The following is a 144,179-nucleotide window of genomic DNA, read 5'->3' as shown; positions in this document are numbered from 1 at the left end:
AAATCCAATATTTAGATTATTTGTTTGAAATTTGGTATGGACACAGTTGAATGCACACACAGTTCATTTGCATCTTCAAATCAATCAGTCAATCAATACGATTGGGTGCCGAGGCTGTCAAGTCAGTAGGGGGTGTGACTGCCTTGATCAGCAACAACTGCCCGGCACCTTCTGGGCATGGACTGGATCAGATGCCGGATATCTTGCTGTGGGATGGTGTCCCACTCCTCCTAAAGTGCCTGCAATAGATCGCGGTGATTTGCCGGCGCTTCTTCTCGCCTGCGCACACGTCTGTCCAATTCATCCCAGAGGTGTTCTATCGGGTTCATGTCTGGCGACATGGATGGCCAGGGAAGCACCTGGACATGGTGGTCGGTGAGGAACTGGGTGGTGAGTCGTGCTGTGTGCGGGCGAGCGTTGTCCTGCTGGAATATGGCATCCTGGTCAGCCAGAAGAGGAAGGGCGTGTGGGCGCAGAATTTCCTCCACGTATCGCTGGGCAGTTATGCGCCCTTGGACGTGCACCAGGGTGCTCCTTCCAGCGGTATTGATCGCCCCACACACCATGACGCCTCCACCACCATGAACGGGTGCCTCATCCACACAGTTGGGCGCGTAACGTTCGTTTACTCTCCGGTAGACCCTCCTCCGACCATCATGTCGCTGGAGCAGGAAGTAGGACTCGTCGCTGAACCACACGTGTCTCCAGTGATTCCGGACGGTCCAGCGAAGGTGCTGGTTGCCCCACTGCACTCGGTTCTGGCGATGGCGGCGGGTGAGGACAGCTCCTCTGTGAGGTCTGCGAGCTCTCAAACCAGCTTCATGCAGGCGGTTCCGCACGGTCTGGTCCGATAATCGGTGTGGCCCGGGGAGAGCCTGGACAGAAGATGAGGTCGACAGGAAACGATTCCGGAGGTGGCGGAGCCGTATGAAGCGGTCGTGAGCAGCAGTTGTCGCCCTTGGTCTTCCCGCTCGTGGCAAGTCAGCAACGGAGCCAGTGGCTTGAAACCTGACCCACAGTCTACTGATGGTGCTCTGGGACACGTGGAAGTGCCTGGCGATTGCACTTTCACTTTGGCCTGCTTGTAAACGACCCAATGCAATTTGGCGGTCTTCTCTGCTCAATCGGGCCATCTTTCGTCGCTGAATTGTCGTCTGATTTCTTTGTGGCGAACAATCCGCTTTTATGGGTTTTGGAAGACATGGTGAGAGCTCAATATTCCCCGAGTTTCACGAGATTACACTGAAGCTTGACGAGTGGTCATGCCAAATGAGCAATTTTGACATTGTAGCCACTGATAACGCATGCGTCACGTGCAGAGCTCACTTGTGGCAATGGACGAAAGGTCGACGACCAGATAAACATTTTCTGCAGTTTGGTGGATATTCTTGTAGCCATATAACTAAATTAACCAAATATTACAAGCTATGCGTTTCTTTTTTTGAACAGTATAGTTGACTTGATTTTGATTAATATCTATCTTTCATGTCTTTATTACAATGACATTCAACATGCATCAGTGAAAATACACAATTAAATAAAAGATGTATCAAAGATCAAGGCCATGGGCGTACCCAACACTAAAAACTGCGAACCCTGCCCTGATTTGGGTGTGTATATTTAATATCGCGATTGTTCTGCGTAGTCAACATTTGGACATCTTATATAGGCATGTTGTCATGAAAAAGTCTTATGCTTAAAAAAATAACACCAAAATGTCTCTCTCACAACCTCTCTCTCTCTCACAACCTCTCTCCCTCTCACAACCTCTCTCTCTCACAACCTCTCTCTCTCTCTCTCACAACCTCTCTCTCTCTCTCACAACCTCTCTCTCTCTCTCTCACAACCTCTCACAACCTCTCTCTCTCTCACAACCTCTCACAACCTCTCTCTCTCTCACAATCTCTCACAACCTCTCTCTCTCTCACAACCTCTCTCTCTCTCTCTCTCTCTCTCACAACCTCTCTCTCTCTCTCTCTCACACAACCTCTCTCTCTCTCACAACCTCTCACAACCTCTCTCTCTCTCTCTCACAACCTCTCACAACCTCTCTCTCTCTCTCACAACCTCTCACAACCTCTCTCTCTCTCACAACCTCTCACAACCTCTCTCTCTCTCTCACAACCTCTCACAACCTCTCTCTCTCACAACCTCTCACAACCTCTCTCTCTCTCTCACAACCTCTCACAACCTCTCTCTCTCTCACAACCTCTCACAACCTCTCTCTCTCACAACCTCTCTCAACCTCTCACAACCTCTCTCTCTCTCTCTCTCTCTCTCTCTCTCTCTCTCTCTCTCTCTCTCTCTCTCTCTCTCTCTCTCTCTCTCTCCATCTCATTAGCTGTTACGAGATTGTACCTAATAGATTGTACCCAGATTAGTTAAGTTGGCCCCAAAAGACTCGCAAATATATATGGGACCTGTATGGGCCGCATATTTAGTGCTGGTTGGGTACTCTGTTTTTGTAGACACAATACATAGCAAGTATACCCGGCTTTGCCCCGTGTAACACGAGAAAATTACTCACACGAAATTTTTACTCCCGAGTTTCCAGATTACTGGGAGTAAAAAATCTGGGGAGTAAACGTTTCGTGGAGGGAGTAATTTTAACGTCCCTTGGGAAGTTCTTTTCTCGTACGACAAGTGTACTCGGAGTAAACATTTCGTACTTTTTACTCCGGAGTCAATTTTTCGTTGAGTAAAAATTTCGTATTACGCCGGTTCCCATTTGGACAAAACCACATACCTACCCACTTACACTCGAAAATGTAAGCCAGAAACAGAGTCTAACACTTCAACACAATCAAATACCCAATCCCTTACACATGAAGATGAAAGATACGAACACATTTCCTGCTCAGACACAACGAAATACCTATTCACTTGCAACCAAAAATAACGGAAAAAGATTTCAAAAATAAACGGAACAAAATGAAGACAAAAGAAAACCAAAACAAAATATGATGTAAAAATATTCCTCGAGCGGGCTTCGAGCAAAGGTCGCTTTGGTGGTAGGCAAAGGAGAAGTCCGTTCGGTTGAGGAGAAGGCTGTACGAAAGATGCAAATGATCATATTACACGCTTGAATGTGTCATTCGCGCGACCATTAAAATATGTCATGGTATTTGAATTCAACATGACCGAATAATGAGTGGCATGAACACATATACACACACACACACATACACACACACACACACGCACGCAAACACGCACGCACACACACACACACACACACACACACACACACACACACACACACAAATACACGCACGTACGCACGCACGTACGGACGCACGGACGCACGCAAACACGCACGTACACACACACACACCATGTACCATCACGCACACACACACACACTGGCACACACACACTGACACACACACACACACACACACACACACACACACGTGTGTGTCTGCGTGTGTGTGTGTTTGTGTGTGTGTGTGTGTGTGTGTGTGTGTGTGTGTGTGTGCTCTTTTTGCAGTTAAAGTCAGAAGGCAGAGGGACGATATGTGTGTGTGTGTGTGTGTGTAGAGCGATTCAGAGAAAACTACAGTACTGATCTGCATAAAATTCGACATGAGAGATCCTGGGTATGATACCCCCTGATGTTTTTTTCTCTCATTTTTTCGATAAATGTATTTGATGACGTCATAACCGGCTTTTAGTGATAGCTGAGGCAGCACTGTCACGCCCTCATTTTTCAACCAAATTGATTGAAATTTGGTTTCCATCAAGCAATCTTTCACTCAGTCCGGTCTTTGGGATTGCATTTCATCTCGGAAACTTAATAATTAGTTAATTAGTTTGCTCATTACATTTGTCACTAAAAACTAATTTTTACTTACAGATAAAAAATCATTGCATTGTATTCCTCTTCTTCTCTTGAATTCAAACACATATAGATATGTAATGTTTACTTTAAAAACGCGCTCAGAATTAGAGAAAATAGGTTGGGTATAATGTTCTCATGCTTCGCGGAGACGAGCGTGAACTGTCTCGGTCTTCGGGTATAGTTAGCCGAGACTATCTGAATGCAGTCTCGCCGATGACATTTTTTTTTAGTTGATCATCCTATAGTTTGATGCCTACAGATTGACTGAATATTTTTATATCGCTTCACGCGACTTGTTTAATTTTTCTTAGAGGATCACCCGGCCCATGCAGAACACCCGATTTTTCGTTATCCGTGTTTTACAGGATAGAAATCATACAACTAACCATCATCTCCAAACACGTTCTGAACCCTTTGAATCCTTCGTCGACATGTTGGACAAGGGCAGTGTGACAATTTGGTCAAGCATGACTGGCAAAAGAGGTGACCGCAAGGGATGCACGCACCGCAGTTGTTGATCTTCTCGTTTTCCAGGCAGACCGGACAGGACAACATGTCTTGCTCGATCTGGAAAGGATGAAAGAGTTCAGTTATTCATTGACGACCATGAGAAAACTGTATCCGGAAATTCCCGATTAACGAAGTCAAGAAGAGCTTGGAAGGTGTTATTTGTTCAGTTTATCTGTGTGTCTGTCTGTGTGTCATTTGGTGTTTTTAAAATTTTGTTATTAAAAATGCAGTGTGCCCGTTAAATTTTTTTTAAAGTGATAACAATCTTGACCTTTCAGTGATATGTCATTGTAACTTTTAAAAGTGCTCAAAATGAAAGACAATCGGTTAATGCTAACTAGGTTTCGGTTAGCCAAGCCTTACAATATTCTCTGTGATCAATCAATCAATCAATCAATCAATGACGCTTATATCGCGCATATTCCGTGGGTACAGTTCTAGGCGCTCTGCAGTGATGCCGTGTGAGATGAAATTTTATACGGCCAGTAGATTGCAGCCATTTCGGCGCATATTTACCTTTCACGGCCTATTATTCCAAGTCACACGGGTATAGGTAGACAATTATTAACTGTGCCTAAGCAATTTTGCCAGGAAAGACCCTTTTGTCAATCGTGGGATCTTTAACGTGCACACCCAATGTAGTGTACACGGGGGGAGGGTTCGGACACCGAAGAGAGTCTGCACACAAAGTTGACTCTGAAATAAATTTCCGCCGAACCTGGGATCGAACTCACGCTGACAGCGGCCAACTGAATACAAATCCAGCGCGCTACCAACTGAGCTATATCCCCGCCCCAACTGATCCTCGTTTTCAGTATACGAACACTGAACCGAGAACCAGTCATTCATATATTTTAGTCTTAGGCCGACAGATTGATTAAATGTTTTGATATCGCTTCACGCGACTTGTTTAAGGTCGTGCCAATTACTCGTGGCTGGGCGATGTTTGTAAAAAGAGAAACATCCGTTTATATGTCATATTTTTTTCTAAGTAAGCAATCATAAGAGTTCCATTGGTGGGAATGAAAAGTTAATGTATGGACGGACGACTGTTGAGTAAACACCCACGTGTATAGAAGTGCTTTGCAAATAAAGAAAGGAGGACAAAATTGGAGCCTTCACACAACGATACTTCAATTTGTGCCGGATTCAGTTACTGAGATTTCCATAAATTAGATCTGGAGATAAAGACAAATACAGGCGTGCGTGTTTCTTTGCGGTACAAGCCTTGTTGACAGACTGGTTTTGAACACACATTTTATAACACACTGTAATAAGCAAGCCTCCAAAGTTAAGATTATATCAGGCAAGCATACGTTGGAAGAATCAAAAGTTATCTGAAAGTAAAATCAGCTGGATTGTAAACAAACCTTAGTTTCCGTGAAAACTATCTTCTAGATCATTAAACACGGACATCCTGAACTACCGCACCCGGTGTGACGGTGTGTGTGTGTGTGTGTGTGTGTGTGTGTGTATGTGTGTGTGTGAGTACATGTGTGTGTGTGTGTGTGTGTGTGTGCGTGTGTGTGGGTGTGTGTGTGTGTGTGTGTGTGTGTGTGTGTAAGTGTGTATGTGTGCTTGTGTGAGGTTGGGTGTGTGTCAAAATGTGTTGTGCAATATGGCATGAAAATCTTGTTAGATTTGTTGTTAAAAATTACAGCTTTGTATTCCATGTTTATTATCTTTTACGAAGTAATCATAGTTAAATAGTCTTTTATGTTTTTTATTTGTTCGACCTGCTTTGGATTATAGAGTTTTATGCACTGCCTTTTATAGTTAACTAAATTTTTGTATTCGAAATAGTCCATTGTAGTCGGTGTAGGCCTTAAGCTTATTTTAATCGTTTGTCCAGTATTTAATGTAATTCTCTATTTTTGTATGAACTCAAATGTTTAGTGTTCTTAGTATGTCTTGTGAGCCTAAGTTCTATTTAATCAGAGTATGTTTGCGTGTGCTTATACCTAGTGATATTGTAAAGCGCATAGTGCTTTTAGTTATGCGCTATAGAAATCTCCTTAATAAATTAATAAATAAATAATCCACAGCGTAAATGTTTGCTGTTTTGAGCGTGAATTTTGTGATGGCATCATTTCGTAACTGACACCCATATTAGGCCCCCCAAAAATAGTCTGTTTACGGTAACATAGGCCCAAAAAATAGGGTCGGTAGGTCGGGATTTTATTTTAATTTTTTTTATTATTTGTTTCCCCAAAAAACATATTTTTAAGTTATTTTGCCAAAAAAACAAAGACTGTTTTTCTCTCTCAAATGCCAAAAAAAAAAGTCCAGGGTCGCGCGAAAAAATAGGGTCGGTCGGGATACCGTAAACAGACTATTTTTTGTTGTTGGCCTTAGTCTTCGAAATTAGTTCACGGTTAAATGGTCGTTATGGGTCTAAGTAGATTGGTGGTTTGATCAAATAAAAGGCCTAAACAAAAAATAGGTGTGGTTACGGTAACCCGACCTACCCTATTTTTAGGGGCCGACCCTATAACTTTTTATTACATATGTCAAAACAAAAACAAAAAAAACCAACAAAAAAAACCAGTGCAGAAAACGCAATGAAAGCAAAAGCGCTCGAGTCGCACACTTATTTCCCTGTCAAGTAGGTTTAATTTGTTCACATTAGAAAAAAAAGTTAAAAAAAACCCCAGTGATTGCCTACCTTCATACCCTAATTTGTTTTTGGCTATGTTACCTTAACCACACCTTTTTTTTTTTGCCTAACAGCTTGGAAAGATTTGCGGAAAATGTCACGCTGACATGCACAGGAAGGAAGGTTGGTTTTTAACGCCCCTCCTACATGTTCGGCTAAACGTGACCGATATATTAAAAACGGAATTTTCTTCGCTCGTATATCTAAATACGAACAATTCTTCTTCTTCGTTTATGAGCGGAAACTCCCACTTTCACTCATGTTTTTTGCACGAGTGGGTTTTTACGTGTACGACCGTTTTTACCCCGCCATTCAGGCATACGCCGCTTTCGGGGGAAAAATACGACTGTCCCTCCCACGAAGCAAGGCGCCGAGAGCAGTGGCCACAGAACTTATATTTGACAGAAGGGACAAGCCCTCTTAGCGCGATCGAAGAACGCGTTCTGGTTGGCTCGGCCGGCCGCCATCTTGTTAATGCTGAGACTGACCAGCGATCGCGGCGAGCGACACACACACGCAGTGCGCAGTTTGGTCTCACGGTGTGCCTTGTCTCTGTTTACGTTTATGACCTGACAGACTGTTTACGTACTGTGTGAATAAAAGCAGGTCCATTTACTTACTAATTTATCGGTAGTAAGGATTTGCTGATGTATAACTTCAGCCGCATCGATAGATCTGTGACCATTAGTTTTTCTCTTTGTTATGTGCATGATCATCATTTTGTGCCGTGCCTACTTTTGAAATGCTACACGACAAGCAATCAATCGATCTTTTGAGGGTTAACGTCCTTGTCAACCACGAGGATTATTTCAAAGACAGTGCTTTTAGACATTTAACATGCACCACACATAAGACAGAACGGTCGTACACGAGACTGATTGCCGCGTTTTACACTGTCATTTTTACTGTGAAATTGCAACAAGTGTTCGGCACTTCAAAGTGTTTGCCTGATGTATACAATTCAACAACATAAAAATTAAGTAGAAGTGCAATGCCAAGGTACTGCATACCCCCAGCGAAGGACAAATCCGCTCTCTCTCTCTCTCTCTCTCTCTCTCTCTCTCTCTCTCTCTCTCTCTCTCTCTCTCTCTCTCTCTCTCTCAGTCTCTCTCTCGCTCTCTCACACACACATTCACACACATACATCCCCCCAAGTCACACACACACACACACACACACACACACACACTCATTCACACACAAACATAGGCCCTACACACAAACTCACGCACATACACATTCTCTCTCTCTCTCTCTCTCTTTCTCTCTCTCTCTCTCTTTCTTACACAGACACAGAAACACACACACACAAACACACACACACGCACGAATGCATGCACGCACACACACACATAAATAACCACATTCTCTCTCTCTCTCTCTCTCTCTCTCTCTCTCTCTCTCTATCAGGCTCAAACACACACACACCCCAAGTCACACACGCACACACACACTCATTCACACACAAACATAGGCCCTACACACAAACAGGCTCACGCACACGCATATACACATTCTCTCTCTCTCTCTCTCTCTTACACAGACACAGAAAAACACACGCACAAACACACACACGCACGAATGCATGCACGCACGCACACACACATAAATAACCACATTCTCTTTCTTTCTCTCTCTCTCTCTCTCTCTCTCTCTCTCTCTCTCTCTCTCAAGCACACACACACACACACTGTCGGACACACACCCCCCAAGTCACACACTGACGCGGCACACACACACACACACACACGCACTCACTCACTCTCTCACACAAACTTCATACACACAAAACACACACCCGCGCGCATACGCACATATAGACAGACGGACATACACACCTTTACAAACAAACACACATACACACACACTGATACACTTACGCACACGCACATACACAAATCCACTCTCTCTCTGTCTCTCTCTCTCTCTCTTACAAACACACACACACACTCACACACACATTTACTTACGCACGCATGCACGCACGCACGCACACACAGGCTCACACACACACACACACACACGCACCCGCACACACACACACAGTGACTCACCGTGGGACAAATCTCAGTACACACAAAACACACACTCATACGCACATAGACAGACGGACATACACACCTTTACAAACAAACACACATACACACACAAACATACACACAAACTCATGCACGCACACACTATCTCTCTCCCTCTCTCTCTCTCTCTCTCTCTCTTTCTCTTTCTCTTTCTCTCTCTCTCTCTCTCTCTCTCTTTCTTACAAACAGACACACCACACACACACACACTTACATGGCATGCACGCACGCACACACACACAGGCTCACACACACACACACACACACACACACACACACACACACACACACACATAACACAACGGTAACACGCTCCGCGTTTCGTTTTGTTTACAGTAAGCCTACTGCCAGTACTGGTACTCGCCATGCTTCTTCGCAGCAGTTTCAAAATGGCGCCCCGAACGCGTACGGAAATTGCCCGAACATACCGAAGAGGCGCTTGTCCCTTCTGTCTAATATATATACTGTTCAAAAAAAGAAACGCATAGCTTGTAATATTTGGTTAATTTAGTTATATGGCTACAAGGATATCCACCAAACTGCAGAAAATGTTTATCTGGTCGTCGACCTTTCGTCCATTGCCACAAGTGAGCTCTGCACGTGACGCATGCGTTATCAGTGGCTACAATGTCAAAATTGCTCATTTGGCATGACCACTGGTCATGCTTCAGTGTAATCTCGTGAAACTCGGGGAATATTGAGCTCTCACCATGTCTTCCAAAACCCATAAAAGCGGATTGTTCGCCACAAAGAAATCAGACGACAATTCAGCGACGAAAGATGGCCCGATTGAGCAGAAAAGACCGCCAAATTGCATTGGGTCGTTTACAAGCAGGCCAAAGTCAAAGTGCAATCGCCAGGCACTTCCACGTGTCCCAGAGCACCATCAGTAGACTGTGGGTCAGGTTTCAAGCCACTGGCTCCGTTGCTGACTTGCCACGAGCGGGAAGACCAAGGGCGACAACTGCTGCTCACGACCGCTTCATACGGCTCCGCCACCTCCGGAATCGTTTCCTGTCGGCCTCATCTTCTGTCCAGGCTCTCCCCGGGCCACACCGATTATCGGACCAGACCGTGCGGAACCGCCTGCATGAAGCTGGTTTGAGAGCTCGCAGACCTCACAGAGGAGCTGTCCTCACCCGCCGCCATCGCCAGAACCGAGTGCAGTGGGGCAACCAGCACCTTCGCTGGACCGTCCGGAATCACTGGAGACACGTGTGGTTCAGCGACGAGTCCTACTTCCTGCTCCAGCGACATGATGGTCGGAGGAGGGTCTACCGGAGAGTAAACGAACGTTACGCGCCCAACTGTGTGGATGTGGCACCCGTTCATGGTGGTGGAGGCGTCATGGTGTGGGGGGCGATCAATACCGCTGGAAGGAGCACCCTGGTGCACGTCCAAGGGCGCATAACTGCCCAGCGATACGTGGAGGAAATTCTGCGCCCACACGCCCTTCCTCTTCTGGCTGACCAGGATGCCATATTCCAGCAGGACAACGCTCGCCCGCACACAGCACGACTCACCACCCAGTTCCTCACCGACCACCATGTCCAGGTGCTTCCCTGGCCATCCATGTCGCCAGACATGAACCCGATAGAACACCTCTGGGATGAATTGGACAGACGTGTGCGCAGGCGAGAAGAAGCGCCGGCAAATCACCGCGATCTATTGCAGGCACTTCAGGAGGAGTGGGACACCATCCCACAGCAAGATATCCGGCATCTGATCCAGTCCATGCCCAGAAGGTGCCGGGCAGTTGTTGCTGCTCAAGGCAGCCACACCCCCTACTGACTTGACAGCCTCGGCACCCAATCGTATTGATTGACTGATTGATTTGAAGATGCAAATGAACTGTGTGTGCATTCAACTGTGTCCATACCAAATTTCAAACAAATAATCTAAATATTGGATTTTCTGTTAATTTTTTCGAAAAATAAAACAAATTTGGCAAGTAGCAACTATGCGTTTCTTTTTTTGAACAGTATATATAAGTTCTGTGGACGGAACGGACCTTCGGACCAAACTCTGGGGAAAGGCAGATGAACTTCGCCGCACGGCCAGCTTTGCGTCATCCCTCGGAGCGGAGAGACTTTGATCGTGCAGTCAGTCGAACGCAGAAGAAGAAGAAGAAGGGGAAAAATACGAACTGATTCCTTGCGAACAACAAAGGAGTTTGCAGCATCAAGATTGAAACAGAAAACTTCCAAAAGAACGTGAGGATGTTAGCCTAAAACAAGTCGCGTAATGCGAAAATACAACATTTAGTCAAGCTCAGTCGAACTCTCAGAATGAAACTGAACGCATTGCATTTTTTCCGCAAGACCTGTCCACCGCTCGTGGCAAAGGCAGTGACATTAACAATCCAGAAAAGCGCGTTAGCGGTTGCGCTGAGGAGGATAGCACGCTTTTCTATATCTCTATTCTTTTTAACTTTCTGAACGTGTTTTTAATCCAAACATATCATATCTATATGTTTTTGGAATCAGGAACGGTCAAGGAAATTGTTTTTAAACCGATTTCGGACATTTAATTTTAATCATAATTTTTATATTTTTAATTTTCAGAGCTTGTTTTTAATTCAAATATAACATACTTATATGAAAAATACGAACTGATTCCTTGCGAACAGTTTTTAGTTTGCATCAGTTTCTGAACAGAGTTGAAGACAACAAAGGAGTTTGCAGCATCAAGATTGAAACAGAAAATTCCAAAAGAACGTGAGGATGTTAGCCTAAAACAAGTCGCGTAAGGCGAAAATACAACATTTAGTCAAGCTCAGTCGAACTCTCAGAATGAAACTGAACGCATTGCATTTTTTCCGCAAGACCATTTTTGGAAGTAAAAGTAACACACACAAAATTAAAAACACAGTTGATAAGTCTAACGAGTAAGTGGCGTCACCAAACATTTAAACAAGTCGCGTAAGGCGAAAATACAATATTTAGTCAAGTAGCTGTCGAACTTACAGAATGAAACTGAACGCAATGCCATTTTTCAGCAAGACCGTATACTCGTAGCATCGTCAGTCCACCGCTCATGGCAAAGGCAGTGAAATTGACAAGAAGAGCGGGGTAGTAGTTGCGCTAAGAAGGATAGCACGCGTTTCTGTACCTCTCTTTGTTTTAACTTTCTGAGCGTGTTTTTAATCCAAACATATCATATCTATATGTTTTTGGAATCAGGAACCGACAAGGAATAAGATGAAAGTGTTTTTAAATTGATTTGGACAATTTAATTTTGATAATAATTTTTATATATTTAATTTTCAGAGCTTGTTTTTAATCCGAATATAACATATTTATATGTTTTTGGAATCAGCAAATGATGGAGAATAAGATAAACGTAAATTTGGATCGTTTTATAAATTTTTATTTTTTTTTACAATTTTCAGATTTTTAATGACCAAAGTCATTAATTAATTTTTAAGCCACCAAGCTGAAATGCAATACCGAAGTCCGGGCTTCGTCGAAGATTACTTGACCAAAATTTCAACCAATTGGGTTGAAAAATGAGGACGTGACAGTGCCGCCTCAACTTTCACGAAAAGCCGGATATGACGTCATCAAAGACATTTATCAAAAAAATGAAAAAAACGTTCGGGGATTTCATACCCAGGAACTCTCATGTCAAATTTCATAAAGATCGGTCCAGTAGTTTAGTCTGAATCGCTCTACACACACACACAGACAGACAGACAGACAGACAGACACACGCACATACACCACGACCCTCGTTTCGATTCCCCCTCGATGTTAAAATATTTAGTCAAAACTTGACTAAATATAAAAACAAGTCGCGTAAGGCGAAAATACAATATTTAGTCAAGTAGCTGTCGAACTCACAGAATGAAACTGAACGCAATGCTGTCGCGTGCATGCACGTTTGCATGTTTAGTTTTTCACACAAAAACTTTGGCCACACCACACAGCACTCACAGAACACCGATGCAAATAAATGAAAGTATTTAATAGTTCCCAGTTGGGTGAAATATGGGGGTGACGATGGATGGAACAATGAAAGGGTTACCACGAATGCATGAGGATGAACATAATGAACATGAGAAAGTACACAACAGTCAAAATAATGTCAACAAACGACATACGAGACAATCAGGACAGTCAAACACAAAGCACGTACGTCATAAAGGCCCTCCTCATTCCATAAATGATATCTATCGTAAGAAAGTACTTATCTACACGTTCGACGAATTCAGGGGGGGGGGGGGTGCGCCCTCGGGTCGACACCTGCGTCTCTGTCGCGGGGGTGAGAGAATCAGCCCAGTTGAGAGCTGTCACACGGCACACACTCTGCAGCGACGGCGCCGGTTCGATGTTGCTGCCCAACAGCAGCGTGGTTGCGCCGCTGTGACGTTACAAGATAGCTGCTCAAAACAGCGTAATGAAGCCTCGGAGAAGATCCAGAGGGGCTGCTCACACAGCAGCGTGGGGGTGACGATGCGAGAGTCCAAACTGGCTGCTCACGCAGCAGCGTGGTGGTGCCTCCTCCATGCTGTGAAGCTAGGGTTCGCACCTTCCCGTCCGGTCTGTCTTCGACAGTAAACACTGAAAGCCTAGAAGGCCCAAGTCAATATTCTCCCCAAAAATATAAGACACGTGACTTCCTCCTCCAATAGACATCATTATTAGGGATGAGGAGGAAGCACAATGACTAAACTTTGGTTTCCTTCTACGATATAATTTACCATTATAATGATTTCCTTTTAAACCCTATGATGAACACTATTTACAACAACACAAAGACGAGACAAAACAGTACAACTGGTAACTAATGTAGGTTCCCTGTCCCCTGCCACCGGCCGCTAATTCACCTTCAGCAAAAACTGACAAAAGTCTATCCAATTAGACCAAGAAATTTGACTTACCTCACACAGGCTAATGAAAAACATCGCGCACTTTACGCAACCGACTTTAACAAAGTCCACAGTAGACGTACATTACTACTGAAAATAACTTCGAACTCAAACGACAATTCACACACGAATTTCGAAGCCGTTCGAACAAACATCTGGTCTCGGCCGAGACAGAAAAAAGAATGCCTATGAATTTCTCAGTCAGCAACCAGGTAAACGGTGAACCCTACAAATAGCGCGCAGCTTACCGTGAACGTCCCGTGCAATGCGTGCAAAGCGTGCAAGGCGCGAATCACTGAGCTAAGCCAGCTACCGGTCTTCCCACCTTGACACAGGTACCTGTCAGCAACGCCCGACCAAGGAACCTTATAACTACATACAACTGTCCGCGACAATGCCCCCCAAGTTAAGCATAGACATCTGTCTACACGGCAAAAGATCCCTATTCAACGCATGCCCGACTGAGGTAGTCGGCTCCCACGTTGCGACTACCGGGAATCACCCGCACATGACAAAACAAACAAACAACAAGATATGCATTATTCCTGTAGCATGCACGTCAAAAATGTACAAAATACTGTGTTTCTTAGCCACCGAAGGTGTAGACCTTAACAGTTATGCCCGTGTTCTTGAAGACTTCCTTGATCATCTCAAGGACGGCGCTCCAGTTCAGCTCGTCCAATCCACATCCGATCCGCGGCATGGCCAGGGAAGCGACATTGTTCTGCTTGCAGTGGTCCCTCATAGCTTCCATGGAGGACCGCAGCGTTTTGTAGGAGGGTTTGTGAAAGTAGCGTTTCTTGGTGATCATGTAGTAAACGTAGGAAGCACCTACCTGTAGTACAGCTACCTCTCCCACCTTCTTGTTTTGTGCTCTAAGTTGATCAACTTTTCCAAACGATTGCTTGAAGTGAACGGCAATGCCTTTTCCCATCTCAAGATCTTCACTGACGCAGTGGGCCATAGCATCATCAGGTTCACAGCTGAAAAGGTCGCCTTTGATCTCTGTTAGCTCAAACCCCACAACAGGTTGACCCTGTCGTCCTTGTCTGTCTCTGTACAACTTTAGAAGATTGGCGTGGTACAGCTTCTCACGCCCGTAGATCCGAATCCTGTAGTCTGACTCGCCCTTCTTCTCCAGAACGTCGAATGGTCCCTGCCAACACAACTGCAGCTTGTTCTTCTTCTGCGGCAGCAGCAACAAAACCTTGTCTCCAGGCTGGAACTGTCTTCGCACTGTCTTCCGGTTGAACACCTCCGCGTGTTTCTGTGCAGCAGCTGACAGATTCTGACGCGCCAGTTTGCAGGTTTCCTCAATCCGGTTCCTCAAGTCAACCACATACTCAGAAGTCGTACGAACTTGTTCATCGACTTGCTCCTCCGTCCATAGGTTGCGAAGAACAGACATGGGTCCTCGCACTGTCCTGCCGTATAGAAGCTCAAAGGGAGAGAATCCCAGACTCTCCTGTGGAACTTCACGATAAGCGAAGAGGAGTGCAGGAATGTAGCGATCCCACTGCTTCGGTTTCTCTTGAGCAAGCTTGCGTAGCATGGTCTTGAGTGTTCCGTTGTACCGTTCCACCAATCCGTTTCCTTGCGCATGGTACGGAGTAGTCGCTAAACCCTTGATGGCCAGCAAACGCTCCACTTCTTTCATCACCTCGGACATGAACTGGGTACCACGGTCTGTCAAAATCTCTGAGGGAATTCCTACTCGAGTCCAGACTGCCCACATCGCTTCTGCAACCTTCACAGCCTCAATCGACTTCAATGGAATGGCTTCCGGGTACCGAGTAGCGTAGTCCACAAACACTAAGATGTACCGGTTACCAGACTCAGAAGCAGGGATGATGGGACCCACCAGATCGATCGCCACCCGCTCGAACGGCGTATCGATGAGAGGCATCTTACCTAACGGTACCTTCTGTGGCTTATGAGAAACCTTCTGACACTGATCACAAGACAACACAAAGCGACGTATGTCTGCGCACATACCTGGCCAAAAAAACTGCTGCCAAACTCGATCACGTGTCCTCTGGACACCCATGTGACCTCCCATAGGCGGTTCATGGGCCAACTTGATAACACCTAACCTCAACTGCTGGGGAACAACAACCTGAGTATAGACGCTACCACCACCGCGATACTCACGGTACAGAATCTTCTTCTTCCAAACAAACCCAACTTCCCCGGAGTGACCAGACGTTCTGACGTCTCGGCGATCTGCCGCCTCACGACAACTCTTCAAAGTCGAATCATTCCGCTGAAGGTCATGCAACTGCTCAGGGGTGACTGTTTCTAGCCCTGGAGCAGCAACATGTAACAAAGTCGACTTCTTCCCTTCAGCGGCAGCCTGAGCACGAGTGACAACTGACACAACCTTGGACACAGCGTACACTGGAAGAACAATCGAGTCACCCAGCCGGGCGTGATTACCTACAATGAAATCAGCAACAGGTGTATCCATGACGATAGCCTCAACCTCACCAGTGTAGAAAGGACATTCAACCTGAACCTTAATCACTGGATAGCGCCTCTTGATGTCTTTCTCAGCCATAGAAACCTCAAGATCCTGTCCTGTGAACTGAGACCTGGAAACTAATGAACTCTTCACGACACAAACCTGAGATCCAGTATCACGCAACCCCTCCACTGCAACACCATCCACTACAACCAGGCATCTCGGGTCGTAGTCTTGCTGGCTACAGGGAGTACACAAAGTGGGTACACTGACGGGCGGTAAAGACTTCTCAGGACCACTATTCACCGCTCCCGTCGACTTGCTCTTCTTGGGGCAATCTCTAGCCAAATGTTTGGGGGACTCACAGATGAAACACTTCCTACCGGATGTACCAACTGAGTTATCTCCACTTTTCTGCTTTTCACCAACGCCAGCCTTTCCACCCTGATCACGATCATGCTGAAAAAACTTCTTACTGTCACGGTGTGCTTCAAAATGAATCTCAGCGGACTTAACTGCTTCGGCTAACGTCTGAGGTTTTTTCTCCTTAACGTACGCGGCCATGTCCGCGCTCAGGGTCTGCAAGAACTGTTCCAGCAAAACCAACTGTTTCAGTTCTGTGATCTCGGAAAGCTCATGCCACTTAGTCAAATTCTCTTCAATGCAAGCACCGAACTGTCTGAACGTTTCATGTTCTTTTCTCTTGCAGGTTCTGAGACGACGGCGGTAGGTTTCGGCTGTGAGCTGATAGCGGCCTAACAACGCGACCTTCAAACCGTCATAGTCGTCTGCGCTATCATCATCCAGAGTGTTGTACACTTCTACAGCCCTACCCGACAACCTAGTCGAGACCCTAGTTGCCCACGTATTTCTCTTCCACTTGTACAAGGTAGCGACTCTCTCAAACCTTTTCAACCAAGTAGCTATGTTTTCTTTGCTCTCATCAAACATCGGTATGGAAGGCCGAAAACCACGAAGGTCACTAGACCCTTCTTCACCTGAGGAATCTCCCTCATTATCAGCTCCATCCCTACTTCCTTTCTTCACCCTCTTACTTTCCGACTCTCTCTGCAGGAGTTGCATGCGAAGGTCATGCTCTTCTCTTTCCTGCTTTTGCTTACGGTCATGGTCCTCTCTCTCTTGCCTTTGTTTTTCTTCCGCGGCTTTCTCATCAGTCTCTCGCTGAGCTTGAACATACTTAACTCTCTCATCAGTCTCTCGACGCGCTACTTCTAGCTTGTCCTGATAAGCTTCCCTTTCCAGCTCTAGCTTGTCCTGATAAGCTTTCTTTTCTAGTTCAAGTTTTTCCTGTTTCTCATCTTCACGGGTCATCCGCTCGGCAATAAACTCAGGAATACTGGCAGATTTAACACCTAGCTCCTCAGCAAGTGAACGCCACCTAGCAATCCTATCCGAACTACTTTCCGTCCTAGACGCCATGATAGCACTATCATCAAGAACACGACCAGAACGAAGTTCCATAAACAAGAACCAACTAGCAAACGGTTAGCCAAAACATGAAAAATCAAAACAAGGCACAGCTGACTGGCAACAAGGACAGGAAACCCACAAGGTTACCAGACAACAACAACAAAAGCTAATTAACTACAGTACATCAGTGTCCAGTGTATGGGAAGTGTGGCCAACGACAAAAATGAAGTGAATTCCTTGAATTCAAAGAGGATTTATCCTGGCAAGCTCGCCATTGTCGCGTGCATGCACGTTTGCATGTTTAGTTTTTCACACAAAAACTTTGGCCACACCACACAGCACTCACAGAACACCGATGCAAATAAATGAAAGTATTTAATAGTTCCCAGTTGGGTGAAATATGGGGGTGACGATGGATGGAACAATGAAAGGGTTACCACGAATGCATGAGGATGAACATAATGAACATGAGAAAGTACACAACAGTCAAAATAATGTCAACAAACGACATACGAGACAATCAGGACAGTCAAACACAAAGCACGTACGTCATAAAGGCCCTCCTCATTCCATAAATGATATCTATCGTAAGAAAGTACTTATCTACACGTTCGACGAATTCAGGGGGGGGGGTGCGCCCTCGGGTCGACACCTGCGTCTCTGTCGCGGGGGTGAGAGAATCAGCCCAGTTGAGAGCTGTCACACGGCACACACTCTGCAGCGACGGCGCCGGTTCGATGTTGCTGCCCAACAGCAGCGTGGTTGCGCCGCTGTGACGTTACAAGATAGCTGCTCAAAACAGCGTAATGAAGCCTCGGAGAAGATCCAGAGGGGCTGCTCACACAGCAGCGTGGGGGTGACGATGCGAGAGTCCAAACTGGCTGCTCACGCAGCAGCGTGGTGGTGCCTCCTCCATGCTGTGAAGCTAGGGTTCGCACCTTCCCGTCCGGTCTGTCTTCGACAGTAAACACTGAAAGCCTAGAAGGCCCAAGTCAATATTCTCCCCAAAAATATAAGACACGTGACTTCCTCCTCCAATAGACATCATTATTAGGGATGAGGAGGAAGCACAATGACTAAACTTTGGTTTCCTTCTACGATATAATTTACCATTATAATGATTTCCTTTTAAACCCTATGATGAACACTATTTACAACAACACAAAGACGAGACAAAACAGTACAACTGGTAACTAATGTAGGTTCCCTGTCCCCTGCCACCGGCCGCTAATTCACCTTCAGCAAAAACTGACAAAAGTCTATCCAATTAGACCAAGAAATTTGACTTACCTCACACAGGCTAATGAAAAACATCGCGCACTTTACGCAACCGACTTTAACAAAGTCCACAGTAGACGTACATTACTACTGAAAATAACTTCGAACTCAAACGACAATTCACACACGAATTTCGAAGCCGTTCGAACAAACATCTGGTCTCGGCCGAGACAGAAAAAAGAATGCCTATGAATTTCTCAGTCAGCAACCAGGTAAACGGTGAACCCTACAAATAGCGCGCAGCTTACCGTGAACGTCCCGTGCAATGCGTGCAAAGCGTGCAAGGCGCGAATCACTGAGCTAAGCCAGCTACCGGTCTTCCCACCTTGACACAGGTACCTGTCAGCAACGCCCGACCAAGGAACCTTATAACTACATACAACTGTCCGCGACAAATGCCATTTTTCAGCAAGACCGTATACTCGTAGCATCGTCAGTCCACCGCTCATGGCAAAGGCAGTGAAATTGACAAGAAGAGCGGGGTAGTAGTTGCGCTAAGAAGGATAGCACGCTTTTCTGTACCTCTCTTTGTTTTAACTTTCTGAGCGTGTTTTTAATCCAAACATATCATATCTATATGTTTTTGGAATCAGGAACCGACAAGGAATAAGATGAAAGTGTTTTTAAATTGATTTCGACAATTTAATTTTGATAATAATTTTTATATATTTAATTTTCAGAGCTTGTTTTTAATCCGAATATAACATATTTATATGTTTTTGGAATCAGCAAATGATGGAGAATAAGATAAACGTATATTTGGACCGTTTTATAAATTTTTTTTTTTTTTTTACAATTTTCAGATTTTTAATGACCAAAGTCATTAATTAATTTTTAAGCCACCAAGCTGAAATGCAATACCGAAGTCCGGGCTTTGTCGAAGATTACTTGACCAAAATTTCAACCAATTTGGTTGAAAAATGAGGGCGTGACAGTGCCGCCTCAACTTTCACGAAAAGCCGGATATGACGTCATCAAAGACATTTATCAAAAAAATGAAAAAAACGTTCGGGGATTTCATACCCAGGAACTCTCATGTCAAATTTCATAAAGATCGGTCCAGTAGTTTAGTCTGAATCGCTCTACACACACACACAGACAGACAGACAGACAGACAGACACACGCACATACACCACGACCCTCGTTTCGATTCCCCCTCGATGTTAAAATATTTAGTCAAAACTTGACTAAATATAAAAAGATCCATCTTGTGCTGTGAACGTACAACTTCTTTTTAGTCATTTAATATGTACTGTAATACTTTTGTGTGTGTGAAAAGCTCATTTAATACAAAGCATGGAGGAGAAATATTCATGAAAACAATGATCGTACCTGCACATAAGTTGAAATCAGAAAGACCAGGTCAAAGCGACTGCGTCCTTTCTTGCAAAATATGCGACCGGATTTTTCTCCTTAAGTGATTTCTGAGAAATCACCGATCGTTCTTGTCATTCGTTTTCTTATATTCAAACATTGTGTGTGTATGTGTGTGTGTGTGTGTGTGTGTGTGCCGTGTGTGTGTGAGTGTGTGTGTGTGTGTATGAGTGTGTGTGTGTGTGTGTGTGTGTGTGTGTATGTGTGTGTATGTGTGTGAGTGGGTGTGTGCGTGTGTGTGTGTGTGAACTGAAGAAGTTCCCGGGGAATTAAATCCGTTTTATGAAATAGGTGTGGTTACGGTAACCCGACCTACCCTATTTTTAGGGGCCGACCCTATAACTTTTTATTACATTTGTCAAAAAACAAAAAACAAAACAAGTCGCATAAGGCGAAAATACAACATTTAGTCAAGTAGCTGTCGAACTCACAGAATGAAACTGAACGCAATGCCATTTTTCAGCAAGACCGTATACTCGTAGCATCGTCAGTCCACCGCTCATGGCAAAGGCAGTGAAATTGACAAGAAGAGCGGGGTAGTAGTTGCGCTAAGAAGGATAGCACGCTTTTCTGTACCTCTCTTTGTTTTAACTTTCTGAGCGTGTTTTTAATCCAAACATATCATATCTATATGTTTTTGGAATCAGGAACCGACAAGGAATAAGATGAAAGTGTTTTTAAATTGATTTCGACAATTTAATTTTGATAATAATTTTTATATATTTAATTTTCAGAGCTTGTTTTTAATCCAAATATAACATATTTATATGTTTGTGGAATCAGAAAATGATGGAGAATAAGATGAACGTATATTTGGATCGTTTTATAATTTTTTTTTTTTTTTTTACAATTTTCCGATTTTTAATGACCAAAGTCATTAAATAGTTTTTAAGCCACCAAGCTGAAATGCAATACCGAAGTCCGGGCTTCGTCGAAGATTACTTGACCAAAATTTCAACCAATTTGGTTGAAAAATGAGAACGTGACAGTGCCGCCTCAACTTTCACGAAAAGCCGGATATGACGTCATTAAAGACATTTATCAAAAAAATGAAAAAAACGTTCGGGGATATCATACCCAGGAACTTTCATGTAAAATTTCATAAAGATCGGTCCAGTCGTTTGGTCTGAATCGCTCTACACACACACACAGACAGACAGACACACACACACACACACACACACACATACACCACGACCCTCGTCTCGATTCCCCCCTCTACGTTAAAATATTTAGTCAAAACTTGACTAAATATAAAAAACAAGTCGCGTAAGGCGAAAATACAACATTTAGTCAAGTAGCTGTCGAACTCACAGAATGAAACTGAACGCAATGCAACGCAGCAAGACCGTATACTCGTAGCATCGTCAGTCCACCGCTCATGGCAAAGGCAGTGAAATTGACAAGAAGAGCGGGGTAGTAGTTTAGTCTGAATCGCTCTACACACACACACAGACAGACAGACAGACAGACAGACACACGCACATACACCACGACCCTCGTTTCGATTCCCCCTCGATGTTAAAATATTTAGTCAAAACTTGACTAAATATAAAAACAAGTCGCGTAAGGCGAAAATACAATATTTAGTCAAGTAGCTGTCGAACTCACAGAATGAAACTGAACGCAATGCCATTTTTCAGCAAGACCGTATACTCGTAGCATCGTCAGTCCACCGCTCATGGCAAAGGCAGTGAAATTGACAAGAAGAGCGGGGTAGTAGTTGCGCTAAGAAGGATAGCACGCTTTTCTGTACCTCTCTTTGTTTTAACTTTCTGAGCGTGTTTTTAATCCAAACATATCATATCTATATGTTTTTGGAATCAGGAACCGACAAGGAATAAGATGAAAGTGTTTTTAAATTGATTTCGACAATTTAATTTTGATAATAATTTTTATATATTTAATTTTCAGAGCTTGTTTTTAATCCGAATATAACATATTTATATGTTTTTGGAATCAGCAAATGATGGAGAATAAGATAAACGTATATTTGGACCGTTTTATAAATTTTTTTTTTTTTTTTTACAATTTTCAGATTTTTAATGACCAAAGTCATTAATTAATTTTTAAGCCACCAAGCTGAAATGCAATACCGAAGTCCGGGCTTTGTCGAAGATTACTTGACCAAAATTTCAACCAATTTGGTTGAAAAATGAGGGCGTGACAGTGCCGCCTCAACTTTCACGAAAAGCCGGATATGACGTCATCAAAGACATTTATCAAAAAAATGAAAAAAACGTTCGGGGATTTCATACCCAGGAACTCTCATGTCAAATTTCATAAAGATCGGTCCAGTAGTTTAGTCTGAATCGCTCTACACACACACACAGACAGACAGACAGACAGACAGACACACGCACATACACCACGACCCTCGTTTCGATTCCCCCTCGATGTTAAAATATTTAGTCAAAACTTGACTAAATATAAAAAGATCCATCTTGTGCTGTGAACGTACAACTTCTTTTTAGTCATTTAATATGTACTGTAATACTTTTGTGTGTGTGAAAAGCTCATTTAATACAAAGCATGGAGGAGAAATATTCATGAAAACAATGATCGTACCTGCACATAAGTTGAAATCAGAAAGACCAGGTCAAAGCGACTGCGTCCTTTCTTGCAAAATATGCGACCGGATTTTTCTCCTTAAGTGATTTCTGAGAAATCACCGATCGTTCTTGTCATTCGTTTTCTTATATTCAAACATTGTGTGTGTATGTGTGTGTGTGTGTGTGTGTGTGTGCCGTGTGTGTGTGAGTGTGTGTGTGTGTGTATGAGTGTGTGTGTGTGTGTGTGTGTGTGTGTGTATGTGTGTGTATGTGTGTGAGTGGGTGTGTGCGTGTGTGTGTGTGTGAACTGAAGAAGTTCCCGGGGAATTAAATCCGTTTTATGAAATAGGTGTGGTTACGGTAACCCGACCTACCCTATTTTTAGGGGCCGACCCTATAACTTTTTATTACATTTGTCAAAAAACAAAAAACAAAACAAGTCGCATAAGGCGAAAATACAACATTTAGTCAAGTAGCTGTCGAACTCACAGAATGAAACTGAACGCAATGCCATTTTTCAGCAAGACCGTATACTCGTAGCATCGTCAGTCCACCGCTCATGGCAAAGGCAGTGAAATTGACAAGAAGAGCGGGGTAGTAGTTGCGCTAAGAAGGATAGCACGCTTTTCTGTACCTCTCTTTGTTTTAACTTTCTGAGCGTGTTTTTAATCCAAACATATCATATCTATATGTTTTTGGAATCAGGAACCGACAAGGAATAAGATGAAAGTGTTTTTAAATTGATTTCGACAATTTAATTTTGATAATAATTTTTATATATTTAATTTTCAGAGCTTGTTTTTAATCCAAATATAACATATTTATATGTTTGTGGAATCAGAAAATGATGGAGAATAAGATGAACGTATATTTGGATCGTTTTATAATTTTTTTTTTTTTTTTTACAATTTTCCGATTTTTAATGACCAAAGTCATTAAATAGTTTTTAAGCCACCAAGCTGAAATGCAATACCGAAGTCCGGGCTTCGTCGAAGATTACTTGACCAAAATTTCAACCAATTTGGTTGAAAAATGAGAACGTGACAGTGCCGCCTCAACTTTCACGAAAAGCCGGATATGACGTCATTAAAGACATTTATCAAAAAAATGAAAAAAACGTTCGGGGATATCATACCCAGGAACTTTCATGTAAAATTTCATAAAGATCGGTCCAGTCGTTTGGTCTGAATCGCTCTACACACACACACAGACAGACAGACACACACACACACACACACACACACATACACCACGACCCTCGTCTCGATTCCCCCCTCTACGTTAAAATATTTAGTCAAAACTTGACTAAATATAAAAAACAAGTCGCGTAAGGCGAAAATACAACATTTAGTCAAGTAGCTGTCGAACTCACAGAATGAAACTGAACGCAATGCAACGCAGCAAGACCGTATACTCGTAGCATCGTCAGTCCACCGCTCATGGCAAAGGCAGTGAAATTGACAAGAAGAGCGGGGTAGTAGTTGCGCTGAGAAGGAAAGCACGCTTTTCTGTACCTCTCTTCGTTTTAACTTTCCGAGCATGTTTTCAATCCAAACATATCATATCTATATGTTTTTGGAATCAGGAACCGACAAGGAATAAGATGAAAGTGTTTTTAAATTGATTTCGAAAATTTAATTTTGATCATAATTTTTATATTTTTAATTTTCAGAGCTTGTTTTTAATCCAAATATGACATATTTATATGTTTTTGGAATCAGAAAATGATGGAGAATAAGGTGAACGTAAATTTGGAACGTTTTATAAAAAAATTATTTTTTTACAATTTTCAGATTTTTAATGACCAAAGTCATTAATTAATTTTTAAGCCACCAAGCTAAAATGCAATACCGAAGTCCGGGCTTCGTCGGAGATTTCTTGACCAAAATTTCAACCAATTTGGTTGAAAAATGAGAGCGTGACAGTGCCGCCTCAACTTTCACGAAAAGCCGGATATGACGTCATCAAAGACATTTATCAAAAAAATGAAAAAAACGTCTGAGGATATCATACCCAGGAACTCTCATGTCAAATTTCATAAAGATCGGTCCAGTAGTTTAGTCTGAATCGCTCTACACACACACACACACAGACAGACAGACACACATACACCACGACCCTCGTCTCGATTCCCCCCTCTATGTTAAAACATTTAGTCAAAACTTGACTAAATGTAAACAAGTCGCGTAAGGCGAAAATACAATATTTAGTCAAGTAGCTGTCGAACTCACAGAATGAAACTGAACGCAATGCCATTTTTCAGCAAGACCGTATACTCGTAGCATCGTCAGTCCACCGCTCATGGCAAAGGCAGTGAAATTGACAAGAAGAGCGGGGTAGCAGTTGCGCTAAGAAGGATAGCACGCTTTTCTGTACCTCTCTTTGTTTTAACTTTCTGAGCGTGTTTTTAATCCAAACATATCATATCTATATGTTTTTGGAATCAGGAACCGACAAGGAATAAGATGAACGTGTTTTTAAATTGGACAATTTAATTTTGATAATAATTTTTATATATTTAATTTTCAGAGCTTGTTTTTAATCCGAATATAACATATTTATATGTTTTTGGAATCAGCAAATGATGGAGAATAAGATAAACGTAAATTTGGATCGTTTTATAAATTTTTATTTTTTTTTACAATTTTCAGATTTTTAATGACATAAGTCATTAATTAATTTTTAAGCCACCAAGCTGAAATGCAATACCGAAGTCCGGGCTTCGTCGAAGATTACTTGACCAAACTTTCAACCAATTTGGTTGAAAAATGAGGGCGTGACAGTGCCGCCTCAACTTTCACGAAAAGCCGGATATGACGTCATCAAAGACATTTATCAAAAAAATGAAAAAAACGTTCGGGGATTTCATACCCAAGAACTCTCATGTCAAATTTCATAAAGATCGGTCCAGTAGTTTAGTCTGAATCGCTCTACACACACACACACACACGCACACACGCACATACACCACGACCCTCGTTTCGATTCCCCCTCGATGTTAAAATATTTAGTCAAAACTTGACTAAATATAAAACAAGTCGCGTAAAGCGAAAATACAATATTTAGTCAAGTAGCTGTCGAACTCACAGAATGAAACTGAACGCAACGCAACGCAGCAAGACCGTATACTCGTAGCATCGTCTCTCCACCGCCCGTGGCAAAGGCAGTGCCCGTGGAATTGACAAGAAGAGCGGGGTATTCGTTGCGCTGAGAAGGATAGCACGCTTTTCTGTACCTCTCTTCGTTTTAACTTTCTGAGCGTGTTTTTAATCCAAACATATTATATCTATATGTTTTGGGAATCAGGAACCAACAAGGAATAAGATGAAAGTGTTTTTAAATTGATTTCGAAAAAAAAAAATGTGATAATAATTTTCATATATTTAATTTTCAGAGCTTGTTTTTAATCCGAATATAACATATTTATATGTTTTTGGAATCAGCAAATGATGGAGAATAAGATAAACGTAAATTTGGATCGTTGTATAAATTTTTAATTTTTTTTACAATTTTCAGATTTTTAATGACCAAAGTCATTAATTGATTTTTAAGCCACCAAGCTGAAATGCAATACCGAAGTCCGGGCTTCGTCGAAGATTACTTGACCAAAATTTCAACCAATTTGGTTGAAAAATGAGGGCGTGACAGTGCCGCCTCAACTTTCACGAAAAGCCGGATATGACGTCATCAAAGACATTTATCAAAAAAATGAAAAAAACGTTCGGGGATTTCATACCCAGGAACTCTCATGTCAAATTTCATAAAGATCGGTCCAGTAGTTTAGTCTGAATCGCTCTACACACACACACAGACAGACAGACAGACAGACACACGCACATACACCACGACCCTCGTTTCGATTCCCCCTCGATGTTAAAATATTTAGTCAAAACTTGACTAAATATAAAAACAAGTCGCGTAAGGCGAAAATACAACATTTAGTCAAGTAGCTGTCGAACTCACAGAATGAAACTGAACGCAATGCAACGCAGCAAGACGGTATACTCGTAGCATCGTCAGTCCACCGCGCACGGCAAAGGCAGTGAAATTGACAAGAAGAGCGGGGTAGTACTTGCGCTGAGAAGGATAGCACGCTTTTCTGTACCACTCTTCGTTTTAACTTTCTGAGCGTGTTTTTAATCCAAACATATCATATCTACATGTTTTTAGAATCAGGAACCGACAAGGAATAAGATGAAAGTGTTTTTAAATTGATTTCAACAATTTAATGTTGATAATAATTTTTATATTTTTAATTTTCAGAGCTTGTTTTTAATCCAAATATAACATATGTATATATTTTTGGAATCAGAAAATGATGGGGAATAAGATGAACGTAAATTTGGATCGTTTTATAAAAAAAATATTTTTTTTACAATTTTCAGATTTTAATGACCAAAGTCATTAACTAATTTTTAAGCCACCAAGCTGAAATACAATACCGAAGTCCGGGCTTCGTCGAAGATTACTTGACCAAAATTTCAACCAATTTGGTTGAAAAATGAGGGCGTGACAGTGCCGCCTCAACTTTCACGAAAAGCCGGATATGACGTCATCAAAGACATTTATCAAAAAAATGAAAAAAACGTTCGGGGATTTCATACCCAGGAACTCTCATGTCAAATTTCATAAAGATCGGTCCAGTAGTTTAGTCTGAATCGCTCTACACACACACACACACACACAGACACACACACGCACATACACCATGACCCTCGTTTCGATTCCCCCTCGATGTTAAAACATTTAGTCAAAACTTGACTGAATGTAAAAACAAGTCGCGTAAGGCGAAATTACTACATTTAGTCAAGCTGTCGAACTCACAGAATGAAACTAAACGCAATGCCATTTTTCAGCAAGACCGTATACTCGTAGCATCGTCAGTCCACCGCTCATGGCAAAGGCGGTGAAATTGACAAGAAGAGCGGGGTAGTAGTTGCGCTAAGAAGGATAGCACGCTTTTCTGTACCTCTCTTTGTTTTAACTTTCTGAGCGTGTTTTTAATCCAAACATATCATATCTATATGTTTTTGGAATCAGGAACCGACAAGGAATAAGATGAAAGTGTTTTTAAATTGATTTCGACAATTTAATTTTGATAATAATTTTTATATATTTAATTTTCAGAGCTTGTTTTTAATCTAAATATAATAATAATAATAATGCAAACTTTTATAGCGCTATTCTAGAAAAATGTCTACTCTTAGCGCTTTACAATACATACATCGACCAAGCATACTATACACGCACAGACAAAGAAACCGACCAAACATAACCAACAAACTATACATGCACAGGCAAAGAAAGCGACCAAACATACAATACACGCACAGGCAAGATAACGACCAAACATAAACAAACATACTATGACCAAACATAACCAACATACTATACGCGCGCAGGCAAAGAGAACAATCAGCACATGTAATAATTACTAACAACTAATAATGCAGGCATACAATGACAGTCCAATACACAGCCTAAGCACAAGAACCACAGTAGGCCTCTATATAAAAACGTGTCAACGGTACTATTTACACACACACAAACAGTGCTGACACAAAGCGCAGAAAATATATATACACGTTATTTTAGGCGCTAGGTAGGGGGTGAGGTGGGGCGGGATGGGGTGGGTGGGGAGATGCTGGGGGGGAAATCACTTGCGCTGAAAGAGGTGTGTTTTGAGATTAGTCTTGAATGTAGTGAGAGAATCTGTGTGTCTGAGAGGCAGTGGTAATCTATTCCAGGTCACAGGGGCTTGATAGGCGAAGGACCTCTCGCCACATGTCTTTGTTTGCACTGTGGGGAGTCGGAAGAGTCGAGTGTCGGCGGCGGAGCGAAGCTGACGAGAGGGGGTGTAGAGATTGAGGAGTTCTGACAAGTATTCTGGGGCAGAACCAGAAACGACGGCAAAAGAAAGAGAGGAGAGTTTGTATTCAATCCTTTTAGTGATTGGCAGCCAGTGTAGAGAGTGAAGAAGGGGTGTGGCGTGTTCATACTTGGAAGATTTGAAGACCAGGCGGGCAGCGTTATTTTGGATCCTTTGAAGTCTATCTAAAAGGTACTTAGGGAGACCGACCAGAAGAGAATTGCAATAATCTATCTTTGAGAGGACTAAAGAACACACTAACGTTTTGGTTGCATCAGCGGTGAGGTAGTGACGGACTGAACTAATCTTGCGCAGCTCTAGATAGGCGGACTTGCAGATGTTAGAGATGTGTTTTTGGAAAGAGAGAGTTGGATCGAGAGTGACGCCAAGGCTGCGGACAGACGGAGAGAAAGAGATAGGTAGTTCGTTGACAGTGAGAGAGGCAGGAAGAGAAGGGTGATTGAGAAATTTCTTGGTACAGGCCAGCATAACTTCGGTTTTGTCACTATTTAACTGGAGTTTGTTTAAAGACATCCAATCACTGAGGTCCGCAATGCAATCCTGTGTCCGAGATACCAGATCGTCAACTTCAGCAAGGGGGGGCAGACTGATGAAGCTGTGTATCATCAGCGAAACTCTCGTGCGACAACGCATGGCGACTGATAACATCGGACACAGGGGAGGCATATAGAACGAAAAGTATGGGGCCAAGCACGGACCATAACATATTTATATGTTTTTGGAATCAGAAAATGATGGAGAATAAGATGAACGTAAATTTGGATCGTTTTATAAATTTTTATTTTTTTTTTTACAATTTTCAGATTTTTAATGACCAAAGTCAATAATTAATTTTTAAGCCACCACGCTGAAATGCAATACCGAAGTCCGGGCTTCGTCGAACATTACCCGACCGAAATTTCAACCAGTTTGGTTGAAAAATGAGGGCGTGACAGTGCCGCCTCAACTTTCACGAAAAGCCGGATATGACGTCATCAAAGACATTTATCAAAAAAATGAAAAAAACGTCTGAGGATATCATACCCAGGAACTCTCAGGTCAAATTTCATAAAGATCGGTCCAGTAGTTTAGTCTGAATTGCTCTACACACACACACACACAGACAGACAGACACACACGACCCTCGTCTTGATTCCCCCCTCTATGTTAAAACATTTAGTCAAAACTTGACTAAATGTAAACAAGTCGCGTTAGGCGAAAATACAACATTTAGTCAAGTAGCTGTCGAACTCACAGAATGAAACTGAACGCAATGCAACGCAGCAAGACCGTATACTCGTAGCATCGTCAGTCCACCGCTCACGGCATAGGCAGTGAAATTGACAAGAAGAGCGGGGTAGTAGTTGCCCTGGGAAGGATAGCACGCTTTTCTGTACCTCTCTTCGTTTTAACTTTCTGAGCGTGTTTTTAATCCAAACATATCATATCTATATGTTTTTGGAATCAGGAACCGACAAGGAATAAGATGAAAGTGTTTTTAAATTGATTTCGACAATTTAATTTTGATAATAATTTTTATATATTTAATTTTCAGAGCTTGATTTTAATCCGAATATAACATATTTATATGTTTTTGGAATCAGCAAATGATGGAGAATAAGATGAACGTAAATTTGGATCGTTTTATAAAAAACATATTTTTTTTTACAATTTTCAGATTTTTAATGACCAAAGTCATTAATTAATTTTTAAGCCACCACGCTGAAATGCAATACCGAAGTCCGGGCTTCGTCGAACATTACCCGACAAAAATTTCAACCAATTTGGTTAAAAAATGAGGGCGTGACAGTGCCGCCTCAACTTTCACGAAAAGCCGGATATGACGTCATCAAAGACATCTATCAAAAAAATGAAAAAAACGTTCGGGGATTTCATACCCAGGAACTCTCATGTTAAATTTCATAAAGATCGGTCCAGTAGTTTAGTCTGAATCGCTCTACACACACACACAGACACACACACACACGCACATACACCACGACCCTCGTCTCGATTCTCCCCTCTACGTTAAAACATTTAGTCAAAACTTGACTAAATGTAACAAGTCGCGTAAAGGCGAAAATACAACATTTAGTCAAGTAGCTGTCGAACTCACAGAATGAAACTGAACGCAATGCAATTTTTCAGCAAGACCGTATGTACTCGTGGCATCGTCAGTCCACCGCTCATGCTCATGGCAAAGGCAGTGAAATTGACAAGAAGAGCGGTTTAGTAGTTGCGCTGAGAAGGATAGCACGCTTTTCTGAACCTCTCTTCGTTTTAACTTGCTGAGCGTGTTTTTAATCCAAACATATCATATCTATATGTTTTTGGAATCAGAAACCGACAAGGAATAAGATGAAAGTGTTTTTAAATTGATTTCCAAAATTTAATTTTGATAATAATTTTTAAATTTTTAATTTTCAGAGCTTGTTTTTAATCCAAATATAACATATATGTTTTTGGAATCAGAAAATGATGGAGAATAAGATAAACGTAAATTTGGATCGTTTTATAATTTTTTTTTTTTTTTTACAATTTTCAGATTTTTAATGACCAAAGTCATTAATTAATTTTTAAGCCACCACGCTGAAATGCAATACCGAAGTCCGGGCTTTGTCGAAGACTACTTGACCAAAATTTCAACCAATTTGGTTGAAAAATGAGAGCGTGACAGTTCCGCCGCAACTTTCACGAAAAGCCGGATATGACGTCATCAAAGACATTTATCGAAAAAAAGAAAAAAAACGTTCGGGGATATCAATCCCAGGAACTCTCATTTAAAATTTCATAAGATCGGTCCAGTAGTTTGGTCTGAATCGCTCTACACGCACGCACGCACACACACACATACACACACACACACACACACACATACACCACGACCCTCGTTTCGATTCCCCCTCTATGTTAAAACATTTAGTCAAAACTTGACTAAATGTAACAAGTCGCGTAAGGCGAAAATACAACATTTAGTCAAGTAGCTGTCGAACTCACAGAATGAAACTGAACGCAATACAACGCAGCAAGACCGTATACTCGTAGCATCGTCAATCCACCGCTCACGGCATAGGCAGTGAAATTGACAAGAAGAGCGGGGTAGTAGTTGCGCTGGGAAGGATAGCACGCTTTTCTGTACCTCTCTTCGTTTTAACTTCTGAGCGTGTTTTTAATCCAAACATATCATATCTATATGTTTTTGGAATCAGGAACCGACAAGGAATAAGATGAAAGTGTTTTTAAATTGATTTCGACAATTTAATTTTAATAATAATGTTTATATATTTAATTTTCAGAGCTTGTTTTTAATCCGAATATAACATATTTATATGTTTTTGGAATCAGCAAATGATGGAAAATAAGATAAACGTAAATTTGGATCGTATTATAAAAACATATTTTTTTTTACAATTTTCAGATTTTTAATGACCAAAGTCATTAATTAATTTTTAAGCCACCACGCTGAAATGCAATACCGAAGTCCGGGCTTCGTCGAACATTACCCGACCAAAATTTCAACCAATTTGGTTGAAAAATGAGGGCGTGACAGTGCCGCCTCAACTTTCACGAAAAGCCGGATATGACGTCATCAAAGACATTTATAAAAAAAATGAAAAAAACGTTCGGGGATTTCATACCCAGGAACTCTCATGTCAAATTTCATAAAGATCGGTCCAGTAGTTTAGTCTGAATCGCTCTACACACACACACACACACACACACACACAGACACACACACACACGCACATACACCACGACCCTCGTCTCGATTCCCCCCTCTACGTTAAAACATTTAGTCAAAACTTGACTAAATGTAACAAGTCGCGTAAGGCGAAATTACTACATTTAGTCAAGCTGTGGAACTCACAGAATGAAACTGAACGTAGTCCGCCGCTAGTGCAAAAGGCAGTGAAAGTGACGAGCTTGTTTGGCGCGGTAGCGATTGCGCTGTGCTTCATAGCACGCTTTACTGTACCTCTCTTCGTTTTAACTTTCTGAGCGTGTTTTTAATCCAAACATATCATATCTATATGTTTTTGGAATCAGGAACCGACAAGGAATATGATGAAATAGTATTTAAAACGATTCCGGAAATTTAATTTTGATCATAATTTTTATATTTTTAATTTTCAGAGCTTGTTTTTAATCCAAATATAACATATGTATATGTTTTTGGAATCAGAAAATGACGAAGAATAAGATGAAATTGGTTTTGGATCGTTTAGTAAAAAAATAATTTTAATTACAAGTTTCCGATTTTTAATGACCAAACTCACTCATTAGTTTTTAAGCCACCAAGCTGAAATGCAATACCAAACCCCGGGCTTCGTCGAAGATTGCTGTGCCAAAATTTGAATCAATTTGATTGAAAAATGAGGGTGTGACAGTGGCGCCTCAACTTTTACAAAAAGCCGGATATGACGTCATCAAAGGTATTTATCGAAAAAATGAAATAAAAGTCCGGGGATATCATACCCAGGAACTCTCATGTCAAATTTCATAAAGATCGGCCCAGTAGTTTAGTCTGAATCGCTCTACACAGACACACAGACAGACAGACAGACAGACAGACAGACAGACAGACAGATAGACACACATACACCACGACCCTCGTCTCGATTCCCCCCTCTATGTTAAAACATTTAGTCAAAACTTGACTAAATGTAACAAGAAAACGAGTGCAGAAAACGCAATGAAAGCGAAAGCGCTCGAGCCGCACACTTATTTCCCTGTCAAGTAGGTTTAATTTGTTCACATTAGAAAAAAAAGTAAAAAAAAAACCCAGTGATTGCCTACCTTCATACCCTAATTTGTTTTTGGCTATGTTACCTTAACCACACCTTTTTGGCTCACGTAAGTGTAGCCTATGCGATGATAAACTTTGTCTGTCTGTGCGTGCGTGCGTGCGTGCGTGCGTGCGTGCGTGTGTGTGTGTGTGTGTGATAGAAACTTTAACATTTCCGAGTCTATGGATAAAGCTCGCATAAGAAGATTACGTCTCGGTCAAAAGTGTTTGACGTGTTTGATAGAAACTATTTGAAGACGTCACATTATGACGTAAGAGGGTTAGACGTCACGCAAAGGAATTACTGAAAGTCTCGGTCATTGTTATTGTGAGCGGGCCGAGACTACTTGGCAGATCCAGGGTCTCGCTTTCTTGCACAGTTTCACCTATGCTTACTGTGTGTGTGTGTGTGTGTGTGTGTGTGTGTGTGTGTGTGTGTGTGTGTGTGTGTGTGTGTGTGTGTGTATGTGTGACGGAGTGATTGAGTTTGTGTTACTGTTTGTCGATTTCTTACGTGAGCCTTGAAGGCTTCGCCTCTTGTTTTTTTTTTGCCTAACAGCTTGGAAAGATTTGTGGAAAATGTCACGCTGACATGCACAGGAAGGAAGGTTGGTTTTTAACGCCCCTCCTACATGTTCGGCTAAACGTGACCGATATATTAAAAACGGAATTTTCTTCGCTCGTATATCTAAATACGAACAATTCTTCTTCTTCGTTTATGAGCGGAAACTCCCACTTTTACTCATGTTTTTTGCACGAGTGGGTTTTTACGTGTACGACCGTTTTTACCCCGCCATTCAGGCATACGCCGCTTTCGGGGGAAAAATACGACTGTCCCTCCCACGAAGCAAGGCGCCGAGAGCAGTGGCCACAGAACTTATATTAAATAATATATAAGTTCTGTGGACGGAACGGACCTTCGGACCAAACTCTGGGGAAAGGCAGATGAACTTCGCCGCACGGCCAACTTTGCGTCATCCCTCGGAGCGGAGAGACTTTGATCGTGCAGTCAGTCGAACGCAGAAGAAGAAGAAGAAGGGGAAAAATACGAACTGATTCCTTGCGAACAACAAAGGAGTTTGCAGCATCAAGATTGAAACAGAAAATTCCAAAAGAACGTAAGGATGTTAGCCTAAAACAAGTCGCGTAAGGCGAAAATACAACATTTAGTCAAGCTCAGTCGAACTCCGTTTTGCACAAGCGGCAGACTACTGTCATTGTGAAAAAATGCAGTGCGTTCAGTTTCATTCTGTGAGTTCCACAGCTTGACTAAATGTAGTAATTTCACCTTACGCGACTTGTTGTCTTTTTTTTTTGTCTTTACAAAACACACAATCGATGTTACAACAGGGAACAATGCCAAACATTGATCATACAAAATATTAATAACAAATACAAAAGTTGATTAAGGCTCTTGGAATAACCTGGGTGAAAAAGGCCAATGTGTTCATTTTCATTCTCTAAGGCTAATATATGTTGACTAAATGTTTAGACATTGCTTAAGGCTGGAGTATACTATTGAGGCCATATTTCAAAGTGATTAGGCTATTTTAAAAGTTATGTTTTCTGTTAGTTCAAGGTTTGCTTTATCAGGATAAAACAAAAAGAAAAGAGCTTGTCGCGCAAAGTTTTAAGATAGCGACTGAAGTTTGAGCATAAGGTATCAGACTTTTTCACGCAAATACTACTGAAGAAATTGTAAGATTATGTTGTGAATATGTAAACAAAATAACAATCAGATGATCAGAAACTGAGGAAGAGAAATAGGGAAACAAACTAGAACATAAAATATAGTGATTTTACTGGTGAATTCAGAAAAAAACACTTTTGTACCAATTTTTGAAGCTTAAATTGAAGCATGGAACACAGATAAACATACATTAAAAGTGTAAGAGTGATTACAGTGATCAGAAATAATGTTAGATACCAAGTTGAGTTATCCCTCTTCACCACAGTTAAGAAATACACCTCTTGTCGCGCAAAATCTTGAACTGTGATGCTTTTACTACCCCCACCCCCTACTCATTTTGACAGAAAAGAGTGCATATTCTCTTCCAATTAGAAAAGTAAGATAACCAGATGATCAGGATCTAAAAAAGAGAAATAGGGTAGCAAAATAGAACATAAAATATAGTGATTTTACTGGTGATATAGAAAAAAACCCATTTCTGTGCCCATTTTTATGGCTCAATTAGAAGCATGGAACACAGACAAACGTTATTTAAAAGTGCTAGAGGGGTTACAGTGTTCAGAAATTGTGTTTGATACCAAGTTGAGTTATCCCTCTTCACCACAGTTAAAAGAAATACACCTCTTGTCACGCAAAATCTTGAACTGTGATGCTTTTACTACCCCCACCCCCTACCCATTGGGACAGAAAAGAGTGCATATTCTCTTCCAATTAGAAAAGTAAGATAACCAGATGATCAGGATCTAAAAAAGAGAAATAGGGTAGCAAAATAGAACATAAAATATAGTGATTTTACTGGTGATATAGAAAAAAACCCATTTCTGTGCCCATTTTTATGGCTCAATTAGAAGCATGGAACACAGACAAACGTTATTTAAAAGTGCTAGAGGGGTTACAGTGTTCAGAAATTGTGTTTGATACCAAGTTGAGTTATCCCTCTTCACCACAGTTAAAAGAAATACACCTCTTGTCACGCAAAATCTTGAACTGTGATGCTTTTACTACCCCCACCCCCTACCCATTGGGACAGAAAAGAGTGCATATTCTCTTCCAATTAGAAAAGTAAGATAATCAGATAATCAGAAACTGTAGAAGAGAAATAGGGAAGCAAAATAGAACATAAAATAATTATAGTGATTTTACTGGTGAATTCAGAAAAAAACACTGTTGTACCCATTTTTGAAGCTCAATTAGAAGCATGGAACACAGATAAACATTAATTAAAAGTGCGAGAGTGGTTACAGTGTTCAGAAATTGTGTTTGATACCAAGTTGAGTTATCTCTGTTCATCACAGTTAAAAGAAATACACCTATTGTCGCGCAAAATCTTGAACTGTGATGCTTTTACTACCCCCACCCCCTACCCATTTTGACAGAAAAGGGTGCATAATCTCTTTCAATAAGAAAAACAAGTCAAAGTAACTGGAATTTGTTTAAATACATCTTTTCTGTCAGTCCAAGGAATGCTTAGTCCATTAAAAACAAACAGACTAGGATTTAACACACCCATTTTAAGATAACATTAACATGATATATCAGACTTTTTTTATGCAATTAGGCTACTACTGAAGAAATTGTTTACATTTTACTGTGATTTTGTAAACAATTTAACAATTAATTGATCAAAATTCAAGGAAACTAATATAGTAACAAAATAAAGTGTGAAACATAGTTACTGTCCTGGTAATATGAGAAAAAAATCTTTTGTATCAATTTTAAAAGTCATTTTTAAGCATGAAACACAAATAAACATATGATATAAAGTGTTAAAGTAGTCAGGATGCGCTGAAACTTAGGCAAACTCAAGTTGAAGTATCCTTCTTACTGATGGAAAAAAGATACACACCGTCATGCGCAAAATCTTGAACTGTAATGACTTTACTAACCCTACCCCCTACCCATTATGAGAGAAAATAGTGCATTTGCTCTACATGTGAGACAAGTAAGTAAAAGCGACATGTCACTTTTCAAATATTATTTTGGTGTAAGTTCTGGCTTGTAGAGAGAACAAAACGAAAATAAAAGGGGCATTTTGCTGATTCAGTAGATAATAAATACAACTTGAATATGGTGTCGCTCTTACGCAAAATAACTATTCACTCATATGATAAAATTCTACTGTGCAAATGTTAATAAATAGAATCGTGTTTGTCCACACATGAAAAAGACTGATAGAGGATCAAAATAGAGCATAAAACATAGTAACTGTCCTGGTAAATTGAGAAAACACACTTTTGTACCCATTTTTCAAAGTCATTTTCAAGCATGAAACACAAATGAACACAACGTTTAAAGCGTTGAAGTGGTAAGTATGTGCTAAAACTTTGGTACATTCAAGTCGAGGTATCCTTTACCGTCAGACAAACAAAATACTCCACTGAACTCGCAAAATCTTGAACTTTAATGCTTGTAGTACCCCTACCCCTACCCATCATGACAGAAAATAGTGCATTTACTCTACATAATGAGAAAGGTAAGAAAAAACGACATGACAGTTTTAAACTATCATTTGTTTATGTAAGCTCAGGGTTGCTGAGAAAAATAAACGATAGAACTCAAAATATAGAACTCAAAACACAGTTATTTTGCAGTTTCATGTAAATAAAATAAAATAAACAATGTTGTACACCCATTTCAAAGTTAATTTTAAGCGTAAACAAAACACAATTCCATTCTCCAGCACTGCCCCCCAATTTTCACAGTCAAGGCCCATATTCTGAGCTTCCCACAAAATGACAGAAAATGGTAAAGATCTTGAAACATTTTTGTGAGAAGAGAAATAACAAGAACAACCATTTGCTGTCATGGAATTTCTTTGTCAGGCTGAAACTTAGCTGTTGTGTTGGTGTCTACTGTGTGAGTCCGGGTCCAAAATATCTTTCAAATTCTCATCTACACACTCACGTTTCTCACTCAAGTATACAATTCCACTCACAGAGGCTTTCGGGGAAGGGGGTCTCGCACTCGGGCGAATCACACCACAAAATACAAAGTATAACGTACACAGATTTTATTATTGAACCAAAAAGCAAATTAAATCATAAATAAATAAATCAAGCAATTAAAACTTCCACACAATGACACACTCACTCTCGGTTCACACTCTGCGCGTGCACACTAGCACGTATACCGTTCCGACGTTCGTCTTCGTGCAAGTCCAGCACAGGCACACGATTGTCCAAGAATCACAATAATCCTCGTGAATGTCACAGCAGGCACAGTAAGCTTACGAAGAAAAGTCCTAATGGGAGCGTTGATGGTGGTAATCCGGTGTAATCCTCCGAATACTAATTAATTAAATATTCAAAATAAACACTCGCACACTCAACTGCCCAATAATACAACCTTTCAGCCCCAAGCTCTCTCCCAGTCTGACGACCAATCCCTAACCAAAACTATCCAAAAGGGGAGAGAAACTCAAAACTACATCGCTTTTATTGCTTTCCCTGACAACCTGTTTACGTCTTTACACACTATACCTCCTTTACTCGCTAGGTACCCCCTCTCAAACACACACACAGATGCATACACTGTGACACACACACACACACACACACACACACATAGGTGGTTTTACAGTCATTTGGGGTCGGCTGTGTATCAAAATGCCATCTTGCTCAAAACACAGGCATTTGGGGTCTCTTTTGTTTTACGTGTTAGAAAGTTTCTTAAAACTTCAATGAGCGTTAAATGCCATTTTAAAGTGTGAAAACTCATTTCAGGAGGTTATTACATAAAATGCAACCTCCAGCGTGATTTTTAGAAAAACAGGCATTTGGGGACGATGTTTGCTGTACAGCAGTGAAATGGGGACGTATGTGGCCACAAAGTGCAGAGCTAGAATTACGTTATCGGTGCTATGAATGTTTTAGGTGTTAGAATGTTTGTTAAAACTTCAATGAGCGTTAAATGCCATTCTAAAGTGTCAAAACTCATTTCAGGAGGTTATTACATAAAATGCAACCTCCAGCGTGATTTTTTAGAAACAAACAGGTATTTGGGGACGATGTTTGCTGTACAGCAGTGAAATGGGGACGTCCAAAAGTGCAGAGCTCCCGCAGAGCTATATGAATGGTTTCATCACATACATGGCGCTAGGCGACATATGTTGTGAAAAATTTTACAAATCACGTTTTTGCGCCCGATATTTTCTTGTCATCTCCAAAGTCAAGGGACAAACACGAAATTCCTTGACTTTTGGGGTAGCGCGACTCTGTTAATTTTAAGAATTAAAAAAAAAAAAAATTCATTACTAGGATGTCCCATCGTTGGGAAATTCCGGTCGCTTCCTCCGAGTGGAAAGCTAGCAGTGACAGAGTCGCACTACCCCAAGTCAAGGGATCTATTAGTCCTGTTTCGCCGTTATCCCAATTCGCCCCCATCCCATTTTGGCGACATTTCTCAGGCCAAGTGTCATTTTACCACCATATCATGTACCATTAGCTCCACATCCCATTTTGGCGCAATCCCGTTTCGCCGTTAGCCCATTTCGCCCCCATCCCATTTTTGCGACATTTTACAGGCCAAGTGTCATTTTACCACCATGTCATGTACCATTAACTCCACGTCCCATTTTGGCGCAATCCCGTTTGGCCGTTATCCCATTTTGCCCCCATCCCATTTTTGCAACATTTCATAGGCCATGTGTCATTTTGCATGCCATTCTAAAGTGTCAAAACTCATTTCAGGAGGTTATTACATAAAATGCAACCTCCAGCGTGATTTTTTAGAAACAAACAGGTATTTGGGGACGATGTTTGCTGTACAGCAGTGAAATGGGGACGTCCAAAAGTGCAGAGCTATATGAAAAATTTTACAAATCACGTTTTTGCGTCCGATATTTTCTTGTCATCTCCAAAGTCAAGGGACAAACACGAAATTCCTTGACTTTTGGGGTAGCGCAACTCTGTTAATTTTAAGAATTTAAAAAAAAAAATTCATTACTAGGATGTCCCATCGTTGGGAAATTCCGGTCGCTTCCTCCGAGTGGAAAGCTAGTCGCACTACCCCAAGTCAAGGGATCTATTAGTCCTGTTTCGCCGTTATCCCAATTCGCCCCCATCCCATTTTGGCGACATTTCTCAGGCCAAGTGTCATTTTACCACCATATCATGTACCATTAGCTCCACATCCCATTTTGGCGCAATCCCGTTTCGCCGTTAGCCCATTTCGCCCCCATCCCATTTTTGCGACATATTACAGGCCAAGTGTCATTTTACCACCATGTCATGTACCATTAGCTCCACGTCCCATTTTGGCGCAATCCCGTTTGGCCGTTATCCCATTTTGCCCCCATCCCATTTTTGCGACATTTCATAGGCCATGTGTCATTTTACCACCGTGTCAAACCACTAGCGCCACATTCCATTTTGTCGCCATGCCGTTTTGCCGTCATCCCATTTTGCCGCCATCTCTATTTCGCGACATTTTGGATTTTGGCAAAAATGGAATTTGGCGTAAACGGAATGTCTTCCTAGTTGAATAACGCAGTATAGTAGTATAGTGAGGCTTGGCAAGAAGAATAAATAAAAAATGTGATGGCGGCCAAATGGGATGGTGTCAAAATGGGATGACGCGCTATTGTTATGACACGGTAGTAAAATGACACTTGGCTTGTGAAATGTCGCGACAATGGGATGGGGGATAAATGGAATACGGTGAAACGGCATGGCGGCCAAATGGGATATGGTGTCAAAATGGGATGTCGCACTATTGTTATGACATGTTAGTAAAATGCCCTGTCACGTAGTCTCAATCCAAATTGGAAATCCATAGCATCATCATTATAATCATCCTCATCTCATTAATCATCCAAAATTATACATTTTATAAAATGACGCTTGGCTTGTGAAATGTCGCGAAAATGGGATGGGGCAAAAAATGGGACGGCGGCAAAATGGGATTGCACCAAAATGGGATGTGGATCAGCCACTAGATTGCCAATTTTAAAGTCTTAGGTATGACCCGGTGTGACGTTTTTATCTTTCGCCGTGTTGATATTTCGATTTTCGGCCTCGTTGATCTAGTATAAACTCTACACTGAACAAAAAACCCACCCTTCGATAGTACTGATGAGCGACCTTGTGTACCTTACATTCATGGGGCCAAATTTGTCCAACCAATTATTTTATTTAACTTAGAAATTTGATTCATCCTAAAATGTTTCTCTTCTTACTCAAGGGACGTAACCACTCGGTACACGTTTTCGAAGAATTCGATTTTGGGAGTGAAATCTATTTAATTTCACAACCAATTTTCTTCACATGCAAGAAACTGACATGCTTTTCGTCCTTAAATAATTTCCCTTCTTAATTTTACCAGGAAACAACATTTCAGTCTCGAGTAAATATCGAGGGGGACATATGTACACAGGCGAAAGATGAAATCGTGACACCGGCCGAGGTTCGAACCCACGACCTCCCGATCACGGGGCGGACGCCTTACCACTAGGCTAACCGTGCCGGTTTACCCTTGAGTGACAGACGGACAGACAAAAGAATATACAGACAGACCGTAATTAACACAAACACACACACTCAGCAGAGCAAAGCGGTATAACACACAAACTCAGCAGAGCAAGGCAGTATTACACACACACACTCTGCAGAGCAACTAAGTCGGTGACACACAGACACAGGTATTTGGGGACGATGTTTGCTGTACAGCAGTGAAATGGGGACGTCCAAAATTGCAGAGCTTTGCTATGAATGGTTTCATCAGTTACATGGCGCTAGGCGACATAAGAATATTTCCAATCCAGTCAGTAGCATTCACGACCCTGACAACGGATGGTTTGAGTCTGATTTATGAGAATGAGAATGAGGGAGAGAGAATTGTATTAAATTGAATTGAATTAAATTGAATTGAATTTATCTTTCTCTTAACACTGTTACAGAACAAGAAATGCTAAAATGTTTTTTTTTCATCCCGCCCTCGCCCATTGAGGTGAAATAGAAGTTAACCACATTATGTTTAAAAATGTTCCCAGTGCTTCATGTACAATAATGTTTCAATACAATCACAGTCCTAGCACTAACCCCATAATGCCAGACGCCAGGCGGAGCAGCCACTAGATTGCCAATTTTAAAGTCTTAGGTATGACCCGGCCGGGTTTCGAACCCACGACCTCCCGATCACGGGGCGGACGCCTTACCACTAGGCCACCGTGCCGGTATGGTTTGAGTCTTATTTATGAGAATGAGAATGAGGGAGAGAGGATTGTATTGAATTGAATTGAATTAAATTGAATTGAATTGATCTTTATCTTAACACTGTAACAGAATAGGAAATGCTAAACTACTCTTTTTTTCATCCCGCCCTCGCTCATTGAGGTGAAATAGAAGTTAACCACATTATGTTTGAAAATGTTTCCAGTGCATTATGTACAATAATGTTTTAATACAATCATAGAGTATTAACGTTTTACCAGTATCAGCTGCAAAACATAGTAGTAGTGCTTTACAAGTTTTGCAAGAGAAGCAGCATGTAACGATACGTAAATGTGATACAACAGCGATCAAAGTTCAAGTCTGAAGGTAGGCTCTGAGAAGTGTAACCAGTGCATGCAAATCCTTGGCGATATGATTTATCTCAATAAGGTACAGTGTTCGTCGCACATCCGCAGGCTCCCCCAATAAATGCCAGTCGTTCTGATTCATCATAACTCATGTCTGCTTTGTCCCTGAATAACGTCTAGTACAATGTTTCAGCTTTGGTACAATCGTAGGTGAACATGAAGTCATCTGATTTTGCAAGCAGCTGTTTGGATGAAGCATTGTACACCATTCTAATCACTTTCTTTCGTGTTCTGGGGTTCGTAGTAATTTCTAAAGCAAGTGTTTTTACTTCCCCTAGACTGTACTCCCTTTCCAAAGCATCCTTTTCAGCTTTAGTCAACTGCTTTTCCACTGGTTCCTCTGTATCACTCTCTGACGTAAAATATCTGTCCTTGTCACTGTCAGTGGCCACGCATGTGGAGTCAACGGATTGCTGCAAGGCAGGTTCCGTCAGCTTGGATGGAATGTGGCTCCGTGATTCACGTGCTTCAATGTTCACAACACAGCTTGCCTCGCTGTCAATGCGTTCGCCGGCGTGTAGTCTCATTTTCTGTTTGTGCCTAACGTCGTGAACTTTGTCGTACGTGTTTGTGTGAATTATGCCTGATGTTGTGCTGGCATAATTTCGCAGATGATCGATCAGCTGTATCAACAGAAGAAACGCATACCTCTTTGCTGTTAAATTGTTGGGATCATTGTCTGTCACGTCTGAGCTGCGAAGGGGTTTTGTTTACGTTGCGTTGACTAGCTCGGCAAATGGCGGCCTGTTGGTTCTCTGTGCTGAGCAGTTGAAGTGTGACTGTGGCTCCTTCTCCTTCTCCGGTGACTTTCCAGTACTTGACATAGTGGTCAGCTGGCAGGCCTGTCAAGGTAGCTTCCACAGCAGTTGGTAGTCCAACGACAGGCATTTTCTTCACTTGTTCAAGTAAATTGCTGGAGCGAAAAATGTGTGCTGCCGGAGGGACAGAGAGAGAGAGAGAGAGAGAGAGAGAGTTGGGGTAATTAAATAAGAGAGAAAGACAGAGACAGAGTGAGAGTGACGGACAAACAGACGGACAGACATACGGACAGACAGTAACCTGCGAGAGAGAGGAAGACAGACAGACAGACAGATAGGCACACAGTCAAAAACCGAAACAAAAACAAAGAAAGAGATAGAGATAAAAGACACAATTGCAACAGCTCTGCAGATTTCTTTCCTACGTGTTTGTTTAAAACAAATCTGACAGAGAAAGGAGAACAAAACAGAGAGAGAATATGAAAGAGAAAGTGTGTAAGAGAGGGAGAGAGAGAGAGAGAGAGAGAGAGAGAGAGAGAGAGAGAGAGAGAGAGAGAGAGAGGGGGGGGGGGGGGGCGAGAGAGAGAACGGGAGAGAGAGATGACGATGATGATTGAACGTTGTTATACAATGAATAGGGTTAGAGGCTATCACGCAGCAAACTCTCCAAGAGAGGGAAATAAAGAGATATATCATCATCATCATCATCATCATCATCATCATCATCATCATCATCATCATCATCATCATCGACATCGGCATCGGTATTGGGATCGGCATCGTCACCTACATGTGTCTTTTCATGGGTTTTTTTGTTTGTCGGCTTGTCTAGTCTGTCTGTCTCTGTCTCAGTCTCTGTGTCTGTCTGTCACGGGCTTGGGGTCTCTTTAATTTCGTCTGTTTTCCGTTGTTGCATCTTATTTGCATAACCATCTTCGATAATCATTTGGTCGAAATTTGCCAGGAATAAACCATCATTTGTAATATGCTGACTGTAAGAGAGAGAGAGAGAGAGAGAGAGAGAGAGAGAGAGAGAGAGAGAGAGAGAGAGAGAGAGAGAGAGAGAGAGAGAGAGAGAGAGAGAGAGAGAGAGAGAGAGAGAGAAAGAGAGATGAAGAGAGCGAAAAAGAGAGAGAGATGGCGAGAGAGAGATGGGGAGAGAGAGAAGGGGAGAGAGAGAGAGAGAGAGAGAGACAGAGAGAGAGAGACAGACAAACAAACAAACAGACAGACAGACACACAGACACGCAGACAGACACCAAAGGTTGAGAATAGAGAGAAAAAAAGAAAAGTGGACAGACAGACAGAGACCGACATTTTGAGAAGAATGAAGAGAAAACCAGCAGTATGCATAGTCTTAAGCTGTGTTTCCATATCGCGACGCGATGGCAGCACGATAGTTGCGGCGAGGTGGCGGCAGCGTCAAAACCGATCGCAACAGTAATATCAAAGAACGCATGTTTCCATATGTGCGACGCGACGGATGCTTCATCTGGGGATTTAATCAAGTTTGAGTGAATCTTTCTTAAAGGTTTTTCTGTGTATTCATAAATTATGAGTAATCTAAGCTTAATTAGTTTGGACAACATTTTGGATGAAATTATTGCTGCTGCAGGAACATTGAATTGGCAAGTTTGTAACAGTAATCGTCTCTCTGACACCCCCCCCCCCCCTCTGCTTGCTGAAAAATAAAGTTAACTCTCTTCCCGTCCTCTGTCACATCCTCTGATTCTTTTGCTGTATCTTTTCCTCTTTTTTTGGTAAAAATTGTATCTTGTCTGTCTTACATTTATAACAAGGGGATAAGCGATTCTCTGACCTTGACATAACGTGAAATAATAATTCCTATCTAGATGTACATATTTATAACCACATTTAATATAAGCTTAGCTTATTGTGTGGTTACAAATGTTTATATCGCATATATATGCAAGTGATCCAAAGAATGAAATTGTTTTGAGACCTATAGCACCGTTAGTTTGTCAGAACTGGAGGTGGTCCATATCAGGCAGTTGTCCATATTAGGCTATCTTCCCTTACGACCAGGGTGTGCTTATTGCGTGCCTTATGAGAAACAGACCGCGTGCAGAAACACACACACACTATGCTGTGTTGTATTATTTTTGCTTTGGTCAATCGTCTCTAATTAAAAGGACCCTATTCTGAGGTCTCAATATTTTCCCACGGTCTTCCCAACGCATGCGATGTCACTTTCCATTGAGCGTTTTCTATGACGGCTTACTAGTGCCAAAACCTCATAATTGTAATTATCAAGGGAAAATTACTAATTTTCCCTTGATAATTACCATTTTCACGTGATTATTACTAATTTTCCCGGGATAATTACTCACTTTCACCTGTTAATTACTAATTTTTAGTTTTGGCTCACTTCCTGACGGATTGCTAGTGCCAAAACTAAAAATTAGTCATTTTCCCGTGAAAATGAGTAACTAACAGGTGAAAACAGTAACTGACAGCGTTAATTAGTAATTATCACGTGATAATGGGTAACCCCAGGTTTTGGCACTAGTAAGCCTTCGTAGGGCTTACTAGTGCCAAAACCTCATAATTGTAATTATCAAGGGAAAATTAGTAATTTTCCCTTGATAATTACCATTTTCACGTGTTAATTACTAATTTTCCCGGGAAAATTACTAACTTTCACCTGTTCATTACTAATTTTTAGTTTTGGCTCACTTCCTGACGGATTGCTAGTGCCAAAACTAAAAATTAGTCATTTTCCCGTGAAAATTACTAATTATCCCGTGAAAATGAGTAACTAACGAGTGAAAACAGTAACTGACAGCGTTAATTAGTAATTATCACGTGATAATGGGTAACCCCAGGTTTTGGCACTAGTAAGCCGTCATAGTTTTCGCCACCATTTGGCATGGAGTTATCAGCTGAGATAAAACGCCTGTAAGTAGAACGCGAAAATCACACCTGGACTCGATCCGACCGACTGGTTCTTGTATACGTAAGAGCACTTGATAGTCTCTGCCGCGGATCATAAAATCGTATAATCTGCTGATTTTCGCATCCCGAATCTACTCAGCTTCGTCCCAATAGGCCCACTTAAAACATCACACGCGGAATTTAAATTAGCTAAGATGGACAACTGGACACCACATGTGAGAACCACGCACCAAGACATTGTCAGCATTGAGAGAATGTTTTCACGGAATTGTTTCACGATTCTGTGACACTGTTATATTGCGGTGTTATGATATTTTCTTCGTTTCTGATTTGAATTCATGTAAATGAAATCAAGTTAAAATTAAACACTGTTGTTTTTTAGAAACCAATGCGGACCCTGAAAGAAATAACGTTTCACTCAGATAAATTATATCCAGCCTGTCACGTTTTTCATTTATACATTTTGACAGAAAAAAAGAAAATAACAAAAGAAAAATTAACACATCTGTGTGGGATTAAAATCAAACGTCGATTTGTGTTACTAAAGTTACTGACCACCATGTGCATGCGAACATTTGCTGCCCCCCCCCCCCCCCTCCACATCGTAATCGTATCGGCTCTGTCTCATTTTGCCCACCACCCCTCCACCTCTCCCCAGGACCCCCCCCCCCCCACCTTCCTTTTCAGTAAATAGCCCTTCAGTCGGAGCGGCATCAGACTTTTTTTGAATAATTATGTGCGGTTTTTAGTATCTCCTTTACAAAGCTGATCTGATAATTAACTATCTTTTTTTTTGCAAGCAAACGACAAATTCGCCTAAAAAAATGTTATTAACAGTGCATATAGAAAAGGTAGCAAAAAAACTTGCGGGGACAAAGCGGGCGAGGGAGAGCCTGGGTGGTCAAACGGGGGCCGTGCCATGCCATAATTATGTCAACTGCTGGGTAAACGAAAGGTTTAAAGGAACAGATATCGCACACAATATTTTGATCTTTTGATCAGTCAACCATCAATTTTGTACATCAACCCCAACAGTGTTGTTGTCCAAAAATAAAAGAATTGCATTCTGTCCTCAAACTGAACGGTAGTTCAAAGTTAAAGGGATATTGACCAAAGTGCTTTTGAGGAACAATAAAACACTCTCCCCAAAATAAACACTCAAAAAAACACCCCACACAAATAAATAAATAAATAAAGAAGCAAAACAGATTTACAAGGAAATTAATTATGTTCATGGTTTGCTAGCGCTGTTTTTATGTTATTGTATAATAAGCATGCTGATACCGGGATGCAGTATACGTTAAATGTAAATGATATAATGCTGACTATCTAAATGTGAATTAAAAAACAAGAAAGGTAGGTGGTTTTTTTTTGGATTTATTTAAATGTGAACCAGAAAAGATGCATTTCTTTTAAATTGATGGCGCCGTTAAAAACAAAAACTAAATTCTTGGTTACAAAATCAAATGAATCTTAGTAGTCGATAGTTTAGTACTATTTGTCACTTTATTAGAGGTGGTTTGACTGAGTTGCCGACTTCTCCGCTTTAATTCCTTTTCAGTTTTATCTGTACACTCTTTGTTTTCATGCGATACGTACGCGTGTAACACTTTTCCCGACCTCGCACATGATGGACAGCATTCATTAGAGCGATATGTTTTCACCGGGTTTTCGCAAAATTGTTTTTCATGCCACGCTATTATCGATTACCTCAAATTAAAAAAGAAACAAAGAAAAACTCCGGACAAGCGCACAAGGTAGAACCAGCGGTCAGTGCATGGGACTGCAAAAGTGCGCGTGCACGTGTGCGTATGCGTGTGAATACATTTTTTTAAAACTAGTTAGTGTCAATATCGATCGAATGTCATTTCGATCACGTTTCAGTTTAGCGGACAAGCGTAATCGGATTCAACATACGCATACACACTCACATAGTCGGAAGAGTCGTCGAACAGGGGAAAAAAATGACAAAGTAAAATATTGTAAATTGAAAAATGTTTGTGTAATTTTGCGATGAGACAGAGACAATCTGGGAAGGAAGTTTATACCCAAGTAATACTATCGAACGGGTTAGTCCGTAAGCTGCGGACAAATATTCTTACTCAAAGAGAAAAATGAAACAGGATTTTTTCAGTAAATGTAGGCTTACAGGGCTGCCGATGGGGAAAGACTGAACCACCTAAACAAATAGCAGTTCACATCGGTTGATGATTCTTCAGTCCCACAGAACTTCGGTCCAGTAGCCCTGTTGATTTGCTAGATTAACATCACATCGCTACCCGAACCGATTTTTATTGAAAATAAACACTTTTTTAAGCTCAGATATAATTTATCTGTAAGTTACATCACGTCTACAGTCGTTGACACAATCTAAAAACTCTATCAAATTACTCCGCCAAAGTTCCGACAAACTTACTACACATATATGCGTCGTATGCATGTGTTGCGCGCGCAGTCCGGGGCGTGGCTTATTAAAAAAAAAAAACACAAAAACAAACCCGTATTAGTCTTTTTTTTTTTTTAAGAGTTAAATTCAGATAGCACTTCATTTGGACAGCCTTGAGAAAACGGCCGTACAATACGTGTATATCTTCTTTTATCGAGAAGGAGATTAACAGCGGTGGGGTTTCAGTCATGCTTTCTAACGCCAGCTTCAATTTCAGATAATGTTAGGAGATTTCAAAATGCAAGGGGGTGGGGGTATAGAGTGGGGGGGTATTTTCTCTGAATCGTTTATAAGGAAGGAATGTGTTTTTTAGACCCCAATCGTCAATGTTGAAGGTCCGGTATTAAAACTTGCCCAGTGTCTGACAAAATTAGACTCAGTTTAAAATTACCCTTGACAATTTGTGCGTGAGACAGACTGATTGCCGAACGGAAAATGGAATCACTCATGTGGCGCAGTGAAGTGTAGCCAAGTACCTGCTATGTCCTTCGGCAGAAGTGGCGGAGTGCCTGTCATCTGTTTCTCATTTAGTGTTTACAACCTCGCCACGACCGAAGATTGGATTTGATGTGACTTTTAGTACACACTTGTGAGCGTGATCTGGTAATTTCGCTTCGCTTGCGTCTGACTTTCCCGTCTTAAGCTAACATGTATACGAGACCAAACATAATATGCAAAATTGCAAGGATCGACCTCCTTGCATGAAAAGTCAACAACACTTTGTTATTTTCTCATTGTATAGAAACCTAAAATGTGACAGCAGCCCACAGGGTTATCTGTGTTCGTACACACCGAAGTCTGTTCACTCGAAATCGTTCTGACAATTATGTTTTATGTTCAAAGATATGTTTACAATCAAATTCCAACGACAAAAAAAAAGAGAGAGGGAGAGAGAGAGAGAGACAGAGACAGAGAGAGACAGACAGACAGACAGACAGACAGACAGACAGACAGACAGACAGACACAGACAGACAGACACAGACAGAGAGAGACAGATTCAAATGTAAAGCGAACTGTTCAAACCTGTTGCGATAATTAATGTACAGTTCTGTAAAAATAAACTGTACTCTTAGTGCCCGACCCGACTCCCCAAACCTACGTTATCTGACGCTCTCTCTACGTCGTGCCTCTGCGTGCCTCCATTACAGAGAAATGGAAGGTGAAAATCTTTGTGCCGGTTTGACTCTTGATTTTAAACAAGTCGCGTAAGGCGAAAATACAACATTTAGTCAAGCTGTCGAACTCACAGAATGAAACTGAACGCTATGCAATTTTTCAGCAAGACCGTATACTCGTAGCATCGTCAGTCCACCGCTCATGGCAAAGGCACTGAAATTGACAAGAAGAGCGGGGTAGTAGTACTGTTGCGCTGAGAAGGATAGCACGCTTTTCTGTACCTCTCTTCGTTTTAACTTTCTGAGCGTGTTTTTAATCCAAACATATCATATCTATATGTTTTTGGAATCAGGAACCGACAAGGAATAAGATGAAAGTGTTTTTAAATTGATTTCGAAAATTTAATTTTGATCATACTTTTTGTACCGGTATTTTTAATTATCAGAGCTTGTTTTTTATCCAAATATAACATATTTATATGTTTTTTGAATCAGAAAATGATGAAGAATAAGATGAACGTAAATTTGGATCGTTTTATAAAAAAAATAGGCCTATTTGTTTTACAATTTTCAGATTTTTAATGACCAAAGTCATTAATTAATTTTTAAGCCACAAAGCTGAAATGCAATACCGAAGTCCGGGCTGTAAAAGTTGTTTCAATTTGTTTCCATTTAAAACGTCCGCTATTGGCACCTCAGTCGGACCATACATAACACTCTCAATGCGAGTGTGGTTATCCCAGCGAGACTGCTGAACATTACTTATTGCATTGTCCCTTGTATAGAGATATAAGATTATTGTCCATTGATAATTTGACAAATGATTATAAGTATATCGAAATATTATTGAAAGGCATCCCGCAATATTCACGAAATGTCAACCAGACCATATTCGTAACTGTACAGGACTATATTAGACAGACGGGCAGGTTCCGTAAATGAGCCTCTATACTTCACTCATTACATTTATTAGACACTGTCATGCGACATGCTGCCTGACAAATTTTTCCCCATAACCTCTCTCATGTTCTTTTGTTGTTTTCCGACTTATCAATTATGTCTCGATTTATGCGCAATGTAGTGACTTTTCCTCTGATCACAATACGCATTAACTTTGTGCGAGTGTCTTATGTGCACTTATTACAACTGAAAAAATCCCCTCAAATATTGGCGCTCCAAGTCTTTTTCTTCTTCTTCTTTTTCCCTTAAGCTAGCTACTAGCTAGCTGCCCTTTCCCCACCTCCTGTATCACCAACCCCTTCCCATTTTCTGCTTGTTTGTGTATCTGTTTTGTCTTTTGTTTTGTTTTTCGTTTCCTGAAAGGAGCTAATGTACTTATTCCGCCATCATGCTAACCTTTGTTTTGTAATTACTATGATTGCTTAAAATAAGCATTACATGCTTGAGTATGTAATCATCCATGCATTGTTCTTGTCATGATTAAAATTGAATAAAGTTTTGTTTAAACCAACACTCTGAGACTCGCTCTATCTGAGAAGTAACTAAAGTGTTTTCTTTTAAAGTAATTTGTAACTCTCCGCTCCGCACGCCAACCAAAACAATTCCTAGGAGACGCCTACATCGTTCGGCAAAAAAAAAAAAAAAAAAAAAACTGTCCCGAGCCAGGACTGAACAAGAAAGGGTTTCCATGACCATGGACGTAGGTTTGTGCCGAGGCTGATCACGTGGTCAGGTTGACCAATGGCAACGCGACCCTTTTACGGCCTCTCCATTGTCCAATGTGTGTACTCTATGACCCCTTGAAAACTTCAGCGACTGGTGTGAAGTGTCCTCTTTAGAGAGAATGAGTTCAGCGGTTAATTGCTTTTAACATACTTACCTGAACAAGTTATAGGCCATTATCTCGAGATGCCTTGCTTTCGGCAACAGTTCTTTGAATCCCTCCCTCCCTCTCTCCATCTTCTCTCTACCAGTCTGTTTCTCTCTTTGTTTCTCTCTTTTTTTCACTTTTTTCACCCATTAACTATTCATATTCATTTGCATAATGTAGAGCAGTCCCTAATTGGGCGACAGTTGGCTGTTAAAAGGAAAACACATTAAAAACAAACCAAAAAAGAACACTTTTGTAAGCTTACTACATTACTTTTGAAAAAAAAACATCATTGGGTTCATTTCGCGTCATTTTGCTTTCGTCAACAGGAAAGTTTTTGTAATGCCTCTCTCCACCTCCCCATATGCTCCCCTCCCCCATTTCTGTCTCTGTTTTTTACATTTAGTCAAGTTTTGACTAAATGTTTTAACGTAGAGGGGGGAATCGAGACGAGGGTCGTGGTGTATGTGTGTGTGTGTGTGTGTGTCTGTATGTGCGTGTGTGTGTGTAGAGCGATTCAGACCAAACTACTGGACCGATCTTTATGAAATTTGACATGAGAGTTCCTGAGTATGATATCCCCGGACGTTTTGTTCATTTTTTGATAAATGTCTTTGATGACGTCATATCCGGCTTTTCGTGAAATTTGAGGCGTCCCTGTCACGCCCTCAGTTTTCAACCAAATTGGTTGAAATTTTGGTCAAGTAATCTTCGACGAAGCTCGGACTTTGGTATTGCATTTCAGCTTGGTGGCTTAAAAATTAATTAATGACTTTGGTCATTAAAAATCTGAAAATTGTAAAAAAAATATTTTTTTTATAAAACGATCCAAATTTACGTTCATCTTATTTTCCATCATGTTCTGATTCCAAAAAACATATAAATATGTTATATTTGGATCAAATACAAGCTCTGAAGATTAAATATATAAATATTATTATCAAAATTAAATTTTCGAAATCAATTTAAAAACACTTTCATCTTATTCCTTGTCGGTTCCTGATTCCAAAAACATATAGATATGATATGTTTGGATTAAAAACACGCTCAGAAAGTTAAAACGAAGAGAGGTACAGAAAAGCGTGCTATCCTTCTCAGCGCAACTACTACCCCGCTCTTCTTGTCAATTTCACTGCCTTTGCCGTGAGCGGTGGCTGGCGATGCTACGAGTATACGGTCTTGCTGCGTTGCATTGCGTTCAGTTTCATTCTGTGAGTTCGACAGCTACTTGACTAAATGTTGTATTTTCGCCTTACGTGACTTGTTTTTCTTCTCGTGTCCCTTTGCTTGTTTGTAAGTTAGTTTGTTGATTTTTTTGTTTGTTTTAATTACTGTTGATGAATTGTACGCTCTTAATATATGTTTTACGCGCAAAGTAAACATTTGTTGCCGGCGTAAAATTGAAAATATTGATTACGCCTTCCTAGGCAAACCTGAGATGGTGATCCGAATCATTGATACGTATTGGAAGGACTTCATTTTCAGATAAAGAAATAAATAAGCCGTTTTAGTGATTTTTCCCCGGCGACATCCACCTTTCGAAGTCCAAGAGACATTCGCTGTGATGTAATTTGGAAACATCTGAAATAATTAACTGTAAAATGCTCCGTTACCGTTGCCGATTATTTCTTTTCATACAAACAGGATTTCACCTTCTGGCGATAATCTCTTCTGCGTTTGATTCTCGATTCTTTAAATTAATTTTTTCAGTGCTATTTAGTCGTAATCCATTACCCAAGCAGATGAAACCCGTGTGAATAACTGAACACTTAGACACTGATGTTCAGATGGTACGTGTGTGGTTACATAATTACAATAACCAAAATTGCAACCCGAACTGTCCAGTGAAGTGCTTTTACAAGTTGCATGTGAGTGTGTGATTGTGTCTGTTCGGAGCGCTTCTAAAAAATTGTAAAAGTTTATGCGTAATCATTTGCGATTTTCCGGTCTTGTACTTTTTCGTCAGTTTTCAACAAACTCAGTTATATCATGTCACATCAGTGTGTGTTTCTCTTTTCTTTTCTTTTTTCGTGTGTGTGTGTGTGTGTGTGTGTGTAGTTAGTTGTGTTTTTTTTCCAAAGATTTGTTTTTAGCCAAGTTGATAGAGCGCTTGGGCGACTTACTTAAAAAACAAAAACAAAACTTCTCTTTTTTTTCCAACTAAGATCCTTTATACTCGTTTTAGGAATGGGTATGCTAAGTACATTTTTCTTGGCGAATTGTTGTGTTAGCTAAGCAACATTACGTGAATCGTTAAAACATGTGGGTTTTGTTTTTTAAAGTATTCCCCGCTTAACGAATTAAGATTTCTATGCAAAACAACGTGTGTTAACCCCATGTACAAAAACAGTACATGTAGTACATGCTTGAAAGTGCAGAGTGCTGTTGCGTCCAAAGAATTGAGTATTTCAGTAATTATGTCGACTGGTGATAAACACACATACAAACACGCGCACGCATTAACAAATCATAGAGAAACAAGCAAACAATTCGCAGAACAAACGTATATTAATGTGTGTGCATGCGTGAACGCGTGCATTCGTTTGCTTGACTAACTGACAATGTCAATCACGCTTTTAGAAGAGAACCGCTGATTTCAACGTGGTATGGCTTTTACGCGGTCTTATGAGCCTTCTGTAAGACGGGCAGCGTTCGGCCTGTAACAAAACAGACCATCCAATGAACACCAGCGAAGATCTCATTGACGCGGCGGTCAAGTGTTTTGAGTGGAGTGGGCGGAGCGTTGGGTTTATCACATGACCATTTGGGTCAATGGATGAATGTATTTAGTATGTGCGCTACTTTACTGGCGGACCACGAAGCTCGAAGAAGGTGTCAACTTGATTTCTTCATGCAATAAATCGTTGGCAGAAAAAATGTTTGCCCTTGGTGGAACGGGAGCCGCTCAGAAGAGGCGTGATAGAACTTGTGCGCGGTTCATGCATACACAACAATCATTTTTCTTTCAAGGTTTTATTTAACACTATGTGTTCGTAAAAACCGTTGCTCAACAACAAAAATAAATTAATTAATATTTTTCATCCTATACATGCCGCTACAGAAGCACACAGGGAGAGGTAGACGCGGCGAGTCGTGTCGTCTGTGAGGTAATGATCGCGTCAAATCATAGTATCTGTTAACGACGCGCCGAACCAAGGTCAGGGGGTGGAGACAGGGGTAAAGAAGGAAAAATATGTGCATTCAGATTCATTCTTCTTTCAGTTGATCAGCTTACTTGACTTCTATTTCCCGAAAAAAAAAATTTTTGTGCGCAAAATTATCGCTTGTTGTCGTTGTGGTATAGGTGGTTGTCGATATTTTTTCTTCTCAACATCACTGGCTTGATTCGTTTAATGATATATGTAGCAGGCAGCACACGTCTGTTTCAGAAATCGTTTGAACGTCTGAATTCTGTTATGATACAACAATATAGATGATATACAACTTTTACATGAGAGAAGAAAGTCAAACATTATCTACCTAGAACATGTTGTCTTGTTAAGTTAGCATGCGTATTTTGTGTTCTATGCTATTCCTACTCATGCAGATGTCGAGTGCATTTGAGGTAGAAAAATAACAACAACCGGCAGTTTTGTCGCGACATTTCTCGCAATAATGTTTTGGTAAAATTTACTTCCTCGTCCGGATTTTCATATGTAATTTTCCATGATGTTCGACCTGCAGCCGACTGCGAATTACTCTTAAATGTTTTGAAAGTTGCAACGCAAGTAAGCGTTTCTATCTTTCCATGAACTTTTGTTGTTGTAGTATATCATTATGACATATCTGGGCCCCGGCCGAGATTCGAACCCGCGACCCTAGGATCACAAGTCCACAACCTGAGCGACCCGGGCTCCCTTGAAGCCAATCGGTGTCATATGTGTTTGAATCTTTGGTCCGATCGTGCAATCAAACTTGTCCAATGAAAGCTTGTCCACCACTTTGTCTATAACGACCATACGAAATATATATATATATTTTTAAACATATTGTAAAGTTTTGACTAAATGTTTTAACTTAGATGGGGAATCGTGACTAGGGTTGTGGTGTAGGGCCTACGTAGTACGTGTGTCTGTCTGTGGGTATGTGGGTCTGTGTGTATGTATGTGTAGAGCCATTCAGAGAAAACTACTGGATTACTGGAGGATACGTTTCTTTGATGACGTAATATCTGGCATTTTGTACAAGTTTTGGTGGCACCGTCACACCCTCATTTTTGGATTCATTTGATTAAAATTCTGTAAAAGTAACTTTCGTCAAAATCCGGACAACAGGATTGCATTTCAGGATTAAAGCTTGCAAATTATTTTTTGAGTTTGGCCATTAAAAGTCAGAAAATTGTATTTAAAAATAAAATTTGATGAATCGATCCAAAAGGATGTAATCTTATTCTTGATCATTTTCTGATTCCATAAACAAATCTATGTGTATCGATTGAACACTGGATTTCCCTTCTTTGAGCTATGTGACGTCAGAGGCCGACAAAACGTCTGTTTAGGCGGCCAGCCGAGACTACAAAATAGTGCATGTTTGTGTGCGTTCAATCATAAAAACTACAAGAAATTCTACCCAGATACATACATTTTATTTGTATTTTTTACCAAATTATGACAATTTACACATATCTCGACAGTCGTTCACCTCGACCGCTAGCGCGGTCTCGGAGGAACACTGACTGTTTCGATCTGTGTAAAATGTCCTATTTTGGTCAAAAATACATACAACGTTTAATGTCCTGTTTGGATTAAAACAAGCTCGAAAAAAAAATATAATAGAAAAAGCACAATTTCATAAGAAGCGCTTTACACTACTGCGCTATACTGGCTTTCTGTGGCGTGAACGCGACAGCGGTCGCCGTCAGGTATGAAATCGACACAGGTATTGAGTTTTGTCTTCGTATTGTCTTTCATAATGTGAGTTCGAAGGGTTGACTGAATATATTAATTTCGTCTACGCGACATGTTTTATGATATTGCTTACTTGTCAACTGCGATCACATGTCTAAACGGACTGCGGCTGCCAGTTTCGGCCCAAACTAACGTTCACAACCTGTCTTTCACAACCTTTAAAATCATGTTTGTTTTAAATTTATTTTTTTAATTACATTGTACTATCTCTACATCACCAATAAATAAAATTCATACACTACCATCTCGCTATACCGACTGCTAAACGTATCAGGCGGACGGGACGGCTCTGAGTTAGCCGAATGCAATCACGTTGTCTTCTGCGCTTGAGTGCACCCCATACACACCTCTTGACATACTCTTGACATACTCTTGAAAGCGATAAGACACCACCCGAGTAGCCAACGGCGGCTTTCTTTAATTGCGATAACAACTCGGGTAGACAGTTTCAAACTGTCGTTAAAGACAGGTCCAACTACACTTACTTTTAAGATGTTACATTATGGAGGTCAAAATGGCCAATTTTCTGTCGTTTTTTTGGGAACAATCTATCCTGTTATTGTATTAAAAAAGAAGCTTTAATTTTTCGGCACTATTATTTGATTATGGTGGACTCAGTGGAACTCATTCTGATAAGCATCGCTCCACGGCTATTGCCAGTTGTCTCTCTGACCGGACGCTACAGTCCTATGCGAATCTATATAAAAAAGAATACAGAGTTATCTCCCATATGTTTTTCGCGAGCGCTGATCTAAATTTGAGATCAGTGTTCGCGAGACGAAAATGATTGCAGATTGGCCGATTTCGACAGTGATCTCCGTTCTGTTCTTCACAGTTATAATAAAGAGATCGTTCTAAGGTCAAAACAAGTCGAAATTTTGGGACTGCTGCCGGAAGGAGACCGTAATATATGGTTTCATCTCTGTCAACTGGTTACAGAAAAAATCGTCTGCTCCAGTGAGCGCCGAAACCAAACGGTTGATTATCACGTGACACTTTTGCCATATTTAGAATTGTTTGCACAGTAAATACAGCCGCGAAAAATAGCTCGCTTGAAACTGTCTTACATTTCAATTCCTTCGTAATTTAAAAATTACAAAACACCATGAAAAATCATTATCGACGATCGCGAATCTGCTTATATCAATAATACATTACAAAAAGCTCTAAATATGCACACACACACACACACACAAAAATCGGTTTCCTTGCCAGACAAGGAATCTCAAGGCATCATGTCAGGGAGAGAATGACCTGAACTCCTTTTGACCTGAGTTCAAGATGAGTGGAACTGTCCTAACATTCTCAGAGAATTATTTTCAAAGTTTATGTTTGTTTTAAACATTAATATGTGAAAACAGAATTAAGGTAGGTGATCAGCGATGCTGTCAAAACTACTCACATGACGTCATATATGGCTGGTTTTTAGTGTTGATATTTTTGTTTCGAGCGACAGATTGACTGATTTGTTTCATATCGCTTAACCGGTATTTATTGTGGGTTTTTTTTAAACATTTTTTATGAGGTGTTTTTTGTGTTTGTTGTTGTTGTTGTTGTAAGCACGCTGCTGGATTACACACACACACACACATACACACACGGCTGAGTCTGCAGGTGACTCGTCTGCAGTTTTACTAGATATTGCTCGTCGTCGGCGTGTGCACTTTCAGTAGATCTTTTTGTCTTTCTTTGCATCCACATTGTGACACAGTGAAGCCGTCCACGCTGAGTGGTGGGGGTGGTTTGGACTCAATAGATAAAATATTACGATTTTTAGCATAAAGAAAACAAATCCGAATTTTTGAGCGATGGGACAATAAAATAATGAAAAGAATTAAATAAATCTAATTGATCCCTTGACTTTGGGGTAGCGCAACTCTGTTGCTACTAGCTTTCTTCTGGGAGAATGCGACCCGAATTTCCCAGCGACGGGAAAATACATTAATGACAAAAAAATCTTATAGATCCCTTGACTTCGGGGTATCGCGACTTTGTTGCTGCTAGCTTTTCTCTGCGAGGAAGCGCCCGAATTTCCCAGCGATGGGACAATAAAGTAATGAGAGAAAAAAATCTAATATATCCCTTGACTTTGAGGTAGCGTGTCTCTGTTGCTGCTAGCTTTCCACAGGGAGGAAACACCCCGAATTTCCCAGCGAATAGACAATAAAGTAAAGAAGAAAAAACATCTGATAGATCCCCTGATTTTGGGGAAGCGCGACTTTGTTCCTGCTAGCTTTCCATTGGGGGGAATTGACCCGAATATCCCAGCGATGGGACAAAAAAGTAATGAAATAAGAACCAAAACATGTAATAGATCCCTTGACTTAATTTGGAGATGACAAGAAAATATCGGGCGTATTTACGTGATTTGTAAATCGCGGGGCGATTGTTTTACATTTTTACGAATCACGGGTTAACACGCTCGCATATTACGTCTTCTATGCTATTCCTTCTGATTCTTTCTTTATTTGGTGTTTAACGTCGTTTTCAACCACGAAGGTTATATCGCGACGGGATTCCTTCTGATGCAGGTGTCGATCGCATTTACGATCAAAAACAGGAGTTTTTGCGTCAATTACTAAGGGCATTATGCCAAAAAGCGCTGTATGTCAGCAAGGACTTGTTAGTTTGCTTTGAAACTTTCCGAATATTTTGCCTACATACTACATGTAAGCTACTACGGGTAGTACATAGACAAATTGAACGAAATGACATAGGAATTAATGCCTTAATTTGGGTGCGTAATTTGTCGCAATAATTTGTTGCCGAAGGATTTTAATAGATATGCGCGGAGTGGAATGTATATGGCCTTTCTGATTCCTTATTGAAAACATTTAATAGATCCCTTGACTTTGGAGATGACAAGAAAATATCCGGCGCATTTACGTGATTTGTAAATCGCGGGACGATTGTTTTACATTTTTACAAATCACGGATTCACACGCTCGCATATTTTGTGTTCTATGCTATTCCTTCTGATGCAGGTGTCGATTGTATGTGCGGTCAAAAACGGGAGTTTTGCTTTAATTACGAGGGGCATTATGCGAAAAAGCGCTGTATGTCAGCAAGGACTTGTTAGTTTGCTTTGAAACTTTCCGACTATTTTGACTACATACTACATGTACTACGGGTAGTAGCATAGACAAATTGAACAAAATGACATGGGAATTAATGCCTTAAATCGGGTGCGTAATTTGTCGCAATAATTTGTTGGTGAAGTTTGTTTAATTCAACTGGTAAAAGTAGCACAAATGGTAAACATTATTTAGTGTGTGTTATTCATGTGTTATTTTTGTAAAAGAGTAATTCATTCAGTGTTCACAACAGGTGTTTTAAAAATGTGTTTAAAAGTGGAACACTCCTGTTTACAGTATATACAACAACTTATTCGGAACGATAACCTCGATAAGATCAAACGAATTATGTATTGTTTGCTTGTCATGTGGGTAATCCTTACACGTAACAAACAACAAACAAACCACAAGGTAGTCCACAGACATCGTATGGCCCAGAGAGGTAATAAAAGCTCGGAAAAAATCAGACACTCAGCGAGCTACTTCTGTTCTCCGACAGGGCCTATTTCTCCCACATGAAAGTTAGCTGCAACAGAGTCGCGCTACCCCAAAGTCAAGGAATATATTAGATTTTTCTCTCTCATTACTTTATTGTCCCATCCCAAGGTAGTCCACACCTTATGGCCCAGAGAGGTAATAAAATCTCGGGAAAAAAATCAGACAGTCAGCGAGCTACTTCTGTTCCCTGACATATGGCCCATCATGGCCTATTGCCTATTTTCGCGGATAGGTGTGATATTGTGAGAGACGGACTGAATGACACTTGACTTAAAGTGTGAAGCGACTAGAACACCAAAAGCGTTTCTGCTTCAAGACAGGCCTTCGCACTGGGGCTGTGTCTGTGACGAACTGGAAACAGAAGTTAAATCAAAGCGTGAAATGTGTTCGATGTATTTTTGATTTCTTCAACATTACTTTTGTTTAAATTGCAGTTTCGGTATAAGCGTGGTCCCTCTTATATACTGATAATGGTAATAGTAATCATAAAAAAAAATAAAACAATAATAAAGGTTTTTTTATGTATTGCAAATCCTGACATGGTTCTGGGCGTTTCACAAAATTAATGTGTTAACAAAATTACAAAGCAATGTACATAATGAACATTTTAAAACAAAACCATTTTCTCCCTATAAAAATCACCAACAACTAGTACTGTGGCATCAGCATTAACAGGGAAAACAAATCTGAAAATTATTAAAAGCACAATCACCTACAAGATGCACATTCTAATTCATTATTTATCCAGAATCTATCATAATATTGATTGTTTGTTATTATGTGTTTGCGGCTGCCAGTTTCGGTCAAACTAACGTTCACAACCTGTCTTTCACAACCTTTAAACTCATGTTTGTTTTGAATTTTTTTTTTTAATGACATTGTACTATCTCTACATCACCAATAAATAAAATTCATACACTACCATCTCGTTATACCGACTGCTAAACGTACCAGGCGGGCGGGACGGCTCTGAGTTAGCCGAATGCAATCACGTTGTCTTCTGCGCTTGAGCGCACCCCATACACAGCTCTTGACATACTCTTGAAAGCGATAAGACACCACCCGAGTAGCCAACGGCGGCTTTCTTTAATTGCGATAACAACTCGTTTCAAACTGTCGTTAAAGACAGGTCCAACTACACTTACTTGTAAGATGTTACATTATGGAGGTCAAAATACAAACAAACAAAAAACCGTGATCAAATAATCAGAACTCTTTCAAAATACTCTTAATAAAATATATTAAATGCAATAACTTTCGGTCTTTTTTTTTAATTCAAATAAATGTTTAAGTTTGACTGCATTTGAATAGAAACTGAATTCTGATGAAAGCAGTTACTGTAAAGTCATTTGAAGTCACATGATAAAAATCACATGGTTTAGTTGAGCAGACCACAAAGTGCAGAGCTAAAATCTGTGTATGAATCTGTGTGAAAATCCAGTCCGTTTGTCCACAGGGATGCTAGGAAGCAGTCAAATGGGGTCGCTCAATCTGCTCAAATCCAGTCAAATGGGGTCGCACGGGCCGACAAATGGGGACGTCCCCATTTGTCGGAAGCGTCCCCATTTGACTGCTCTCCAGTGACAATCGTCCCCATTTGTCGGTAAAACCACCTACACACACACATGCCCACACGCACACACACACACACACACACACACACACACACACACACACACACACACACACACATACTCCGGTTTGGTAAGTTATCTGATAATGTAGCCTGCAGATCTAACGGGGAGACTGATCAGACAGGAGTAGCAATACTTTCACATTTTCGATGTTCAGCGATACACTTGTTTTCTTCGAGAGGTCGATCTTCATGCGATTCTGGCGCGTCGTCACCACGAACGTTAAAAAACACGGATATCATCACGATCAAATGGCCTCTCTACAAAAGCCAGGTCTAGGAGTCATAAACTCTGCATCTAAAGTCAGTCAGTATTAACCCCCTCAACACAATCTTGTCCCACAGTGATTTCTGTCGGCAAAGAACATGTGGTTCTCAATTCAGAAGACTGATTTGTTGTCTTCCAGTGTGAAATTCAGATCTAGGTCTACTAGTCTAACTCCTCTGTCGCAAAATTGATCATTTCTTTTAACAAATACCAAATTTGGCACAGTAAGAGAGTTTTGTGTTCTGAACAAATCCTGATACAGAGCCATTGTGAAATATTATTATTTAACCCTACCCCCCCCCCCCCCCCCCCAGCCATAACGTCACATATTGGCTATGGTTCCCTCAGGTGTCTGCCTCTATGTACAGAATTAAAATCCACATTTATGCTCCAAATTGCACCACATTTTTGGTTGAGGTAGTTTGAGACATGGGGCCGGATTACATTTACCCCAGTTGCCATGGCAACACTGGCAAAGAGTGCCTTTGGCAACACCGAAGGCATTATTTTGCTCCAAATCAATCAAAATTTGATGTGTAGACAGTTTGAGGCATGGGGTGTGTTATGACTGGATGTCATGGTTGCCATGGCAACAATTCATTTGCAATGTTGGAAATGGCAACAATGACGAACACCGCGGAAGGTGCTTTTTTGGAAGGGAGGCGGTGCAGCAGACCGCATAAGAGAGAGAGAGAGAGAGAGAGAGAGAGAGAGAGAGAGAGAGAGAGAGAGAGAGAGAGAGAGAGAGAGAGAGGGGGGGGTGGAGAGTCAAATGAAATAACAACAACAAAACTAAAAACAAACATCAGCAGCAACGGTTTCAACAAATAGCAAGGTTTCCTACCTTAATTCTGACAAGTCGAGGAGCAACCATTGCATATGCAGAGAGCGGTGCACTTTAGTCCAGTCTTGAAGCATTTGCAACGTGTGCTGCTGCAGCCCGTCTTGCAACCACATTTCAAGAGTTCCTGGCAGGTTTCTGAAGCCTGTGGAAGGGTTGTCCACAATGGATGCCAGTTTCCTTTCACAAACTGCCACCCCCAGTCAGATGGATCAGGAAGGGGTGGGGTTGGATTGGATGCTTGGCTCCAGATATGTGCTCCTTGGTAGACTGCACGTTTGCAATGTTGTATTAAAGCCTCCTTGGATGGTGGGATGTGGTCAATCTGACGCCCAGTCTTGGTGAAGAGATGCTTTCTGGCATTGTTCACATCCACACAATTGCTTGTTTTGTCATACAGGAGCACAACAAATCGTTCAAGAGCCACCATGTCGACTGCAGTGAGGCTGAATGGGTATGTGCAGAGACGGCAGAAAGTTTCTGTTATATCTTTGAAGTTGTGCCATGTATCCCATGCCTTCTTCTTCCCAACATTGTTGAACGAGGAAACGGTGTCGCAGCCGGTCATGCTGTGAAAGAAAGGCAGACAACGTGCTTTGTCTATCCCAACTGCCTTTGCGATGTCATGAGCAGCGATGTACCGGAAATGTTTGCCAACTCCCATGGCAATCCACACTTCCAGTCCAGGATGTTCTGTCACAGCTGCTACAGCAAGGACGACCACATCTGTGTCCACAGTACGAAGCAACACACGATTGCTAACCTGTGCTGCATGGGCAAGGTGGACCATCATCCGCGTGTCCGCTTCTTCATGACTGCATGGCGATATGCCAGTCAAATCCATCGGTTGGTTGGAGAGAGCGATGGGACCTTGAGTGGTGATGATACTTTTTTCTGTCTCCACTGTCATGACGCATTGAGCAAGATAGTTGAACAGCTCTGTTTTGTTGGCATCAACACGAAGGAAACTGCTCCAGTTTTGCGGGATCGCTGTGACAGGAGTAACTCTTTTCCTTTTTCCAAATCCCCTACTTTCTCTTGTGCTGCTTTTCAAGCTATCTGGTTTGTAGATATCCCATACAACATCAAGACGAGAAACAGCTTGAAGTGAACGTGCGATAAATGGAAGGAAGACATCCTCTGAATATGATCCAAAGGTTCTTGCTGTTCCAGGTGTGAGCATGTTTACTACCACTGCTCCATCCAGGATCATGACTGGAATGTCAGGTACCATATCAGTAGTCTGCAAAAGTGGCTCGAGGCACTCCAGAAGGCTTGCTTTTGTTGTTGATCTCATTTTTCCATTACAGGCCAGTGATGGAGGAAAGGGGTGATTCTCGTACTTGAAGAAATCATCAAGCCCACCGCTGCGAGTCTGGCAAGCAATGTAGAGCCGGGAGAAGAGATAACAGTCACTTTTCAGTCTTGAAATCTGCTGCGATTGTCCTGATTTTCTCTTCCGTTTTGTTCCAGAAATCATCATCATATTGTTGCGTTTGATGGGATCTGACAGCTTCTTCGTTTGATTAGAAAATCTATCATTGACAAATGCTTCATACTGTTCTTCGCCGATATTACGAAGCTTTTTCATTGCATCATGAGCAGCAGGATCGACGATGTTTTTGCTGTGGATAGTGACAAAATCTGTGCTTCTCTCCATAAAGGGATTGCCTGCTGCTTGAACCACAGTTGTCAGTTTTGACACATCACTCTTGAAGTTTTCTTGGAAAGACTTGCTTTGTTCGTGGTGATGTTCCTCTGGGTGTATCTTTTTGTCGTCAAGCGATGCCTCAAACTCTTGGATGATACGTGAAATTTCAGGACCACCAACCATCCAGCGCCTCAGTGCAGAAGGGTTGTCAGTTAGCCCCACTGCCCCACCATCCCCTTTGACAATGGCATTGTTTTGCTCATGGGCTTGGTCCAAAGATATTTTCGAAAAAGGACGTCCAGTTTTCTGAAGAACAAAATGGCCATTTTCAAACTCCTTGTGGCAAGATGATTGAGCGGCCTGCAACACCTTCATGTCTCGTATGTGAACAGACAACCACCTGGCATAGTTTTGTTGATCAAGAGCAAAGAACCATGGTACCAACTTTGTCAGTGACTGCACATACAGAGAAAAGTTTCCCTCTCTCAATGAGGCAAGGAAGACTAGTAGCAATACCTCCAGCTGCATGATCAACAACCAGAAGTGGAATGTTGGACTTTCTTCAGCCAAAAACTCTTTCCAGTCGTCAAGTGATAAGGGGCTTTCTCCGTAAGCTGCACATGAGAGCTGGTACTGTTCATATGCCGTGTTCATCTGGTTGAAGAGCGCACAGACTGTCACCTGATGCGCATATCTTGTTTTTGTTACATGACTGGCTGACAGAAATGAGTCTGCAACACCACTTGTAGCGATGTTTGCATCTACCAGGACATCTGTCCACCCACTGTCACGAACAATACTTCCAATCGCCTTCAAAAACGCCATTTCCGTATGTAGTCCACCCAACATTAAAGTCAGTTTGTTTTCGCCGTACTGCAGAGGGCACTTCCATTGAATTTGCTTGCCAATGGCGAACAATGGCTGGTCAAGAGCAACCACTGGAATTTGTCCAGGGTTTAGAAAGTTGATTGCATTCATCAAAACATCAATGGCATGCTTGATCATGGCAGGCGACTTTGATGGTTCATGAAACAGTGGCAACAGACTGGATATCCCTGGGGTACGATCAACCGCATCTTCTGTTTCCTGTTTAGCGGCATGGTATGCTCCCCAGGAAATTGACGCTGAAGGTGTATCATCTCCAATGACAGCAGATTGCACTGTTTTCATCCAGCTTGTTTCTTCTTCAACAGCACTGTTGTGGAGATTGCTGTTATTGTCATTCTGGACATGGCTGGGGGGAGGGTCAACAGGCATTTTCAAGGTAAAAGGTGGAACATTAGCGTAAAATTCTGGTAGTTCCGGCACTTTCAGTCCGCTATTGCTTGATGGTTCTCCTTCTTCAAATGACCATATTCTTTCTGTTCCCTTGCAGTCGTTGGTCGGATGTTGAAAAACGGAGATGGCGGTACCATGAAAAGAGTCTTTAGACGTTGTGGAACTTGGGTTGTGGTCAAGATTGTCAATTGCACCACTTGTGAAGATATTAAATCGCAATTTCATGGGGCAAACAACTCTGTCTTTCAAATACTGTTGACATGCCTTGCTAGCCAGCTCGGTTGATATCTCCAGGACCCGTGAATAAGATACACTTAAACCTAGAGTGTACATGGTATCGACAAGTTCTTTCTTGCGAGTGACTGCGTGGATTTTCATTCCAATGTATGCAGTAACAGGTGTCTCTCTGCTCTTAGAATGTTTTGTTGACAAAGTGTTCTGTCTTGATCTGTGGCTGACAGTTTTCACAGCATTGAAGCCAACAAGTTGAGCAATTGACAGCGATGTTTGACAGTTTCCTCTGTTGGTAGCATTCTCTATACTTGGGCCCTGCAAAATCATCTGAATCAGAGCAAGGAGAGTTTCTGGGATACTGTTTTCCTGGCAGCACTCATCAAAGGAACCAGAAAACTGAGATTTAAATTGAAACAAGTCCCTCCGAACAATCCTGGCTGCTTTGGCAAGATGAACACCTTCGTCATCCCAGTTGTCAGTATATGCCTCCTTCAGTGCACTGTTCAAACCATCAGTGAAAGTAAGAAGAACATCTCTTCCACTTGTGTGTGCCTGGAGCGCAGGGAAATGAGCAAGCAATCTGTTTTTCAGTCTTCCACTATGTGCTCGGCCAGACACAACACCATAATCTTTCAGTCGAGTTGAGTACATTTTTGTCAGGTCAGCTAGTTTTAAAACGACCAATGACGATGATGAATCGTTGACTTCCTGAATGAACTCTGCCAGTTCCGCAAAAACAAGGCCATGTCGCATTTGATCTGTTGTGGGCTCATCTGATTTTAAATGTGGTTTTGCTTTCATGTATAAGCTGCAAAGGCAATGTGGGTGATATTTTACTTCTTGAGAAATGACATCTCCTGCACTCAATTTGGCCAGCAATTTGCTGTCTTGCAGTGTCAAAGCACATTCCCGGAGTCTCTCGTCCAACTGAAAAGTCGAAGCATTCCTGAGATCTTTAGCATCAGCAGCTTCATCACACAAAAAACATGTAAGTTCTTGTTCTATTCCAACATTAGAACATGATCCGTCAAAGGACTCTCGCCGTGTGAATTTCTTTTGAGGTTCATCGACACCTGCACTCAAGTGTAAATTATTAGTACCGTCAATGGTGGATGTTTCTGCTTTTCTCTTTAGTTTTGTGGAATTGTACTTCAGGCGACATGTTACATGAAAACAGGCTTGCCTTGTTTTGAACGTTTCTTCAACCCCATGCCCCTCGTCGAGTCTCTTCAGTAAACCAGGTGGTAAAGACCCAAGTTTATTAAATTTAATCAAGTTTTCTGCCAGAGTAACATATGTCGAACCTTGTCCCTTTTATTTGGCATTTGCTGGACACTGCAGGCTTTCCTTCTTTTTCTCCTGACACAGTGCACAAAGGTCCCAATTGGTTGATGCTGCACAAGTCGTTGAACTGTTCTGCTGGCTGCACTCCATGATGTGAAGATTCTGCACATAACTGTAGAGCTCAGTTCATGGGTGCCAGATGTGTAAGCCCCCCCCCCCCCCAAAAAAAAAAAAAAGTTGTGGTAAGGGTAACATGGCCGAAAAAAAAGGGTCGGTCGGTCAGTCAGATTTTTATTTTATTTTTTTGTGTTGTTTGGTAAATTTTTGTCCGATTTCGTCCATTTCTTTTTAAACGAAAAGAATGTTATTTTATTTCCTCGCAAGACAAAAAACAGATTGACAGAACAACGCAAAGACAGAACAACGCAATAACCTTTTTTTGTGTAGATTCGATTGACTTTTACCTGAAATGAAATATTCATGAAGCCGGTTCTGACTGAGTTAATATATTTCTGGAAAGCTGAACAACGCAATGCGTCTGTGACTGGTGAAGAAGCAGAGCTGGAGCTTTTTGTATTGTTTGTCGTTGGTTTTATTACACATGCACTCACATACGGTCAACAAAATGTTGCATGTTCCTACTTGACAAACAAATGCCTGCATACATGCGTGCACGTACGAACGTACGAACATTCATACCTGTGCAAACAATCTGCCACTTCAAGTTCAACACCCAAACCCCACACATTCCTCCAAAAGGAGTCTGAAGTATAATACTGGCATTTGTGGTATTGAACGAGGACCTCAACTTCCATTGTCTAGCGCATGTGGGTCTCATGTTGTACGTGTGAAACCACTTACTCAAAAAAGAAAAAATCTTGTAAGCTTATCAACAAAAAACGAACAATTATATTCTTAAACAAACTGGTTAGAATAACAGATTTAGGAGAATGCAATGCAAGGAACATCATTATCTAATAGACTTGACCCACAAGTCAGCAGCGAATGTGATAAACGGGTTATCTCCCCTGAAAAGCGAAGCAAGCTTCGAAGATGGCGACGATGGAAAAGAGAAGAACTGTGAGCGAACTGCGAAAGGTGTGTGTGGGTGTGTGTGTGTGATGTGTGTCAGTGTGTGTGTATATGCGCGTGCTGTGTGTGATGTGTGTCAGTGTGTGTGTATGCGCGTGCTGTGTGTGTGTGTGGCTGTGCTTGCGTGAGCTTGTGTGTGTGTGTGAGAGAGAGAGAGCGATAGTGAGAGTAGGGTATGGTTGTTGGTGAAAGTTGAGTTGGACGCTGGGGTTGGGCGGGTGTGTGTGTCAGAGAGGGTTGTGTGTGTGTGTGTGAGGGGGGGGGGGGGTGGACTGCGTGTGTGTGTTTATTTGTGTGTGTGAGGGTTGTGTGTGTGGGGGGGGGGGTTGACCGCGTGTGTGGGTTTATTTGTGTGTGTGAGGGTTGTGTGTGTGTGTGGTTATTTGTGTGTGGTGTGTGTGTGCCTTTCGCCTTGTATTGAGAAAATTAAACTGCGTTTGCGTATTATGTGTGTGTTTGCAAGCGTCCGTGTATGTTAGGCATATCTCAGTAGGTGTGTGTATGTGCGCGTACGTGCAATGTGTGTGCGTGCGCGCGTGTGTTTGTGTATGTGTGTGTGTGTGTGTGTGTGTGAGAGAGAGAGAGAGAGAGAGAGAGGGAGAGAGAGAGAGAGAGAGAGAGAGCGATAGTGAGAGTAGGGTATGGTTGTTGGTGAAAGTTGAGTTGGACGCTGGGGTTGGGCGGGTGTGTGTGTCAGAGAGGGTTGTGTCTATGTGTGTGGGGGGGGGGGGGGGGGGCTGGACTGCGTGTGTGTGTTTATTTGTGTGTGTGAGGGTTGTGTGTGGGGGGGGGTTGACTGCGTGTGTGGGTTTATTTGTGTGTGTGAGGGTTGTGTGTGTGTGTGTGTGGGACTGCGTGTGTGTGTTTATTTGTGTGTGGTGTGTGTGTGCCTTTCGCCTTGTATTGAGGAAATTAAACTGCGTTTGCGTATTATGTGTGTGTTTGCAAGCGTGCGTGTATGTTAGGCATATCTCAGTAGGTGTACGTGTGTGTATGTGCGCGTACGTGCAATGTGTGTGCGTGCGCGCGTGTGTTTGTGTATGTATGTATGTATGTGTGTGTGTGTGTGTGTGTGTGTGTGTGTGTGTGTGTGTGAGAGATAAACAAACTATCAAGAACAAAACAAAACTGAACAAACGAAATGTTTTCCCCCCAACTCTGATTATTGCTTGTTTCGGAGACGACTGTGATTTTGACTTTTTGAGTAAGCCTACACGAACACACAAGCTCAATACAGCCGGCAACAAGTTCGCCGGTCGGGGCAGTGAAATACTATTTCAAATAGATCTATTTCACTAAGAATGTCAATGGATATAGGGCAACATACTTGTTTTTTAAATCAGTGATTGATTAGATCGTCATATTTTTGTGACACTGAGACCAAACCATCAAAAAATTAGCAATAGGCCTTGAATCAAAGTCGTGCGAGATCTGACCTTGCTGCAAATGTACGTGTACGACTTGATTGTGTTGACGTTCAACTGGTAAGCTGGGCGATTGCAGGCTTTTATCCAGCGAAGGCAGCGATCTAGATGGTACAGATGCTTTCCCGGTTTCACAAATGGGATGAATTTCACGCCAACACAGCGTTCAGGATACCTATCATCCGTTTTACATTGTCCCCAAGCACAGCGCTTGTTAGCAGCATTTGTGTGTGTTTGCTTCCTAAAACAAGGGAAGTAACTCCCAGAGTCTCGATATGTGGATATGGTTAATTCGGTCGATGCTTAGATCTAGAAAAGCACCCACTTATTCCAGTCAAACACTGTAAGGGAGACTGGGGCAGGGTGGGACTTTTTTTAATTTTTTTAATCAATTGCAATTTTCTAACACCTAATTTTCAAAATAAACACAAATACGATCTTTTTATAAACTTTATTGAATTAAAAACATAAAAACGTAACTTAATTTGATATTAAATATGCCATTTTTAAGCAAATAACCGTTGAAAATGAAACAAAATCCGGGGCAGGATGGGACGAAGTGGGGCAGGCTGGGACACACTGTGGGGCAGGGTGGGACTGTCCCACCCTGCCCCGTCCCACCCTGCCCCTGCTTTGTCCCAAACTGCCCCATACACAAAGTATACTAGTTGAGTAATTCAAAAACAAGAAACCATTTTCCACCATTATTAACCATTTTCAACGTAGAAGGTAATTTTTTTACCGATCGACCAACATAGTGACTTGCTTATTGACCTTTTGCCACAGGTAAAAATAAACCGTTCAGAAAAATAACACTTAAAAGTATGTTTAAGTAACATCCATGGCAGAAGAACCAAATCATGGTACCTTAGTAAGTTAGTACCTTGCCTTAAACCTTTGCCTTCCATTTATTCTAAACAAAAGTCACATTTGTATGATGTGGGGTCATCTATCTGGCCACACTGCTCATGGCACCACTGGTTGCACACGGAGCAGCAAATCCACGGCTCGTTCGGCTTGGACTTTCCCCATGACTCCAAGCAGAACATGCAGACCACGTCTTCATCTTCCTGACAGAACAAAATATAATTATATTTGAATTACTGTAGCAAAATATAACTGGTTCACTAACAGATTCATCCACTGCATTGAACACAGTATTTGTTGTTAGGTAAATAAATATGATTGTTCGCATATTTTGCCCATCTGAATGGAATTCCAGCTATACTCTGTCAAGGGAAAAATCAAATCAATCCAGATAAAAAAAGGTTGAGAAACTTACGAAACACTTAACATTTCGATACTCTCTTTCAAATATCTTTTCAATAAGTTATGACGACTAAACCAATTGTTTTACATGCTCTGGTTGTAGTTGCTGCTGTTCTGGCTGACCAGGGGGCTGCTGCTCTGGCTGATCAGGGGGCTGCTGTTCTGGCTGATCAGGGGGCTGCTGTTCTGGCTGATCAGGAGGCTGCTGCTCTGGCTGATCAGGAGGCTGCTGCTCTGGCTGATCAGGGGGCTGCTGTTCTGGGTGATCAGGGGGCTGCTGTTCTGGCTGATCAGGGGGCTGCTGCTCTGGTTGATCATCAGTTTCGGTAACCTGAAATCCTGCAGAGTCAAATGTGACCACACCAGAGCTGATTGCTTTTGACATTTCAGTCAGGAACTTCAAAAGGTCATCAAGATCCTGAAATTTCATCAGGACGCCCTTCCCGTTCGCGCTTGGCATGCCGTTCTGATTGCGTGAATGCGAGTCAAACAGCCAGAAACTGTCTGTGGATTTGTGTATCATCACGGATGTTTCCTTCAACACGAGTATCATGGATGGGAAGTTGTCAAATGCTCTCTTGATTGCTCCGCTCAACGAAAAAGCCTCACTGAATGACGGACCGAGACCAACCACGCCACATGCATGTGCAGATCGGGAGACATGAAAATTCTTATTAAAAAGGTTGATCTGTGCTGGTATATCCGACAGTTGAAGATATCCTTGTACGTTGTCTTCTTCATCATCCAACATTTTCTGGTACATGTAGTCGCCGAAAAGCAAAACTAGGTCCAGGTCTTCTTTCGTCCACGTCGACATGTCTTTGATCTCAGCATAGGCAACCGCAGAAGTGGCCATTCCAACACATTGTCTGCCCCTCGTTCGGTCATTAAATACACTGGATCCCTGATGGTAGGTTGCCTGTAGAACTGTTCGTGGTGTCTTTGATCTTCTTGCAGTGGCCTTGGCAGGTTGTGATGGCGCTCTTTTTCTGGACTGAGATGCTGTTTTCTCTGCTTTCTTTTTCTTTGCACTGACGTTTTCTTCAATGATGTTCTTTTCTGGTGTATCAGTGAGAATGCGACTGGATCCCAAAGGTCGTCCTTTACGCTTGCGAGAGTTTTTCGGAACACTAGCGTGTGGTCTTACATCTGCTGGTGCATGGGAGAAGCTAGATTCTACTTCTTCTACTGATATTGGAGGAGATGGTGGTTGTTCTTGTTGGAGAGGCGACGCTCGTGGTTGTTCTTGTTGGAGAGGCGACGCTGGTGGTTGTTCTTGTTGATGAGGCGGTTCTGGTAGCTGTTCTTGTTGGCAAGTCGGCTCTTGGGGTTGTTCTTGTAGGTGAGCCGATTCGGCTTCCTCTGCTAACTCTTTGGAGAACATCTCACTGTCAAGAGGATAGATTCCTGTGGCTTTGAAGCCGCTGATTATGTTTTCCATTCGGAAAGCTCTGGGATATGCACTCCCAAGAATGGTGGACACATGATGAATCGTGGTCCTCGTCCCCGGATGCATGTACATCCACCTTGACAGGGCCTTGTTGTATTCAGTTTTCAAAGGCCCGAACACTCCGACATCAAGGGGTTGCATCCGATGTGTACAGTGTGGTGGAAGGCTTAATAGCACCACCCCCTTCTCCCTGCAATGGTTGATAGCTGCCAGGGAAATGTGGGACTCGTGGTTATCCAGTATCAGCAAGACCTTGTTGTCAGGCGAACAATTGACATGCTCAGTAAAATGTTCCAAACATTCCACAAACAGAGACTTTGTCATCCAGCCGCCAGAACGTGAACCCAGTCCTTTTGTCCCTGGAGGTGCATTTATTGTCATATGGTCATGGAAATTCACCCGCGGAAATATCAGACAAGGCGGGATGCTGTTTCCAATGGCATTGACAATTGCCAACATAGTAACAAGTTCACCTCTCTCCTGTGACACTACCTGAGACACCTGCTTTACTCCCGACTGCGCCAAGACTTTAGTCGGTTTTAGGGACGTCATCAAAGCGGTTTCATCCGTGTTGAATATCCTGTCAGGGGTCAGGGTATGCTTTTCGTAGAGATGTTGAAGCTTCTTGAAAAACTCGTCAACGTTGTTTCTGTTGAACGCCATCATCCTCGCCAAGCTGACTGCTTCTGGGATTCGAATTGATATCTCTGGATGCCTTTTGCGAAATGCCAAGACCCAGTCTTCACCTGCACGTTTATTCCTTGTCCAGCTTGGAGGACAGACTTTTAGGTTTTTGTTTGCGAGATCAAATGCGAGTGATCTCAAAGTCATTGAATCGATAGGAAATCCATACTTTGAAGCCTGGATTATGTATTCCACCAACTCCTGTTCTTCGGCATTCGTAAAGACTTGTCGAGTGTTGCACTGAGATGTCAAGGAGGAGATTTTGCCACGGGACATCGCTCGCCCAAGGCTACTTTTCGACACAGAAAACATCCTTGCAGCCTCGCGAAATGACAAACCTTCTTTCACAGCTTCCACCGCATCCTTCATATTTTGCACTGGTTTTGAAGTCCATTGCGTCTTTCTCTTGTATGTTCTCACCATCTGAAAGTCGACAAAAGATTTAAGACAAACACTACACAAACTACAGAGAGAGAGAGAGAGAGAGAGAGAGAGAGAGAGAGAGAGAGAGAGAGAAAAAGAGAGAGAGAGAGAGAGAGGTTAACACAGCATGGTTATGCCAACACCGAATTAATAATACCACACCGTCTCTTTCTCTCTCTCTCTCTCTCTCTCTCTCTCTCTCTCTCTCTCTCTCTCTCTCTCTCTCTCTCTCTCTCTCTCTCTCTCTCTCTCTCTCTCTCTCTTGCATAACACCAATGTTACACAACTTATCAACTTTTAATAATTAAAGACATAGACAAACACTCTAAGGGGGCAGGGTGGGTCAAAGCTGGGGCAGGGTGGGACAGTCCCACCCTGCCCCAGCCTTGTCCCACCCTACCCCGTCCCACCCTGCCCCAAGGCGGTTAATTTGATAAAATGAAAAAATGGCCACAGATCTAACGTGTAAACATCTTTGAAATGTTCGATAAATATGAGTGAATAATGACATAATCTGGTTATATATGGTTTAATAGGGTGCGTAAGAAGACATTATATACAAATAAGAAGTTTGTGACAGTCGAAAATTTACTTACAGTGCTTCTTTTCAGGCAAACATCGACTGCTGGCAAACGTCTGTGCCCACACCATTAACAGTTGGCGCCAGCCTGGCTGAGTAGTTTCCCTTCATGGCGGCAAATTCAAACTTTAAAAAAAAATCAAGATAACATGGCTAAATTGCGCTGTCCCACCCTGCCCCGTGTCCCAGGGTACCCCAGTCTCCCCTACATAAGGAAGACGTGGAACTTGCGAAGAAAATGCGAAAAAGTGTTTGTGGGTTATCGTCCCTAGTCACATGCTGGCGGCGAAAACAAAATGGCGGATCGCGTAGGTACCGATCGTGTGCGAGGTGGTGGTAAATTGTGTTCGGCTTTTTGTTGCAAGAACGCCCGTTACAAACAGAGCTGCTTCGGGAAAACTTTCCACAAGTTCCCTACAGAAGAAAAAAGGTGGGTTGTGCAGTGATTATTTCATCAGGTTTACCTTCTTCAGAATGAGAATGCAATGGCTCGAGTCAACTCACTCAGTAGACTACAGCGTCAGCGAGTACTTACGACTGTGAGTGTGAGTCAGCAGTCAGTACAAAACAACAATTTACACTTGATGACAAACCCGTGGGCATATTTGCCGAAACCTTTATCAAACCTTGCTTACGGGAAAACTACAGTACAAAGGTACATCACTCATCCGTTTTGCGTTCAGGCAGAGCGTTAGATTTAGACTGAAGATCTGATTTAGCTTTTTTTGTCTTTCCTTTTTGCTTAGTTTAACAATAACATTGTTGTTTTTATTGTCAAACTAGGTGCAGAATATGGATGCAATTCACAAGGCGAGAGGACTTTGAAAAGCTGCAGCCAGCTGATGTTCAAGGTCTCAAGCTTTGTACTGATCACTTTGAGGCCAACCAGTAAAACAATCCTGCAGAGAGGATCACTTGTGTGGAATGCTGTCCCGACATTGTTTGCAGTGCCCAATCCACCACCGAAGGTTATTTATTTATTGGTTTTAGGTTTTTGCAAACCAAAGAAGCACACTATTAAATGCAGGTTGAGTAATGACAAGTTTGAGGCTGATGTAAGAATTGAAAACAAGTTAGCATTGTTCCCATCAAATAATGCCTGTTTGCATTTAGCGCAAAAAAATGATAAGGCCAACCAAAAAAAGTTACTTATTTTGGATCGACGTCTTGATTATGATGATATGATGAACTTATTTTGCAAAAAAAACAGCCCCAAATGGCAAAAAAGGTATAGGGTCGGCGTCAACAACAAAAAAGTTGTATGTTTCTGGTCACCTGACCCTACCTATGTTTTCCCGACGACCCTAGACTTTTTTTTTTTTTCATTTTCAAAAATAAAAGGGGTATTCGAAAATCAATTGTTTTCCTGTTTTTCAACGAAATAGTTAAAAAGATGGTTTAAAAAAAAAAAGTTTAGAAAAAAAATCTCCACCTTTAGTCATGTTAGGTCACAAAAAAGTCTGTTTAAGGTAACGTAGCCCCCCCAAAAATAGCGTCGGTAGGTCGGCTTTTTAGTTTTGTATTTTAGCCATCTGAATATTTTAATTTTATTTTTTAATGCCCCCAAAAAGTCTAGGGCCGGTGGGAAAAAAATAGGGTCGGTCCGGATACCGTAAACAGATTATTTTTTGTTTTGCCTTACCAGAAACATACACTTTTTGTGTGTGGCCTAAGACCAATGCCATGAAATTGGGAGAAATGTTTCATTGTGACTGGGTGTTGGTTGTGAGTTTGTCAGTTAAAGAGCTGTGCAATTTGCAGGTTGCTAGTGGGAGGAAGCCACCATCGCAAAGGGTAGCTACAAATGAAGCCAGCACCGACCTGTCGCCTGATGCACAAATTGTTCAACCAGGTAAGAGATTTTTAACCATGAAGAACACCCTGACATCAAAAAATGTTTAAACTCATCCATTACATAGTTGATAATCGCTGTATAGGGTGACGGGCGCTGTGGCGGGGTGGTAAGACGTCGGTCTATTAACTCGGAAGGTCGAGGGTTCGAATCCCGGTCGCGGCCGCCTGGTGGGTTAAGTGTGGAGATGTTTCCGATCTCCCAGGTCAACTTATGTGCAGACCTGTTAGTGACTTATCCCCCTTCATGTGTACACGCAAGCACAAGACCAAATACGCACGAAAAAGGTCCTGTAATCCATGTCAGAGTTCGGTGGGTTTTAGAAACACAAAAATACCCCGCATGCTTCCTCCGAAAGCGGCGTATGGCTGCCTAAATGGCGGGGTAAAAACGGTCATACACATAAAATTCCACTTGTGCAAATAAATGAGTGCACGTGGGAGTTTCAGGCCACGAACGCAGAAGAAGAAGAAGCTGTATAGGGCGGATGCATGGATGGATGAAATTGTACCTGTAGTTCCCACACGTAATGATGGGAAACATATCCTGTTAGAGGCATGGTGTAACAAGAAACAATTAAGTGGCTCTATTCCCATCTCCCCCCCCCCCCCCCCCCCCCTTTCCCCGTCGCGATATAAGCTTCGTGGTTGAAAACGACGTTAAACACCAAATAAAGAAAGAAAGAGGCATGGTGTGTGAGGAGTTTACCTGGTACTGTTGTCCTAATCAATCAATCAATCAATCAATATAAAGCTTATATAGCGCGTATTCCGTGGGTACAGTTCTAATGGCCTCACCCATTCAGTACCAAACAAGGTCAATTCCATCATTGTTCCACATCGTATCCATAGTTGCTAATACACTTCATTTCTGGCCTGCCTTCCTACGCTATTGTTTATTTTCATTTTGTGATTGAATTACACATGTTTTAATTTCTTCCAGGTTGTAACTTGTTATGGTTATGTTATTTTATGTGTGTTTTGTGTGTGTGTTTTCTTTTTTAGATGACATTCAGGCGATCCTGGAGGACATAGGATGTAAAGCATCAAAGTCGTCATCCTCCCCATCCCCTCGTGAAGCGGAACTTCGGCAGAAGGTCAACAAACTGAGGAGCAAGGTTTTCCGATTAGAAAAGACAACGATGGAACCCCGTGTAAAACGAGCGAGTAAATTAGCCAAGCCTCCCAAGAAAGACTTTGTAATAGAACAGTTGTCTCATATATTATCAGGCGAGGCGAGCTATTTTGCCATTTATGCCTGTTACATATTTACCGGTTATCTGCTGCTGTATCCAATCCTGGCAGAGACGGAACGCATGTTACCAAGGAGCCGAAGGAGAGTCGATGAGATGAGAGAATGTGATTAACAATTGCCAACTCTCTCCGTACAAAGAGGGTCCAAAATTGTATCAAAATATAGATCGTAGGGAATTCAAAATAAAAAAAAGACAATAGACAAAACATGTACTTCGGCTCATAGAGCCTTCTTTAATTTTTGACTCAAAAGTCCATGCTCCGAGAGTCCTTTTTTTAATTTTGAATTGCCTACCATCTATATTTGTATACATTTTCAAAAAGATTCAACAGTCACCTTCCGTTATTCTTGAACTTGGCTATCCCAGCCTTACCTCAACATTCGATATTCCTGTGATATTTTTGACGTAAAATCAATTGTTACTGTAAAACACTTCGGCAAGAGGATTGGTCCAAGCAAACAAATAATAAACTTGTAAGATTTTTCCTGATATTTCCGATCAATTGCCTATGGTTTTATTTAGCTAAAAGATTCAAACGTCACACCTATGACTCATGGCTATTTTTAAGGGGAGAGTAGCATCCCTGGTGTGTTGTTTTTGATGTACCTTTTGGTCTGTTTACAGTAACATAGGCACACAAAAAGAGGGTCGGTAGGTCGGCTTTTCTTACTTTTTTTTTTATAACCATCTTTTTAAATTATTTTGCAAAAAAACAGGAACAAAATTGATTTTTTTTCTTTTTCTTTTTCTCCAAATGCCAAAAAAAAGGTCTAGGGTTGGCGGGGAAAAATAGGGTTGGTCGGGATACCGTAAACAGACTATTTTGCTTTGTTTTGCCTAAGCAATGACTAACAAACTTTCTTTAGGGTCTGACATTGTATATACTATACAATTTTTGGGGTATTAACTAAATACATGTATACAGTTTTTGATTCCTTTTATACTTTTTCACAAATTAGCCCCCCCCCCCCCTTTTTTTTTGTAGTCTGCCCTGGGGGCGGGAGGTCTCCTAATTTCGGTTTCTAGGGTCATCTTATGCTTCCCCATGAGCTGAGAACTTAATTTAAAATGGGCCACGATTTTTTTATTTGTATTTTGTAATTGTGCCTTTGTCCAGTCACATGATTTCACTTTGTACTTAAAAACTTGGCACTGTCATCATTTATTGCTATTTATTGTTCAGTTGTTCAGTATTTATTGCTATTGGGCATCAGTTGTTCAGTTGCCCTCTTTCGAATGAGCCATGCATGCATTATGGATGTGTTTAGCGAATTGGGATACCTCAAGCAATGTAAAAGAAGAAACAATGTGAAGCAAACATATAGCACCAAATAAAATAACCGAATCAAAATGGAAACTTCTTCAGTGTATGTGTGTGTGTGTGTGTGTGTGTGTTTGCTGTTTTAAATACCGAAAATGTGAAAATAAAGCAAGTCACAACATGAGAAAGATCGACTGTACTAGTCATAACAAAGCAGGAAACAGCCTGATCAGCATGCAGCAAAGGGGAATAACTCATATTTAGCCATTCTCATTTCTAAGCATGCCCAATGAGGAAGTTATCCTTCTTCCCATTGTAGTTTCTTTGTTCCAGTATAATAGAGAGAAAAAATCCAAAAGTTCCAGATCTAGACAAGGCAGCACTAGCAGCAATTTTAGCGAGCAAACTCGAACTTGCCCTGGCCGGTGCTGGCACACTCGGAGTGAAACGACATGTCACCTACTTAAACAACGATAAACACTTTCAAACTAAGCCTGGAACTTACCTTGCAAACTCATTTGGGCGATTTCAAGTTGCTTTGCTTCGTGCGAAGGCGGCCATTTTGAAATTTGCTTAACTGCGGTATTGATCATGCTTTGGAGTAATTATAAAAGAAACGAAGCGGTAAACATGCCAAATATATATATATATAGATATATGTACATTTGCTGCTAATGTTTCAAAGCAGATAAATATTTTTTTCCCTTTCTTTTATTTTTGCAAACCATTTGCTGCTGATGCTGTTGATCCGAGTTCGTCTGCTCAAGTGTTGGTTTTAAAGTATTATTTTCTTCAAACATATCGAATGTTTGCAATGGCTCTGTATCAGAAATCAATAACAACTACTTTATTATTAATTATGCCAAGTTTCATAAATGTTAAGCAATCTGATCAATTCCAGTTATGAGTTGCGACAGAGGAGTTAGACTATACCCCATCTACATGCATTGATCCAGTCTGAGCAATAAAATGTAGATGCGATAATTTGCAAACATCTCTTCAACACAATCTGCATCTTGTCCCATCGTGATTCATGTCAATCAATCAATCAATCAATATGAAGCTTATATAGCGCGTATTCCGTGGGTACAGTTCTAAGCGCTTGTCGAAGAGTTGTCAACACAGGACTAACAAAGAAACTAACATCTTCAGACGGACACGAACCCTATCACACACTAGCATACCCTGGTAAACAAACAACTGTTTAACAACAATGTACACATCAATAGCTAGGTCAAACAAAATAATATTAAGCACAAAGAAAACACCTCGGCAAATGTCGGAAAAGAACATGTGGTTCTCAACTCAGAAGACCCCTTTGTCATCTTCCAGTGTGAAATTCACATCTGCCCCAAGTGCGTGCATTGACACACCGTAGAAGGAAGCTAAGGCAAGTTCAGTATACGTGCGGTCACGTGGTACGATACGGGCCCTCGAGTCGAAGAATGTGGAGGTCCTTGATCGCATGAAAACAAAATCGTGTGTGGGGTCCCAGTTCTTGCTAAGATCAAAGTGCACATGTCTGTAAATTGCAGAAATGCTAAGGTCAAAGTGCTTTTTCAGATCATAGAGACTGCCCTCCATTTATAGTCTTTAAGGCTATTACATTGAAAATATTGTTGTAGAGGCTTCCTTGTAGCCGAACATTTGTTTGGGGGTCCCATACTATGGCAGTCAAGAGAATTATGTTACAAAGTATTCACGGTATGCGAGGTTGTGCTTTTTACAGATGGACAGTCTTTCATTTGAGACTCTCGACAGCATTCATGAAATCAGTCATGAAGTGGTGGTGGAAGCCGGTGGGGATCAGGAGGAAGTAGAAAAAGTCGACCCAGTAAAACCCATGGCGTCAACCTCTATGTCCCAGGAGGTCGGTGAGGAGGAGCAGCAAGAGGAGGTACTACCAGGACAACCATTGGCCACTTCCACCCCCACACAAAAATCACATCTGTGCAACACCTGCGGCAAGATGTATGCCAGAAAGTGGGCCCTGGTAGAACATGAGCGTCATTATCACAAGATTGGCGGTGGCTCGAGGTACACATGCCCGTATTGTGACAAGGAGTTCATGGCCAAGTACTCCTTTCAATCGCATATCAATGGGCACGAGGGAAAGAAGCCCTTTTCTTGCTCTACCTGCAACAAGATTTTTGTGTGAAATAAAAGCTGTTCCACATTCATAAAATAATGTTCAAGAGAACTTTACACTGACCAACTGATTGACACAAACTTGATCTATAATATGTGACCTGTATCAATCCAGTCAACTCTAAGAATATTTCACATATTCAAACCAACCTCCTTCCCACTACCAGCACTAGCCTGACATACTCAAAATCCACCAAATTATTTTCGGACAAAATTCTTTTTTGTTTTTGAACAAGAATGATGATAATTACTTATTTTCTTTCCCATATTGGGTGTTGGCTAGCCCAGATAAAATATGTACACTCAGACACTTGAGTGACCTCATTTTTGACACGATGACATCATAACATGATGTCATCACCAAGAGTAGCCAAGACTGACCAAATCAAACAATGACATCATAGCTTAATGAGGTCAAGACTTATACCCTTGATAGCTCAGTGGACATTTTCAGTGGTCAAAATCTTTTCCAGCAAACATTTTCCTGCTGGGATTCTAAAATTTTATGAAAACAAGCCAAATTTTGGTCATGCCTGCTGATTACCAACACCTACAATATAGTGAAATTTAGAGGCTTTTGCTCCCAAAATAACTGACAAAACCTCAATGTAAAGCTTTTACAAACATGACCCCATTGTGACCCCAAAATGTGACTGGGGTCAACCAAACTACGGTTACGTCGATAGATTATCAATCCCTTCAAGTGTTCAAAGTTTCAAAGCTCTAGCTTCAAAAACGCATGAGATAACATCAATGTTAAGTTATAATGAATCGAACATGACCCCCCTGTGACCCCAAAACTTGACGAGGGTCAATCAAACTTACGTCAAGTCGGAAGATTATTAAACCCTAGAAGTGTGAGTATCAAAGCGGTAGCTTCAATAACATCTGATATAACCTCAACGTTAAGTTTTATAAAACGAACATGACCCCGCTGTGACCCCCAAACTGGGGTTACTTCGTGAGATCATCAAACCCTAAAAGTTTCGGCCGCCCGCCCGGCCATACCACTGGACACATATGAATCCTAATACTCACCAATTACTCAGGTGAGTCAATAACTATAAATGGAGGGCAGTCTCTATGATCTGAAAAAGCACTTTGACCTTAGCATTTCTGCAATTTACAGACATGTGCACTTTGATCTTAGCAAGAACTGGGACCCCACACACGATTTTGTTTTCATGCGATCAAGGACCTCCACATTCTTGTTTTTGTTCACAATACAAAGATGGGTAGCTGGTAACCTCCCGAAATGTTTCAGAGTGTACAATAGATCGAGGGAATGCACAAAAAGCTGCCTGAAAGAATTGCACTTTGACCTTAGCATGGGTGCACTTTGACCTTAGCATGCGATTCGAATATTTCATAGACGTTTCTGGCTAAACCAAAGAACTGAGCATAGTAGGAATGAAGGAGGGATAAGCTAGCATCGTAAGAAACATAATCTAATTGATAGTAGTTATGAATGACTGGTATATATTGAATACTAAGTGAAAATCCTACCTTCCAGCCCGCCAACACTTCGACTCGAGGGCCCGTATCGTACCACGTGACCGCACGTATACTGAACTTGCCTTAGCTTCCTTCTACGGTGTGATTGATCTGAGCAATAAAATGTAGAAGTGATAATCGGAATAAAATCTCTTCGCGTGAACGCTGCCACGTTGTCATCAGTTCGATGTCTTTTATCCAGAGCAGGGATTAACACACTTTTTCATCAGCAGTTTGTTGTGAGTATTCGCAGACTGCTTTCCATTACCTGTCGTCTGTTTTAGCTTGAAGTAGGGATCATTCAGTCACCCAACAAGTGCTTGTTTTACTGACACGTTCTCACGCACGACATGTCGTAAATGCAAGTTCTAACGATTGTTACATTTAGTCAAGTTTTGACTAAATGTTTTAACATAGAGGGGGAATCGAGACGAGGGTCGTGTTGTATGTTTGTCTCTGTGTGTGTGTGTGTGTGTGTGTGTGTGTGTGTGTGTGTGTGTGTGTGTGTGTGTGTGTGTGTGTGTGTGTGTGTGTGTGTGTAGAGCGATTCAGACTAAACTACTGGGCCGATCTTTATGAAATTTGACATGAGAGTTCCTGGGAATGATATCCCCGGACGTTTTTTTTCTCTCGATAAATACCTTTGATGACGTTATATCCGGCTTTTTGTAAAAGTTGAACCGGCACTGTCACACCCTCATTTTTTAATCTAATTGATTGAAATTTTGGCAAAGCAATCTTCGAGAAGGCCGGACTTTTGTATTGCATTTCAGCTTGGTGGCTTACAAAATAATTTATGAATTTGGTCATTAAAAATCGGAAACTTGTCATTAAATTTTTTTAAACGATCCAAAAACAATTTCATCTTATTCTTCGTCATTTTCTGATTCCAAAAACATATACATATGTTATATTTGGATTACAAACAAGCTCTAAAAATTAAAAATATGAAAATTATGATTAAAAATAATTGTCCGAAATCGATTTAGAAACAATTTCATCTTATTTCTTGTCGGTCCCTGATTCCAAAAACATATAGATATGATATGTTTGGAATAAAAACAAACTCAGTAGGCCTACGCTAAAAAGAATAGAGATACAGAAAAGCGTGTTATCCCCCCCCCCCCCCCCCCTACTTCTTTCTCTCTGTAAACTTGTAGGGCTAGTTATTTTTCGGTAACTTACCCAACAACCAAAATCACTTACCCAACAACGGGCCTGAATCCTCGATAGCTCATGGGTAGAGACTGTACACATTGTGGATCTACTTTTTGCGACTCAAAAGTTCAGAACACTCTAATATACAAAATATACATTTCTGGGGCAAACAATACAACCTACCATACCGCATTTAAACCAGCAACTACAGGCTTGAACACATGAATCTCAATATAAAATCCATGAGTTTGGTTGTTTTCTGAATTCAGATCTGCCGTGCACAATCGTTTATCGCTAGCAAGATTCCAAGGAAAAGTAACTCTCATACTTTGTCTGGCGACACGAGTAGTTCCCCTTCCAAATTTCGGCTGCATCGACAAGACTGAAATCCGACGGTCAGTTTTCAACAATATTTCATTTTATAAACAGATCACACGCAATCAATTGCAAACATTTAATCAACTTAAAGAACATGCAGCGGTTTCATACACTATTTTGCCCCAGAAAACTGAACTTCATACAGTTTTTAACATTGGAACACGGGTGTAAAACTTCGTCTGCTAGTCACATTCGAGGAAAGAACATTTCCTGAGCGATACCAAAACATGAACAGAACACACACTATCTGCCTTTACCGCCACAGCAGAATGACAACATAACTGTGTACTTGATTTTAGTTCAAAACATGGAAACTGACAAGAAGTGTTAACAAAATTGAATGATTTGCACGGAACTATACAACCGCGCATTAATCGATCGCCTGCGCAGGTAGACTGGTTGGGTGAATATGATTCGATCAAACTTTCGCACAAAAACTCCTCTTTTCTTTGAATAACTGAAGAAAGGAGGTATAATCATAAAGAGGTTACATACCTCGTCTCAGTGATTATCAAAAATAATGGTCTCAGTTCGCGGTCATGAAAAAGCTCGCTGAAGCTCGCATTTTTCATGATCCGCTAACTTCGACCATTATTTTTGATAATCACTGAGACTCGGCATGTAACCTCTACTTATCCTGCTCAGCGCGACAATCACCGCACTATTCTGGCTTGTCGATTTCACTGCCTTTGCCACGAGCGGTGGACGGACGAAACCAGAGACTGCAGAGTGTCTCTGACGAAACTACGAGTATGCGGTCTTGGTGAAAAAATGCAGTGCGTTCAGTTTCATTCTGTGAGTTCGACAGCTTGACTATGTTATTATTTCGCCTTACGCGACTTGTTTTTAGTTGCACTGATAGAAAATGTCGATATTTGTAAACTTCTGCCATTTCCTAATGTTTATTTCATTATTGGCATACGGATATGGCTAATGCATGGATTACCTGTTACGACACACAAAGCGTTCTATATCCGAACGTTTTTTCAAAAGTGTCCTCCAGCCTTAACTTATATAAAAGAAAAGTATCATTTGAAAGAACATTCATGTCAGTCTATCCAAAAAAAGTTAACTTTTTTTAAATATTTTCTTTTACCTCTTTTGCGTAGCAGCGGTACTACGTCATTTCGCTCATGGTTGGTTTCAACGGCGGAAGCCGTAGAAAATGTGCTTGCATGCTGTATTTAATAGGGTATGCGACCAACCACCGTACCCCACATTTGTGTAGCTGTTTAACACATAGCTGTCTTCTTCTTCAGCGTTCCAGAAATTCTGGTGACGTGTGAGCTCGTTTGCCCATTTGGGATCCCCACCCTATACTCTGAGAGCATAGTCAGCTTCACTCCGCTTTCGTTGGGTAGGCATGCTGGGTATTATCCATCCTGAACTCAGGTCAAAATGAGTTCGGCTCATTCTTTCCCTGACCGGACGCGACAGTCCTACGCGAATCTATCAAAACTAGGAATACAGTGTTATCTCGCATATATGTTTTTCGAGAGCACTGATCTAAATATGAGATCAGTGTTCGCGAGACGAAAATGATTGCAGATTGGCCGACTTCGACAATGATCTCCGTTCTGTTCTTCACAGTTATGATAAAGACATCGTTCTAAGGTCAAAACAAGTCGACATTTTGGGACTGCTGCCGGAAGGAGACCGTAATATATGGTTGCATCACTACAAGAAAAATCGTCTGCTTTAGCGAACGCCGAAACCAAACGGTTGATTATCACGTGACACTTTTGCAATTGTTTGCACAGTAAATACAGCCGCGAAAAAATAACTCCCTTGAAACTGTCTTACAAATCAATTCCTTTGTAATTTAAAAATTACACAACACCATGAAAAATCAATATCGACGATCGCGAATCTGCTTATATCAATAATACATTACAAAAAGCTATAAATATAAAAAAAAATCGATTTCCTTGCCAGACAAGGAAACTCAAGGCATCCTGTCAGGGAGAGAATGAAGCGAACTCATTTTGACCTGAGTTCAGGATGGGGTATTATCGTCTTTCCATAACCCACCGAACTCCGACATGGATTACAGGATCTTTTCCGTTCTGTAATATCCCGTCAACGAGTTTCCTTGTACCCGATACTCTTCCAAGAAGCGAAGGGAAGTAAGCGATCTAAATAGTGACAGCAACAGTTCAGTAAGACTTATGCGGTACCAGTCTCCACTGAGAGAATAATAAGGCCCAAAAAAATAAATAGTCTGTTTACGGTATCCCGACCGACCCTATTTTTTCGCGCGACCCTAGACTTTTTTTGGCATTTGGGGAAAAAAAAGTCTGTTTTTTGGTAAAATAACTTAAAAATATGTTTTTTGGGGAAAAAAAACCCATCCCGACCTACCGACCCTATTTTTTGTTGCCTATGTTATCGTAAACAGACGATTTTTTTTTGGGGGGGGGGGGGCCTAAGCGTTTTGAGCACAAAAGACACTGCACTGGAACATTTTGAGACAGAGGCACAGGAACAGAGACATAGATATTAGATACACAGACTCACAGATACAGACACAACTCACAGACAGACACAGAAACAGACCAGAGATAGATCAGTCATACAGACACAGACACACACAAGCGCGCGCAAAAAAAAAAGCTTAAAGAGCAGTTTCAATCACAGTTGACACTTTATTTATATAGATGTGCCGCATGATGCATGTAACAACATCTTGAATAGTTAAGTACTGATTTTTATCCTACATACGTGAGAGAGATACTCGTGAGATAATAATCGTTCAAATCACACGTGTGTATATCATGTAAATGAGGTCATGTCAAGCAAGTCTGGAAGGGACCTGTTTTTCCGCTGCTTATGATGCCAAAGTCACCGAGACAAACGTCATTATAGAAAAAAAATTGCGCTCGCTAATTACCCTCGATGAATTTTTAGAACTAACACGTCACGCCACACTTTCAGAGTGACGTTTCTTTGATTTGACGTGATAGATTGCACGAGGGTTTAGAAGAGATCGAGGTTCCAAAACAAGCGTCTTCAATTTAGCTGCCTCGACTGCAGGACATTTTCAGTAAAATACACGTAAGTACAGTTTGTAGGATAAACAGAATACTACATGGCTTGCTGTATCGTACCAGATTTACACTCGTTGCTTTTTCAAATAGTGAACAGCTCGCTTTTGCTCGCAGTTCAATACTTAAAAAAACAACTCGTGTAAATCTGGTACGACACAGCAAGCCATGTAGTATTCTATATATCTTCTACTTTTTTTTAATTGGGAAGTTTCTTTCTCCTGTGACAAGAAAATATTTACAAACATCAAGAGATTTGCAATGACAATTACTGTTTAGTTACAAACGGTGATTGAACTACCATCAAATGAAATTATTCTAAACGCCTCCGCTACATTTTTTCCCCGACAGATTATCAATTCGATCCAATGAAGAAAGCTGAACATCATTACAAAAAAACAAAAAAAAAGAGATTCATGAAACAGACATTTTTTTTATCATCCTTCATGTACAGTCAAATAATTTTTATTTTCAGAATGAGGAAGACTACTTGTTTCATTGCCCCTTGTATCGTCAATCAAGAAATGACAGCCTGTTACTACTTGTTGATTATGATTTTCTTACCACAGCTGTACAGATTGATTGTAGTAAGGATACGTTTTGCGTAATTGTAAACTTATCTTGGTTACATTTGATTTGGCAATATAATGTATTTCTATTCTGCATTGCTTAATCTAGGATGAATCTCTTCATCTTGACGACATGTGTGTGTGTGTGTGTGTGTGTGTGTGTGTGTGTGTGTGTGTGTGTGTGTGTGTAGAAATTCCAGAACAACTACCGAACATATCTTTATGAAACTTTACACATGAACATTCTTCTAGATAATACCCTGAACTTAAACATGATTGCATTGTATTTTCTATCATTCACTGACTCCACAAATATGTAGATTTGTCATGTTTACTCTAAAACATTTGTTCAAAATTATAGAAACTCGGATTATGCAAATTCTGTTCTTTATTCTCAAATGTATGTGCAGATCAATTCTATGATAAATACCAGACAGATATTGACCAAACTTGACATGCAAAATCTTCCAGATTATATCCTCAGAAGCGTGTTCCCAATGTCTTTGATGACGTCATATCCGTGTTTTTTCATAAACAGTCAAGGCTGCAAGTTGGTGATCTCATTTTTTCACCAAATTGGTTGCAATTCTGGTCAAGCAATCTTTGGCTCAGTCCGGACTATGGGATTGTATTTCAGCTCTGAAGCTTCAAAATGTATTAATGTGTGTATTCATTAAATGTCCACAATCCTAATTAAAACTGACATTAATTTTTTTTAAATGATTGCATCGTCATTCACTGACTCTAAAAATATAAGGATATGTCATGTTTATTCTAAAAATGTGCTCAAAAGGAAATAATATCGGTTTGTGCAAATCAGGTCATATGTTTTCAGCTCAAGCCATCTTGGTCTCCGGGTTTCGGCTCGCCAAGCCTTGCTTGTCTCTATGATGGCTGAATCCGGGTTGTTAGCGTTGATTTTGTTTTATTTTCAGGACGACAGATTGACAGTAATTTGGAATCGCTTCGTGCGACTTATTTCTTCTTCTTTTTCCCCCCTCTTTAATATCCGACTATTCTCTTGACATTTTCCCAAACTTTGTATTTTGTATCAACCAAATCTCACCTTATTCTGTTGTTCAACGCAGACTTATAAGCTTTGTTGCGCTCCTATGATTGAATTACATTTAGGAGATATTGTTATTTGAAATTCTTGAAATTCATTGTGTAAACCAAATCGCATATCTATATATATATACGACTTGTGTCTGTGTGTGTGTGTGTGTGTGTGTGTGTGTGTGTGTGTGTGTGTGTGTGTGTGTGTGTGTGTGTGTGTGTGTGTGTGTGAGTGTTCGCGATGCACGGCCAAAGTTCTCGATGGATCTGCTTCAAATTTGGTGGGCATATTCAGGTACACCCGGGACAGGACACAACCTGGTCGATATTTCAACACGTGCTCTCAGCGCGCAGCGCTGAACCGATTTTGGTTCCACCTCAGCTACCCGGGCCCCCATACCGACACACCAAAGCCGCTAGACCACATCACAACGCCAAAGTTCTCGGTGGATCTTTTTCAAATTTGGACACCGTATTCAGCTACACCCCGGACACAATATCATCGATGAGATATTTCAACACGTGCTCTCAGCGCGCAGCGCTGAACCAATTTTGGTTTTTGTGTTCATTTCACCATTACAAGTAACTCTTCCTTATCTTCTCCAGTGTTTTCCGTTTATCTCCCTTCCTTCGTGTGGCTTCAATCTATATTCCCGTTTCTAAGTTACTATTTTTATAATGTCACTGCGCTGTCCAGAACGCTTCCCTTGCACCCGTAAGTTGTTCTTACTGTCAAAGTGAAAAGGTCGAATCAATTTATAGCCACGCGAAAAATACACTCTCACCTATCTCTATATATTTATAGATATAGATATATATATATATATACGGCTTCTCTGTGTGTATGTGTGTTTGTGTGTGTGTGTGGGCAAAAACCTGTGTATTGTAGAGTTCTGTTTGTGATGTGGTCTAGCGGCTTTTGTCTGTCTGTATGTTCTGGCATTTGAGAAGCCACAACAGATAATATAGGGCTAAGAAATAAGCTCTAAAAATCTCAAGTTGTTCTTACTGTCAAAGTGAAAAGGTCGAATCAATTTATAGCCACGCGAAAAATACACTGTCACCTATCTCTATATATTTATAGATATAGATATACATATATATATATACGGCTTCTCTGTGTGTGTGTGTGTTTGTGTGTGTGTGTGGGCAAAAACCTGTGTATTGTAGAGTTCTGTTTGTGATGGGGTCTAGCGGCTTTTGTCTGTCTGTATGTTCTGGCATTTGAGAAGCCACAACAGATAATATAGGGCTAAGAAATAAGCTCTAAAAATCTCAAACCCGTTTGACAGGACTTCGCCTTCAAAGGTGATTGTGGTGAACCGCCACGCTGTCTGTCTCTGTCTCGCGATTCACCCCGGCGAATTTACCATTCCCACTAACTCTTCCTTATCTTCTCCAGTGTTTTGCGCCTTCGTGTGGCTTCAATCCATATTCCCGTTTCTAAGTTACTATTTTTAGAATGTCACTGCGCTGTCCAGAACGCTTCCCTTGCACCCGTAAGTTGTTCTTACTGTCAAAGTGAAAAGGTCGAATCAATTTATAGCCACGCGAAAAATACACTGTCACCTATCTCTATATATTTATAGATATAGATATACATATATATATACGGCTTCTCTGTGTGTGTGTGTGTTTGTGTGTGTGTGTGTGGGCAAAAACCTGTGTATTGTAGAGTTCTGTTTGTGATGGGGTCTAGCGGTTTTTGTCTGTCTGTATGTTCTGGCATTTGAGAAGCCACAACAGATAATATAGGGCTAAGAAATAAGCTCTAAAATTCTCAAACCCGTTTGACAGGACTTCGCCTTCAAAGGTGATTGTGGTGAACCGCCACGCTGTCTGTCTCTGTCTCGCGATTCACCCCGGCGAAGCCGGGTATTCCTCTAGTATATATATATACAGTAGCACGAACTATAAAAAAAAGATTATAATTTTTTTTTTTTACAGTGGCATTCCTCATATTCAGTTCATTTCAAAATGATATAAACATTCTTTTCATCTCATTTCTTATCTTTCCACAAAATTATGTAATAATACAAATAACAAAAAAGATCCTGTTCTGTCAATATCTCATAATCGTGAATTAGATAAATAAAATGGAACAGCATATAAGCTATCCTTATCTTGCTCAAGTCAACTAACGACATGCAGACAAACGAAATGTTTTATGTAAAAAACAAAACAAAAAACCCATCAATCTCCTATAACTCAATATCAGCACCAAATTCATCATCCTCACCAACTCGATCAAAAACCGAAAACAATCAATCATTTGACAATATCAGAGGGTATCTGGGTACCACTCCAGAACAAATGTATCGAACGTAAAATTAATGTTACTTAAATATTCTTTTACCAAATACCTTTTTCTCAAATCTCTTTGAAATGCAACCAGTGTAGGAACAACTTTTGCATACTTACACTTATGAATAAAAAAATTGACATCTACTATTAAAAAATCAAAAACGTTACTACTTAATAATGATCACTACCAAACAAAATAAACTTGTCATAAAAGGAAATGTTCTCAACATTGTGACAGTCATTTTTGACATAATTCAACAAATCATTCCAAAATGAACGTACATAATGACACGTCCACAAACAATGTTGAATGCTATCCCTCTCATCTCGACATTAATGACACATCACGTCTTCGACTACTCCCATCTGTTTTAATACCATATTTGTTGCCATAATCCTATGCCATAGCCTACTCGGATTTGAAACCACTTAAGTTTCACTTCAGAAATTTTCGTTACATACTTAAAACATAATTTCCCATCCTTCTTACAACAATTTGGACGCTTTCCATCCTGTTATAATTTTTTCATAATACAATGTTGCTCCTTTCATTTGAGAATAAATGACTGACACGGATTTGATACCATCAATCATAGTTACTGTTATTTTCCAAAACAATACCAAACGTTTTAAAATATTTTCTAATTGCTCCCACACATCCTAAATACCCCCAAAATTCGTTCTAATTTGATACTTTTCACAAAACTCGTTATAGGTATAAAACCGTCCATCGTCATTAACCAACTGACCACCGAACATTATATTGTATAAAATGGGCATTGCAGAGAGTATTAGTTGTACACATTGTACAGAAGAGACAGATTATATCGAACATTTCTTTTATTATTGTAGAAAAATAAGCAAAGTGTGGAATCTTGTTGAAGAAGCCTTCTTCACCGCTTGTTCGAAGAGAATTCATGTTGATGTGCGGGATGCCCTATTTGGCCTAGTTAAAAGGAATTCTATTTCATCCGCTGAAGCAAACTATGTCAATTTGCTGATCTTGATTGCAAAAATGTGCATAGGTATTTATAGATACGGTACCCCTTTAGAGATCGGATGTATTTTTGAAAAAGAGTTAAGTTTAAGAAAAATAATTGACTTGTGACTCGCATATGTGTTGCTATCTGTGAAATTGAAATAAAGAAACGTTAGGTAACAAAAGGAGAAATGATGACGGAAGAAAATATAGGACAAAATGTATAAAAAAAATAGTAAGTGGAGAGAGAGAAGATAGAACGAGAGGAGACAGTGAGAGAGAGAGAGAGAGGGAGAGAGAGAGAGAGAGAGAGAGAGAGAGTTTGGCAGACTATGGGAGAGAGGGTGAGAGAGAGACCGACAGAGTATGGGGGAGAGGAGAGAGAGAGAGGGAGGGAGAGAGAGAGAGAGAGAGAGAGAGAGAGAGAGAGAGAGAGAGAGAGAGAGAGAGAGAGAGAGAGAGAGAGAGAGAGAGAGAGACGAAACAAAAAAGAAGAACAAAGAAGAAGACAGAAGAATCCGAAGAACAAAATTCAGAAAAAACAGACAAGTCGAAGAGAAAGAAAGTGGATGCAGAGAAAGACAGACTAGGGAGTGAGTGAGAGAGAGAGAGAGAGAGAGTGAGAGAGAGAGAGAGAGAGATGTTGTGTGGACAAGTGTGAGAGAGAGAGAGAGAGAGAGAGAGAGAGAGATGGTGTGTGGACAAGTGGAGAAAGAGAGAGAGAGAGAGAGAGAGAGAGAGGGTAAATGTAAAACAAAAACAAAAAAAATTGTCCATGATCTGTTTACTGTCCATTGAGTGTGAAGCTGAGAGAAAGAGTGAGACTGAAGGAAACAATAATAACTTAATAAGAAAAGAAAAAAAAGAAGGAAAAAAAAAAAAAAAAAAAAAAAAAAAGCTGACCAATTAAATAAATTTTATTATCAAACCAGTTCTCATAAAAACAAGTCTTATTCCCAATTTTAATATTATTGTTAAAAAAAAAGTGGTTCTGCTAATATTACTTGGAGGTTTCTGAATCTAAATCTATTATATACCGAAACTTTTCATAAACATTAAACACATCCTTCCAAAAACTATTACAATGATATTTTAACTATACATTTCTGCTAATCCGATCACGTTTTCGATTCCACACAAAATCCAAAATCATAGTCTGTAGGTTATTTACAAGTTTGTCTGGAGGGTTTGGTAACAACATCCACAAATATACAAGTTTGGACAATATTAAGGATTTGAAGCACTATTTGAAAATGTATGGGCAGACCAAGCTGCAAGAAGTAGAAAATGTTGCAAAAATGTGGTGTGATTCGAAGTAAATTTGGATGAAGGATGACGATGTCATGAATGCAAGTTGGGTAGGAAGTATTAAGAGCAACAAGCAAACCGTTAAACTGCAGTGAAAGCAGTATTTGCAGCGCGGTGAAAGAGTCATCAGTACAGACTGTCATGGAGGATTAATGTTGAAACATTTTTAAGATGATCATAAACAAATTTAAATACACTGAAAACAAAGTTGATATGGTCTGAGAGACTTCGGAGAATGTCTGTGTGTGAAAAACGGAATGTGCAGACATAAACAGTTGGAAAAACACATTCGTTTAAATTTTCACATATCACGTAGCTTTGGTAAACAACGAGAAATGGATTTATTTACCTAAACGAATATTTACTTTGGAAGTCGAAGTTTGTAGTTGATTGTTGTTTACAGGAACAGAGGAACTTGTGCCCTCCGTTTTCTTATATAGCCGCCCAGATAATATACAGATTGATTTATGTTCAAAACGTGTTTTGTTTTTTAACAGTAATTCGATCTCAGATCATTGGGTTTTTTTTTCATATCAAAGATAAGCGATATGATCTGTGCGCATAAAAATATGGCTTTTTCCGGATATGCAAATCTCACATATCACTTTATTCATGTAAACTACAATAATGGAATTCTGCACAAACTTCGACTGCTGATGGCAAGAAATTGTTTAAGTTACTAATCATTTTAAGATACCATGGTGCGTGGCAAGACGTTTACATTGTTTTAGCCTGAGCAGATTAGGGTCGAATACGTTGCTGCATCTCCCTGACCCAGGGGTGTCGTTTGGATCGGCCTTTCGGCGAATCGCCGATTTTTTTTTTACTTTGGCCGAAACTTTCATGTACTTATCGGCCAAATGTCCGAAGAGTATTCGTCTGAATCGGCCAAGGTTTGTCCGGTTTTTTTATTGGTCAGGCTTTGATTGATAAAACTGCTGCCGATGTAGTTAGTCAACTGACTGGCGTTTATTTTCTTCGTGAATACCAAGAACGAAACATCAGTGTTTTGAGCGGAAGCCATTGACAAAAACTATAGCTGCCAGAGTGGTTTCCCTTGGACAAGGGAAACCACACTCCCAGCGGACCGCTCTCAGCGTTTGCGTTCGCCGAACATCATGTCGCAACCAAAAAAGAAAAAAACTCAATTGATCAGTGGCCAAGGTGTGCTACCCTTCGCCAAGGTAGGTGCTTCTGAAAAAAAGTAACATCAACACCGCGAACGTGGACAGTGTGAGTGTGAGTGATAGGGCCAGGGGTAGTGTTGTCGAGTCGATGGAAGCAGACGACAGTCACATTCACCGCGTATCGACATCTGCTGGGAATGAAAAGCGACATCCAAATCGTGGTTTTCAAGCAAATTGGCTCACCCTACACCCATTGTACATAATTAAAAGAAAAGTTCAACATCTTTGCTTGGCCTTCTGATCATAAGTACTGGTTAACTGGACAGTAAACTAACCACAAAAACAGGGGGGGGGGGGGCATTTTATGACATCTTTATAGAAAATGAAACGATCCAGTGATGGTGTGACTGACAGCTGAGCATGTTTTGGGTTTACTGTTCTTCAATCTCATGTTTCCTAGTCATGGTACACCACTCTCACTCCGGGACACTCACATTTTGGACACACATCAGTGACAGTCTGTTTTCGTTTTATTGGTGTTCTGCCATATTCATTTTTGTTCTACTTCTAGTCAACTTTGATAAAATTACAATGTTATGTGACGGTGTCAGAGTGTGTTTGTTTTATTGGTGTTTTACCAGGCATGTTTCCAACTGAAAGGCTTGTCAAGATTTGCACAAGATTGGAAGAGTTTTATTGTTTCACTTTCAAAACATTAAAGTTAAAGGTTTGAAAAAGTTTTAAAGAATTGGTGTCTTTGTGTTTTACTTAAATCAACAAAGCTGATTGTTTCAGTTGCAGTATGCAACATATGTTCTGTGTTCTAAGACAATGATTACCTCTTGTGCTTCAATATTGCGGTGACTTTCGATGAGCCAAAATAATGGCCGAATTTTTTTCAAAATGTCATAAAGCATTCTGACAGTTTCGGCCAAATGTCCCAACATAAAAATGTCTAGCAACACCCCTGTCTGACCAAAGAACATAGCATGCGGATACCTTGGAACAGGACAGCAAAGGCACCACCAACCAAACCAACATACGCGAAAACCACAAGCAGCTTTATCAGAATGTCCCACAGCACGTTGACAATCACGCAGAGGGCACTGAAAATAAAACTTAAAATTGGGTTGTAAAAAAAAGACAAAAAAGAACCAGTGTACCCCAGTACAAACAGAACCTTGGAACCAATGTACCACAGCACGAAGCCGGCCGTGGAAGCAATGTACCCCAGTGCGAAGGCGACATGGGAAAGTATGTACCACAGTACAAAGAGAACCTTGGACACAGGATAGCAAACAAACAGGTGAATCATCGGGACGACGAGCCCAAAGAGAACGCCATTGGGATTTCTGAAGTCCCAGCAGACCACCAGAATAAGAAGTACAGCCACGGAAAATAAGGCAAGCTGACCAAGCTGACTGAGTCCGTTCCAGAACCGGACGACCTCGTCTGAAAAAGAAAAAACAAATAGAGTAAGCAAGCCGCGTGACGCAAAACAACAAAAACTTTCAGTCAATCTGTCGGCCTGAATCTAAAAAAAATAACACTAACAACCAGTCATTACTGGGACTAAATGTAGAAAGTCTTGGCTAGCCATACCCGAAGACCGAGACGGGTCAAACTCATCTAGATCAGCGAAGCATGCAAACGCAATGCCTAATTAATCTAGTTTCTTTTATTGTGAGCACATTGTAAGAAACACAATGGATCACTTTTGGATCTATTACTGACATTTTAATTAGAATTTTGAGATATTTAATGAACAAATTCATCATTTTTAAAGCTTCTGAGCTGAAATACAAATTCATAGTCTGGACTGAGTCAACGATTGAGTCAAAATGTCAATCAAATTGAGTAAAAAAAAAATAAAAACAAGTCGCGTAAGGCGAAAATACAACATTTAGTCAAGTAGCTGTCCAACTCACAGAATGAAACTGAACGCAATGCAACGCAGCAAGACCATCGTCAGTCCACCGCTCACGGCAAAGGCAGTGAAATTGACAAGAAGAGCGGGGTAGCAGTTGCGCTCAGAAGGATAGCACGCTTTTCTGTACCTCTCTTCGTTTTAACTTTCTGAGCGTGTTTTTAATCCAAACATATCATATCTATATGTTTTTGGAATCAGGAACCGACAAGGAATAAGACTGATGAAAGTGTTTTTAAATTGATTTCGGAAATTTAATTTTGATAATAATTTTTATATATTTAATTTTCAGAGCTTGTTTTTAATCCAAATATAACATAATTATATGTTTTTGGAATCAGCAAAGGATAGAGAATAAAATGAACGTAAATTTGAATCGTTTTAAAAAAAAATATTGTTTTTACAATTTTCAGATTTTTAATGACCAAAGTCATTAACTAATTTTTAAGCCACCACGCTGAAATGCAATACCGAAGTCCGGGCTTCGTCGAACATTACTTGACCAAAATTTCAACCAATTTGGTTGAAAAATGAGGGCGTGACAGTGCCGCCTCAACTTTCACGAAAAGCCGGATATGACGTCATCAAAGACATTTATCAAAAAATTGAAAAAAAACGTATGGGGATATCATACCCAGGAACTCTCATGTCAAATTTCATAAAGATCGGTCCAGTAGTTTAGTCTGAATCGCTCTACACACACACACAGACAGACAGACACACACACACACACACACACACACACACACACACACACACACACACACACACACGCACATATACCACGACCCTCGTCTCGATTCCCCCCTCTACGTTAAAACATTTAGTCAAAACTTGACTAAATGTAAAAAGACGTCTCCACGGTGCAGCGTCAACGTTTGCAAAAACCTGGATATGACGACATCGGAGACAGTATTTTATAAAAAATAAATAAATAAATAAAAATACACACATGTCAGATCTTTCATGTTAAGTTTCACAATGAAAGGTCTGTCCGGTTGTTTTCCTGTAATTGCTCTACACACACACACACACACACACACACACACACACACACACACACAAACACACACACACACACACACACACACACACACACACACACACACAATCACACAGGTCAATTTCATAAAAAAAAGAGTATATTTTACGCTGTTAATAAGCTCACCTGGACGTTTCCGGGGATTTAACAGGTCTTTTATTGTCCGTATAACTTCCATTGCAGTTAAACGCCAAGGAAGAATCGCTGCAATTGGAGAAGAAAATAAATGTTATTGCAGCATATACCCAGCCGTCTTGCACCCAAGCAGGATATTTTTGAGAGAGAGAGAGAGAGAGAGAGAGAGAGAAAGAGAGAGAGAAAGAAAGAGAGAAAGAAAGAGAGAGAGAGAGTAAGAGAGAGAGAGAGAGAGAGAGAGAGAGAGAGAGAGAGAGAGAGAGAGAGAGAGAGAGAGAGAGAGAGAGAGAGAGAGAGAGAGAGAGAGAGAGAAAACTCGAACTCGAACTCGAAAACTTATTACCGAGGGATGATAGCATTAGGTCCATATGGTCCTTTCTTACAACTAGTCCCTACTATAATACACACATGAAACAAAGAACAAATATAAAGAATAAAAAAAATAAAAAAATAAAAAATAAAAAAAATTATGTTGGGAAAAGTATAACAAAATAAAAAATAAAAAAATTCAAAAGTTTGCTTGTTAATGGAAGCATACTATACACTTTCTCTTTCACACATCCTCACACACACTCGCACAAATTGTACACCGACTTAGTCGTTAGAGAGGTGCTTTCGGAGCTGTCTTTTAAAAGAAGATAATGACAGACATGACTTGATATTTACAGGTAGTGAATTCCAAAGGAACGCACCAGAATAAGAAAAACTTGTTTTAAACAAATCGATGCGGGGCCTTGACAAGGCAAGGTTATTTCGAGTGTTTGAATAATATGACGGAGATGATTTGAAGAGTTGTATAAGATATGTTGGGGCGTCCTTATAGACGACTTTATACATAAATGAACATTTATTATACAAAAGCTGCTTTTTTAAGCCTAACATCCCAATACTTTTCATCTTTTCCTTTGTAGAAAGAGATGGACTGGGCAGAACTAGTTTAGCAGCTCTACGCTGGAGCGAGTTCAGCTTCTTCAAGTGAACTTCACTACACCCGTCCCATACTATGGAAGCATAATCAAAATGGGGTTTTATGTGGGCATTGTAAAATAGTTTTCTTGTGTCTAGATTAATAATGCTTTGTAACTTTGACAAAAGAAACAGGCCGGTTTTTAGCATTTTTTTTGCAGATTCCATTGATGTGAGTCTGTCATTTGAGATTATTATCAACAGTAAGTCCCAGTAAACGGTGCTCAGCTACTTGCTCAATGGAGTGCTCATTTAGGGACAGACTCAGAGTCATTTCTGAAAGTTGATGTTTTTGGCGAGTGCTGATTGTCATAGACTTTGAGAGAGAGAGAGAGAGAGAGAGAGAGAGAGAGAGAGAGAGAGAGAGAGAGAGAGAGAGAGAGAGAGAGAGAGAGAGAGAGAGAGAGAGAGAGATTCAGTAGTAACTGACATATCAAATCTGCGACAAAAGAGTGAAATGCTCACGTTACATTAACCAAATTTAGAAGAGCGAATGCTCATGTAAGTCGACCGCACTGCGATCTTGACGTTTGACCAGGATCAACCAGACTTGTCCAGAACAGAGCTAGAGGTAGTTGAAGCCTGGAAATGTGCGATATTTTACAGATACTGCGTCAAACACGTTAAACAAAATAGCCCGAGCTTCACACCAATATGACCTTGCAATTTCAGGATGGCGGACTAAAGATTTTGGGAATTTATTTTTGTAATGACATATCAGCCTCTGACGTTGAGGAAAATTGGACAGAGCGAATTACGTCTGTTAAGCGCTTGATTTCGGCATGGGAGAAAAGAAATTTGAGTATCATGGGTAAAATTATTGTAATAAAAACGTTTTTGATTTCTCAATTTGTTAATTTTATGCAGGCATTTGTGATCCCTGATAAAGTATTAGCAGAAGTTAATAGACTGTTGTTTAGATTTTTGTGGAAAAAGAAAGAAAATAATAAAAAGGCATTTGAAAAGGTTAAAAGGGTAATATTGTGTAGTGATGTCGAAAATGGTGGTTTAAATATGATTGATTTGAAACACATGCAGGCATCCTTTTTATTACAATGGGCTGTCAGACTGACATCCCCCAAAGTCACGGATAAGTGGAAATGTGTTCCGAAGTCAGTGTTTTCAATGTACGGCTCAAATTGTGAATGTTTTTATTCAAATATTCATTTTCGGAAACTAAAGGGGAGTGAACTTGTCAAATCCAAATTTTAGAAAACTGTTTTGAAAACCTGGCTTGATAACAACGTAGGCTTATGTATTGATGATAATTTATTTAATCCGCTTTTATGGAATAACCAATGTTTTGCTTATGCCTGAAATGTACTGTATTTTGAAGATTGGGCGAGAAAAGGTCTTAATAGTGTACATGATGTTTTATACAGAAACGAATTTGTTTCCTATCAGTTCATTTGTGATGTTTTAGGAAAATCCCCACGGAGAATTTTGGAATATAACATGGTTCGTGCTGTTGTTCTGAATGTAATGCATAAGACGATGCACGGAAAGAAAGAAGTTGATTTGATGGATATCCCCTCATATCGTGGTAAGAAAATACACAGCGCACAACAGTTTAGAAAAGAATTTGTAAGTATGAAAGTAGTTGAACCGTGTGCAATTGGCTTTTGGAGGAGGAAATTTAATTATGAAATTGATAAGAAAGATTGGCTAATTAGTTTTGAATCGGTTAAAGAAACAAGGTTGCGTGTATTACAATGGAAATTACTTCATAATATTTATCCCACAAACATTATGTTATGTAAAATGAAAGTTGTGGAGGACAATGTCTGTTCATATTGTAGTAATAGCGTTGATTATATAGAACACTTTTTTCTCTTTTGCCCAGTGGTGATTGAGTTTTGGAAACAGATAGAATTTTATATTTGGGTACATCTGGATATACAAATAGAGTTAACAGTGCACGAAATTATGTTTGGTGTTAAAAATCAAAAAATGCAAGCAACCCTGTTGAAAGAATTGAACCGTATAATTTTGGTTGCTAAAATGTGCATAAGTATTTATAAAAAAAAAACAAAGGCTTCAATGCCTCTTTTTGTTTTATTCGAAAAGCAATTGCAGATCAGAAATATAAAATTATGATTTTTATTCCTTTTTTTTATTTTGATTTTTCTATTCTTATTTCTTTTCTTTTTTTCTCTTTCTCTTCTCAATTCTAGATACGGACCCAAAGTTACACCAAGATGTATATAGTGGATGTCATACTGTGTTTGTGTGTGTGTGTGTGTATAATTATAATGATATGCATTTTAAATACATATTTCAACAGCATACACACATGTTTATTAATAACAGATTAATCTTAAGGAGGTGCTGTACATGAACACTGTTATGTCCATCGTCTCTCGATCTCGATCTCGATCTCGATCTCGATCTCTCTCTCTCTCTCTCTCTCTCTCTCTCTCTCTCTCTCTCTCTCTCTCTCTCTCTCTCTCTCTCTCTGTCGCTCTATCAGTACAGAAATATGTCTTTATAATGAATTGTCAGAATGTATTCCAAATGAATGTGGTCAATTATGTATCTATACATCCATAGATGCCTTTCATTTGTTTCATGAATTCTAATACTATAGACTTTTTGAGTGGTAAATGTTGAAGGATGAAAGAAAATATATTGTGAGTGGACGGATGCATGTTATTCATTAAAAGCCCCAAAATGATGTGCTTCGCAAAAAAAAAAAAAAAAGGATGGCGGACTTCTTGAGTCATTGAAATATGGAACGGTTATCGGTTAACCTTTAAAATTCATTATCATATCAAACCGAGCGTTAACTGAGCGATAAAAGTCCGTGCATGCCCCACGGGAGACATCGACGTAATATTACAGGGCCAAGTGACCTCGACACGTGTCAGCCGGTGTAGTGTACCGAGTTTGTTTGTTTCAAAGAAATCTCAGCCAGTGTTCAAACTGGGTCAAAGCTTTCGCTGTCTCAGTCACCAGCTTCGTGAAGCAGACAGCGCGACTGGTTACCGTAGCCGTGGTCTCTCAAGAAAAACACCTGGGTGTTCTTGTTGTTGTTGAAAGTAATAATGCCTCAAAGATTAGCAGATACCTTGTGAAAAATCAATAGTACTTACTTCGTACACATATATTTCATAAAAATAAACCGAAAACTACCTTGTGTACTCCCAGTATCGACTAAACGCCCAACCCCACGGGACAATACCTGTAGTAAAACGCCAATCCCCCATTTTCGGTCGTTACAGTAAAGGAAAATAAAAAAGATTAATCAGTATTTTGTCAGTCTGGTTGTGTTATTTTTTTACATTTTGTCAATTTTAGACTACATGTGTTAACATAGACGGGGAATCGAGACGAGGGTCGTGGTGTGTGTGTGTGTGTGTGTGTGTGTGTGTGTCAGTGTGTGTGTGTGTGTCAGTGTGTGTGTGTGTGTGTGTGTCACGGTGTGTGTGTGTATGTGTGTATGTGTGTGTGTGTGTGTGTGTGTGTGTGTGTGTGTGTGTGTGTGTGTGTGTGTGTGTGTGTGTGTGTAGAGCGATACAGAGTAAACTACTGGACCGATCTTCATACCAAAGAACTCTCATGTGAAGTTTCATGAAGATCGGTTCAGTATTTTAAAAACAATTTCATCTGATTTTTTTTTGGTATCGTGATTCCAAAAACATATCTAGATATGTTATGTTTGGATTGAAAGCAAGGTCGGAAAATTAAAAAGAATATAAAAACGCGCGTTTTACTGTGAAGTGCTGTACGCTAATGCGCTATACTGGCTTGTCACTTTCTGAGCGATCTCTGTTGTGTGAACGTGTCACCGCGACCGCAATGCATGAAAGCCGGTGACACAGCTATGGAGTATATGTTCTAGGGGAAAATGCGGTGTGGTCAATTTCATTATGTCAGTTCGAAGGGTTGACTAAATGTAGTAATATCTCTTCACGCAAATCGTTTCGAGATGACGAGATTGGGAAGTGAATAGAGAGGTCGACTTCGAGGAGTTAGAACATAACGAATGAACAGACTGGTGTTTGTTTACCCTCTATCCCTTTGAAGGCAAGACGTTGTCGCCCATACACAGTTTTCCCCTCATTGGGTGACACACTGACAACACATTTTTTTTTCAGTTTCCGAGACAAACGTGACTTATCATTCTACACTCGTTAAAATGCTGATATAGGTGTGTTCACCGCAGACCTGGATTAATCTGTTCCACATACCATTTTCTATTTAAGTTATAAACTTGTTAACATACAATAAAGCAACAATATTTCCTTCGTGGTTTGCTTGCAGTTTTCTCTGTGTGTGCTTGTGTGTGTGTGTGTGAGAGAAACAAACGTAAAATTTCAATCAATTTGGTTAAAAAATGAGGGCGTGACAGTGCTGCCTCAACTTTCACAAAAAGCCGGATATGACGTCATCAAATACAATTATCGTAACAAAGAAAAAATGGTCTCAGAATATTATACCCAGGATATCTCATGTAAAGTTTTATAATAATCGGTCTAGTAGTTTCCTCGGAAACGCTCTACACATACAACACGCACACACGCACACACACACACACACACACACACACACACACACACACACACACACACACACACACACATACACACACACACACACACACACACACACACACACATACATTCACCACGACCCTCGTCTCGATTCCTCGTCCATGTTAACACATTTAGTCATTACTTGACTAAATGTAAAAAAACAATCAGCAAACGTTTATTAAACCTTAATGTCATTTTTTTGTGATTATTTAGAGGGTTTTAGTTTTTTTTTTAGCTAACGATAGTTTGACATTGATGTTATGTTTTAACATAAGCCGTTAACTAAAATCGAGCCATGCAAACATTCATTTAAAGTTGAAAGGGCGTAAACACGTTTGTTAATATTCCTCCAGTTATGTACCCTTGCACAGCTCTTCTATGCTTGTATTTTGAATGCTGCAACTGAATCGAACTCAGGTAATCTTCAACACAGTAATCATTGTAATATTCTTTATGTATTTTAATGAGTGGAAATCATGTCACTCACCGTCAGCATCGTCATCCCCATACACATTCTGAACCCATTCAATGCTGCGGCGACACGATGGACAACGTGTCACTTTGGTCAAGCATGTCTGGCAAAAAAGGTGACCGCAGGGGACGCACGCACCGCAGTTGTTGAGCCCCTTACTTTCAAAGCAGACCGGACAGGAAAACGGCATGTCTAGCTCTACCTGAAACAGATTGAAAGGGACAGGTTATGAATTTGATAACTGTCAGAAAGATTAATGACAAAAGTACCATGTAATAACCACAAGAAGAGATTTCTTTCTTTCTTTATTTGGTGTTTAACGTCGTTTTCAACCATTCAAGGTTATATCGCGACGGGACAAGAAGAGATGGTTATGCAATATCTTGTAAAGGTCTAAGTAGGACCTGGCTCAGATTTCCACAGAACGGTAATGATTAAAGTTGGATCAATATTGAAATAGGTATAAGATGTTTGCATTTTGACAACAGTGAACATGTGTGGTCTGACAGTCAACCGTTTTGGGAGCCCTTGAAAAGAGGGCATGGTAAAAAATAGCCTGATACAGGCGTTTTCAAGATGCATGCTCAGGGCCCCACAACACTGTCGCAATCGAAGACAAGGGCGACTTGTCGTCACTCTCTTAACAAAAAAACCCAACTCAGTGTTAGGCATTTCTGCAGTGAGACTGCAGGGGGAGCTACTGGAAGGGTACCTATCATTTGTTAGAGAGTACAAACTCTCAGACCATCGGAAACCATTGCCATGGTTACGTAAGCAAAACTGCCGTTCTCGTTTTTGAGTTAGGCACTTTTCCGTGTTGATACATAAAGACTTATTTGGAGAATGTGAAGGTATGAAAAAGCTCTTTGTGGGTTGTTATGCAGTTGTGCTGATTGAAAATATTGCTGTCAGCTCTTTATCTCACGCGTATACCACTATCAACCGCTCGAGATAGGCAGTTTGCAACTTAGAACTAAATTGAGATAAGGAGATTTTTCAGAAACTAAATAAGTGTTTTGCGTATTTCTCAAAACTCTAAAACATGACATAAGCAGTTATCTTAGGGGCTCCGCTCAAATATGTAACTTCAGCAGGACCAACGACGCACTGGAGTTTATCCCAGCCCGCTACACGTTGCATGAAAGGAAAACAGGCCAAGTACTCGTCATAATCCCAATCGCGGCATAAATAATAGGCCGTGCGTCGTCTGTGCCGCTGAAACTGGGTGGCCGAGTGGTAACGCACTTGCGCTCCGAAGCGAGAGGTTGCGAGTTCGACCCTGGGTCAGGGCGTTAGCAATTTTCTCCCCCCTTTCCTAACCTAGGTGGTGGGTTCAAGTGCTAGTCTTTCGGATGAGACGAAAAACCGAGGTCCCTTCGTGTACACTACATTGGGGTGTGCACGTTAAAGATCCCACGATTGACAAAAGGGTCTTTCCTGGCAAAATTGTATAGGCATAGATAAAAAATGTCCACCAAAATACCCGTGTGACTTGGAATAATAGGCTGTGAAAAGTAGGATATGCGCCGAAATGGCTGCGATCTGCTGGTCGATGTGAATGCGTGATGTATTGTGTAAAATATTCCATCTCACACGGCATAAATAGATCCCTGCGCCTTGAGTCCGAGTCTGGAGATACGCGCGCGATATAAGTCTTCATATACAGGGCCGGACCAAATGAGTTGTAAGGGGGGGGGGGGTTCCTCCTTTTTTTTTGGGGGGGGGGGGGCAAATCAGCGAAGTGGCGAAGGCCACAAGGGGGGTCCGGGGGCACGCTCCCCCGGAAAATTGTTGAAAAACGGTTAAAATCTGTGCAATCTGGTGCATTCTGGGCCTTGTTTTGAGGGTTAAGAGCAGCATTGTTTTGGTGCTAAAACTAGTAAAAGTCAAAGCAAGGTACATGCTTTTTCCAGGGGTGGGGTTCCGGAACCCCTGGAACCCCCCCCCCCCCCCCCCTGGGTCCGGCCCTGATATAATATATTCTGCCCATTATGAGCGTGACGTTGTGATCTCCGCAGGTCAGCCAAATAAAGCTAGTCAAAGTTGTGTAGCAATCTTTGCTCTGTACGTCAGGGTCAGCATGTGTGAACGCCCGGTGCAATCTTTTTTTTGTTTTAGTACAACTGCTCTCATATCTGCTCTACTCAGTGTATTCAATAAAATGTACACACACACACACACACACATATGGCAATCCGAATGGTGCAAAAGTCCCTTTTAGCTCTTGATGTCTAAATAACACATTATTTAGCTAAATAACGCGTTATTTAGCTAAACAATGCTTTATTTAGCTATATCATGCATTATTTAGCTAAATAATGCATTGTTTAAATTAAACAATGCATTATTTACAGATACAGAAAAAAGAGAGCCCAGAGCACTAAATAATGCATTGTTTAGCATAAATAAGAGATTGTGTTTGTAAATAACTCATTATTTATAAATAATTACGCGTTTTCTCTAAACAATATATTATATGTAAATAAAGTGTTATTTAAATAAATAAAATATTATTTAGATAAATAAAATATTATTTATCTAAATAAAATATTATTTAGATAAATAAAATATTATATGTAAATAAAATATTATTTATCTAAATAAAATATTATTTATCTAAATAAAATATTATTTAGATAAATAATTTATTATTTAGATAAATAATTTATTATTTAGATAAATAATTTATTATTTAGATAAATAATTTATTATTTACTGTTTTTGCCTTGAAATAGTATTATTACACTAAATAATGCTTTATATAGCTATATAATAGGTTTCCGCTATATAATTCATGATTTGGTAAATAATACATTATATACCGTAAATAAAATATTATATACCATTGTTTAGCGCATCGCGAAGCCGTTTTTTCTCTTGTTGTTTTTTTCCACGTGTTTCCGTGGATCCACGAGAGCTCTGTTGATTCTCAAACTGACCAATCAGACAACTAGCATCTGTACACTAATTAAAGTCCCATTGTTGAGTGTGACGAAAACTCGTGGTGACGATTTTAAAACATGTTGGGTCACGCATGGTCCAATCTTACATGGTCCAATCTTACATGGTCCAACCTTACATGGTCCAACCTTACATGGTCCAATCTTACATGGTCCCATCTTACATGGTCCAACCTTACATGGTTCAACCTTACATGGTCCAATCTTACATGGTCCAATCTTGCATGGTCCAATCTTACATGGTCCAACCTTGCATGGTCCAACCTTGCATGGTCCTATCTTACATGGTCCAATCTTACATGGTCCAACCTTACATGGTCCAACCTTACATGGTCCAACCTTACATGGTCCAACCTTACATGGTCCAATCTTACATGGTCCAATCTTGCATGGTCCAATCTTACATGGTCCAACCTTGCATGGTCCAACCTTGCATGGTCCAATCTTACATGGTCCAATCTTACATGGTCCAACCTTACATGGTCCAACCTTACATGGTCCAACCTTACATGGTCCAATCTTACATGGTCCAACCTTACATGGTCCAATCTTACATGGTCCAATCTTACATGGTCCAACCTTACATGGTCCAACCTTACATGGTCCAACCTTACATGGTCCAATCTTACATGGTCCAACCTTACATGGTCCAACCTTACATGGTCCAATCTTGCATGGTCCAATCTTGCATGGTCCAACTTTACATGGTCCAATCTTACATGGTCCAACCTTACATGGTCCAACCTTACATGGTCCAATCTTACATGGTCCAATCTTGCATGGTCCAATCTTACATGGTCCAACCTTGCATGGTCCAACCTTGCATGGTCCAATCTTACATGGTCCAACCTTACATGGTCCAACCTTACATGGTCCAACCTTACATGGTCCAATCTTACATGGTCCAACCTTACATGGTCCAACCTTACATGGTCCAATCTTACATGGTCCAATCTTGCATGGTCCAATCTTGCATGGTCCAACCTTGCATGGTCCAATCTTACATGGTCCAACCTTACATGGTCCAACCTTACATGGTCCAATCTTACATGGTCCAATCTTGCATGGTCCAATCTTACATGGTCCAACCTTGCATGGTCCAACCTTGCATGGTCCAATCTTACATGGTCCAATCTTACATGGTCCAACCTTACATGGTCCAACCTTACATGGTCCAACCTTACATGGTCCAACCTTACATGGTCCAACCTTGCATGGTCCAATCTTACATGGTCCAATCTTACATGGTCCAACCTTACATGGTCCAACCTTACATGGTCCAACCTTACATGGTCCAATCTTACATGGTCCAACCTTACATGGTCCAACCTTACATGGTCCAATCTTACATGGTCCAATCTTGCATGGTCCAATCTTGCATGGTCCAATCTTACATGGTCCAACCTTGCATGGTCCAACCTTACATGGTCCAACCTTACATGGTCCAATCTTACATGGTCCAACCTTGCATGGTCCAACCTTACATGGTCCAACCTTACATGGTCCAACCTTACATGGTCCAATCTTACATGGTCCAACCTTACATGGTCCAACCTTACATGGTCCAATCTTACATGGTCCAATCTTACATGGTCCAACCTTACATGGTTCAACCTTACATGGTCCAATCTTACATGGTCCAATCTTGCATGGTCCAATCTTACATGGTCCAACCTTGCATGGTCCAACCTTGCATGGTCCAATCTTACATGGTCCAACCTTACATGGTCCAACCTTGCATGGTCCAATCTTACATGGTCCAACCTTACATGGTCCAATCTTGCATGGTCCAACCTTACATGGTCCAATCTTACATGGTCCAACCTTACATGGTCCAATCTTACATGGTCCAACCTTACATGGTCCAATCTTACATGGTCCAACCTTACATGGTCCAACCTTACATGGTCCAATCTTGCATGGTCCAATCTTGCATGGTCCAACCTTACATGGTCCAATCTTACATGGTCCAATCTTGCATGGTCCAATCTTACATGGTCCAACCTTGCATGGTCCAACCTTGCATGGTCCAATCTTACATGGTCCAATCTTACATGGTCCAACCTTACATGGTCCAACCTTACATGGTCCAACCTTACATGGTCCAACCTTACATGGTCCAACCTTGCATGGTCCAATCTTACATGGTCCAACCTTACATGGTCCAACCTTGCATGGTCCAATCTTACATGGTCCAATCTTACATGGTCCAACCTTACATGGTCCAACCTTACATGGTCCAACCTTACATGGTCCAACCTTACATGGTCCAACCTTGCATGGTCCAATCTTACATGGTCCAACCTTGCATGGTCCAATCTTACATGGTCCAATCTTACATGGTCCAACCTTACATGGTCCAACCTCACATGGTCCAACCTTACATGTTCCAACCTTACATGGTCCAACCTTGCATGGTCCAATCTTACATGGTCCAATCTTACATGGTCCAACCTTACATGGTCCAACCTTACATGGTCCAACCTTACATGGTCCAATCTTACATGGTCCAACCTTACATGGTCCAACCTTACATGGTCCAATCTTACATGGTCCAATCTTGCATGGTCCAATCTTGCATGGTCCAATCTTACATGGTCCAACCTTGCATGGTCCAACCTTACATGGTCCAACCTTACATGGTCCAATCTTACATGGTCCAACCTTGCATGGTCCAACCTTACATGGTCCAACCTTACATGGTCCAACCTTACATGGTCCAATCTTACATGGTCCAACCTTACATGGTCCAACCTTACATGGTCCAATCTTACATGGTCCAATCTTACATGGTCCAACCTTACATGGTTCAACCTTACATGGTCCAATCTTACATGGTCCAATCTTGCATGGTCCAATCTTACATGGTCCAACCTTGCATGGTCCAACCTTGCATGGTCCAATCTTACATGGTCCAACCTTACATGGTCCAACCTTGCATGGTCCAATCTTACATGGTCCAACCTTACATGGTCCAATCTTGCATGGTCCAACCTTACATGGTCCAATCTTACATGGTCCAACCTTACATGGTCCAATCTTACATGGTCCATATATATTATTGGACCATGTAAGATTGGACCATGCAAGGTTGGACCATGTAAGGTTGGACCATGTAAGATTGGACCATGTAAGGTTGGACCATGTAAGGTTGGACCATGTAAGGTTGGACCATGTAAGATTGGACCATGCAAGGTTGGACCATGCAAGATTGGACCATGCAAGATTGGATCATGTAAGATTGGACCATGTAAGGTTGGACCATGTAAGGTTGGACCATGTAAGATTGGACCATGTAAGGTTGGACCATGTAAGGTTGGACCATGTAAGGTTGGACCATGTAAGATTGGACCATGCAAGGTTGGACCATGCAAGGTTGGACCATGCAAGGTTGGACCATGTAAGATTGGACCATGCAAGATTGGACCATGTAAGATTGGACCATGTAAGGTTGAACCATGTAAGGTTGGACCATGTAAGATTGGACCATGTAAGATTGGACCATGTAAGGTTGGACCATGTAAGGTTGGACCATGCAAGGTTGGACCATGCAAGGTTGGACCATGTAAGATTGGACCATGCAAGATTGGACCATGTAAGATTGGACCATGCAAGGTTGGACCATGCAAGGTTGGACCATGTAAGGTTGGACCATGTAAGATTGGACCATGTAAGATTGGACCATGCAAGGTTGGACCATGCAAGGTTGGACCATGTAAGATTGGACCATGCAAGATTGGACCATGTAAGGTTGGACCATGTAAGGTTGGACCATGTAAGGTTGGACCATGTAAGATTGGACCATGCAAGGTTGGACCATGCAAGATTGGTCCATGCAAGATTGGACCATGTAAGATTGGACCATGTAAGGTTGGACCATGTAAGGTTGGACCATGTAAGATTGGACCATGTAAGGTTGGACCATGTAAGGTTGGACCATGTAAGATTGGACCATGCAAGGTTGGACCATGCAAGGTTGGACCATGTAAGATTGGACCATGCAAGATTGGACCATGTAAGATTGGACCATGTAAGGTTGAACCATGTAAGGTTGGACCATGTAAGATTGGACCATGTAAGATTGGACCATGTAAGGTTGGACAATGTAAGGTTGGACCATGTAAGATTGGACCATGTAAGGTTGGACCATGCAAGATTGGACCATGCAAGATTGGACCATGTAAGATTGGACCATGTAAGGTTGGACCATGTAAGGTTGGACCATGTAAGATTGGACCATGTAAGGTTGGACCATGTAAGGTTGGACCATGTAAGGTTGGACCATGTAAGATTGGACCATGTAAGATTGGACCATGCAAGATTGGACCATGTAAGATTGGACCATGTAAGGTTGAACCATGTAAGGTTGGACCATGTAAGATTGGACCATGTAAGATTGGACCATGTAAGGTTGGACCATGTAAGGTTGGACCATGTAAGATTGGACCATGTAAGGTTGGACCATGTAAGGTTGGACCATGTAAGGTTGGACCATGAAAGATTGGACCATGTAAGATTGGACCATGCGTGACCCAACATGTTTTAAAATCGTCACCACGAGTTTTCGTCACACTCAACAATGGGACTTTAATTAGTGTACAGATGCTAGTTGTCTGATTGGTCAGTTTAAGAATCAACAGAGCTCTCGTGGATCCACGGAAACACGTGGAAAAAAACAACAAGAGAAAAAACGGCTTCGCGATGCGCTAAACAATGAATTGTTTACGGTATATAATATTTTATTTACGGTATATAATGTATTATTTACCAAATCATGAATTATATAGCGGAAACCTATTATATAGCTATATAAAGCATTATTTAGTGTAATAATACTATTTCAAGGCAAAAACAGTAAATAATAAATTATTTATCTAAATAATAAATTATTTATCTAAATAATAAATTATTTATCTAAATAATAAATTATTTATCTAAATAATATTTTATTTAGATAAATAATATTTTATTTAGATAAATAATATTTTATTTACATATAATATTTTATTTATCTAAATAATATTTTATTTAGATAAATAATATTTTATTTATCTAAATAATATTTTATTTATTTAAATAACACTTTATTTACATATAATATATTGTTTAGAGAAAACGCGTAATTATTTATAAATAATGAGTTATTTACAAACACAATCTCTTATTTATGCTAAACAATGCATTATTTAGTGCTCTGGGCTCTCTTTTTTCTGTATCTGTAAATAATGCATTGTTTAATTTAAACAATGCATTATTTAGCTAAATAATGCATGATATAGCTAAATAAAGCATTGTTTAGCTAAATAACGCGTTATTTAGCTAAATAATGTGTTATTTAGACATCAAGAGCTAAAAGGGACTTTTGCACCATTCGGATTGCCATACACACACACACACAAACACACACACACACATACACACACACACACCCATACACACACATTCACTCACACACACACAAATACACACACACACGAGGTATTGCACCTCGCTCATAGCGGATTGAAAGTATGTCAAATACACGGCTGAGTAGCCGTGGGTAAGTATACTTCGATACTTCGAAAGTGTACCTTGGCCGGGCTGTCTGCGGAGCATCCGCCTACCGGCTTGCACATCTCGTCTCTACAATACACTTTGAAAGTGGACTCTGGTCCAGCTGACAGCCTCCGACACTCGCAGCCAATCAAAAACTGCAGAGCGTCTGCAGAGCAACTGACACGCCCCCTTGACGACAATTCCCCCCCCCCCCCCACCCCCTCTCCCCTTTCCACCGTCCGTCCTACAAAATAAAAGTAAAACAAAGTTACTCTTTGTCAGATATATTAGACAGGATCGCCAACTCCGCGCATGCGCTAGGGCGGCAAGTTGCCGAAATAATTGTGCCGCCCAGTTCGTTTTGTTTACAGGCAAATCAAGAAAAACAAAAACAAGAGTGAGACATGTTTAGCATGAACATATACGTATACTTTTTAAAAGGGATATACCGTTACATTTCTTCTGCTGGGGCAAAACATTTTAATATGCAATGTTTTGTAATGGTTTCCCAGTGAAAAGACGACGCAAGGGAGTTAACTACCGTCTGCACTCGGTTTTTGTTTGTTTGGTTTTTTTACAAAATAAAAAGTTATAGGGTCGGCCCCTAAAAAGAGGGTAGGTCGGGTTACCGTAACCACACCTATTTTTTTTTAGGCCTAATAGTTCAAATCATGCCTCTGAAGTCTCAATCAATAAATGGTGCTTCATGTGACATGCCCCACAGGTACTTTGCCTATTAGGGGCTAGAAAATATTGTTCGATACCGTGCGTGTTTAAAAAACAACAAGTCGCGTAAGGCGAAAATACGACACACACACACACACACACACACACACGCACATACACCACGACCCTCGTTTCGATTCCCCCTCGATGTTAAAATATTTAGTCAAAACTTGACTAAATATAACAACAAAAAACACACACATATACAACACAGTTCGTTTCGCGAGATATGGTGCATGTATGACATATACCTTAAAAAGCTCAATTAAATATGAAGAGTAAGACATTCATCTATGACTGGTGTTTTTGTGTGCGTTGGCACGCAACCACACATAATTTAATTAAAAGGAAAAAATGTTTGTGCATTCAATCGCGGTTACGCTTTCGGAGGAAGCATGCTGGGTATTTTCGTGTTTCTATAACCCACCGAACTCTGACATGGATTACAGGATCTTTTTTGTTGCTGTGTGTCTGTGTGTGTGTGTGTGTGTGTGTAGAGCGATTCAGACTAAACTACTGGACCGATCTTTATGAAATTTGACATGAGATTTATCTGAACTTACTTGGTTTAAACAAAACTTTATTCAATTTTAATCATGACAAGAACAATGCATGGATGATTACATACTCAAGCATATAATGCTTATTTTAAGCAATCATAGTAATTACAAAACAAAGGAACTTACTTATTGCATGTCTCAGCATCGATGTTCTCGTCCCACGCGCTTCATTCGTAATCTCACCTCATTTTTTTTTCTTTTCTTTTTCTATTTGATTTTGTTTCTCTGTAAATCCTCCTGTTTTGATTAAGTTACCCATACCCCCCTCCTACATTTTGTTCTTCTGGTTAATAATTGTGTTGTCCACCATCATGAAAACTTCAGTAACTTAGCATTGTTATGGTCACGTCAAATAAGCATCTGCTTGAGTTCGTGTCCTAGCTGCATTTTTGTCAATTGTTTCATGTCATGTATTTTGAATAAAATTGTGTTTAAACCAAACGTATTGTAGAGATCGGTAGTCAAAGCTGTTTTGCCTGTCGGTGATGAGAAAGTCATATATATAGCCCTTGGTTGGGCTGTTGCTCTCCTAATGTGAGGCAGATTAAGTTGAAGTACCTCTCAATGATTGAGGATTTTGTTGTATGTGTACCTCACAAATTCTGAGGGTTATGATCACAGTAGCTTTGATAGTAGGGGCTGAGCGTTCCCAATGAAGGTGAACGTATTGTAGAGATCGGTAGTCAAGGCTGTTTTGCCTGTCGGTGATGAGAAGATCGTCTATATTGCCCTTGGTTGGGCTGTTGCTCTCTTAATGTGAGGCAGATTGAGTTGAAGCACCTCTCAGTAATTGAGGGTTTTGTTGTATGTGTACCTCACAAATTCGGAGGGTTTTGATCACAGTAGCTGTGATGGTGGGGACTGAGCGTTCCCACTGGCAAGTAATTGACTCTGCGTGTTTAAGTAGATAGTTTCGTCAGAGTTGATCTGAGGTCTTATTGGCGGGTAACAGTTCCCGCTCATGGGTTGGCTGCTTCGTGTAATTAGGGGATAAGTGTGTGTCACTCAACGTCCCTGTGGTTGGGGGTGGCGTCAGCGATTGGTGTAGTGGGCGGAGTTATTGTGGGGGTGATTGTTGGGCGCGAAAGGCTGCGTCCCTCCCTGTCCGTTGCGGTTGGGTAACCGTGTTACGTGTCAGTTCTTCCGTGTACTTAGCACTGGTAATCAGTGTAAGATTAAAGTAAACTGCTCCCCGCACCCCACAAGCCAGAGAACAAGTTAGTTGATTCCAAATTGTTCATCGGGCTTTCATTGTCATGATGCCGTCTTCGCTTTGAGTCAAGTTCAACCTGAACAGTTTTAGGACGTCCTCGTTTTCCAGTGAGAACCTTAATTTTGACAGACGGAATTGCTTCGAATTTCTTCGCGCGCGGCATTATCACGTCAAGCTTTTTTCATCACCGGAAATCGTGTCCGGTAATGGCGACGTAAATTCTTGATTGGAAATTAATAGTAAACGATCGATGAAACAAAAAACGGGATCCGAAAGACACAAAAACTCAAAAGATCAAAATGTAAACTGTATGTTTTGCTAGTTTGGCTTTATTTTCGATTTGGCTCCATTCACTGAGTTATCCGAACGGCGGCAGTGCGGAACCGCAGCATCAATTGCTAATATATAGCTTCAGCGCGGCTACAGGGGCCTATCATCGCAAAGCAACCCGAAGACTGAGCTGCACAGCCTGCTCAGAGTACGTTCTCCGAATACAAAGTACCCTTCTCACACGGCTGTCCAGCCTGTATTCAAACATACTTTGTAATCGCTATGAGCGAAGTGCAATGGGTGCACACACACACACACACATACACACACACACACGCACACACACACACACACACACACACACACACACACACACACACACACACACTAGCAGTCACGTTTTGGCATTTTTGCAGTTCTAGGTGTTACACAACACTTTCAAATCAGTGCTTTAGTAAGATGTGCAATATCTTTTTCTGGAGAGTGTTAATTATACTGAGGGTAAACACTGTAGATTATGATTTTATCAAACAACGCTGTTTTGTTTTTACTCCAAGCAGTTCAAAGGCACGGAGCAGACATTTTTACAAAAATAATCATCATACCTGTAAACAAGAACTGAAAATTAGACAAATCAGGTCAAAGGGACGGCGTCCTTTCTTGCGCAATCTGCGACTGAAACGAGTTCTGAAACAAAATAGCCGGTGTCTTTAGTCAAAGGGCAATCACCCAACCTCACAATCCTATGTTGAATAGAAAATATTTACAGTTCTTCTTTTGGCTTGATATAATGAGTTCGCACTACCATCATGAGAAGAATTTGTGTACAAGACCCATTACTATTTATTTATTTATTTATTTATTTATTTAATTTAAAAAAATCTTTGCTGGTTCAAGCCGTAGAAAAGGACAGGTTATTTCCTTCTAGCACATCTATACGTTTTTGGAAAGATTGATGAAAGTACTTGTGTATCGATTGAGCACCGGGTGTTCCTACTTTGGCCATGTGACGTCAGAGGCCGACAAAACTTCATATTAAAATTTAGGCGGCCAGCCATCATCAATCATGAAAACTAAAAGGAATTCTAACCAGAATCGATCGTTACATAAATGTTATTTGATTTTTTGATTAAGATATGACTTTTTACGCAGATCTCGACAGTCATTGTTCACATCAACAGCTAGCGCGGTCTCGGAGGAACGTTGACTGTCTCGATCTGTGTGAAATGTCATCGTTTGGTCAACAATACAAATAAGGTATACTATTTAAATACCTTTTCCTTTGTTAATCAAAGATTGAATTTTGTTAAGCAATGGCGAAGTTATGGTATTAGCCATAACCACTCACAGTCTGAACAGCATGCCGCGCATAGTTTACAAGAAATGTCATTAAAATATTGTAAATAAAATAGCCTTTGCGTATTGGTGGATGGCCAGGCGCCCCACCCAGAAGAACCCACATGCGCAACGCGTGTGTGAAAGGTCGCAAAGAAGAAATGACACATCATATCCTAGCTGTATATGTAGAATATATTTGCTACCGTGATGAGTAGAAACTATGTAGAGCACTTCTTATACCCGCGACAATTGCTACCAATACTAATGAGTTTTTGCCACATCAATGGAGACAGCCGTCTCACGTCCACATTTTGTCGTCCTTTTTACATTTAGTATTTTTTTTTTTTTAACCAGGACGCGATGCTGTGGAAATTAATTACACGGTCATTTTAAATCGAAATAATAGTGGTTTTTTTTATGAAACTACAAAACTGCTACAAAATGAATTCCCGCATAAAGATTAAGAGATAAATTCTAATGTCTGATTTGCTCGAGTGTACGAATGATATGCCTGTTGTTAGTTGTTTAATTTGTTGCCTCACAGTCTGTGTTACATCTTCGTTCTGTTTTAGATCTGTATGCTTTTATGTAAGTTCTGTTTTATTGTTAGACTTTTTATGTGTAACTATGTGTCTATTACTTATCTAGATGTATTTTCATCTTTTTAAAAACAATTTTTCTAGATTATCTTATTTAACTATAAGTGGTCGTTGTCTATGAATTTTTTAATTTGTTTGTAATGCTTGTATGTTATTTCCTACGAGGAAACTTTTTATATGTAAAATGTTGAATTTTAATGTCTAATGTAAAGCGCCATGAGACTGCCATTTGGCGGTGAACAGCGCTATAACAGAATGTTTTATTATTATTTAAGTTATTGAGACATCCCAGTGCACTAAGGGATTTATAGAGCAAATCGAGAAAATTCATTATTGAACGAAGCGCATAGCGCTGAGTTCAATAATTATTTTCGAGATTTGCTCTATAAATCCCTTAGTGCACTGGGATTGTTTCAATAACGATATTGTCAGTACCCACAGAGAAAAAAAGAAGATTCAAAACGCACACTTTGCTACGCGCATTTGGATAGGCGTAACTGTGTGGTCAGGTCGTGTACAGTAGGATCTACTTTTGTGTGGGCTGTCTCAAGTCAAGTGTGTCGTGCGTTCGTCACACGCAAACTCTTGTTTTAATTTCTGTTGGTAAATTCCAGTGTAGCGTTAAGCTAAAAAATGATGATCTTTCATAGAGACCTCATTTTAACTCGGAGAAAGGACTATGCTCTTACTTATTTGCAATTCGAAACCTTCATCGAGCTTCGACAGACTTGACTGTGCAGAGTTTTGCCCCTTGCCAAGGTCGACGGAAAGCACATTTTCAAAATAAATGTGGCATGATTCTCGTGTGGTATCTTCCCTCATCGGGGAGTCTGGTACTAAATATGAACGGTAAGAATGCTCTGAACCCTACACGTATATACCCATCGTTTGATCGTTCACATTCGCCCAACATGTTAATTTGCTGAGCGGGATTTATGTCGTCTGCTAGTGCTAGGCACTGCACTGACACACATTTCAAAAACAAAAATTGCTCGTCTCGTTGCACTGAGTCTGCAAGCACGAGGCAGGCTGGTAATAAGTCTTATATATGGTAAGAACGTTCTAAACCCTACACGTTTTCGATTCCGATTGTTCTTGCCTTGAAATAATAGCCATTTGGCGGTGAACAGCGCTATAACAGAATGTTTTATTATTATTTAAGTTATTGAGACATCCCAGTGCACTAAGGGATTTATAGAGCAAATCGAGAAAATTCATTATTGAACGAAGCGCATAGCGCTGAGTTCAATAATTATTTTCGAGATTTGCTCTATAAATCCCTTGGTGCACTGGGATTGTTTCAATAACGATATTGTCAGTACCGCCATAGAAAAAAGAAGATTCCAAACGCACATTTTGCTACGCGCATTTGAATAGGCATAACTGTGTGGTTAGGTCGTCAGTGTACAGTAGGATCTACTTTTGTGTGGGGTGTCTCAAGTGTGTCGTGCTTCCGTCACACGCATTTTAATTTCTGTTGGTAAATTCCAGTGTAGCGTTAAGCTGAACAGTGATGATCTTTCAGAGAGACCTCATTTGAACTCGGAGAAAGGACTGTACTTTTCGTTATTTGCGATTCGAAACCTCCAGTCGAGGTTCGACGGATTGACTGTGCAGAGTGACTCCCCTTGAATTGACTCGAAGTCGAAGGACTCGACGGTTGCACATTTTCAAAATAAATGTGGCATATTTCTCGTGTTGTATCTTCACTCATCGGGGAGTCTGATACTAAATATGAACGGTAAGAATGCTCTGAACCCTACATGTTTTATATCCCCATCGTTTTTTAGTTCACATTTGCCCAACATGTTAATTTGCTGAGCGGGGTTTATCACATGTATGTATAGCTGAAAGCTTATGGGTGTCGGCAGGCGTTTGCGCATGCGCTTATGTCGTCATCAGTTTGTGTACACAGAAAGTTGTGACATCCGTCACCCTATGGGAGGGGTGAAGGCAACATTGTTATTCATCTGTAGAAAGTTGTAAAATCCGTCACCCTATGGGAGGGGTGAAGGCAAAATTGGTCATCACTGAGTTTGTGTAACACAGGAAGTTGTGAATTACAAAATTGTTCAACAAAAACATCAGAGATCGAATTGTGCAGGGTCAACCGCAACAAACTCAAACCGAGCCATGCATACTTACGACGAAAATACAGTTTAACGACCATACTTACCTGTATTTGAGTGACTTATATACCAACATTTTTATTTCTTATTTTCAGCACAGGTGTAGGAAAAATCATGAACCAAAATGTTATTTATTTTCTAATTTAACATTTTTTTTACAAATGTGACCATGTTCTTTTAAACAAACAGTGACATTAAACATTGTTATGTTAAAAAAAAGAAAAAAAGAAAAAAAGCTTTTGCGCACAAATCAGAAAATACATTGTACATTTTACTAAACCGTGAGTTTCTGTGGCAAAGCCCGACCGAGGAAATTGCACTGGTTTTATTTTTAGATCAGTGGGAAATTTTCAAGAACAGACGCTTGCATTACGCGGACTACTACTTTTGGAGTGCCGCGGTGGTGAAGCCACAGAAATCGGTCATTGGCCGTGGCACCGAGCAGTGCGCGCGGGGACCGGGACGATATTGTGCGGATCTTTTCTTTTGTTGGGAATTCCCGAACCGTCTCGGTGCAGCGCACTGATCTAAACTGAATAGTGGATTATTTTTAGATCAGTGCATGCTACAGGAGTACGGGAGACAACTCCAACTGACTAAATTTGTCGTCTGCTTTTGTTTTCGATACGAGACGAAGCACTGACTTATGCCGCTGAAAAAAACTGAAATCAGCATTAGATCAAACCGATTAACTTTTATCCAAATCATGCAGTTTGTAATCAAAGTAAGAGCTCTGAAGTTGTTCATGTTGATTTCTTTTTTGTGGTTTCTTTGAAAGTGAAACTAAACAAATACAACATTATACGCACACTGTGTTGAAGTATTTACTATATTATGTGTGTGTTCTACAGCGCCCGCGCGTGGGTGTGTGTGTGTGTGTGTGTTCGTGTGGGCGCATGACTTTGTGGTTCACATGGTTTGTTTGTTTGTTTGTTTCAGACCCACACCCATATACACACATTTCACATTTAAACCATTTGTCGGCCCCCTGTCGATATTTATCGACTAAGTTCCTTTGTGTTGCATTGTTGTGCAAGATGACTGAGTGTGTGCAAGAAACCACTTTGACCATTCACCTAAAAATTACATGAAGGAACGTCTGGGAACCTGCTGATTTGAATCAGCAAATTTTCTTTATCATTATGTCTACTTACATCGGAGTACAACATTCGGATTCAGCAAAGCAAAGCCCACGACCAGCTGAGTGTCTCGCGACTGGGGTGGGCTGTGATTGACCGTTGACCTCACCCCGGCATTGAAACAACAGAAGTGGAGGGGGTTATGACAAAGCAACTCTCCCGCTGAGAGGGACAGTTAGACACCGACACTTGGTACCTTTTTGTATCAGTGAACGAGCGCGGGCAGCCTCCACTGGAAGCGCTCTGGAGATAATGATAGGGTTTACTCTGTCGAGTCTTCATATCGAACCATTATTCTTGCGTGCTCCGCCGCTGGTGTTATGCAATATGTCTAGGTTTCACAAGAATTCCTTGTTTTGGTCACCGACACACTGAACATTTCTGTACGCGAAGAACTGTCACCATTGCATTTATTTTGCTCTTTTTCTCATTTTGTTCATGTTGTTTGAACACCGTGTTAACTATTTACAGGAACTTCGTAACTTGTTACTAAAACTAAAAGTTCCGCAGCAGAATCGTCACTGCATATGACATTTTGTTATTTCTTGCAATGTTTTTAATTGTTACTCGTTCTTCTCACTCTCTTCGTGTTGTTTTTACACTTTGCAAATAGTTGTGTTTGTGTGTGCTGTAAGTTCCTCACGAAACACATTTTCCGCCACTCTGCATTTGACATAATTTTAAAAATGTCGAGTCTTCTTTGTTTGAATTCTTCGCACTCTGTTCATATACATGTTACTCTGTATGTCTTCTTTGCAATAAAATGGGTATCTTTTACTCAAAGTTTCTCAACAGGGAGATCTTGCAGTGCATGTAACATTTCGTACTTTCGTACAGTATATTCTTTGTTAGCTCATTTGTGGTCTTTTGCTCAAAGTTCTTCAACAGGGAGATCCAGCCCCATTGCATTTGACAATTTTCAATCTTTATTCGTCTGTTTATTTTTTGTTCGACTAATAACTTCATTGTTCTTCATTGCAAAACGTTGGGTGATCTTTTACTGCCTGCAGTGATGACCATATCACCAAGAAAATTACATGGTAATTTGCATCAAGATTGCAGTATATTTCAGCCGGCCAATGATTGACAGTGCACTGCATCAGATCTGCTCTCATTGCTTTACTTATCATTGCAAGGCTCAGAACAATTCATGGGAGCAGTGAGCTGTTTTATGCTATGACATAACTGAACCCAAGTGACCTGGATACCATTTTATTTTAAGGAACATCGCTTTGATGGTTTTATGTTATGTGCAGATTGCTCATTGTCATAATACATTAGTTGGGTGGCTGCTTCATCCGAGTCACCTTGTGTTACATGTTACTGTGATTATGTGTGGATTGGTGCTTCCTCCTTTTTAGTCACTTTTCTTCCACTGATGATACCGTGATTGAAGTTGCATTGCTGCTCCCACCTTTGATTCCCGTTTCAGTCGTTCATTTTTCTGTATATGAGTGGATTGGGGTAATTCAAATGACATAGTATACATTAATCAACATTAGACAATCAATGCCTTCAATACAGCAATTGCAGGCAGGATCAGGACATTTCCCATGGATGAATGCGTTCATATCATTGATTAAATTTGCGCATATTGCGCAAGTGAAACTTTACAACGAAGGGGTTATTTTTTCAGTCATTTGAATTTAACAAATATTTTGATAGCTGTTGTGCATGAACTTTAGTTCGTCCACGACCATTCTACAAAGTTTCGAGTCTATAGGTAAAATGGTCGGACATTTACCTTTTCTCCAAAACTGAGGTGTTATCAAATTACACCTCCGAAATTGTCAATGGCGCGGAAGCTTTCCTGAATAGGCATGGCCTTGAACCCAGCTCGAACTGCTTTCTTCAGGTCACCAATGATCTGGGGGATGAGGCGTGTGTTTGTGCATACTCTAAAAATACGACTATGGCTGCACCATTGGAACCCCTTTCATGACCGTGCCTAAACATGGCAAAATACGGTATAAAGGAGTTAGTTTGATTTTACGTTGGAACGTTCTTTTATGCGGAGTTCCATTCTACGTTTTCAAAGTCGCACACACAACTAATCCCCCCCCCCCCCCCCCCCCCATGTTCTACAACATGTTTTGGCCCTGTTGATCTCTGATCAACCCTTTTTTCTTGTGTCGTCTGCTACTGTGCTAGGCAAGAGCAATCGAACCACTGCAGTCTGCACTGAGTCTGCACGCCTGAGGTAATAAAAAAACGCTCGCGCTTATGGCATTCCGTTTGTCAAATAATTATTTGGATACTTTTTCATGTTTTTTCACCAGTTTTAGCTAAATAATCATTATTTAGAAGCTCATGTGCTAAATAAGTAATTGTTTATAAACAATGTAAAACAATTCTAAATAATTTTTTTTTTTACGTAAACAATTCATTATTTACCTAAACAATTCATTGTTTACGTAAATAATTCATTGTTTACGTAAATAATGATTTATTTACGTAAACAATATATTATTTAGACTTATATTACATTGTTTATAAAGAATCAGCAATGTTGCTAAATAAATCATTATTTACGTAAACAATGAATTATTTACGTAAACAATGAATTGTTTAGCCAACACATTTTCCATTATTTAGGGGTTTCTAGGATTCGCTTCTGAACTAAGTTTTATGTCTTTCAGTGATTACTATAATTGAATACAAGGTCTCTCCACACACTCTTATCTTAAAATAGCTGTTGTTTGGATATTATTTTGTTTATTTTACAAGCCGAGTACGAAAATAACTGATCTCAAACACAGTCAAAGGTCAAGGTCAATTAAGGTGTTTCCCTGCGGGGAGTGTTTATAGTGTTTGCATTTTCTTGCTTGAAGTTGTTGAAACACAGTTTTTTTCCCCTTATGTTCTCTGTTCTGTTTATGTCCCAACAACATGCCTGTCTTTCCATTTCTCTTCCTTTCATCGTTTCATTTCAAAGAGAAAAGTAAAAACAGCTGTGAACCGTTGAAAAACGGGAAACAATGCCTCCGACGCGTTCCGAGAAGAATCTGGAGTGACTTCCCTTGCCTCATGCAAAACATTGCGATCGGGCGAGAAGCGAAAATATTCTGAGCGATTGTTACCAGAGGAGAGGCGGCGATACCACCAGAAGATTTTGGAGATTGACGGGAATGATCCGTATGACATTCTCAACCAGGTGTTGGTCAGCAAATCCGGACGATCTGCCAGAGCTGAGTTACATCAACATCGTAAATTATTTTGTGCTTGGCAAGAGTGCATACAGATACACATGTGAGCAGCTGAAAAGCTTACAACAGTTTGGATTCCTACCGACTTTTTGTCTCTGGCTGGGTGGGGATGTCAAGTGCTACAGCCCTGATGGCTGTCAGAACTCTGTCATTTCTGCAAAGGTAAGAATGTGCTTTCAGTTTATAATGAATGAACGTGAGTGTTCTCTGTCTTGTGTTGCAGTTCAGGATATTGTGTTGAGGCTTTGTCTTTGATATATTCTTCGCTTCAGTTTGTATTCTGGACTACGACAAAAGCTGTAGATAGTCTTGAATATATTTATATTTTGAAATAGCTTGCAAAATATTATATTTATAATGAGCTTCCTGTTCATATTCAGTTAAAAATCTGTTGTTTACTTTTCATTGTTAAGGTTATTGTAAAGCACATTATGTGCGTATTCATTCGATTGACCTAGCTGAATGCTGATTTGTGCGACCTTCAATTTATGTTTCAGATTCTTCATTCACAACGCCTTAATGAACCAGCACTTTCTCCTTGGATCATCGCCACTTCTGATGGCAACATACTGGCAGCACACTGTACCTGCATGGCCGGAGTTGGAGAAACCTGCACACACGTCCCTTCACCTTCAAGGAGTCAGCTGTTGAGTGTGCTGTGGCAGACCGCCATTTCTGTTTGGAATCTAACAGTGAGGGGATGCTTTGTCTGCACAAAGACCACCCATACTTTAGTCAACTACAGTGCCAGATTGTTATGACCAGTTCCTCCTACTACTGCGATTTCATGGTGTGGACTACTGTGGATAAAGTTATTGTCCGAGAATTGCCTGTGATTTTTGGGCAATGTGTGTGGAGAAAGCTTTGAAAGTGTTTAGACTCGCAGTTCTTCCAGAGCTAGTTGGAAACTGGCTGGACAGAGAAGCTGAGCCTCTACAAGCAGTGGATGTGAACCAGGAGCAGCTGCAAACACCAGCCGTGAAACGCAGCAAGAAACAGTGACAATTGCCAGACTCGTTTGCTCATGTGTGTGGGAAAACAAACATCATGTATGACTGTACACACAGAAAGTCGCAGTAGTAAAGTTGTAGAGAGGGAGAGAATACATCGAACGCAGAAGAAGAAGAAGAGAGGGAGAGAAAAGAGAGCATGTAATGTTTTAAATCACAGTTCACACTCACAGAGAAGTCATTAATTGTTCCATTCTTGTTTCATTTTATTCTTAAAGTAAAATCATGCACAGATGAAGACATACATTTTGTTTAGGATCACCGACCACAATACAAAATCAAGTGCTACAAGTATAAATTATGATGCATACAGGACCTTATTTTGTGATTGTTTTACATCCACTGCTGTGAATAACAAAGAATCATGAGCAGTTTGATTATCAACTTATTCAGCCAGGTATATTGTTCATTCTCCTTGTTCAATGTTTCCAGTGACACGGATTGGCTGCTTGATTTAGGGAACAAATAAGAGTGTGTGGTCCAGCATAGTTCTGCATCAGTACAGTCAAGTAATACAGTGTTTAAATTGGCAGTGGAACTGAAAGTTAGTTTCTATTATCAACTAGTTCTGTTTTGATGACAACAAAATTGAACACACCTATTTCTGCAAAAAAGCGCACAGGTCTATTGATCATAATGAATAGTTAATGACTCGCATACCCACAGTATGTTATTTCAATTTTGAACATTTAGTGAAAGTGTTCTCTTCACTTTGGCTTCATACCTGCAATACTGGTAGTGGTATGTTCAGTGTTCTTTCTTTCTTTATTTGGTGTTTAACGTCGTTTTCAACCACGAAGGTTATATCGCGACGAGGGAAAGGGGGGAGATGGGATAGGGGAAAGGGGGGAGATGGGATAGAGCCACTTGTTAAGTGTTTCTTGTTCACAAAAGCACTAATCAAAAAATTGCTCCAGGGGCTTGCAACGTAGTACAATATATGACCTTACTGGGAGAATGCAAGTTTCCAGTACAAAGGACTAAACATTTCTTACATACTGCTTTGTTACGGCTGGAATTTCCGTGTGTATGTCTGTGTGTATGTATATTCCTATCAGAAATTGTGCGTGCTTCTCTCTGTTTACTATCTAGCCTTCACACACACACACACAACACTCCAACCAGGCACAAAGACAAGAACACAGTTATAGCCCTTTGCCCCTGTACCTCTATTGAAATAATCAACACAACATAAACATATTATTTCCCATTCATTCTACAAATCACTCTCACTCAACATGGAAGTTCTATTTCTGTTAACATACAGAAAACTAGCTGCACAGAAATACACACATGTTACTTTCTCATGCAGTCTATAATTCACGCGCACACACGTAGAACACTTCAAGCTTTGTTCCGTGAGAGCCTGTCTGTCTCACTACACACGAAGTCATTGTCTCAAACAATACTTCTGTCAATATTCATTTCTGTTACACACAGATCACTAAACTCACGGACGCTCTACGTCTCGTGTTTGTTTTCTTGGGGAACGTATCTCCGCACAGCTATCTCGCTGGTTGCTTTTTCCCAGTCGTACTCACACATTCAGTGGCACGTACTGCTCCACCCCACCCACACAAACTGTCTTCGCGTGGTGGAATGGGGACGGGGTCCCCGTTCTACAGCGCTTCACGCTGTCTCCCTCCTGCGCTCCCGCAGCTCACGGCTCGGGACGTAAGGGCGGAACCTCCCGTCTCGTTCCCCAGTTCCGCGACCCCCTCGGCCCGGGATGCTAAAATACACAAGTTTAAACTACCATAAGTCTCCATACTTGAATAAACTTTTCTGACATTCTTTATCACTACCGTCAACTAACTTATGCGGTTACAGTATATACACCCGCTTACTCATAAGCGACTTCATTTCCGAAAAACATGTAAACATTCCCTTTTCAACAATGGCTGACATCAGCGCACGCTTTTCAGCCAATTCACACATGACTCTCCCGGTCATTTCTCAAGTCAATATTTCCGAGCAAAATAATATCTCCGAGCAAAATATCAATTCAATAAATACCTGTAAACACAGCAGTTGAATCCAACGATTCAATACCGCGGCACGAGTCTAACCGACCTCCCAGCGCCCGGTGAGAAACTTTACCCAACAGGAGACACTTCTTCTCCCTTCAGTGGTCTGTAAAGCTCTGTCCGTGTAATGTCTATACAACGCCACCTCAGTCAATACTCTTCTCTGATTGGTCACATCTCACACGTGACATCACTGCACTGTACGGACAATATTTCACCGTACAGTGCCTACTCAAAGTTCGTGGCCCATGAAATTTTGTACACCTGCGTCACATAACTCCACTATACAATTATGTCCCATCTCCCCCCTTTCCCCTATCACAACAATACAATTAAATACCTAATATCAATTACACCTCAAGGCCATATTTCTTTTATTTCTAAAGGGTGGGGTGGGCTTTCAAGTGACAAGCACATCACTGCAAATAGTGGGTATCTAGACAATATTGTACAAAATGATGTGATTTTGGCCGACAGGGTATTTGACATTAATGAACTAGTGGCTATGACTGTATGAGAGGTGCACAAGTGAAAATCCCTGCCTTTACAAGAGGGAAGAGTCAGCTTACAGCTAATGAGATAGTCAACACGCAAACTAGCTAATCTGAGAATTTATGTTGAGCGAGTTATCGGTATTCTTTGTGGAAAGTACAAAATTCTGAACTCTGATATTCTGACTGATCTTTTGTTTGCAAGGGAAGAGGAAGAAGTGGTAACACTGGACAAAATGGTCACTGTATCTTCTGGGCTTGTCAATGTTTGCACTGGTATCATGTGATTCTTGCTGTGACGCTGCATAAACACAGCCTAGTGAACTGAAGGCATTGTTTAGACTAGAGAATATGTTAATTAAACTGTGGTGTATTGTATCTGATTCTGATGTCTCGCATAAGCAGTAGCAACAGTCTTTCTGTTATGTTTTCACTATTTGCAGTGATGTGCTTGTCACTTGAAAGCCCACCCCACCCTTTAGAAATAAAAGAAATATGGCCTTGAGGTGTAATTGATATTAGGTATTTAATTGTATTGTTGTGCTTGTAGTTTGACCAGGTGAGTGCACTAGCATCAACACTGGAGGGTCTCTCAATGAATATATTTCAAAACAGTCAATAATGGACACTACTCTGCATCTTGAACACACACGGCCAGTACATGTACTGTGCAACTGACCTTGGCACGGAACGATCCAAGGAGGGCAATCTCAGTCATCTCAAAGAGGGAAATCCAAACGCAATCCGCTTTGTTCGATTTTACGGGCTTGGACGATAGAGAAAAATAAGAAAAGCAAAAGCTGGAGTCCAGTCTGGACGAAACTGCTATCAAGAACGCAGAATTAATTTCTTCTGAGTTTTTTTTTTTAGCCGTAAGCGCCATGTTTAACTGCTGTTCACAATGCGGCCGCAGTGAAACCAACAAAGGGGCCTCACTATGGAAGAGTTTCCTGCTCCGATAAACATGGCGCTTACGGCTTAAAAAAAAACTCAGAAAAAATCAATTCTGCGTTCTTGATAGCAGTTTCGTCCAGACTGGACTCCAGCTTTTGCTTTTTTTATTTTTCTCTATCGTCCAAGCCCATAAAATCGAACAAAGCGGATTGCGTTTGGATTTCCCTCTTTGAGATGACTGAGATTGCCCCCCTTGGATCGTTCCGTGCCAAGGCCAGTTACACGGTACTGGCCGTGTGTGTTCAAGATGACTACTCTGTTCCATGGATAGGGAAGGAACTGTGGCGGTAGACTTGTCTATATACTTCGCCTGTCTGTCCAGAAAACAAGTGGCTGCAGTCTGTGGTACATGATATGCACAGTCTCGTGAAAAACTTTGCTGGCAGTTGTTCTTGACACAGAAAAGATGTATGCCAGGTGTTGCAGAGGTGTGTTAAGGCGTATATGCATGAATGAGAGCTTGAAACTGTGTCAGTGCTCTGCGCGAGTGTGTTGGCAAATGCCATGCAAGAAAATCAAATAATGTAACAAGTGTGAAGAAATTAGAAATCCCAGTAAAATATCGTACAGTATCGTCATTGTCCCTCAAAGAATCAAGTGTCATTTTTTTTCTTGGCAAGTTCGTCTTTAAGTTCCCGAGTTTCTAGCACCAGCCTGTTTAGTTCATCCCGTTGCTGCTTTTCTTCATCTTTAGAAATCCAGGCAAAATTGTCATAGGTTTCAGTACCGCCACAGTCACCTCTCTCGAGAAGAGGAGCAGCCAGTTCTGCTGTATCCGAAGTACCTTCACCGTCGCCATCAACAGCATCCTCTGCTAAATTAGGGTGAGAAGGAGTTGACTCACTCCCCACAAGCTTCTTCCTCTCCTTGAGTCTCTGGTACTGTCCTTGTTGGCTGTCAGGCTGTGTCCCTGCACCATACCCAAGTTTCAAAGTAGGTGTTTACTTCCCACAGATGGTTGCCCTGCAGAAAAAATCAAAGGCAAATGTATTGTAAATTATGGATTGGGAGTTATTTTAAAAATAAGTCACCCAAACAAAATGAATTATGAGTAAATCTAGACACAGATCTACCCTTTAAAACTGAACTATAAAGTTGTATCAACAATGACCATTTAGTGTTCAAATAAATTCTGATTATCAAATCCAAGTATTTCACACCTATGGCATTCTCACAAGTCATGGTTTTGGGCAACCATGATAAGTTGTTATACTGAGAGTATAAAGTGTAAGACTGACTCACTCAGTCATAGACTGCACTCGGTGCAGGACTGACCGACTGTCCGCACACTACCATCACAACACAGCTTGCATAAAACACAGACTAACCAAGGCAGGTGAACAAAAGCATGAGTACTTACCATTGACAAAATGATCAGAGCACACGTATCTCCTAGCTGTTGATTCAAAGTTGAAATTCTTCAGCTGAAGCTGTGCCAGCGTCGTGCAGTCAAATCCCTTGTCTCTTTGCCCTTTCCGTTGACAACAAATGGAACAGAAAAGAATCTTCTGTCCCTATCTCTATCTTGTCTATTATGGCAATGTTTAACACTACAACTAGAGACCATGTCGATAAATGCGGAAGATTCAGAGTGCAGATTTTGCGTGTTTGCCTTCTCGCGAGTTCCGCCGGTGTCACGGCGTGAGTTTACACTGTCCTGAGTTTACGCAGTGGCCCCAATGCGCGTGCGTCGAAATATGCGTCACTTCCGCCATCGTGAATTTGCCGAACTCGAAGCCGGTTGTTTTCACTTTGAGTAAGGAAGGTGTCAATCACGTTTTTAGTGATCATAACCCGCACGATGGAACAGTTCGCTGATCAGATGCTTTCTTTGAAACATTTTCTCCGAAATCACTCGCACCGAGGCAGAAACAAAATACAAACAAAAATACAGAACAGAAGAAAACAGAACAGAACCCCACCCAAAAACACCCACCACACTGGGGCGCATGCGGCTCTGGGAACCAAGGATGAGAGAGAGTAAACGTTCATTCAAGTTTATGTTAACACATTTACAATTTGCTATTTCTCTCTTTATTTTGATTATCACGATAATTCATTTATGTCACTGCAACAAACAACACTTGACTTAAGTCAACTCAAACCCAGACGCATGTATAAGACAAGTATCCATTTTGATTTTGGCAACTAGAGGAAGCATTTCTGATTCCGAACATATCCAGCTTTATGTGTGTTTTTTTTTAAACACAAACATGAAAAAGGTGACTAAAACAATCTCTACGAGGGAGCATATAATTATAAATAGTCCAAGGTAACAAACACAAAACCATCGATTCCCACTATTCTAAAATTCAAATCTAATCTAAATTTGTTGAGAAAAAAATCTACACCTTTTCTTCCGCAACACTCGCAGACCACTGACAAACACAAACCCATCGATTTCCCACTGAATTATTTGATACAGTGGCAAACGCGATCGGCGAAACAAAGACGGTCACCGTGGCAACCTCAAAAATGCTTTGGTAAATTCACATCATCATAAACTCACGACGCTGTAGGCGTCGTGAATTTGGTCAGGAAGTGACGCATATTTCGACGCACGCGCATTGGGGCCACTGCGTAAACTCAGGACAGTGTAAACTCACGCCGTGACACCGGAATGCCAGAGGCAAGGCCGGACAACTCTGCACACGACTGTGTGACGTCATCGCGTCAGAGCTCATACCAAGTTGTGTTGTGTTGTGTAACCTACAGATAAAAAAAAAAGTGTAATCATGCAGTAGGAGAAATGGAAAGAGAAAGTTTTTGTTGAGACAGAACAGAAAACTTAGGACGGAAAACTTTTTTTCAACAACTTCAAGGGAGAGAATGCAAACACTAAACACTCCCGGTTATGACCTTGACCTTTTGTTTGTTTTCGCATTCAGTTCTTTTCGTACGGCAATTTCAGCTTGTAAAATAAACAAATTTACGAACATTTTCTGATAGATAATGTTTGGAGATACCTTGTATTGAATTATAGTATATACACAAAGAAAAAAAATGAAGCTTAGAAGTCAATTCTTGATTCCCCTAAATAATGAAAACTGCTTTCCCTAAACAATTCATTGTTTACGTAAATAATTCATTGTTTACGTAAATAATGATTTATTTAGCAACATTGCTGATTCTTTATAAACAATGTAATATAAGTCTAAATAATATATTGTTTACGTAAATAAATCATTATTTACGTAAACAATGAATTATTTACGTAAACAATGAATTGTTTAGGTAAATAATGAATGGTTTACGTAAAAAAAATTTTATTTAGAATTGTTTTACATTGTTTATAAACAATTACTTATTTAGCACATGAGCTTCTAAATAATGATTATTTAGCTAAAACTGGTGAAAAAAACATGAAAAAGTATCCAAATAATTATTTGACAAACGGAATGCCATACGCGCTGGACCCGAGTACTCTTCAGACATTCACACACACACAAACACACACACACACACACACACACACACACACACACACTCTCTCTCTCTCCCTCACTCCCTCCCTCTCTCTCTTTCTTTCTTACACACCCACACACACACACACACACACACACACACATACAGACTCATGCACACACACACACACACACAAACACACACACACACAAACAGTAACACTAACTGACACATGTGCACAAAATGAATCGAACCCGGATCACTTTGGCCATAGACTCTCTCGTGCTCTCTACTGTCTCTCTTTCACCGAACCCTGCATTGTAATTTCTTTGCCGAGACCATTTCCCCACCCGTTGTCTGGCTTGCACTGAAATCATGCTTTTCTCTATGGAAAGCCGTTTGGCTCATAACTATTACAGCTGTAATTTAAAATAAATACAGCTGTATTTAATGATAAATACAGCTGTATTTAATCATAAATACAGCTGTATTTAAAAATAATTACACCTGTATTTAAAAATATATACAGCTGTATTTATTATTAAATACAGGTGTAATTATTTTTAAATACAGCTGCATTTAAAAATAAATACAGCTGTATTTAAAAATAATTACACCTGTATTTAATAGTAAATACAGCTGTATTTAAAAATAAATACACCTGTAATTATTTTTAGATACAGGTGTAATTATTTTTAAATACAGCTGTATTTATTTTTAAATGCAGCTGTATTTAATAAATGCAGCTGTAACTAATTAGAACTTGAATCGGAAAATGTACGACATGCAAAGCGACAATCTCGTGGAGATACTACTTCCGGTTTGCGCCATGCATCTTCCAAAATAGCGACGCCACTGGATGGAACATTTTTGGATCAGACCCGCCATTGCGTCAATTTGTTGCAGTCTGGTAATGAGCCAGAAGAAGTTTTAAGAAGGTAAGCAACGTTTTGTTTGCTTGTTCATTTGTGACTTAATGGAAGAAACAATGCGTGATCTTTGAAACACGGGTACCGGGTCCCGGTTTGATAACCACTGGCAGTGGCAATCAATTATCAAAGATGGCGTGTGAAAGCAACTTTCTGTGTTTTTGAGTTCATTAAATGTTGGGATGAATATGTCAGGTTTGAGGATGCACATTTCTGTAGGTTCATCTCGGTATTCCACCCCCTCGGCTTTCTGTTGTAAATATTAAGCTGAGCACGGTGATCGAATGTGGAAGCTACGTTTGGTCAAAGGTCACAGAAGATTTGCGTCGTGCAGCGAAGGAAAGAATCGCGATCTTGTTTCCGAATCGGTACCTCTTTGTTTTTCATTAGACCTGTCATTCTGCTTGCTCGGCTTTGTTAGATGTTTGCATATCGTGTTGCTATTTTCTTTGCTTTTATTATTGTTTCTTACTTGTGCTTCGTTTATCGATACAACGCAAGTAATAAAAGTGTTTGGCAATTTTCAGGGAAAATGGAATGCTACAAGTACAACGCATGGTGTATTCCAGGATATCTGATCAAGAGTTGGATGCGTTGGTGGAACCAATTACTGCTTCCAACAAGCTTACTGGGTCCTTAATGATACAAGCTCGTCTGAAAGGACAGGGGACAGTACTTCAGGTAACTCTTCTGTGCTGAATATTAGAATAGTAAAGCTTCAAAAAGGAATTTTAAACTGTTGAAAAACAACTGAGAAATGGACCAATGTTTCACAGTCACAGATTCTGATTTTAAAGTTAAGTAATACCGTTTTTATATTTAGTCAAGTTTTGACTAAATATTTTAACGTAGAGGGGGGAATCGAGACGAGGGTCGTGGTGTGTGTGTGTGTGTCTGTCTGTCTGTCTGTCTGTGTGTGTGTTTCGATCCATCATACAACGCCGCAGCTATGGAGGTCAATGCGTTGCTTCGGCAGGGCACTGTGGACTCCCCTAGAGTTGTATATTGGGACCATGATTTTATGTTTTCCGCTGGAAAACAGTTTACGTTACCTGAATTTGCAGCGTCATTTCCTGGGTGATGGTGTGCATCTAGCAAACGTATATTCCCAAGCTTGGGACCTGTTGGCGTAACATATCAAGATCAAGAAGATCAAGCAACGTCAGGACAGGCCAGGTTGTACAAGTCCCTTCGTCAGGCGATAAACACAGTCGGTTTTTGTGTGATTAAATAATGTTGTAGCCGGGTCAGGTTGCATTGTGCGTTTTGACTGATCAGCTTACAAAGCACGGGTATAGGAACAGGGAATCTTCAAATTGTTTACATTTTCTTTCTTGTTTGATGCGGGTGGGTGGCATTATAAATCGACGGCTCTAAATGGGGTCAACCAGATCGGTAGATGGGAAGTAACTCGAGTTTATGACAGACAGTGGATGATGTCCCTTGTCTAAAAACCAGTTCAAGGTGGAATGGTTCTTTGATCAACACGATTGTTGAGTGTTCTGTCAAATCAAGATATCGTGACATGTTTCAACAGTATGTTTCTGTGTTGGTGGATAGTATGGATCAGTGTTTTTCCAGAGTACTTGGAAATAATTTTCAGGTGAGATTCTGATGAACATGTTGGTGTTACGATGCCTTTTCATGTGAGCGTTTGTCAATTCAGAGAATCAGAATATTTGTTCCTGTGGAGGTACTGTATGTCAATTACCTCGGGTGTTTGTCATTTCAGTGAATCAGGAAATATTGGTTCCTGTGGAAGTACTGTTTTGTCAATCACCTGTTATTTTGCCAAGGAGATTCCAAATTTATTTTGGTTGTGGTACTGTGCCTGTGGGCTAGGTAATATTTCATGTGTTGTTTGACTTGGCAGAGAATCGGGAAATGTTTTTCCTGTGGAGGTACTGTTGTCACTTGTGTTGGCTGGTGCCTCACAGATTACAAACACTATTTTGGTTAAAGTACATGTACCGTGGGCTAGGTAATATTTCATGGTGGGGCTGATTTTTCAGAGAATCAGAAAACATGGTTCGCTGTTGTTCTTTTTGTCAAATTAAGCTATAGGGCCTCAGAGATTCCAACATTAGTTAGTATGTGGATTTGTTAGCCAGGTATTATGTTGGTGTGTGACAGTTCAGAGAACCATGATGTAATTTCCTGTTGGTGTTCTGTTTGTCATAAATGTATTGAGCCTCAGAGATTCCAAACTCGTTTGGTGGGGGTACTGGGTGCCAGGATTTGAGTTTGACACAGAAAACACAATTGGTTTGAAGTACTTTGGGTCAGATTTTAATCAATTTCTTTGGTTTGTATTTCAGACTCCCAAAATCTGGTGACAACTTCAGAAGTATGGGATATTAAACACCTTTTACAGGCTGAACAGTGAAGGAGTTGTTAACTCCTGCAAGGAGCAGCAGACAAGTTCAAGGCTTATGTGTAATTCTCAGTAATCTGACAAATAAGGCTGTGTTCACATATCCTGTTTTTTATGCACAGGAATATGCCTCCCAGGAGGGCAGCGTCAAGGCGGGTAGCCGAAGTGACCCGAGCCGCTGCAGGTCGGCCGAGGGCCAGCAACCAGACAGCCTCGCAGCGACAACCCGGTGGGTTTGAGTCAGCCACAGCAGGAGGGGAAGAAAGCGCCACTGCTTTGGCCGCGGTATTGGCAGAACTACGCAGGCTGGGGGAGCGGCAAGAGACCTGCCAAGTGGCCATTGTCTCGCTCCAGAAAGACAACCAACGTCTGCAAGAAGCTGTTTCGGGTGATCGTGAGGCCATCGCCTCAACATCGGGATCGATGACAACTGGTACCAGCAATTCTACCCTGTCTGGCTCGGTTGCCAACCTGGTCAACACAATCACAGGTGAGGCGGCCACCCAATTGGTGCCTGTTGTTTTGTTCGTCGAGGATAAAGTTAAACGCAGGATCTGGGGCCCGGGGCGTCAATCCACAATGACAACTGAAAAGTTTCAAATGGAAGCGTGTCAATGTTAATTGTAATTCAATCTGACAATGATCTCTTTCCTGCGTTCATGCGGTTGCAAACAGACCAGAATTGGTTCTGTTCTGTTCACATAGTACTTTGAGTTCACTTACATGCAAGGGTGATGCACAGTATTCCTATGGAGAGAACTTCATCTTTAAGTGTACTTCGATTAACTGAAGATATTCAATTGTTTACTTCAATGTGGGAGGTGTGCAATGTGTAAATACACATCAACTCAGTCAGTAAGATTTATGTGCAGGTGTATGATGCAGAGCTGTCAGCCCCTATGAAGCTTCATGTGTAGCAATCTTGAATTTATAGTGTAGCAAATGGTGTTTATCTTTAAGTATTGCATCATCTTATAATCCACTGCACCTACATGTTTATATGTCAAGACACAAATGTTGCAATAACTGTGTTCAGACAAGAAAACAGCAGCAGGAACAAATGAACATTGTAGAGTGTCTGTATAACGAAGTAGCATTTTCTGTTTTACAAGTAGCATGCTACATTGAAAGCGTAATAGTCTGCAGCTCTAATTGGGCCACTAATGCGGCATGGTGCTTTTGGATTCCACAAGTTATTTTGCATGTTGTTTTTAAGGCAAATATGTCAGAAGCTCCTAAAGAACTTTAGTGGGTAAGCCTGTGACATTGTTGTCCACATAGAGAATACTATATGGTTTCCTATGAAATACCAGTTTTACACAAGTTGTGCTTTTAAATATTAAACTGCGAACAATATTTCAAAACACTAGTGTAAAACTGGTATCAAACAGGAAGCCATGTAGTATTCTGTTTATCCTACATACAGGGTTCGTACAGGTCATGGAAAGTCATGGAATTTGATTTTTAATTTTCCAGGCCTGGAAAGTCATGGAATTTCAATTCAAGTCATGGAATTTAACATAAATAAGAAAGAAAAAAAATTAACCTTTAGCACGCCAGCTTTCTTTCGAGTTGTTTCTTGACAACAAAAAGTATGCGGAATTGGAACGAATTACCAAGGAAGATCTTCGCAATGAACTGTGTATCGCGGTGAAAAAAATGACAGTTCGTCAAGTCACAGTGTTAGTGACGGTTATGAAACGGAATTTACGAAAGTGCAGATGGATACAAACAGTGGCTGGTCCAGTTTAGTGAAATGACAGGACCAGCAAACATTACCGATAATCTGACTGCGTAGCAAATGCTTGACTTGCTTGTCAAAGAGACACTGCGTAGAAACTGACTCAAATTCAGTGCAAAGCAAGCCAGTGTCAAAACTGGCAGTGACAAGATGTAAAAAGTTTGCGTGTTCGGAAATGGCGACCTGTGGATCTAGTCATGGAAAATGTTATTGAGGCTCATGGAAAAGTCATGGAATTTTGTTTCTAAAAACCAGTGGGGACCCTGTACATACTGTTGCATGTTCATTGCTGTAAATGTCCCTTTGTCGAAGCGCCCAGATTGAAGAAGCTTAAAAATTGAACCTGGATCTCTCCGAATGCCTCGTGTAATCTTTTATGTCAAAGCAAGGAAATGTCACTGGTGTGGTGTTTACGTTCTTAAAATTCTTCCGAGTGTTCAAAGAAGGACGCTTGTTTCGGTATTGGAGGCCGTGAAAAATCAGGTCCTTGTCAGACAAGACCTCTTTACACATGCAATGTAGAGTGAATGTTGTTATGACATGAGTGGTATGTCACGTTAGTGTAATAAGTTGTATTCTTACACGCTCCACAAAGGCACAGAGTACGGGGAGCCATCCAGCGGGTTGATCCTGGTGGAGTAGCTGTCAGAGCTTTGGCGTTGAGGCCCACGAGACGTCGTCTGTACCAAGTATCAGGACCAAACGCTCTCTGGCATCTAGACGGATACCACAAGTTGATATCGTGAGTACAGCTACAAATACATACACTGGGCACAAAAAAATCCTTTTTCAAAATTTGGTGAATGTTGAGTGTGTCCGGTGGTGGGGAGGATGTTGGGGGTTGTGCCAGTTTGAACATGGAATTTGAGTGGATTGATACAGGTGGCATAAGGAATTCTCTTAAACATTATTTTATGACGCTGGAATCTTTCTTTTAAGACCTACATAACCCTGAGATAATAAGGTCTTATAATGGGGGTAAACTTACAGAGGTTATGAGCAGAATATCTTAGAGAACAGCATACCTGCCAATTGCTATGATTTTGGCGCAGCATGCTCCGATTTTGCAGGAATTGCTACGCTGCTACTCTAAGGCCTGAGCTGCTACGCTAAAAAAAAAAAAAATGACAAGCGTGCAAAATGTTCACTTATTGCTTGACAATCAACAATGAACATTGCATAACTAGTCGAGTACCGATGGCTGGGAACCACTCCGTTATGACTCGATATTGTCCACGTGACTTGCTTAGCAAATCGTGAATTTTATTGCAAGCATTCGCATTTCCGGTGACTCTATGCGCCAATTGTGAATTTGATTAGAATATGCAATGCACTTGTTAAGTTGTAAGCTGTGCACAGTGACGGTGTTAGAAGTGGAAACTGGAGGGAGACAGGATAAAAACGGGGAAACGTAAGGGTGGTGAAGATTATGGTGCAAGTTCCACGCCGATGCGGGCAAATCATTTTCAACGATTTTTGCCGAAGAATTCGACAGACTTTGCGTGTATAGGTAATAATACCTGCTATTCCGACTTGGTTGTGTGACAGACGTTTTCTTCCACACGAGATTACGTTGATTGTCTAAATCTACTTTTTGACGGAAGTGACCGAACAACTGTGAATGACGTCTCGTTATATGGGAATGACGTCACAGTCATCGTCACAGTCTGTATCTTTTGAAGCATCTCATTCTTCATGACGTCTTTCTGTGTCTGCATCCGCAAAATGTTTGTTCATTCCGGAATCTTTGTCATCTATGTTCAGAACTCTGTCCTTATAGTGTCAGACAAACAGGCCTCCTGAGCGAACCACTTTCCAAGGGAAGTTAAATTCGCGTATGGAAACAGTACTGTCGTCTGGGGTGCCGTTTTCAGTATTCTGAGCGTTGAAGAATCTGTAAAGAGAAGAAACGATAACAGCAGGAGAAATAAAAGTCGTGTGTGCATTTTATGTTTTTTTGGAGTGACGATTTTGAGTTTGAATCCGTTCTTGCCATGCTCCTAAAGCGTGTAACATACAATCTTGCATACGTTTGCTTTAGTAGTGGCAAAGAAGGAAAGCGTGTGACATTGAACTATGGTTAGACGGTTGTAATGTCGTAGAGCTCTCAGAATCTTACAAGCGTTTTTGATGGCATTTTAAATGCGGGCTTGCGATTCAAATTTAAGATTATGCGAGTGCTACGCTTATAAACACCAATTGCAACTCTGACATTGGGTGAAAGTTCCAAAATGCTACTCTTTGGGCTTCACAGGGGTTGGCAGCTATGAAACAGGGTCTTGAAAATGTCTTGTTTGGGATCGTAAAAGGAAGGGCGTCTTCTAAGGGGTAGGTGGGTAACGAAGGTGAGTCGTGTGCAAGTATTTTCTTTTCTTTTCTTTTTATTTTGTCATTTTCTGGATATGTAATGAAAGACTGGTTCATTGATGATTTCCCCACGGAATACAAAACATATTCTGGTTATACCTTACCATTTCTACTGGGTGGTTATTTAAATTTGGTTGCTTGGTGTTTTTTTTAACAATAAACACCCCTTCAAGTTAACAGAGAAATAAGCAGAGGGGGGAATACTTTTCGGTGAATACCAAGCTACCTAGTCCTAACAAATAACCACCCAGCAACCAGTCTGAATCCTCGATAGCTCATAGGTTGAGAAACCACACTGTGTGGTCACTGCTTGGTGACTGAAAAGTTCTGAATGCTCAAATATTCGAAAGAGGAAAGAGCTCATACATACTGCATTTACACTATTCATTTCAGGTTTCAACACACAGAATCCAATATAAGATCCATAAGTTTGGTTGTTTTCTAAATCAAAATCTACGTTGTACCAGACACAAGGTCTCAAGGCAAGTAACTCTCATATTTTGTGTAGAAAATAGAGTTGTTCCCATTTTGCATTTGTACAAATAAAAAGACAGTAATCTGTAGGTCAATTATATTTCACTTCATAAATAGAACTTTTTTTCCCGAGATACTTAAACATGAAAAGAACGCAAAAATATTTGCCTTATCGTCTTAGCAGAACAACTATGTACTTTATTTTATTCGAAATTAAATTAACTGCTATAAAGAGTTTGCAGAATTGCGCAATTTTCACAGAACTCTTCAACCATGGATTAATCACATGCTTGTGCAGGTAGACTGGCTGAGTGAATAATACTTGATCAAAATAATTATGTGTGCTGTGGGCAGGCTGTCTGTCTGTCCAAGGACAAAAAATGTAACGTTGAGCTGTTATCTCAGAAGTTTATACAGCTAGACCTCTGAAACTTTGCACACTTTTAGGGTTTGATGATTTCACGAAGTGACCCCAGTTTCGTTGACCCTCATCAAATTTTGGGGTCACAGCGGGGTCATGTTCGTTTAATAAAAACTTAACGTTGATGTTATCTCAGATGTGTTTTTAGCTAGAGCTTTAATAGTACGCACACTTCTAGGTTTTGATAATCTACCAACTTGACATAAGATTGTGGGCGGGGATGTAGCTCAGTCGGTAGCGCGCTAGATTTGTATCCAGTTGCCTGCTGTCAGCGTGAGTTTGTCCCCACGTTCGGCGGGAGATTTATTTCTCGGAGTCAACTTTGTGTGCAGACTCTCCTCGGTGTCCGAACACCCCCGTGTGTACACACAAGCACAAGACCAAGTGCGCACGAAAAAGATCCTGTAATCCATGTCAGAGTTCGGTGGGTTATAGAAACAAGAAAATACCCAGCATGCTTCCTCCGAAAGCGGCGTATGGCTGCCTAAATGGTGGGGTAAAAACGGTCATACACGTAAAATTCCACTCGTGCAAACCACGAGTGCATGTGGGAGTTTCAGCCCACGAACGCATAAGAAGAAGAAGAAGACATAACGTTGATTGACCTTCGTCGCAGCCCACTTCGTCAACATCACGGGCCAAAGAATCTAGACACAGCCATCGTCAAACGCTGAAGAAGAAGAAGATTGACCTTCGTCAAGTTTTGGGGTCACAGGGGGTCATGTTCGAATCAAAATATCTTAACATTGATGTTATCTCAGGTGTTTTTGAAGCTTGAGCTTTGAAACTTTGAACACTTGAAGGATTTGATCATCTACCTACGTGACCCTAGTTTGGTTGATCCCTGTCACATTTTGGGGTCACAGTGGGGTCAAGTTTGTAAAAGCTTTACATTGCGGTTTTCTCAGTTATTTTTATTAAATTTCACTGAATTGTATGTGTTATTAACCAGCAGACATTACCAAAATTTTGCTTATTTTTATCAAATTTTAGAGTCCCAGCAGTTAGTGGAATCCTCCTTTTAAGACCTACAAGACCCTTAAGGCTTATGGACATGACGAAGAAAAGTCATATAAAGCAATTGCTTTTCTTGATTTATTTCTTTGCAAAATTGAAGAAAGGTGGATTAAATGGGTTACACACCTTTTCTCAATGATATATATTAAAAATAATGGTCTTGATTCTCGGTCATGAAAAAGCACTTTGACCATTACTTTTTAATATTTACTGAGCATGTTACCTGTACTTATTTCCCAATAACTCTTTAATCAGAATTTGTGTGGTGAAATCACATATGGAAACGGATCTCTGTTTGTTATATTGCAGGTGGAAAATGGTGATTCATGGGGCAATCGATGGCTTTAGCCGGGCCACTACCTTCCTCCATGCCACCGAAACAACAGGTCAGAGACCATTCGGGATCTGTTTTTGGGTGGAACCCAACGCTTTGGACTCCCGTCAAGAGTCCGCATGGACCATGGTGGCGAGAATCTGGATGTCGTCGCCCTCATGAATGAACACAGGGGAGAAGGGAGAGGCAGTGCGATGCAAGGCCGCAGTGACCATAACCAAAGGATCGAGCGTCTCTGGCTCGACGTCTGGAAAGATGTGGTGAACCCTTACCATGACCTGTTTACTGCAATGGGAACACCACAGGCAGAAGGTGGTCTGGGGATACTGAACATGGACAATCCCATTCACTTGTGGGCCCTCCACTATGTTTTTCTGCCCAGGCTGAACCGGTCCCTACAGTGGATTGTGGAACAGAAGAACCACCAACCCCTGAGGACAGAGCGCAACAGAACTCCCCTGCAGCTCTTCTTCAGGGGGATGCTGGAGAGACGAGCCAGCACATCCACAGCAGTACAGGACTTCTGGAAAGGGAGAAGCCTTCAATCGATAATCGAGGACCATCCTTTGCCAGACAGTCGTTAGGATGTGCCTGCCACGGCTTGCCCCCTCTCTGAGGAACAGCTCGTGCAACTAACGGAGCGCATTGACCCTCGGAGTGGGCCACCCACCGATCAACATGGTCAGATGTTGTTCTCCAGTTCGTTGCCAACATGCTCGAGTAAAAAAAAAGTTAGCTTGTGGACACCCCAAACCTGAAGTGTATAGCAGACCTGTGAACCCATACGATTTTGCCATATTTTGTACGCTTGATTGTCCAGACTACAAGCAGATTGGTCAGTGGAATCACAAGAAAAATTCATTGTCTACTTTTATTTACAAGCGCATTCCAAAGCCGATCCAGTGTTTTGACACATGATTACTGCTTTTGTCAATGAAAGAAGCATTCGTTTTAAATTGTAAACTTATTAGGCTACTTGCCCTATCCGCTCCAGCCACGTAATCGTGCAATAAATCTGCAATATCTTGCATGGCGTTGGGAGGTGTGCCTCAATTTGCGGGTTTGCTTTGAGACCTCAGAGTAAGGATGTGTCTGGGTGCAGACACTTCGCCTTCAAAAAAGTTAATTTGCACTGAGCAGCATTGGGCTGCAACAATGAAAGCCTCAAAAACAATCATAAAGTTTGTTCAAAGTACCAAGCATGGTAGAAGGTATAAGCAACTGTTTTTTTCAAATTGGTTTAAATCTGCGCTCTAATTCTAAACCAATCTTTGTAAAGTGGAAAGTCATTCAAATAAAGCGAAATTATGTCCGCTGTGTATTTTATTATTTTTAAACACAGGTACTGCACCACGAAAACAATATTGCTAAAAAAAAAAAAAAATATGTACACTTTGTGAAAGAAAGTTGTAAAGAAAGTTTTACACAATGATTTGCCATTAGGTTACCTGTTTAATTGCACCAAACAGACATGGGATTCTTCCGTAAAATTACGGAATTCCGTAAATTTTTAGGCTCCAGGGATCATTCTTGAGATTCGTGCAAATCCGCTGAGAAAATGTTGGGGTATATGTAGGTAAAGACCCAAGTTTTTCGGCCGGTCCGCTGATCGCGACGCTCCATTCCATACTATTCTTGAACGGTTGGTTCCTAAAACGGTCAGACTGTTGCTGGTCGATCCGTATGGGAACGCGCTCTGTGTCTTTGTCTCCTACAGTCACCGTTTCAACGTAGCTATCGGGGATTCAGTATAAGCTAAAGCATACCGTATGAGAATGATTCGGCGCCATTTTTACATCGCTTCGAGCCACTTGCCAAAATGATGAGGAAGCTAAAGCGAGACGAAACCGTTCTATCCCGGGAAATTGACCAGCAGAAGTACAAGAAAAATCTCTGGAGATTCGACTGGCTCGATGAAGTTGTATCATTGAGCTGGAAATACGAGAAAGGCCAGAAGACACAAGACGTGAAACTGAAAGTTGGCGATGCTTTTGCTAAAATCAACTTGCCGGGAAAAGCTTAGTGCACTTTGTGCAACGATGTTAATGTTATCAACTACGGTTCCAATGGAAAGACTGCCCTCAAAAGCCACTTGAAAAGCAACAAGCACCTGACTATCCTGAAAACCCAGTCGTGTAATCAGTCACTGGGGTCGTTTGGCACCCACAAGGTAAGAACATTGAAACCACACCGTCACACGCCACCACCCCCCGCCTCTCTCTCTCTCTCTCTCTCTTTCTCCTCCTTATTTTGAGTCTTAGCGTAAAATCAATTTGAGAAACATGGGAAGGAAGAGAAAGGGGGGGGGGGGGCTATGATTAAGCTGAAATATGCATTTCAGGGCCATTTTTGTGTGTCTAAAATACTAAAAACCTTCAGCTTCTGGGGGCTTCGCCCCAGACCCCGACCAGGGGCGTTGCCCCTGGACCCTACTGGGGGCCTTCTGCGGCCCCCAGACCCCCACTTTTTTTTTCCTTAATTATCACTTTTTCTGAATCCCATGTCTGACCAAATTTCTTTTGATGTATCTATAGTATAGATTTATAAGGTTGAAAATTACTGAAAGTTTTTAAAACAGACTATTGTTTTTGAAAAAGACCTTAGTGTATTTTTAGGTTTATTGATGCTAGATATATTTATATATATATATGGCTTGCCCAATCCAACGTATAAAGGAACTCATTGTTATTCAGCCATTAACCTTCGCCGGCACTCGTTATCGACTACTCACGGACGCATTCGTGGGGCCGTGCAGACCCATGCTTCTCAAAGAAGGAAAAATGTGCATATCCTTCCGTGGCACTCGTGGGGCCGTGCAGACCCATGCTTCTCAAAGAAAGAAAAATATGCATATCCTTCCGTGGCACTCGTGGGTCCGTGCGGACACAGAAGGGTGTTTGATGCAAATATCTCTTAAACGAGTTGGAATTTTTTAATGAGCTTTTAGAAATGCCTCAGACACCTAAAAAGCTATCATCTCCTAAAAGCTCATTAAATTTCAGTGATAATTAATTAATTAATTAATTAATGGTCAAATTTAGACTGCACACGGTATTTGGTAAAATATTATGGGTCTGCATGGCCCCACGAGTGCCACGGAAGGGTTTGCACAATTGTCCTTCTTTGAGAAGTATGGGTCCGCATGGACCCACGAGTGCCTCGGAAGGGTATACACGCTTTTCCTTCTTTGAGAAGTATGGGTCCGCACGTCCCCACGAATGCTTCCGTGTGTAGTCTAAATTTGACCATTAATTAATTAATTAATTATCACTGAAATTTAATGAGCTTTTAGGAGATGAAAGCTTTGTAGGTGTCTGAGG

General features: G+C 40.8%; 3 protein-coding genes and 2 long non-coding RNA genes across 6 annotated transcripts; 3 read left to right on the top strand and 2 right to left on the bottom strand.

Moving 5' to 3' along the window:
- Positions 1-12,955: 12,955 nt before the first annotated feature.
- LOC138957152 (uncharacterized) lies at positions 12,956-19,392 on the bottom strand. 2 transcript variants are annotated; one of them, XR_011452945.1, is made up of 3 exons: positions 19,138-19,392; positions 13,968-18,825; positions 12,956-13,655 (listed from the first exon to the last, which is right to left on the bottom strand). XR_011452945.1 is itself a non-coding variant. In XM_070328314.1 (2 exons), the coding sequence occupies exon 2, from the start codon at positions 17,896-17,898 to the stop codon at positions 14,542-14,544; it is 3,357 nt and encodes a 1,118-aa protein (XP_070184415.1). In that variant the 5' UTR covers positions 17,899-18,825; positions 19,138-19,392; the 3' UTR covers positions 13,662-14,541. The 2 variants fall into 2 exon arrangements, 1 of the variants encoding a protein (XP_070184415.1); XM_070328314.1 differs by lacking the exon at positions 12,956-13,655 and having other exon boundaries at positions 13,662-18,825.
- A 55,451-nt stretch (positions 19,393-74,843) lies between these two features.
- LOC138957148 (uncharacterized) lies at positions 74,844-79,088 on the top strand. Its single transcript, XR_011452941.1, has 4 exons — positions 74,844-75,060; positions 75,414-75,598; positions 76,392-76,482; positions 77,487-79,088. It is a non-coding gene; the product is annotated as an uncharacterized lncRNA (long non-coding RNA).
- Positions 79,089-80,727: 1,639 nt separating this feature from the next.
- On the top strand, positions 80,728-81,156 carry LOC138957156 (oocyte zinc finger protein XlCOF28-like). Its single transcript, XM_070328316.1, has one exon. The coding sequence runs from the start codon at positions 80,728-80,730 to the stop codon at positions 81,154-81,156; it is 429 nt and encodes a 142-aa protein (XP_070184417.1).
- Positions 81,157-93,033: 11,877 nt separating this feature from the next.
- On the bottom strand, positions 93,034-103,841 carry LOC138957155 (uncharacterized). Its single transcript, XR_011452947.1, has 3 exons — positions 103,656-103,841; positions 97,659-97,736; positions 93,034-96,015 (listed from the first exon to the last, which is right to left on the bottom strand). It is a non-coding gene; the product is annotated as an uncharacterized lncRNA (long non-coding RNA).
- A 32,955-nt stretch (positions 103,842-136,796) lies between these two features.
- Positions 136,797-143,141, top strand: LOC138957149 (uncharacterized). The gene is made up of 2 exons (XM_070328312.1): positions 136,797-136,988; positions 140,835-143,141. Exon 2 carries the CDS (start codon positions 140,979-140,981, stop codon positions 141,441-141,443), a length of 465 nt encoding a protein of 154 aa, XP_070184413.1. The 5' UTR covers positions 136,797-136,988; positions 140,835-140,978; the 3' UTR covers positions 141,444-143,141.
- The last annotated feature ends 1,038 nt before the right edge of the window (positions 143,142-144,179 follow it).

The sequence above is a fragment of the Littorina saxatilis genome, unplaced genomic scaffold (genome assembly GCF_037325665.1).
Source record: "Littorina saxatilis isolate snail1 unplaced genomic scaffold, US_GU_Lsax_2.0 scaffold_142, whole genome shotgun sequence".
Classification (NCBI taxonomy): domain Eukaryota; kingdom Metazoa; phylum Mollusca; class Gastropoda; order Littorinimorpha; family Littorinidae; genus Littorina; species Littorina saxatilis.
This window is presented reverse-complemented; position numbering and strand designations above follow the sequence as displayed.

Coding starts and splice junctions, on each gene's coding strand:
- LOC138957156 (XM_070328316.1), top strand. CDS start 80,728: ATGGACAGTCTTTCATTTGAGACTCTCGACAGCATTCATGAAATCAGT.
- LOC138957152 (XM_070328314.1), bottom strand. CDS start 17,898: ATGGAACTTCGTTCTGGTCGTGTTCTTGATGATAGTGCTATCATGGCG.
- LOC138957149 (XM_070328312.1), top strand. CDS start 140,979: ATGGACCATGGTGGCGAGAATCTGGATGTCGTCGCCCTCATGAATGAA.